Below are 144,179 nucleotides of genomic sequence, written 5' to 3'. Positions count from 1 at the left end.
GTGTTACCCCTCAGGTTAAGGGGGGTCTGCAAGCACAGACTGAGAGGGAATAGGAGGGGGAGGGGAGGCAAGGGTGGACAGGATGTCCTGGGTTTTAGAGATAAAGTGCGAGGCAAGGGCATTGCAGAGAGCCTGGGAGGAAAGAGGAGGGGAGGAGACTGCTGCAGGGTTGGCAAGCTCCTTGCAGATTTTAAAGAGTTCGGCCGAGTTGTTGGATGCCACAGAGACACAGGCTTGAATGTGGGCTCTCTTCTTAGTGCGGACAGAGAGTCGGTATTGCCTTTGGAGCAGGCGACAGGCCAGTTTGTCAGAGGATGAGCAAGAAGACCTCCATTTCCTCTCAGCCGCCCTACACTTACGTTTAAGTGTAGCTAGGTCGCAATCATATCAGGAATTGCACTTGGCTTTGGACTTCAGGCGGATCCTCATGACAGGGGCAAGAGCATCAAGAGTATCAGAGATAGAACAGTAGAGAAGGGACAGGGTTGTGTCGGGCTGTGAGACAGCCAGAGAAGGAGGAGGGGGGGAGAAGGTGGCAGCAAAAGCCTCAGCTGACACACGCTTCATAGGTCGGATGTCCTAGAAGTTAAGTGGAAGTGTTGGGGTGTGGTTGGCTTGGGGGGAAGAGAGTGAGAGATGTGTGGAGAGGAGGCAGTGGTCACTCCAGGAGAGAGGAATGGTCAGAGGAATAGAGAGGGGGGATGCCAGGGGAGATCAAGACATCAAGTGTGTGTTCTGCAGAGTGCGTCGGGCCAGAGGGGAGGATAGAGAGGGAGAGGGTATCGCAGAGGTTGCGAAAGAGCAGCGATAAGGGACAGTGAGAATCGAGGTCAATGCTGAGGTAACCAAGGAGGAGGAGTTGACTGGTTGAGGCCAGGAGGGAGGAGGAGAGGTCCGCCCACTCAGAGAGAAAAGAGGTGATATGCCCGGGGGGCCAGTAGAGAGTAGCAACAATAAGAGAGTGGCTAGGAGAGATTGAGAGCCTGCAGACAAGGCATTCAAAAGAGGAGTAAATCTGAATGGGAATTATAGTGGCAGGAATCCACTCAGGAAAGATCAGGGCTACGCACCCTTCAGGTCGAATGGATCTGGGTGTGGAGAGGATCTTGTAGCCCTCAGGAAGTAGAGTGTCAAAGCTTGTGACTGAACTAGCCGTGAGCCATGTCTCCGTAAAACTGAGGACATCAAGGTCCAGTTCTTCAAGGAGGTGGCAGATGTCAGAGGAGTGTTTGACAGCAGAGCGAGAGTTAAGAGTGGCAAGATGAAGAAGGTTGCCGGCCTTAAACACCTTCTGGGGAGGGGTACAAATCAGAGGTATGCCCTGCGGAGTTGTGGAGGTAGCCTGAAGAGTGGCAGAGGAGGAGGAAAAAGTGGGTAAGGTAGCCGGGGAGTGAGAGGAGGGGACAGCTGGATATGAGAGGAAGTTGATGAGGCAAGGGAAACGCCTATCAAAGAGGAGGAGATTGGCATGAGGACCTTGGACCATGACAGTGCCATTTAGGTAGACATTAAGGATGACTCTAGAGGAGTCGAAAGAAGCCATGAGGACATCCCAGCGAGTGCCACCATTAATGGGAGAGGAGGAGACTGGAAAAAGCATAGAGATCATATGGGGGTCCATAGATCCGGCGAAGGAACAACAAAGAGGATGTCGGTGAGGGTCTGTCTTGGAGAGGCGCTGGTATAGGTATCAGCGATGGGGAGTCCAGGGTTGGAGGCCAAGATATCCTCTTTACATTTCTTTTTTCCAGACTTAGTGAGAAGGGAAGGGTAGTTGATAGAGAAGCAGTTGGAATAGATGGGAGAAACAGAAAGCGCCATGAGTGGAAATGAGAAGAGGCAGAGGGAGGAGTAAGCAAGTAAAGCAGTATTGAACAGTCACTGGGCTAGCAGGTTACAATCAATGGCCAAAAGTTAGATGCAGAAATACACTGAAGTTGAACTTTCAAGTAAATGCAAAAATACACCCAAGTCTGACTTTCAAGTAAATGCAAAAATACACCCATGTCTGACTTTCAAGTAAATGCAAAAATACACCCAAGTCTGACTGTCAAGTAAATGCAAAAATACACTCAGTTTGACTTTCAAGTAAATGCAAAAATACACTCAGTTTGACTTTCAAGCAAATGCAAAAATACACCCAAGTCTGACATTCAAGTGATTGCAAAAGTACACCCAAGTCTGACTTTCAAGTAAATGCAAAAGTACACTCAGTTTGACTTTCAAGTAAATGCAAAAATACACCCAAGTCTGACTTTCAAGTAAATGCAAAAATACACCCAAGTCTGACTGTCAAGTAAATGCAAAAATACACCTAAGTCTGACTTTCAAGTAAATGCAAAAATACACTCAGTTTGACTTTCAAGTAAATGCAAAAATACACTCAGTTTGACATAAAGGTTAAATGGGAGACCAGTAGTTAAGGAATTTAGAGTGGTAGTCAGGTGGGTATAGATAAGCTACAAATGAGAACATGACAGGAAGAGTTGAGTACCCTCTGAGAAGGAAGTACAGGTAAATCAAGGAGGGAACTAACCCAAACAGAATATGGTAAGAGAGTCATGGCAGTTCAATAGTCCAGGGAAGCAGCCTCAGTGAGGGTTTGGCATGATGAAGCACCATTTAATAATTGCAGAGCAGACGTGTGGAGGGCTGTCAGGGTGTATATCCTGATACATCAGATATGGGTACAATCATGACACGTAAAATGAAGGAAGATGAAGACTCTATTGCTTACATTCAGGACATAAAAGAGCAGTGGCAACTTGAAATGAGAGAGCCGTGGGAAAAAACTGTTATTATTTTATCAAATGTTATGTCAAGGGTTTCCCGAGCCAGTACAGAGACAAATGAAGAAACAGGTGAGAATGGAAGCCAAACCAAGGGCTGAGATACAGTTGGCAATAGTGCATCACTGTTGGCCATTGCAGGAGAAAAATAAGAAGAAAGATGAATCTTGGAAAACTGAGGAAGCCAAATTATATCAGAAGAAATTGTCAAAAATACGCTATGGTAGTGGCGGTATTGACAAGCGGAGAAGGATTGGGGATACAACAAGCAGTGGGTGCATCGCAGGTGAATAATCAGTGCCCGATGGACCAAGGCGGGAATGGCTTCATACCACAAGGCAGACGTATGGGAAATAGAGGAAGGGGTGGATTTCAAAACAATCAAGGTGGGTTTCAGATTGCAAAAAATTAGAATCAGAATGTACAAGGAGGATTCAACCAAGGGGGACTAGTCAGGCGGTCTTCCCCCATATGTTGGACTTGTGGGATGATAGGACACATTGCGCGCTTATGTGGGACCCAAACGAATTTACAGAATGGACAATTCACAAGAGAGGGGACAGCTTATCCTCCACCATATAGCATGCAAACTAGGGAAGGGTTTGCCCAAGATCAGACAGTGTATCAGATACAAGCACCACAAATGCAACAGACACCACAACCAGAGCAAGTTCAAATGAATCCACCACAAGGGCAGTCGCACCACGTCCCTATGCAGACACAGCAATATGCAAACAGAGGACAACTATTGACACCTAGAATATGATATGATATACGCCTATACACAATGTGTTTCAAAGCGCTTCAAGGCAAGGGAGGGAACAAGGGAAAAAACAATTACATTCTTACAGGCCATGAACAGTAAGGATTTGAAATTAACTATCGTACTGGGCCTGACGACATTTCAGATAGTGCAAGAGCTAAAACATAGATAAGGAAGGGAGGAGGAGAGTGGGAAGGAAATGGAAACAGACAGGTGACTACCGTGCTAGGCCTGACGACATTTCTGGTAGAGACGGAAAAAAAACAAAAGGTGAGGGAGAGGGCTGCAGAAAGGTAGGGGAGGAACAAAACAAGCGACTATCATATTAGGCCTGACAACATTTCAGATAGTGCTGGAGGGGGGGTGGGGAGGAAAAACCAGTAAGGGGAGGGAGGAGGAGACAGACGAGGTTGCTATCATACTAGGTGCTGGGACAATTCTGATAGAGTAAGTGCATAGCAGAAAGTAAGGGGAGGAGATAGGAAAAGGAGGCGCCACTGTTGTGGGAGGGAATCCTTTCACAGGTTCAGGGGTATGCATATAGCCACAATAGGACAGCTCACAGGGTGACTTGATGTGTTCAGTACTATCTGTGAAACTAGACCCCCAAGAGGTACCAAGGGTCTATGTGACAATAGTAGGCACTTCTTTGTCTTTTTTAGTAGACACTGGGGCTACTTGTTCGTGTATACGAGAGGAAAAATATCCAATGGCGAGAATTGCCATGAATGCTCAAGGGTTCTCTGGAGCTACAAGTTGAGTTCCTTTTACAGATGTCTCTATAGGAGAGTGTGATATGTCTGCTCCATTGTTGTATTCACAACAGACACCAGTTAACATTTTGGGAACAGATTTGATGACAAAATTTAACATGAAGATTTAATTTCAATGTATACTGGCGTTCACAGTGCAGTGGCTCTGTGAGGCATTCCAGTTGAGCCAGTTGTTTTTCTTTATGGGTTGAGCTCTCTGTTAACATGGCTACCTGGCTTAGTGGGGAAGAATGTGAGGATACCTGACAAATTCTTGTTTAGCCTCCAAATACCTATGGACAAAGAGGGGGGACAGACTATCCCTATAGAGCTACAAGCAGCCATAGGACGAAGGGAAATGGCAATGCTCAAAGGAACGGATGGCGAGGGCAGACCATGGAGGACAGTAATAGCTCTCGAAGAAGGGTACAGATTGACTGACATTACTGACAATGACATGTTTAGAGATGACCCAACAGACGATGAAGTAGTGTACTTTATGAGCATCACATACTGGATAAGGATAGAGAAGAGGGCAGTCCCACAGAGCAAATGTCAATAATGCGGCAGCATCCAGCATTTTTTAAAGAAGACTTGGGCAAGGTGCCAAGCATCCTTTGGACCACAGGCCCCTATGATGTAGGTTTATTAAAGGGGATAGAGGAAGTCAAATAAAGTTGAAGACCATTTCAGCACTGATAAAAAAAGGCAGTCTGGTACCATCCAAATCATTGTGCAACACTGCAGTGTATCATGTGCAAAAATCAATGGGAGGGTCGTGGAGATTCATACAGGACATGAGACTGATCAACCAGATTGTAGAAGCTGAGTTACCTTTAGTTCCTAACCCGGCGACAATGCTATGCAGTATCCCAGTGGAAACATGATATTTCATGGTGATTGAATTGAAAAAATGCATTTTTCTCAATCCTGTTGCACAAGGACTCACAAGACTTGATTTCATTTATGTTCCGCCAGACTCGTCTGAAACATAGCAGGCTGCCTGAAGGGTACTGCAAGTCTGCATCTATCGTTAACAGAGTCCTCCAGATGAACCTAGGCAATGTTGATTTGAAAAGTGCAGTGATACAATATGTAGATGACATTTTAATTTGTAGCACTACAGAAGATGAGTACAGGTACGACTCGATACAGCTGATAACTATCCTAGCCAACAAGGGATACAAGATAGGCAAGTAAAAATTGCAGTATTGTCAAGAAGAGGTGTTGTACATAGGAAAGTTGATTTCATAGGGAAAGAAGGTGACACCCGAAAGGGCTGAGGCAATCATGAAAACTAGCACAGATGGTAAAACAGACGAAACAGTTTTTGGGATTATGTAATTATGTTAGATCCCCGGAGGATAGCTCAGTGACAAAGTGCGCGCCTTGGAAGCAAAACGACACGAAGCAACACAGGTTCGATCCCTGGGTCCGTGCTTAGATACCTCTGGGTATTAAGCGTGTTATAAATAACCTCTCATATCATAACCTATCATATCCTGGGTTTTCGATTACAATTCATAGAAGAGACCACTTTTGCACGCTTTAAAAAAGGCACAAGTGGACAACGTTACAATAGAATGGAAATGGAAATGGGGGAAGTATTTGAGGAGTTGTAAAAAGCTATTTGTACAGCCCCTGTTTTGGGGATTCCTAATTATGCTGAGGAATTTTATTTATTCTGGCATACAAATGGGACAGTCATGACTGCAGTCCTTACACATAGTACCATATTGGGGTACAAACCTTTAGCATATTACAGTGGGATTTTAGACCCAGTTATGAAAGGAAACTTTCCTTTCAAACAGTCATTGGCAGCTGCCATGTTCGCAATTGAGAAGTCTACAAGCATTGTGATGGGCTGCTCTATGACTCTCTTTGGGGAGCATGCTCTTTTCACCATCTTAGAGACCCCTAAAGGCCCATAGACATCTCAATGAGCTTCTGGCTATGAAGTAATAATTTTGAACCCAACAATCAAAATTGTCAGGTGTAGAAAAGTGAATCCTGCCACGTTTATAGTTGAGCCAATGGCAGAGGGTGACCATGTGCTTGATTGTGCACATTGTGTTGAATTTTATGATGATATACCTTACACAAAAGAAAATACTTTGCCAGGAGGGGAAATTCTCTTTATTGATGGTTCTTCAAAAATTGATCAAACTAGTGGGGCAAGGCATTCTGGCGCAGCTGTAATAAGGTATAGACTGAATGGGGAAATTGAAATGGTAGCAAGTGTAAGACTACTGTCTCACTTTTCTGCGCAAGAAGCAGAATTGGTAGCACTCATAGCCGCGCTCGGGAAACACAAAGGGCAGCCAAGTGCCGGTGTACAGTGACTCCACCTATGTGACGTCAACCGTACTTCCAGGGTTAGCACATTGGAAAAGGAGGGGCTACCTCTGTGCGGACTGCATCTTTATTGGATAGGCTTATTAAAGCACTACAACTCCCAGTAGCCATAGCGGTCATTAAATGTGCTGCTCACACTAAGCAAACAGACTTTATATCTTGCAGGAACAAAGCTGCAGAAGTAGAAGCCCAGAGGGTTGCATATTCTACAGACATTTCAAGCTTTGATACACCAAATGTCAAAGAGAAAGTAGTCTAAGTTATGGTGATGCAAGAAGGGTTTAATAAATTACTGTTGAACCAACTAATGGAGATTCAAGGAAGTGCACCACAGGAAGAGCAGGAATTATGGAAGCAAAAAGGGTGTTCCTTAGTCCACACACAAGCAGCATGGCGACAGGACAGCACTGGAAAGCCAGTTATGCCAGTAGCATTATTAAAAGTTGCGCTTGAACAGCTGCACATGTAACTAGGGAAAGTCTTGCTGCAACGATTGCGGAAGACTGGTTTATTCCAAATGTGTTAGAACACATTGCATTTTATGTAGTAAACTGCACCGTATGTCAAAAGTTTACTGCTGGGCATACACTGAGAACAATTAGAGGAGTAATTCCTCGACCGAATGGTCCTTTTCCAGTGTTAAGATGCAAAGAAAGAACACCATGAGTGCCAAGTTTATTAATTTAAGACAATTAATTACCGCAAAATGTACTGAATTGCAGTCTCCTGTCACATGAGCCAAGGATTGAAATAGGAGTTGGTCATGCCAACCAGAACTGTCAAAAGTATGTGCCTGTACTCCCTTTTATTCCCAAGAGAAGGCAATCTACTGCAAAGCCAAGTTCAAAAACAGTATGCATGGTAGAAGCCATGGGTGATGAGAGATGTGGGGCTAATTGGGTGGGAAGCAAAGTCATGTCCACCTTCCGGGACATGGGTATGAGATTACGTGCTGCTAAGGAGCCGAATGTTCCAGACATGGCACGAGTGTGTAAACCAGTTGTAGAGGGCCAAATAATTAAGGGCCTTATAGTTTAAGAGTCAATAGTATTCTGGGTACTTAATAAGTGCTGAGGATGTCTTGCACTAGAGCCAGGCTTAAGTTGTACACCTGACCGTAGAGACCAACCACAACCCGATCCTGCATAGAAAGTGTACTTAGATGTTCCCCTTGAACCAACCATAATCCTTTGTCGGTTTTTCTTATTTGCCACGCAGTATGACATCATGTATGACAAATATCTGCTATATAAATGTATTTTTATGTGATTTGCATTGAGAGCATGATCAAATGTCTGTCGATGTCTGTTGTAGCTTCCTGTTTTAGACAATTGATATTAAAACAGTCGAATGGTACTTTGCCAAATTCCTGAGTCGGTCTGATTATTTGGTGTAAGAGTTACTCTGTATCCTATCCTTTGCCTGACATGTTACTGATTAAGGACCTTATGTTCAGCATGGTGCAGTTCATTGCGGTGCATTTCAGTGCAAAATGTCCCAGAAACCATGCATTCTAGGCTTGAGGAACGATCCTTCTGCAATCTCATTGATGTTTCACCAATTTCAGGTAACCGTCTCATGTGTGAGGGAGCTGAAATCTGGGGGAAAAGGTGGGGTGTCCAAATATTATACAGCCAGTAATGTCTGGAGGGTCCTAACAGGTGACTATGCAAATTTGGTGCAGATTTGTGAAATGGTGTGGAATTGTATAGGGAACAATGCTTCACCAAGCCACAAACCCACAAACAAATTAAGACTTTTGCTGAAATCTGGGGAATGGGTTGGGGTGTCCAAATGTCAAATAGCCAGTATTTTCCGGAGGGTCCTAACAGATAACTGTGCAAAAATTGATGCAGATTGGTGAAACTGTGTGGAGCTGTATATGGATCAACGCTTTGCCAAGCCACAAACCCACAAACAAATTTAGAGTTTTGATGAAATCTGTGAAAGGGGTGGGGTGTCCAAATGTCATGTAGCCAGTTATGTCCAGAGGTACCTGACAGGTAACTATGAAACATTTGGTGCAGTTTGGTGAAACGGTGTGCAATTGTATAAGGAATGATGTTTTGCCAAGTCACAAATTCACAAACAAATTTTGATTTTTGCTGAAATCTGGAGAACGTGGTGGGGTGTCCAAATGTCATGTTGACAGTGTTGTCTTGAGGGTCCCAACCGGTGACTGTGCACAATTTGGTGCAGATTGGTGAAACAGTGTGGAATTTCATAAGAAAAAATGCTTTGCCATGTCACAAATAAACCCACACATTTTCATTTTTATAAAAATAGATTATGTCATTTGAATTTAAAAAAAATGCCCACAGTGGACAGCGTTTGACAGCTGGTTTCACTCAGTTCTGTTCCACCGTACTGTTTAAAACATGCTTTCCCTGCTGCGTCTGTGCCTAAATAAATTGTTACTTCCTGCTTGGCGTACGCTCCTTTTTGGATTACTTTGGTGTTCTAGTCATTGCTTGCCTTGCAGGACCCCTGATATATAGTATCAAGTCTGCAAGGAAATCATGGATTCCAGTCTCTTTCAAAAGGTTTAACAAGTATTGGATAATTGGGAGTTATGGGGAAAGATATTGAGTGGGCCATCTACTCAAACATCCCAGTATCTTTAACAACAAGCCTCTTGAAGAATTTTTGGATTCTCCCTAATTTAAGGAGACCTGTTAAATGACTCCAATCAAGCAATCCCACTAAGTCAGTGCCTGGTCTGGGATGCCCAAGGGAAGCCCTTATTTATATATTTTTATGTCCAGTTTGTGTACTCTGGAGGACAACCCTTATATAACACCCCTCTCTTAGAATCCCCCTGACCCCACTGAGACAAGAAGTAAGTTTGTTTTGGAAATTCAAAAGGTTTATTTGAAAAATTAAACAATAGATATATATCACACTTTTATTACAAATTAATATTTGATATCACACTTAGACATATGACAGTAATCAGCAATAGGTAATCCTACAGTGGCACAGTTCTTGGTTACTTATGAATAAGAACAGAGGACTAAGGTAGCAGAGAATGCTTTATATGGTTCAAGGAAATGGAAGGTGGGGCAGAATGCAACACAGAAATAATTTGATATGACTTCAGCAAAAGATAATATGATTACTTTTCCCTGACAATTCACTCCCCCCCCTATGGAATGTAAGGAGATGGAAGTAACACACACAGTCTTCAGGAATACAATCACAGTACAATCCAAATTAAGTTCCCCCCTAGCAAGCTTAGATCACAAGGATGATTTTAAACACAGGCAAAGCACTTTAAATGTGGTATGCAAAGAAGGGAAAATATGCTAAAATTATTTTAATTCCCTCTAGGAGGTTCAGGGTGAGTGAGAGATACTTTAAATCAGTTCAGGCCAGCCCTATCAATGATTCAGGGATGGTTATCAAGTTGAAAACAGAATTCTGTGATGGAAGCAACAGACACATGTTTTTACACGTGGCTGGAATGAAGCAAAATGTCAAATCATGGCAATTTAGTCACATGCGTCGAGCGCAATTACAGAGGAAGTATAAGGAGTAGAAAGACCGTTTTAAACTCGTTGCAAAGCTTAGAATCTTAGCTTTAAATTTTGTTTATAGGACAAACGGTTCCGGAGATACGGACGATTTTGTGAAGGTAGTTTTTCAGAAATTAGATTTTAAAGTTTCAAAATGACAGATGACAGTTTTGCAGCTTTGAATCAAAAGAAGGGATACGATTTCTATGATGCAGTTCTCAATAGGTTAAAATAGTTTGAATTAGATTATTTTAAACTAAGAGATTGGTTTTGCATAGTTCTGGCTGAGTACTCACACTATATTTTGGACAGGAATGCGACTTTGTCACGGATCGGGTCAGGATTGGCTACGGTTCTCTCGCCACTGGGTACTAGTTCTGCGTACAGCGATTTGGGTCAGCTCTCAGCGATCTGGTCTGGGTCTGGTCTCTCTGGATCTCTGGTCTCTCTGGATAATTCTGCTTTCTGGGTCTGCTACCGGTTCTGGCAAAAGTTCTTGGCAAAGGATTCAAACAGCTTGCCCGGCTGTGAATAGTTTGGTTAGGTTTTGAGGCCTGCTGAAGATAACTCAGCTTGCGGGTTAGGCCTTTGCGTTAATTTCTGGAGTCAGAGTTCTAAGTTCTGGGCTCTGTCTAGCTGGAGTGAGTCTGGATCTCTGGATGTGAAGTCGCCTGTCAGCGTGCTCCGCAAGGAAATGGAAATTGAATGTCCCTACCTGTCCTGCACAGTCTCCTTTTATGTGTTTAGAAAGTGAGTGGGTCAGCTCATTCTGCATGTCCAACCCTCTCAACTTATCATTGGCCAGTTCCTCCTCTCTCCCTTGATTGGGGAACTGGGTTGTGAGTCAGAGTGATGAGGTAGGTTTATGGTCAGAGGATCCTCCCCTTGTCAAATTGCACACAAATCTATTTCTGATCCAAATACATATTTATCTATGTACCATTTTTCTAATATTATATGTCCAGTTAACATATTTTCTGTAGCACCAAACCATCCGATCCCTGTCTTTGTAAGATGTTGTGTCCACTTATGACAGAATTCTCCCCTTTTCATCCAGATAACGACCTCTAAACCTTTCCAGATTTTACACAAATGTGCACCAGGGATATGGGTTTCAGATGATAAAGTGTCTGATTTTTAAAATGCATACATTTGGAGTACCAACCTTTTACCGCTACTATCCCCAAGAACATACCACAGAGTCCTAACACCTCTTAAAATGTGCACAGAAAAATCATATTTATATAATTTTTACAAATCTGCACTATGAATTATCCATCTTTTTAAAATTATGCTCTGGCCCCGAGGGGTGTGGTTTTCCAAAGCACATGGTGGAATTTCTGGTTTATCCACTTCCTCCAAGCTCAGCTTGCTCACAGATGCAGTGCCCCTCCCCGTTTCCTTCCAAGAGGAAGCCATTTATGACCCCCCTAATTTAACATTTACCTGGGCCAAGGACAGTGCTTTGTTTAGTTTCCTGCAGTCCCCAGGTCCCTCCCCTAATTCAATCGGAGAGGTGTCATCTCCTTTTGACAGGGGCAGCAGAATGCAGCCAGGCCTGGGAACACAGCTGCTGATCAAGTTTCAACTCCTGTCCGGGGTAGTTGCCGGGCAGAATTCACTCTCTTCAAGCCAGGCTTCAGCCAAATGTCACTTTGGTTCCCAGTTTTCTACATTCAAACCAAACTTGCAATTTTTACACATGCAGCTAGAACACTGATTCTAAGTTCAAAGCTATGACATTTAACAGTTGCACACTATGTGACACTCAACAGTATGTCACTCATTTATTTTAAACTTTTAGATTTTAATGTCTTTCAGTCCAATTTCGCTTGAGCTGCCAACATCCACAGCTCAGCCAGTTTTGTCATAAATATTGTTTTGGGCTCTTTCTCTTTCCAGATTTAGTATGCACACAAGAATACATTCTGCCAAATGTCTGCTGGTGTTCAGTGAGATTTGTGAATGTCTTGCAATGTTTAAAATAGGCATTTTTAGCTTGCAAATTTCACAGAAACAAAGGTGATTTCAAAGTGCTTTTTGAGCCAACAGGCCCTGCTGTTTTTCATTGGGCACCACCTTTTACCCATGGCGCTTCTGGTCCCTCACGCTCACACTGGTGGGTGGCAGGTCAGGTGACCATTTTGTTGTGCGCAAAGACTGCGCGGTTCTCCAGGATTCTGGCGCAAAGGTGGGCTTTTCCGCCCTCTTGGATTTCCTAACCCCACAGCACCAAATGTTGCAGCATAATAGTCCAAACCTGGGTCATGACACCCAACAAGCCCCCCCGCCCGACTGCGCTTTGATTTCGAGTCGAGGGGGAGTCGGGTGCAAAGGATGTTTTGATCGACGCCTTGGTATGTACGCATCCTCTTCTTCCAATTCCGCAGATGGCACAGTTCAGCATCTTCTCCTCCATCCATTTAGATCGAACAGTTCTCCTCACCTGTCCTGATGGGAATATTGGGTGGTACCCCAGGCCCCTCGGATCTTTGCTCCCGGTCTCCAGGTCGTCTTCCGTGGTCAGTCTCCGGGTTTCATCTCTCCTAGGATGATAAAGCAAAGCGGCAATACACATTCCTAGACATTTCTCCCCCACTATTGATATAGTGGGGCGGCATATACATTTTATAGTCAAAAACATGAACATATACATTTTTCTAAATCAGGAGGCAAGAACATATTCAAGAATCATAGAATTTTATAGGCTATATGTGGAATATTTTAGGGTGGAACTGAATTAATCTGGAGCGGTCCCCTCTGGTATTGCAGAGGACTCCTCCAGTTGCTGCAGAGTGTGCCTGGGATGGCAACACTTTAGCTGATTTATATGGACCCACTTGTCTTCCCCTTCCGCCAAACTACCTTTGGGGATGCGGATCTTGTATGCAACTGGGGAGACCTTGTCTATAATTTCAAAGGGTCCCTTCCATGTAGGCAAACATTTTCGCTGTTTGGCCTGGTTTCTTTGGAAATTGTATAGATAGACCCGGTCTCCCACATTATATACACTCCTGGAAGTTTTCAAATCGTAATTGGTCTTCATGCTATCAGCTGATCTTTCTAGATTCTGCTGAGCATAGGCAAAAACATGTTGAAGGTGTTTCCTTAAATTCTCCACATACTCATGAGTTGTGGAGGCATTTATCAATGTCTGCTCTTGGGTCCTGTAGAGCAAATGCTGGGGAAGCACCATCTTGCGTCCAGTCATCACCTCAAACGGTGACATTTTAGTTGCAAATTAAGGGGTAGATCTGATGGCCATTAGGACCAGAGGTAATCGGATATCCCAACTTGGCCCAGAATCTGCCACAAACTTTTTTAAGATGGTCACAATGGTCCGGTTGTAGCGTTCTACTGCCCCAGAATAAGCTGGTCGGTAAGCAATATGTAGCTTCCTTTTGAACCCCAGTATCTCCCACATCTTTGTCATTACCTCGCTGGTGAAATGGCTACCTCTGTCTGACTGAATCCTTTGAGGTAGACCAAAACGGGAAAAGATGTGGTTAATCATAAGGGCAGCTGCTGTTTCTGCCTTGCAGTTTGGGGCCGGGAGACATTCCACCCACTTGGTAAACAAGCATGTGACCGTCAACATGTACTTGTTTCCTCTAGACGAGCGAATCACAGGGCCTACGAAGTCAATTTGAAAATCTGACCATGGCAGTGTCATCCCCCTCTTTTGGAGAGGCGCACGATGTGTGAGGGATGATGGCTGAAATTGTGCACACACCAGACACCCCTTCAAGTATTGGTCGAGGTCCTGCCCCATGTGTGGGCAGTATGCAACCTCTCTTAAGATTTCCAGTGTTGTGTGAAACCCCCTATGACCGGCGGTGGCCGCATCATGGGTGTGACTTAACATCAGGCTTCGGAATGAGGTAGAAACCACCCACTGATCATGGCCAGCTTGGGATTTCCTTACCAACAAACCGTCTTGGATTTGAAACATTTTTGGACATTTCATCAACACTCTTAGGTCCTCTTTCCCAACGTAGTCGGTATCCGTCAGGGGAAAGTTCTCAGGGTCCTCAATGTGTTGGTAAAACTTACCAATTATTGGATCCCCCTTCTGAGCCGTAATTAAATCAGGGGTCTCCTTACTCCATTGTGCAGTTGAAAGATCGTTGTGAGCATTTGTCTGGGACCTAGTGATAGCAGTGACCTGGATTTCCCCCAACAGGGACTATATTTCTATTAGATTCCCTTGGATGGCCCCGGTTTTGGCCAGCTGATCAGCTAAGTCATTTCCAGTTTTGTCTGGTCCCTCTACTTTGGAATGACCCTTGATCTTTTTCCAGTAGATGGTCATCCCATTCGATGTGACCAGATCATCAATATTTTGGATTAACTTCCCATGTTTCAGGGGTTTCTTATTAGCACATAACATGCCTCTGGTTTTCCAATTGACCAGGTGTTCCACGAACCCGTTCCGTACATAATCTGAATCTCTGATTATGACCAGTTCGTGGAGCTTATGTTGGACAGCAGTGAGGATGGCTTGATGCACAGCCATCAACTCTGCTACCTGACTACTTCGGGGACCAATTTTGTACCCAGCGGAGGGTTCTGGGGACTCATTCACCCATGCATTCCCTACGCCGGCCACCAGTTCTTTTTCTCCGTTCTTGTCAACATGGAAAGAGCATCCATCCACATAAACAATGGGCATTCCCTCACACTTGTCTTCTTCAAAGACTTTGTGTGGGGAATTAAGGTATGCATCCATGTTGTCCTTGAGTTTTAGACTTTCGTCCTCGAGACAGTTTTCTCTGGCACAATCATGCAAGTCAGCCAGATCTTGCGCGAGGGGACTCTTCTTGTTTTGGCCATATCTGACCTCCACAGGAAAGTCTTGCATTGACAGAATCCAGGAAGTAATTCGGGAATTACTCACATTTCCGGCCCGGATTCTGTCACTTTGGAGGTATTGCAGAGGCTGGCGTGGAGTCTCCACTATGATGTGTTCCCCCTGGATGAACGGGCGGTAATTCTTCAAAGCCCACACCGTTGCCAGGAGTGCCTTTTCACAATTGTTGAATTTTTCCTCCACCGAGGATACATTTTTGCTCGCATAGGAGATTACTTTATTGACATTGTCATGCTTTTGGTATAATACTGCCGTCAAGCACGTATTAGAAAACCCTGTCTCCAGGAAGAACTCCTTGTCTCTGACAGGGTAAGCTATGCAAGGCGCTTGTGAGAGGGTTCTTTTGAGCTGTCTTACTGCCTCGGATTGTTCTGGACCACATTCCCACTTGACCCCCCCCTTCAAAAGATGAATCAGGGGTCTGGTGATCTATGCGTAGCCCTCAATGAACTTTCTGCTGTAATTAGTCAGCCCAAGGAGGCTCTTTAGTTCCCGCAGAGTTGTGGGATCCTTCAGTTTCTGAAGTGCTTCCACTTTCTTTTCTTGGGGACAGAGACCCTGAGGAGTAATCTCATGCCCCAAGAACTTAACACGGGTTCTACACCACTGTGCTTTCTGAAAGGAAAGTTTTGCTCTGGTGGCCCTCAAATTTGTCAGAACATAACGGATCTCCGCTATGTGTTCTTCCACAGATGAACTTTTGATGAGGACATCATCTACATAAGCCAGGTTACCCTTCGCACCCAGGTCGGGCATGGCCTTATATAGGAAAATGTTGAATTCATTGCCGGAGTTGAGGTATCCGAAGGGAGTCCGGGTCCATGTGTACTGCTGGCCCCCAAAGGTAAAAGCCAGTTTGTATTGGTCCTCCCTACTGACAGGCACGGTCCAGTATCCATTGGTCAGGTCTATTGCAGTGAATACCTGTGACCCCTGAATCTGGGCCAGCCCTGGGTCAATGTTGGGCAGAGGCCATCGGGAAGTATGGACCCATTTGTTGAGCTCCCTAAGGTCGGCACAGAGTCTCCACTGGCCGTTTGGCTTCAATATTCCCAGCACCGGATTATTGAAGGTGCTGTGTACTGGACGGATTATTCCCCGGAACTCAAGGTTCTTAATTATTTCAGTAAGGGACTTCATGGATGCGAGAGGCAAACGATATTAGTTCACAAACACTGGAGTCATTCCAGGGTCCGTGGGAATTGTTGTTGTGTGGATGTCGGTGCGACCACAGTCATATGAGTCTACCGCAAAGAGATCTTGGAAATCCAAGAAAACTTGTTTCAACTTTTCCTTCTGTTCCAGAGTCATGCAGGAATCAGCTAGGTTGACTCTCTCTTCCACCATCTGCGTGAAGCCTGGAAAGACTTCTGGTTTTGCTATCTCAGCGGCCTCCTCCAGCTGGGTGGAGAAGTCCCTGGTCAGAGTGCTGATTTGGACTGGAGGCTTCAGGTGGGAAAGGCAGCCCTCATGGACCTGGAAAATCACCTCATCTCTTCTGAAGTCAAAAGTCACGTCTTCCTTACCATAAGGGCAAGAAGTGTACACCCGGAAGTTCCCCCCATGCCGGGTAAAGATCCTGTCTGGTGTTGTATTGTCATCACTGTCACTGTCAAAACAGTCCTTGGGGAATGGTCCTAACAGTTAATTTCCTAAATCAATGGAGAAATGTCGGTCATCAACCGCCGTTCCAATAATGGTGCCTGCTGCTAGAGTAATACTCTTTAAGTCGCTGTTATCCACCTCTATTGGAATGGTGTCATGTTCTATGTTGACTAATGGTGTTGGGTTTACCCCTAATGCTTGCTGTTGAAGGAAAGCATTTAGATGAATATAAGCATCAGGGTTTTTCAATTTTTGTCCTCTTTTAACTTTCACTTCCAGGGAGAATTGTCAGGTCCTTTCTGGGGTGGTGACTTCCTCTTTAACCTGAATTTCAACTGCATAAGGTAGCAATTGAGCTGACCTAAATGCTTTTTCTGGATCATCAAAGCTCATGGGATTATCTGCTAATCGGGACCAAGCTTTGAAGTTTATTAGGTCCAAACTAATGGCAAAGCGATTGAGAATGTCACTGCCTAAGTAAAAGGTAGCAGTGACGTCTCGCACGACCCAACAATTATGGACTATGCTCTTGTTGCCAATGGAGATTTTGAGCATACACCTGCTTGGCAGGAGATGTTTGGAATTAGGTGCTTCCAGGTCCATTTCCCATTTGTCTATCAGTTTGAATGTGGGAATGGCTGGATCTTTTGGGAGTTGGCGGAACATGGCTTCGCTGATGAAGCTCTTACCGTTGTTCACACACACTCGGGCGAGAACAGAGTCCTTCCCATCGTTTAACTGAACAGGGATGAACAACTGCTCTCCAATTTGCTGAACATTAGCCTGGCTCTGAGCTGATTTCACATCTTTCTGGACTATTGGAGTGGGGATGTCTGATTTTGAATTAGTAAAGAATTTCAGGGTGTTTCCCTCCAGTGTGGAATGCCACCTTAAACTGGAAGGAAGGTTGATTTTCAGAAATAGAGAGGACCCCCCATCACCAGTCTGTTGTCCTACTGCTATTACTGTCACATCTGGAATTTGGTTGTTCTGGAAATTCTACTTGGTCAGATTTTTGTTCAACCATGTGGCAGGTGCCGTTTAAACTAATATGGTTGACACTCTGTTTTAGTTTTATTGGTCGGCTAGTCTGGGTCCACAGGACCCTGTTTACGCAATCTATTAGGGGTGACAACTTTCTCAGGAGGTCATTCCCTAGTAAACAAGGGGTGTTCTCTGGAGTCAATACTATGACCGGGTGTTTCACCTTGTGTCGCCCAATTTTGATGTCCAAATCCGCAGTCCCCTCGACGGGAATTTCCTTCCCGTCAAAGTTCTGGAATTGTCCAGGAAGAGAGGTGAGAGGAATACGGTAATTCTCCCCCCTTCCTGCATTTAGTTCATCAAAGGCCCTTTTGGACAGAAGGGTATCTTGGGATCCAGTGGCCACCAGTGCCAAAATTGTACCCTGCCCCTGTACTTGTACCGGGGCATAGTATCTTCCCTCCTTCTCCTCAAGGGGGCACAGATAATGCACATTTTTGTACAACTGGTGGGCTATTTTTTTAGTTTTGGACATTGCTAGAGAAGCGACTTGGGCAGAATTCTGTGGAGAGTCATGGGAACCTGCAAAAAAAAATTGGCAACTTGAAATGGTTTTGGGTTCCCCTGGTTCTGGGCCGCCCCCCCCCCCTTTTTGGAGGCAGTCATCAGGATGGGTTTGAACCAGGGGTTTTTGTTATTGTTGGTTCTGGGATAGAATGATGGGCGGCGACAGCTCAATCCCCACATCTACCCTGTCTGGGTTGGAATCCCTTGGGACCCATTTTTCCTTGGGAGGAGTTCCCCTATCTCTGAAGGAGAAGATCATTTTCCCAGGATCCTTTGAGGATCCCTCTCCCTCAAATTGGAAGACCTGTACCTCCTACACAAAATGGGTCTGTTTGGGTACTTTGTTTCTCCTACCTCCTCTCTGCTCCTTGGGCGGCAGACTTCCAGGCGTAGGAGATTTTGTTTCCAGTTCCTGGGTTTCCAGGGACTGTTTACTAGTGGGGAAGGAAGCTTCCTCCAAGGCTTTACACCCACCTTCCCCTAGTGCCTCCTCCCTGGGAACCGGTGGGTTATCGGGGTGCCGCCCCCGTCATTGTTCTGGAGCATTAGGTCCAGAGTTTGGGGCATTCTGTGCCGGCATGCCCATCTGAGGGTTCTGTTGGGCCCTCAGCATGCGGCCCAAATCCTGTGCCATGTTCTGAACCTGGCGCTCTAACTGGGAAACCCGCTCAGGCTGATACGGGGTCCTGTTTTCTCCCCTGGGCTGATCCTGGGAAGGGTAGCTATCCCTTCTCTGGTAATACCCTGGGTTGGGAAGATTTGGGTACCCCTCCACCCTTGGCCTCCCCTCTCCCGGATTAGGTTGTCTGGGCTCAGGGAATTGGGGAAAGAAGGATGGATGGTTTTGGGGTTGGAAATTGGGTGGATACATGGGGAAAAAGTTCTGCCCAGTGTTTGGGGAATTTCTGCCCTCCTGTGGGAAGTTAGGAGGGAAGTTCTCTGGGTCAGGTGCTTGTCTGGATCCCCCCCTTGGGCTGGAGGAGTCCACACATAACCCAGGATTGGTCTGTTTCCCTTGTAGCGGGGACTGACATAGTCAGGGGAGCGAGGGACCCCATTTGTGGGATTACCTCCTTGACTCCCTGTCTGTGACTGGCCCGAGGGCCTTCTGGGTTGTGAATTATTTGGTGCAGGCAGGTTTTTAGGTCCCCCCATCTCCAAATCTAAAACGGGGGCAACCTTTACCTCTGCCACCTTGGCAGCAGCAGGGGTGTTGTTGGTTTTGTGGTTTTTTGGCTGATTCTTATTTTCCACTGGTTTCTGCACCTCATAGATGCGGGTGGCTTGCTCAATGACCCAGTCTAAAGATCTTTTCTCGTGAAAATCTCTCACGAGCTGGGTCATTATGTATTTGGGGAGAGCATGGAAAAATGTGTTGATGAATTCTCTGCTGTACGTGCGCACCTTTCTGGTGGTCTGCGCAAAGGCACGCTTCAATTCTTGCACAAATTCTTGTGGGGCCTGATCCTCCCCACATTGCAAATTGTAGGCTGCCTTGCGAGCCTCTTGGGGATTCCGATGAACAGAAAAATGTTTCAAGATGGCCACCCTATACGTGGACCATCTTGAATGGTTTTGGTCCTCCAGCCCAGCCCCGCAAAGAAACTGGAGTATTCTGGGGAGAATGTCCATTTGACGTACTGGATGCAGCTACTGCTATCCTTCAAATGGAAAGTCTCCATCATTTGCTCAAAGAACTCCAAGTGTTCCCACACAGAATACTTGGAGTTCTTGTGATAAGGCGTGATGACACTCCTGATTGCCTTAATCTCTTTTAAGGGGTCCTTAAGCAAGGCCCTTTTTGCCTTATTGGCCTTTTTGGTTCGGGTAACCCTGGTCCATTCATCCTCCAACTCAGAAGCACTGCTTCCAGAGGTGCCCGTCTGATCTTCCAGAGTTTTCATGGATTCTGTGAGCCTGGGAATGGCTGGCAGAATGTGGGAACCTGGTCTCCTGTGTCCTGTGACGCTCAGAGGAGTCTTCAGATCCCTCCTTGCTACCAGGATTTGCTGGGTACCCCACCCTCCACTGACCTAACTGGGCAGAGGTTTTCAGGATGCCCTTAGTGGGCCTAATCTCCTCGGGTTCCCCACTAAATTGCACTGTGCTTAGGTGCCCATTCCCGGATGCCCGCCCATCCATTCCTGGGAGGTACTGGCCTATGAACCCCATACTTTTGGCCGGAAAGTTATCTGCCCTCCCTGTGGCCCTGTGCTCATGTGCGCCACGGGACATGGGGGTGGCAGAGTCCAAGGACTGGGAGAGATGAAGGCCTCTGGTACTAGGGCTCCTGAGGTTATGCTCAGGTGTTTCCCTTTCCCAGCGAACTTCATCTCTATCAGCCCCTGCTCCCTGTTGCAATGCAAGAGCCTGCACTTTCAGTTCCTCAGTTAAGGCCTTACTGGACTCTATCAGTCTCTCCAGCACGGCTACCTGTTGCTGGAGCCTATCATTGTGCTGACAGAGAGCCTCATTCTCTCTCTGTGCCTCCTAATTGGTCCTGGAATACTGGGCCAGTCTTTGCTGCAGGAGGGTTACCTCCTGAGTCCCATCCCTACTGGCCTGCTCCTTTCTTGCCAGAGCGTCTTCCACCCTCCTGGTGTGCTCTAACAAGTTCTGGTGCTCTTTTTGGAGGTCACCCAGCCCCTGAGGGCCAGGTGATTTTCTTCCATTTTCCTTTTTAAGTGGCAGAATTCCTGGCCTAAGGTATCCCTTTCCTGAGTAAGAGCCTGCATCTGTGCCGCCAGGTCGTCCTTCTGCCATTGAAGGGCACCAGCTTTCTGGCGGTCTTCATCAAACTCTGCCTGGGTATCCAGGTCTTTCAAAATCATTTTATTGCTTTCCTCTTTCTCTCTGTCTAGTTGGATTTGCAGGGTGGCTACCTGCTCTGTGCATGCCCTGTTGAAATTGATCTGTTGCTCCAGCTTTTTCTGCCACTGCAGTGAGGAGTCCAAACTGTCTTGGTGCTCCTTCTGCAAAGCCAGAATTCTGGTATCCTGGTCAGCCTGTTCCTGTTGCAGGATATACATATCCTCCTTCATTTTAATGATGTATTGTCTACTCTCGTTTTCTGACTCCTGGCTTCTGTGCAGCCTCTGCTCAGAAGAGACCAGGTCAGATTGGGCCTTTTCTAACGCCATCTGTTGCCTATTTGCCAGATCTTGGCCTACAGCACATTTGTCCTGCATGGCTCCCATATATAGATACAAATATGCCGCTATCCTGGCAATCTTATTGTGTTCATCTTTGGCCTTAGCAGTCATATATAGTTCACTCAGGGCCACGTGTAAGGGACCCTGATCTCTCCAGTTATCTGACCTTGTTGTAGTGACCTGTTGTGTGATCGCCTGCAACCATACATTTTGGTCCTGTTCAGACCATTCACCTCTCACAAACAGTTTATGTAAGAGGTGCTCCCTAGCTATCTTCATATCTACCAAGGTCGTCATTCTGGAGATTGATTTCCTTCCTGACTTACAGACGTTTGTATTTTATTTTACAAAACAGACCGTTTCCTTAGAGCGTTCCTTTGAGGAGTGCTTACAGCGTAACACAGCGTGGTGATCTAACCGGATATGCATCCTGTCAGCTGGCACACTGTATTAATCTGCACAAGTGATAGATCTAATCCAGAATCCCCGGCTACAAGCCCCCACTTTGTTAAATGACTCCAATCAAGCAATCCCACTAAGTCAGTGCCTGGTCTGGGATGCCCAACGAAAGCCCTTATTTATATATTTTTATGTCCAGTTCGTGTACTCTGGATGACAACCCTTATATAACACCCCTCTCTTAGAATCCCCCTGACCCCACTGAGCCAAGAAGTAAGTTTGTTTTGCAAATTTAAAAGGTTTATTTGAAAAATTAAACAATAGATATATATCACACGTTTATAATAAATTAATATTTGATATCACACTTAGACATATGACAGTAATCAGCAATAGGTAATCCTACAGTGGCACAGTTCTTGGTTACTTATGAAGAAGAACAGAGGACTAAGGTAGCAGAGAATACTTTATATGGTTCAAGGAAATGCAAGGTGGGACAGAATGCAACACAGAAATAATTTGATATGACTTCAGCAAAAGATAATATGATTACTTTTCTCTGACAATTCACTCCCCCCTTATGCAATGTAAGGAGATGGAAGTAACACACAGAGTCTTCAGGAATACAATCACAGTACAATCCAAATTCAGTTCCCCCCTAGCAAGCTTAGATCACAAGGATGATTTTAAACACAGGCAAAATACTTTAAATGTGGTATGCAAAGAAGGGAAAAATATGCTAAAATGATTTTAATTTCCTCTAGGAGGTTCAGGGTGAGTGAGAGATACTTTAAATCAGTTCAGGCCAGCCCTATCAATGATTCAGGGATGGTTATCAAGTTGAAAACAGAATTCCGTGATGGAAGCAACAGACAAATGTTTTTACACGTGTCTGGAATGAAGCAAAATGTCAAATCGCGGCAATTTAGTCGCGTGCGTCGAGCGCAATTACAGAGGAAGTATAAGGAGTAGAAAGATGGTTTTAGGCTCGTTGGAAAGCTTAGAATCTTAGCTTTAAATTCTGCTCCTAGGACAAATGGTTCCTGAGATACGGATGATTTTGTGAAGGTAGTTTTTCAGAAATTAAATTTTAAAGTTTCAAAATGACAGATGACAGTTTTTGCAGCTTTAAATCAAAAGAAGGGATACGTTTCTATGATGCAGTTCTCAGTAGGTTTTGAGGCCTGCTGAAGAGATCTCAGCTTGTGGGTTAGGCCTTTGCTTTAAGTTCTGGAGTCAGAGTTCTAAGTTCTGGTCTCTGTCTAGCTGGAGTCAGTCTGGATCTCTGGATGTGAAGTCGCCTGTCAACGTGCTCCGCAAGGAAATGGAAATTGAATGTCCCTACCTGTCCTGCACAGTCTCCTTTTATGTGTTTTGAAAGTAGGTGGGTCGGCTCATTCTGCATGCCCAACCCTCTCAACTTATCATTGGCCAGTTCCTCCTCTCTCCCTTGATTGGGGAACTGGGTTGTGAGTTGAGTGATGAGGTAGGTTTATGGTCAGAGGATCCTCCCCTTGTCAAATTGCACACAATTCTATTTCTGATCCAAATACATATTTATCTATGTACCATTTTTCTAATATTATATGTCCAGTTAACATATTTTCTGTAGCACTAAACCATCCGATCCCTGTCTTTGTAGGATGTCGTGTCCACTTATGACAGACTTTTCCCCTTTTCATCCAGATAACGACCTCTAAACCTTTCCAGATTTTACACAAATTTGCACCAGGGATATGGGTTTCAGATGATAAAGTGTCCGATTTTTAACATGCATACATTTGGAGTACCAACCTTTTTTCCGCTACTATCCCCAAGAATATACCACAGAGTCCTAACACCTCTTAAAATGTGCACAGAAAAATCACAAGAATGATGATGTTATTTATATAATTTTTACAAGTCCGCACTATGAATTATCCATCTTTTTAAAATTATGCTTTGGCCCCGAGGGGTGTGGTTTTCCAAAGCACATGGTGGAATTTCTGGTTTATCCACTTCCCACAAGCTCAGCTTGCTCACAGATGCAGTGCCCCTCCCCGTTTCCTTCCAAGAGGAAGCCATTTACGACCCCCCCTAATTTAAGATTTGCCTGGGCCAAGGACAGTGCTTTGTTTAGTTTCCTGCAGTCCCCAGGTGTCCCTCCCCTAATTCAATCGGAGAGGTGTCATCTCCTTTTGGCAGGGGCAGCAGAATGCAGCCAGGCCTGGGAACACAGCTGCTGATCAAGTTTCAACTCCTGTCGGGGGTAGTTGCCGGGCTGAATTCACTCTCTTCAAGCCAGGCTTCAGCCAAATGTCACTTTGGTTCCCAATTTTCTACATTCAAACCAAACTTGCAATTTTTACACATGCAGCTAGAACGCTGATTCTAAGTTCAAAATTATGACATTTAACAGTTGCAAACTATGTGACACTCAACAGTAGGTCACTCATTTATTTTAAACTTTTAGATTTTAATATCTTTCAGTCCAATTTCACTTGAGCTGCTGACATCCACAGCTCAGCCAGTTTTGTTATAAACATTTTGTTGGGCTCTTTCTCTTTCCAGATTTAGTATGCACACAAGAATACATTCTGCCAAATGTCTGCTGGTGTTCAGTGAGATTTTTGAATATCTTGCAATGTATAAAATAGGCATTTTTAGCTTGCATTTTAGAGAAACAAAGGTGATTTAAAGCGCTTTTTGAGCCAACAGGCCCAGCTGTTTTTCATTGGGCACCACCTTTTACCCATGGCGCTTCTGGTCCCTCACGCTCACACGGGTGGGTGGCAGGTCAGGCGACCATTTTGTTGTGCGCAAAGACTGCGTGGTTCTCCAGGATTCTGGCGCAAATGTGGGCTTTTCCGCTCTCTTGGATTTCCTAAGCCCACAGCACCAAATGTTGCAGCATAATAGTCCAAACGTGGGTCATGACACCCAACAGACCATGTCATTTAAGAAATCTATGAAAGTCCAGTCGTATCTTTTTTTTCCACTTAGTGAAATCTTCAGCCGAGTACTTGGAACGCTTTAATTATCTTAACGTCACTCTTTTTTTCCCTTTTCTTGTTGTTAATAACAACATCCAATGGCCTTTTATGTGTCAGGGCAAAGGGAGTAATTGGAAGAGTGTTGGGAGCATAAACCAACACACCCAATCTATTCATTGTGCAGCTTAAAGTACTTGGACGCGTGAAATCATTTTTCTTTTCTTCAAATAGTCCATCCCACCAGACATTCAGTCTGCTATTAGCATTTGCAACATTTACTCCTTTCCCATTCCTATTACGAGCTCTAGTTATCATCAAGTTAGTAGGGCCAGTCCTATCTATTGCTGATGGAATTCCCACAATCAATGTTAATAGTAGCATCGAGTGATCACTTCGAGAGTTATGGATAACCCCGAAGAAACGTATAGAGTCATGATCAACATTAGACAGAAATAAGTAATCGATGATCGATTCAGGCCCAACATTATTCCAAGTAGGTGTTTGAGCCTTTAGCTGTCAAATAGTAAGTCTGTTTGAATAAAACCCCATCTGGAAAGTAGCACAGACTAGGTCCTGCTATGGGCACTCCTGGACCCAGGCCTAGAGGGAGGGAGGCTGTGATGGTGTTGGCTTCCACCTCCAAATCGACTTTCTCCTTGTTGGCAAAGCAATTGCAGTTGAAGTCGCCCCTTACCAGAACAGGTGCCAATGGGTGGACTTTATTCCACTTTATAAGCAAATTGTGTAGGTCATCCATGGCCTCCTCAATTGGGGAACAAATAGAATTAAATTAAACGTTGATAATCAACATATACATTTTGCTTTTCCCGGAAGTATCAATGAATTCCGTTGCTAACAGTACCAGTTCTTATTTATTTATTTGCACAGTTTGTAAGTTACATTTTCTATTTACTGCCATATTCTGAGTTAGCCCTGACTCCCTTGGCCTCCCCTGGGTCGCTTCCTTGGTTCACTTCCCAGCCCTCCCCAGATGTCTGATTAGGCCTCCAGGCCAGTGGAACAAACATCCAGGCCATTGGAAAATCCAATGAGGGCCTTGAACCTCTCTCTCGCCACCACCCAGGCATTTAAGCTTCCAAGCCTGTTGAGGCGAGTGCCCTCTCTGTGGTCTGCTGCTACGTGCAAGGCTTTTCTTATTTATTTATTTATTAGCAAAGTTGGTAAAGTTACCTTTTTTATTTACTGCCGCGTTGGGCGTCAGCCCTGATTCCCTTGCCTCCCCTGGGGCGCTTCCTTGGTTCCCTTCCCCCACCCTCCATCACCTGGCTTTCATAAAGGCCCTCAAAACCTGGCTTTCCCTGCCTCTCTTGAAGCCCTCTCGCACTCTACACTCTCGATAGGCGCACAGAAACGGAGACCCAAACCCAGCAACACTTTATCCACTGATGCCCCACAGATTCCAGCAGCATTCGCAGAGGCAGACTGTAACAAACTATCATCCTGCCCTCATCCCTGCCCCATCCCTCTGGGCTCACCCCCACTGCTCAAACTTCCGTTCCTGGTAGAACACGAATAGCGAAACCAGCCAATCGCATTGGAACACAAAAAAAAGAACAGCGCAATCGAACTCCGTCCAAGCATATGGTACGTATACCTCACACCAAATCTGTGGACACAGGCCACAGGCACGTCCACCCATCCATTCACCCTCAAATGCAGCTATGATATGCTGCTCCAGTCTAACAGCACACGTAGCCATCAACACTGAACCCCCTGACGTACATCAACACCTCTGTCATTAGTATACAGCGACAATCAACGAAAATAAGTTGGTCTAGCTGGCACACATCAAGTCTTCAATACTAGCACTGTATCCTAAATCACCAACAGCACCCACCCACGTGTCCGACCTCTGGGCTGCTCTGGAGCCTAGCCAGCCCACCCAAGTCCTAACCCGGCAATGCACACATGCATCTTTTAATTTAAACTCTTAAAATCACCTACACATGGACTGCGCTTACAGAGGACGTTCCATCCACAACGTGCATTGAGGCCATGCAAATGGGGAAAGGGCGCCATATAAATGACAAATACAATACAATACGTAGTCGGTGAGGAGCCCACTGCTTATCCCTGCAGTCTTGTTTTTCGTCTGGTCTGATCCCTCGTGGTGCATTCTGGTATGTGAAAAGAGAGCCGTCAGGATAACTCCTTATCCATCCTCTGCTCAACATATCAAGTAGAGGCGTGACCACCCAATTTCCCCATGACTTGTTCTCTCCCTCATAAAGAGAGAATGGTCTGCGCAACCTTAGTGTGGCTGACATGATATAGCTCCAAATGTGGTACTTCTTCCCTTTACACCAATTCAACTTTTTACGTTTTCTGCATTTTAGACACAGGAATCTGTTCCTCCCTTTTTTCTAACATGATTCATACATATATTATGCTGACACACAGCCATTTGCCTATGGCTTTTTTTCATATTTTAAAATTGGCATTGCATTGTACATTTTGCCTACAGCTGTGATTGGCTCTTCGAGGAGTTTGGCTAAAAGTTTGTTGTTATCAGTTATTCCCTTCATCACATGTTTCTCTGACATATATCTAGATTACATCATATATACCAACATAATAATATTCAGCTTCTTTCCTCCTCCTAGCGGGGTAGCACACATGCTTAATGTGGACCAGGCATTGACATGGGAGCTCCACCTGCACGCGCAGGAGTGGGTGGGCAGCACTGTTTCTTTGCCTGGAAGCATGATTCTCGCTCTGCACCTGCGCATTGCATATTTGGTGTTGTGTAGACCCATCCACGTGTTTGTCATTAGGCTGGTCGTCATGCTGCAGGGTCCTCCACCACGTACGTGTTTTGCGAATGGGCACTTCAGTTCCTGATCGATGCAGGTGGGGGTGCCGAAATGGCATAATCCCAATGTGTTTTCTTTTTTTTTTTGCGCCAAATTTGTATTTTTGGGTATTTGTGTTTTTTCCCCCTCATTTGGACACATATTTCTTGATCACCGAAAATGATTTATGCATGTTAAGTTTTTATGCATTTTTTTTCAAAGACGAGTTATTGTTTCATGCGACACAAAGTTACAAAATTAACATAATTTTTAAAACTATTGAAGCCAACCACTCTGCGTGCTGGCAATGAAGATGTTCACATCTTCGTTGGCGCGCATGAGTTATCTTAAAATGTATGGGGAGTGTTCTATCGTTCATTGTCCTTTTCTAAGCAGAGGCTGGGAGAATTCCTGACAGGACGCCATGTCACCGCTACTTGTGTAAAACGCATGCGCATCCTCGCGCCAATTCTACACGTGCTGCCGTCTGCCTTGGACGAGTGGAAATGCCCCCACGGTCTCCTGCTGCGGATCAAGGTTACTCTCTTCATCCTGCGAAGCTTTTATTGAGTGATGCCAGCTCAGATGAATAGAAGCAAACGCCGGGACAGTGCCGTGGTGATGGAATGAGAGACAGAGGTCAGGTAGGTTTACACCGAACAAATGGAGTCACATCCACTTCTCATCCATTATTTCGGGGTGATTGGGCAGGCTGCCTTTCTATGGATTTCACCCTCATTCAGATGTCCATAATACACATGTACCGCGCATTTCTCATTTGTCTGTCGATGAGCTGTCATCGCAGAGCTAAGAAACATAGCCCGGCTGTAATGTATGGATCCCCGGAAATGTTTGACATGAATAAATATGTAAATGCCAGATAACACGAGCGCAGCTCTCTGCGGCTGCCTGCCAGCTTGCATGTCAGACTGGACAGCCCCATCTAATACCGTGATGTTATGCAGCTGTATGCGCTGAATATTGGCCTGCACGCTGGAGATTAAAGCACAGCAGATGTTTCTCTGCAGGCTAACAAATATATCACCCCTGATAACGAATGACAAATGTTGTTCCATATTGTGTCAGACAAAACCAGGCCTCTTGTAAAACAAGTGTTGGAGCTGAAATAAGATATTTTAACACAGTTACCTAAGGAGAGGGTGAACAGGCAGCCGCCTGCGACCAGAAAGGCAAATGATTCAAAAGCGGCCATCAACGTGGTGACGCAGTGAGGAAAATTGTACTCCTGACATTGTGACGTTGAAAAGGAGTTCTACACAGAAGGTCACGGTGATAACTCAATAAAGTGAGTGCAAGCATATGCCAGAATAAATGGAAGGTACAATATCAAGTAATGATGGATTTCCCAAAAGCTCAATCTTTTCATTAAATGCAAACCCACTGGTCTATTGCAGTATTGGGGATTCAGTGAAGCAGGCACACGTACCGGAGATGACTCAGGAGGCAGGTATATGAGCGTAAGTTGCTTTATATAGTTACAGGGCAAGTTGGGAAGAAAGAGGCAGGAGCTAGTTAATATGACTCCTCTCTAGTCAAATCTCCCATCCTGAATAAACAACTGTCAGTCCTGGAACCCTGTTGACCTATAAGGTTCCAGGCTACCTCATAACATTCTACTGCCTGCATTGGTGCACACAATAAAAGCACATACTACAGCTATCCAGGATTTCCTGATAAGGTGGAACTTCACAGCGTGTACGTGAACCGAGGCCAGGGGTCCCTGAAACTAAAGGCTATATCTATTTGGGACGCCTTTAAGACGGTTATAAGGGTGTCGGCCATCACGAAGATGTGAGGGGTTAGGAAGCAGATATTGACCTTGGAGGGAGTTGAAATGGGGTTTGAGCTACTTAGAAGTTGGGAGTTGGGGGACGAGGCGGAGGGACGCCTGCTGGTCATGAGACAAAAATACATCCAAGAATGGGAACGCCTTGGCAAATTTGATTATATGTAACATATTCAGAGAATGCATTCAGAAGGAGATAAGCCGGGTAGGTTGTTGGCGTGGCTGTGCAGCAGGGAAGAGCACCGGGAAATGATAAGCGCCATGAGGAATGAGGATGGGAGTCCAGTACCATGCAGGATGCGATAAACTGAAGGTTTTCGAGGTACTATGATACATTGTATTCAGAGGATCGGGCGAACGATGCCTGGGAAATCACAGAAGCTTTAGCAGAGATTGTGTTGCTCCAACTGGGTTTCGGAGGAAATGGACGGAATGGACGCTCTGTTCATGGTGGAGGAGATCCAGGCAGTCTTACATTTGCTACTAACGGGGAAGACCCCCGGCCCGGACGGTCTGCCCAGGGAATTTTATAAGATGTATGCTGCGAGACTTGCACCGAAGTTATTGGCACTGTATGAATAGGTATGGGAGGAGGGCTGACTCTGACGAGTATGAGCTAGTCTGTAATTGTACCAATATTCAAACACGGTACACCACCTGAAGATTGTAGCTCTTAGAGGCCGCCGTCCATAATCAACCAGGACAATAAGATGCTCACTGCCCTACTGGCAAATAGGTTGAAATCGGTGACCAGCCAGCTGATACACACAGACCAGGCAAGGTATGTGCTGAATAGAATCACTGCATGGAACTTGCGACAACTGCACCATGGCATAGATGTCGCTAGGCAATTGGGGATAGACTGCACAGTGGCCTCCCTAGATGCAATTAAAGCAGTTGACTCAGTCAAATGAGAATGGCTGCATGCAACATTGAAACAATTTGGAATGGGGGAAGGGTTCCGTAGATGGGTGAGGATATTGTACACGAGACCCCATGCCTGAGTGAGGACTGGGAAACAGATATCGGGGGAATGAGAGCTGCATAGGGGCACCAAACAGGATTGGCCACTGCCCCAATGCTTTTTATACTGGCCCTGGAGTCATTGGCGGTCTTCCAGCGAAAGAGTTATGCAGAGGCCAGAATAATGGTGGGTGGAGTCTGGCATTTAATATCGATTTATGCAGATGACATGATTGTATATGTGCATTCACCAGCTGAAAATCTGCCACATATATTGGAGGTGATAGACCAGTTTGGGGAGCTCTCTGGGATCCACGTAAACTGGGAAAAGTCTTGCTCGTTCCCTCTTGCAGACCTTGTCAGGATGACTCGGGACTGGCTTCCTGATCTCAGGCTCACGTGGCAAGTGGAGTCCTCCAAGTACCTGGGGATTAATGTCAGGCATCAGGTGGTCGAGGCCAATAAGCACAATACACAGAGGTTGCGGGAGGGTATCCACAGGTCAATGTCTTTCTGGCAGAAATTGCCTTTATTGGTAATGGGCAGGGTGGCCCTGCTTAACATGATGGTATTGTCTCACCAACTGTACCCTTTCACAAACGTCCCATACAATGTCTCCAAAAAGTTTTTCGTAGATTTGGATTTGAAAGTGTGCACATTCTTATGGGAAAATGACAGGTGCAGACTCGCACTAAGAATGATGCACACAGATTATGCTCAGGGTGGAGTGCGGCTGCCTAATTTTGAACTGTATTATTTGGCGGGACAACTACTGTTTGTGACTAGTTGGCTGGTGGATGAGGCCACATTAGACTCAGGGTTAATGCAACAGTCCATAGGGCGATACTGTTTAAAAGAGTCTGTGGGTGACATACTTAGATGCCACGTCAATGCCCTTGCTCATGCAGTTGGGTAGAACGATATGGCACAGGGCTTGGAAAATGGTAGGGATTCTGAACCCATACTCCCCGAACATTCGACTGGTGGTGTTTGCAGGCAAAGGGGTGGGACCCTAAGATGCAGATAAGACGGCATTGGTAAATGCACGGCATAGTTTTTGATGCACCAGACTCTGGTCAGGAACATAAACAGGACATTGGCGGAGTTCAAGGAGGCTATTGAGGAAGATCATGTGTTAAGTACATTGTATGATGTGGCTGAGGGTGGATATACCATCTCCAGACTGTACAAAATGCTGCTGTCTATACATGGGACATTGGGACGCAGAGTGCGTGAGAGGTGGGAAACGGATTTAGAGTTCACAAACAATGAGTGGCAGCGAGCCTGCGATATACCAAACAAATATCAAGAAACTCCAAATTTAAGCTTATTCAGTTGGAAGTATTGCATAGAGCCTACCTGTCTCCTCACAGGATCCCTGAATCCAGGAGTGCAGAGGTTTTACATTGCCCCAAATGTGAACCTTAGACTGATGATTTATTCCATATGTTTCGGTCCTGCACAGTCATCAGTAGGTTTTGGCAGGAGGTGGCTACGGATGCTTCTAGAGGAGGGATATTGATGCAGACCTGTTCCCCGGCCGCATGCTGGCTAGAACTATACACAAGAGGAGGGAGGCATGCAAAACATGTTACCCCAATGAAGGATCTCATTTGTATATTAGTGAAGCGGAAGATACCGATGGCCTGGAAGGCACCATGGTGACCCAGGATTGAGGCGTGGTGGGCAGATCTATTAAAGTGGGCACTGGCTGAGCATGCGGTCTGGCACAGGGCAGCGCAAGGTGGAGCAGGGGAAGAGTGCGCAAATGTGAATGTGTGGGGCATGTTTCCCCCTTCGGACGCACTACCTCTGTGATCCCACATAAGAACTTGTATACAATGGCACTCATTTAGATAGGCAGATGGTGTAAGACAGGGAAGAAGCCGGGGAACAGTGACTGCTCTGAGACGGAAAGGGGTGAGACAACAGGACTCTTTGGACAATACAGCTGCGACAAAAGCGATGTCTGGCTCAGGGGCGGAGCGATTTCTTTGTAAGGGATGTGCGTAGCCTTTCAGGAACGAAGAATGGCCTACAGAACCGTGCGAGTTGATGGCCCAAAGTCAATAAAGACTGAATATTTGTTGTGGCATCCGGGGGATAGTGAGTAAATGTGGGACAAGGGGGAGAAAGTGCATCAGGTATGTCATTTTGTGTTAACCGAAGAGCTTTTATTTGAATGTAATTGGGTCTGTTATTTGGATGTGTAGGATTGTGCAGTTTCCTATTAAATGCCAATAACGAGTGTTAAAAAATAAAAAGGATATATCTATTAATTTTATATGGGTGCATCGTTTATCATGCTCTTGTTGATCAGGCAAACATTTTACCTTATACAGGCAAGTGTACCTTTTACCTAATTGGTATAGAAGCACAATTCACGGAAATGCATAGTCCCATTGTACCACACCAAAACGTGATGCTAGCCCAAACGCATTACCCAAGTTTTGATACTGTACCTTCAGGACGCAACAAAATAAACTATGTGAAAAGGGCACTTGCTTGTAGTCATTGTTTGACAAGGCCATACACCTTGGTGTTGTGTGTGATTTGACAAAGCAATCAGAAATAAGGAAAAAGAGGTACTAAGCAATTTAAAAAGAAAGGTGGTTTACTTTGTGTTTCAGTTTCATGTCTTGGAAGACCAGATTGCTAATTGTGGTGTGTGAAGTGTGTGAGAGTGTTGCGTTCAGATGCACCTATCCCAGTGTAAATTACCCAAACATGTACAATTAATTAGAATTCTTGACACAGCAAAAGGAGAAACTTCATCACTGTCAATACCAGTAGCTTCACAATATATATTAAAGAATACATCCCACTATTACACAACTACATTTTCCTTTTTTCCTTTGTAAAGATGGGAGTCAGGCCTTCAAGAATTCGAGTATATGGATGTTTTCTCTTCTGCAGCACAACAATAAAATGTATTCAAAGTCACTATTGAACATACAATTCTAAAGCCTGATAAAGCTAGTAATACAGAAAAAAAAACTATCCACTGTTCTGACCTAACATCACTATCAAATGTACACTACTCACACTACTATTTATTAAAAGTATGCAGAATCACTGCTCCAAAATCATGTTGTTTACATTTTGCCATTTGTATATAATCCTAATTTGCATTCCTGTACACCTTATGCATGTAGGACTACATGTATGAGAATGTGAAATGATGGAACCTTACATCTGTGTCTGTCAGCAGACATGACACAATTTGATATCTCTGAAATCTACCCTATGTCTGTACCGCTTTCAGACACACACAGAACCACAAATATCCTGCATGTTAGTATTTTTTGCATCTTCTCATGAAGCACACACATTTCTGACCTATCAATCAAAGGTCATCCTCATGAGTTTAAATCTATCAGGAAATGCTACGCTTTGGGTAACTTCATTATTGAGTTTGGATAATCCCATTTTACAGAACTAAAGCGCCTTCAGGCGCTTATTTAAGCAAATGTTTGAGAGGAATTTTACTATGCAATATTGAGAGGCTGGCATGCTGGCATTGAAACAGGAAAGTAGGCATCTAGTCACCTAGAGCTCACATTTCCAATGTCTTGTCACAGGATTTCTTTAGTCAGGAGAATCCCAGTTTGCAGTGGTCTAACATGGGCTTTGTGATGAAATCCAGGCTACTGTATTACAAATATGTCCACTTCCCACCTTCCTTGCAGATTTGGAAGATGTTACTCTTCACATTGATGAAAGGCTCCAGGAGAGACACATGGGAAAAAGAGAAGAACGTGAACGCATATCATCACACCCTCCTATGTGCCTGCCAAGGCCCTCACAAGAAACCTCCGTAATGGCTATAATCATGCTTAATTAGATTACACCAGGCTCTCTCTGTAGGCCTTCCCAAATTCCTGTGTCAAAAACTACAATTTCTGCAAAATAACGGTCATTATTATTGTGCACGCTCTTTTTAGAGCCCACATAACCCCAATTCTAAGACAACATCCATGGATCCGGGTTTTAGCCAGAAAAATGTTGAAAAGATTCCAGAACATTCCACACATTAATCCAGAGTAAGGCCCTCAGCACCTTGCGTATAGAGTCTGAATGTTTGCTACTTCTCGAGTTTTCATCTTGTTATGCTGATGTTTAGTCTGATTTGAGGACAGGGGCTTTGCCGTGCAGGGCAAAACGATCGGGAATTAACTCCCTGTAACACTTTGTCTTTAATACAATCTGAACTTTGTGGGACACTTTTAAAAACGAATTTGTTCGACATCTAGCTTTAATTACCAGCTTCAGTGCTGATTTTTCCGGTGTTCCCTTTTTTTGGCTGGTGTACCAGTGCCCTGACATCTTCGCTTCTTAGTGCTTTAGAAGAATGATTTAACATAACATAACAGAACCAACAATATGGCAGTGCATGCTTCCAAATCATTAAAATCAGAGTAATATGGGGGCTGTTGAGTACACAAGAATGAAGCAGTCTGCAGAAGACTAGAATCTGTGTGCATGTTTTGCGGTATCCAAGTGACTTGCATCTAGTATTGTCCATCCTCATGTTTGAGAAATCCTGAGTCCAGATGTGAAGTGGTGTCCACTTTGAAGCCCCAATGGTCCCATAGATGTTCCCCATATGCATAGTCTGTATTATATCATCAGTCTCAGGTATATATGAGTTTAGGCTGTATAGGAAAACATCAGCATATGGAGACCTCCATGTTGGTGAAATCTGGAGCATTTGGCACCTGTATGGACATTTCCTGTTGTTCATGCAAAATGCAAGCAGATAGTGTGCCTCCCATGTATGCTTACTCTGAACATGTAATCACTCCTGTCAAATTAGGCATGTTACCACTTCATCTGAAGCATGATTGTTCAATTCATCTACTGTCGGTATTCAAGATTCCCTATGGCTTCTGTTCACTCTCAGTCAAGGAGTACCAGCACTAGACAGACTTTGCCCGGCAAACAGGTAGCTCCTACTCGACCCTCCTAATGTAATTAGGGAACATTTGATGCATTTCTCTGCCCTGGATTATGGCATCCAGCTCATGTATGTTTCCTTTCTGTCTCAAATCCAGTGACTAGCAGAGGACTTCTCCACAGCCAGTCGCCACATATTTGGTGATGTAAACGCATCTGATATGGGTGATATTATAATCTCTGATCATGCTTGCATCCATTTAAAATTGGACTGCTCTCAAGAAGGTGGGAAACATAATAGATAAAGGATATTTAACACTAGTCTGCTGATGGATAAAGAGTGTATTAAACAAATTGAGACCGAAATCTCTTTTTTCATTCAAGAAAATGCATAGACAGTTGATAGATTGTCTACATTTTGGGCTGCTTAGAACGCCTTCTTGCGGGGTAGGATAATTTGTTATCCCTCATACATTTACAAAAAAAATGAGTGAGGCAGATCTTGTGCATCTGGAAACTAATTATACACACATGGTGATTGCTCACATGGCCTGTCCCTCAAAGACTAATCTTTTGAATGTGCAGACTGTGAAACAGGCCTTTGATAAAGTGTTACGAACTAAGGCTGAAAAGATTTATATTACACAAGACAGACATTTTGGGAGTGTGGGGATAGATCAGGTGCCTTGTTAGCTAATATATTGTAGGGTAGAGATAAAGGTAAGCAAGTGATTTTTGTTTTGGAAAGTAATGGGTAACTATTGAGGAAGAATAAGGATATTTGTGGCGCATGTAGACATTTTATGCACCACTCTATTATGAAGATGAGACAGTGGCTGTTGATGAGATAGAGGAATTTCTTGAGCATATTGATATCCCAAAGATAAGCGCAGATAACAAACCTTGTTTGGATAGTGAAATTTCCATACAGAAGGTCACTGACTGTATGGGGTTAATGTGCCCGGCTAAGTGTCCAGGACCAGATGGTTTTCCGATCCAATTCTATGCCACTTTCAGTTCATCTCTTGCCCCAATTTTGGTTGAGCTTTTCACTGAGATTATCAATTCTGAGGAAGTGGCCGAATCACTGAGTAGTGCAGTGATATCTGTGATACCTACACCTGGAAAGGAACATTTGATCTGTGGCAAATATAGACCCATATCCTTACTGAATGCAGATGTTAAGCTCCTAGGAAAAAGTTATGTAATGCAACTTAATCTGATATGCCAAGAATAATACACAAAAATCAAACAGGTTTCGTGTATGGTAGAAATAGTTTTGATAATTTAAGGGAATTATTAGACATCATGCACCTTAGAAGTAGCTCGCTTGACCCATGTGCTGCAATAAGAATTGATGCTGAGAAAGCATTTGATAGGGTCAGTTGGGCATTCCTGCGACAAGTTCTGATGAAAGTGGGTTGCGGATCGCAAGTTCTGAAACTCTTTAATGCACTCTATAGAGATGCAGAAGCAAATGTATTAGTAAATGGATGTCTATCAGAGAGTTTCTCTATCCACAGGGGTACACAGCAGGGTTGCCATTTGTCCACACTCTATTATGACCTCTTTATTGAACCCATGGCAATTAATATTTGAGAAAATGTGTAAATTAATGGCATCCAGATTAATTACAGTACCTCAAAAAGTCTTGCTTTATGCAGCTGATCTTTTAGTCTTGCTGTCAGATCTGGAACATTAATTTCGGGAATTACTCTTGACTCTGCAGACATTTGGTCGGGTGTTGAACTATAAAGTTAATGTTTCAAAATCAATGATCTTTCCGATCTCGGCGACATGCCATAGAGGTCTTCTTGAAGTTGATCCGGATGTTTGGGGCATAAATGGATTTAAATACCTGGGTATTCAGATTTCCAGGAATGTAAATAACCTTTTAGCCTATAATATGCGAACTAGCCTTACAGAAAAAAAGGCGCTATTCTTGAAATGGCGAAGGCTAAACCGGACGTTATGGGGAAAGATCAACGCAAACAAGATGACCGTACTCCCTAAATTACTTTATGTCTCCAGTATGCTCCCCCTTTCTCGCACGGGTTTGTTGTTGCATAACATAAACAAAGTCTTTCGGAACGTTTTATGGGGTGAGGGGAAGATCCAACATTCCTAAAGACGTACTAATGAAACCAGTGAAATTTGGAGGTTTTGGTTTTCCAGCTGTCGCTATGTACCATAGGTCCTTTACTTTGCGCACCCTACACTATTGGTTGCAGGATGATGTTGCTAATTGTCAGAACTGGGTTAATATATCGAGAGGGCCCCTTATATCGGACCCCATTGAACTGCCTCCTTAGTATGGAGAAAACGTTGATTGTTGACAAAGCACCCCCCTTTTATGAGATATGTTTTGAAGGATTGGGAAAAGTGCTGTGAAAGCTCAGGTATCAAATATCTTCTGAGCCCCGAATCATCAATTCTGAAAAATACAGCAATTCATGTAAATAACCAAACCCTGTCATGGCTTTCCTGGCAATCGTTGGGTATTCGGAAGGTGGGGCAAGTCTATGATGGTACTTTGTTACTTTGTTTCGAATTCCTTAGATTTAAGTCTGAACTACGCCCTTTAGAAATCCGTCATTACCATAAACTATGTGAGGTTTTTGCGCTGTTGTTTTCTCCCGTGAACGCAACCTTACATGCGGTCCCTAATGTACAACATTTCGATTGAAATTGAGGTTAAATCAGTTGCCCCTGTGGATAACTCTTGGTGCTAAGTATAATGTACTGTGTCAGGCATGCACCTCTCAGATTTGCAAGAGTAAGAAACTACTGTACCAACATCTATTTACGGAATGTTCTGGTATGGGCAAAGCAATAATGACTACATTTGGTAGTCTTGTGCATAGTTATGAGTCTATCAAAACGGATTCATTTTGGATTTACTGTCTAAATACTGATAGTGAAATGATGCATCTTGCCTTATATAGGCTATGGGGAGTGATACGCAAACTGCTCCTGAAGCCTATATGCAGAGGGGGTGAATAATGATTGTATTGTGTGAAGAAGGGCAGATGGTCTTTTTTATTCTATCTATATTTCCCATGATATGGTTTGGAAACGAGCTGTTTTATTATTTATGATCTTAGATATAGTAGTACCATGAAATGATAATCTTAAATTCCTCATGATTATAGAGGGTATGCTGCACTTTTGATACTTTGCATTTTTGATATGTATGTATAACAAGAATAATGTTTTGTAAGATGGAAGCTGAAGTTATTGTAAGCTGTCCATTAGTTAGTTTTAAGGTATTTGAATTTTGAATTTTGTAAATGTTTTATGACTGATTACAAATAAATAAAATAAATATACAACATTTATATAGAAGTATGCCTCTCTCAGCTTCTACTTTATATAAACGTCTTGCACCAGCTGACATCACCTCGTCCTCAGCTGAAGGTAGAGGGATGTGGAGCTCAGATTTCAACAACAATCTCTCAGAAAGGGAATTGGCACAGGACCTACAAGATATAAAATAGATCTGGATTTACGATTTACTCAGCAACGAGTCATTCATTGCATTTATTTGACTCTCTTTAAGATGAAGCGTTGTGATCTTTTAGATGATGATATATGTTGTAATTGTAAGTCAGATATTGGCACTGGCCTACATATGTTTTGGTCTTGTCAAAAAATTACTGATTTCTGGGAAACCATACTGCAGCACATGGATCTTGTATTAGATCGCCCACTTCCATGGACTCCATTGTTGTGTGTGTTAGGACTGTTTCCTGTTAATCTTGATTTGTCAATAGAATCTCTCTGTTGGGTGTATAGAGCATTAGTGATGGCAACGAAACAGATACAAACATGTTGGAAAAATGTAACCAAGTCTCCTATTGATGATTGGTTGCATGACCTCACTACTCGCTCAAGTAGGGAGTTTGTTACTTATCAGACATTGAAAAGAATTGACAAATATTCTGCCATTTGAAATATGTTTGATGAATTAGATACTTAAAAGATTTTTGTTCCACCCGAAACATTATTTTTCTTTCTTCTCTTCCTCTCTTCTTCTCTCCTTTTACTTTCCTCTCTTTCCCTCTTTTTGTCATTTCTATTTTCTTCTCTTCGTTACCTCTTTCTCTTTTGCTATTACCTATTATGTTTTCCATATGTATAAATATTACTTTACTTTTTTTTAGGTTGAATTAATTGATTATATTTGGTACTTGTTTAATTTCTGTTATACATGTTATGCTTGAAAATTCCAATAAACGACATTTAAAAAAAAAGAAACTGATTGTAGAATTATTTCCTTGGAATGCCCCATCCAAAATCCAGATTGTAAAGAAGATAATGCATTATTAGAGTTAAGATATGCTTACAACTGAAAATGAACCATTCGTCAAAATAATTTTGATAAATAAGGAGGAAGAAACATACTACCATAATCAGAAGGATGAAACCCCTGAAGCTTAGGTTTCTTCACTAGTGGAAAGATAGTGGCACGTTAGCTGACACATATCCTCAGTTTGAAGCAGTATTAAATAAAGCTACAAAATAAGGTAGGATTGGTGAATAAAATGGTTTAACAAGAGACATTATCATATGATCAGAAGGAGCAGCTATGGTATTAGCATTAATAATAATAGAGTGAACATCATCACAGAGGGCTGGCAACAAGGTATAAGAAATTAATTTGAGTAACTTACTCAATTAAAATAGTGGAATTAGCATTTTATTGAGCCCATATTGTGGATTCTCTGGCACCCATGCGTTCTGTAGTACAGCAGTCCTTAGCCCTTCCGTTTCTTCTCAAACATTTCCACCTTCGAAGAGGCAAACAGTCTCTGGGAGTGTTCTCGTCCTGTACTTATTTATTTGTTTTTTCTTGGGTCTTTATTGTCTGTGACTGGACTCTTTATGATGCCCTGTTGGGCCTCCTGAACCTGTAGTGTACATAGAACCATATCTGAGAAGATCGCTCAGCGGCAACACGTTTGCCTTGGAAGCAAGACAATGCAGAGCAACACATATTCTAATCCGGGCCCTGCGCTTAGAGTCCGATCTCCGGTATTAAGTACATTATAAAAGATGAATTCATTAACCGTGCTGCTTTGGATGGTCTGACTGGGGGTCAGGTAGTGTAATCTTCGAGGATTGTTGGATCCCAGGAATTTATCAGGCTTCTCCCCTTTCTGAATTGACATGTAACCTCAACTGGTTGTGCTCCTAGCCTCTCAGCTGCAACGTGAGGCCTTTCTACCCCTCTTTGACTTTCCACAAGTTCAATGTTGTGGGAAAGCCCCCATATTCCCGATGCTTGTTCCATGAAGTTGCCTGTCTTCCTTTCCTTTCCTCTTTCTTGTTCAGTTCATTGCCTCTCTACCTCCATGCGCTCTCTTCCTCCTCTCGTCACTCCATAAAGCTCTTCCTTCTTTCTCATCTCCTTTGCTCCTTTCCATCTCTGTTAATCCTCTGCCTCTCTCTCTCTATGCTTACCAGAACCTCTGATCATACCTCTTCTCTTCATGCTTCTTCCGTTCCTTTCTCCCTCTGTACCTCCTATGGACTACAAGCTCTTTTGTTATTCGTTCTCAGCTCCTCGCTGTCTGCTTCCAACTTCCTTTACTCTTCCGTCTTTACTTTCTGCCTCTTTCTCTTCTTCCAACCTCCTTTGCATGCCTCTCCTCTTCATTTATTCTGTTCCTTTCTCTCTCCTCTACATCTCTTCATTTTATCTCTGTCTGCCCTTCACCTTATATGGTCCTTGCTCTGTACTTCCTGCCTCCTCTGTTCTTCCCTTTCTTCAATCCAACTCCGCCATTCCTTTCACTCCTCTTCAGAACCCTGTAGCACCATCAACCGTGTATCATCATCATGTTCTACTTTGAAACTTTGCACAAGGACTCACATCTCACGCAATGTGCCCTCTCCATGCCCCTTTTAGCAGGTTGGGCCCAAAGAGTAGGATTGTCTGATCATAATCAGGTGGGTGCCTAGCATGAATGTGTGTCATGATTAAGTATGGCCTATGAAAAGGACATGTTTCCCAGCTGTCTTCTTTTGGCTAGCAAACCAGCACTTGGTACTGCTATCTGAGAACAAAGACTGTACATCCAGCATCATGGAATCACTTGGTGCACTGTTGACATGTGTGCAACACTCGGCATGGGTTGGCGCCTTTATTGATTTGACTCTTTGCAAGTCATTATTCTTGTTCTCTCCCTGCACTGAGACCCCGCAGTATCCCATGAATGGCTGAGAGCAAGGCCCTTTGATCTCCTCACTAATGGTACCATGAAATGTGGATATTCTAAAAACTCACTTTCATTGACCTTACTGTATGGCTCACAGATACCTGAAAGGGTGTATCCATGAACAATTTGCCATCAATACAACTGTCTCGGCTTGCTGAAGTGTATTTATGTTTCTTAGATGACAAAATAAAGTTCCCATTGAAAGGATTTGTCATACATTCAGGAATGGGGATGGATTAAGAGACTCAATTGCATCGTGGGGAGTGTGACGGTCCTCAACCCCAAGGCCACCCAACCCCATGCCTCAAGACAGTTCATTTGTCACAGTGCCACATTTAAATGATACATCATAGAAATTTAAATGTGTTTAAATTTGCACTTCAGACTCCACCAGACTTCTCCTTGGTGGTTGTGGCCATCAGAATCTCTCTAAACCTATCTTGCCAAAATATAGCATACAGAGTCATGGAGCATTGGTTTGCACATTGTTCAGCTGGCGAGAAGATTGTTGAAGCAAAAGCTGATAAAAAGGAAACACCTGGTTATGACGTTTGACAGAAAACCAATAGAGAAAGTCAGTAGGAAGTTGAGTAAGATGAGAACTAAGTGCCAAACATCACAATTATAATTCAGGAGTTAGATTTTGAAAGACTATTAACCAGTGATTTTTAATCTCGTAAATACGGTTTTATGTTCATTGATCGACCGTGTATTTTCTTCAAATGTTTTTTTGCCGATTTATTTTATTTTAAACTCATTGAAATATTGTATTTTTATTTTGGAGGGATCTCCCAAACTGTGACCCTTCCCTATTCATTTTACACTATTCCCGGGCCCCCCACCACCTATATATCCTTACCCACACCCTCCTATATTTGTCAATTATTCTTTCCCCACTTAATTTGGCAAAACACTCATTGAAAAAAACACTGTTGATGAATGAACTTTGTACCCAGAAATACACTATAATAATGGAAGAGGATCTTGGTTATAGATCCATTATAAATTGAAGATTTTAGATGAAATCAACAGATAGACTTAAGGATAGGAAACAATTAACAGAAAGTGCAAGATAAACTTGCCTTAATCATGATTCAAATTCACAGATCTCTGCCTGATGAGGATTGGTACTGGCTGTCTCAGTCCTTAGCTGGTCAGAATTCTGGGAGAATGAAATATCCCAGTCAGACCTGCCATTAATATATCTGTAAATGGCATCGGACATTCCAACATGATGCAGTAGTTTGCACTCCCCTTTCCTAGGATAAGAGGCACTCAATAATCCCTGATTTTCAACGAATGTGGTTGCTTTCAATTTGCTGATGTTGCAGGAAACATGAATGCTTGGGTAGTGCTTGGTAATGGTGTTACAAAGTGGACATCTAAATGCCTCAAAAGCTTATCATAAGGTATGCTCTCATGAGTCAATAATGCTGCCAAATAAAAGGCTACAGGACCTTTTAAGCCCACATTTCTCGGTTTGGACCTGTTGATTGTAAAACATGGGGTCACTAACATTTAGGGGTTTGATGAAGAAGCATACATTTGTTTTAATATCTATCTATCTTGCGAGAACTACACTATGAAGACACAGTATCGGGTGATTGGCTCACAGATGTTTGGATTCTTTAAAACAAATTTGAAAACATACCACCTTGTGGTTTTAGTTGATTTCAACTCTTGTTTCCAACCGTAGATTGGAACATGATTTTTTTTAAACAAATTTGCATGATTTGCATTGGAATATATCAGCTCCAACATTCCATGTGCTGTTCCCTGAATTGAAAGTTTAACAAACACACCAATTCACAATTGATTTGTTTCAATGAGCACTTCAAACTTGATCAGCCTCTGGCCCCACCTACTTGAAGGCAACACATCAATTTTGATTGAATGCACATTTCATCAATTGCCGTTTTCAATTATGCTAGTGATTTCCAGATTGTAGCATGTGCTTTCAGTATGAGGACCATGCCAGTGTGTGTTTTGGGTTATCAGTGGGTACATTTCCACTAGCAGAATCCTAATTTTTAGGAATCAATGGTGCTAGGAAAATAATGCTTAGGAGAAGGTTCATTGCTCACAAGTTCAATACATGAATACATGTATTGCAAGAGTTGAGGCCTGGGTTGGTGGCCGATAAGATATATATCATGGACTGCTCTGATTTTTTAATCAACCATGTGAAATGCATTTCAATGTGTAATAGCTATGATAACATATTTCTGATGAATCCTGCATTATACAGATCTCCTTGATTAACATGCTTCAAACCTGCTAAGAGGGAGCTGTAGTTCACTGGACACAAATTATAACTGTGCATCCATGAGGATTGGAAGCAGGGTCTGAGGGGTCAGAAATGTGAGGTGGGCAACTTTTGTTTGATTTCTAAAAATATGCCATTTTATTAAATTATAAATGTCATCAAACGCGTCACTATCCCTACCTTGACAAGGATTTCCCTGCCTATCGAAAACTAAAGGAAATACTCTACAAAAGGATATTTGGCCCTCACACTTAAGCATAAAATGCACAAGAAAATATATGTCATTTCACAACAAACATCAATAAGGATATTTCTCATATATTCAAAGTCTTTCGTTATAACCTCGGTGAGCCCTCCCACCCCATGTTTCAAGTTCAGTTCAATTCCAATGTTCAACATAAATAAAGAAGGAAATCCGGGTTTGCAACAAAGTTCCAAATCAGTTCTTCACTCCTTCACTTTGTCAAAAGAAAGTTTCTTTAAACAACGTTCAGCTAAAATAAAGATGCCTTCTTCTTTTTGGAGTAATAATTTCCACTTCATCAAAGAGCATCTATGATGTTCTGGGTCACAAAGCTTTTCCACAATTTAGAAATGTTATAGAAGAAATGCAATTCCTTTTCAGATAAAAAAAAATACAACACCTGCAAGGGTAAAAGAAACACAGCCACTTAGTAGCACATCTCAAGTCTCTCTTTAAAGCTTTATGAATCAAATTAGATATCTTTGTCAGGATGACTTCACAGCACCACTACTTCCACCTGGATAATTTTCATATCAGGTAAAATTCTCTAAGGATTCAGCATCAGGTCTGCTCGCATGCCCCAAAGTGTTCCACATTCAAGTGGGCTTTTACCGTTTAAAACTACTGACAACAAAAGATTGATCACAACTTCAACAGTCTGCAACTTTGTGATTTGTAGTAATTCTTCCGAAAAAACAATATTCACGTCATCGTTCCTCAACACCTTCATGCAGGCAAGGTGCTCTTCCTCTGAGCAATCACCTTTCAAAAGGACAGCCTCTTTGCCCTTTGTCGTTCTGCAGCATTAATATTTACCACAATTTCAACAGTTTATACATTTGTGACTTTGAACAGCTTTTCAGAAAAGACAAGATACACTTCAGTGCCCCTCAACACTTCGAAGTAAGCAAGGCATTCTTCTTCTCAACCATCACTTTGTCAAAAGGGCAGCCTCTTTGCCACTCTTCCATTTGTGCCACAACAACAAAAATTGCCCTTAAGGATGTAATTTTACCTTTCATCCTTATGGCTTTAGTAAGGTGATTTATACAAATGTTTAGGGAACATTTACATTCAGCCGGATTCACCTTTTTACAACCTTGCATTCACCTCTTAGTTTTCTCTCACCAAAACAGCTTACTGGTATGCCTGGTGTTAGTCTCTTTGGCTGAAGACAAAGCTTGCACAACTCTTGGCTTGGACAATGCTTGTACTCTTTTTGCTTGACACAATGCTTGCACGATGCATAGCTTTGAAATTAAATGCTTGTTTCACTTTTATCTTGGGCAATGTCTGTTTCCCACTTGGCTCGGACAATGCTGGTTCCCTTAAAACTCACAATTCAATGTTCAGTCACTTAACTTCAGTGCTATGATCTTCAAAAGCTTCATAATCGACTCATCGGTTAACCTTTACCTCAGTGTTATTTTTCAGCACACGCAACCAGTCTTTCATCGTTTTCAGAGGGTTTAAGATTCAATTGACATGGTTCAGAGTGTTTTTCTCTTACGCAAGTGCTTTTGAAGAAATGTACTCACACGCAAGTGCTACTTCTGTAACTTCCCATTGTCCAACAATCAATGGTCAGTTTATTACTGCTTTCACTGCTATGCAAGTGAATTTGCTTGGCTACAGTTGCCTGCATTTGTTCATGCAATTGTTCAGAACACGTGCTTCTGTCTTGATCGCTTCACATGCTGTAGGACTTGAACTGTTCTGGTTTCTTCTGGACACACACCCTTCATCCCTGCCATGTAGACACAGACTACTTTTGCTCCTGAGATCCTCGGCTGTATGACAACTTTCAGCCATGGTCTCTGGAATGGTATTGGCTGTGAAATCTCTGGAAATAGGTTAACATGGGGAAAAGCAGTTTTCCTTTATGAATTCCACTGCACAACCTCTGCACTCCAAATTTTGGGGGAACAGGACTCTCTCAGGATATGCAGTTGAAATCTGATTGGTCAAAGTCCAGATGTCCCTTCTTTTCACCAATGTCTGCTTGGATTGCCAACAACATGCTTCTGCTCTGCTGCTGCGACTGCTGTGACTTTTCCAGCTCCCACTCAATCCCCATCTAATGGCCTGCACCTGAAGGGGTCTTTTACGTAACAAGCTGACTTCTCCTGCAACATTGCTCTTGGGCCCCCTTCCTCATGCTAGTACTTATAGGATTATGGGACTTTTAGTACCAACCAACAGAATTCGTTTTTCTTATCAGCTTTTTATTTTTAAATGCATATTTATTTTTCTTAAATGCATTTGAGGAAAAGTTACACAAGAGTTTAATTGAAAAGGATTAGGCAGTTAATTTAAACCTTCATTTATAGGTTTCCTGTCTCTGAACTTCTGGGAGTAAGGGGGCTTTTTGACCTTGGAAGTCTCAACTGGTCTTTACTTTCTTGGGATATTAAAAGATGTCACACCAGCTTTACCCACATCAACATGTTTAATGTGTAGTTCAGGCACATCATAACGAAAATAAGACATTTAATGTCTTTGTACCTTTAAAAGGTCCTACCCTTTTAGAGATACATACTGTGCCTCTTACCACGCAATGCCCTCACCACCATGGCCCTTATCTCCTCCCAGGTATCCTCCTTCAGTATACTACACCCAAGGTGAGGATCAGGAAGCATCTGCCTGTCCCTGGCCACCTAGGAGGATACTTTAGGCAGGATTCTAGTGAGGGATCCCCAGGATACATCACAAGATGTTATTTACAATGCTTCTTTAAATACTGAACAACATAAACATGAAATATATTTGTGGCCAGAGAGCGTGGGGGTGATCACATCAAAGGATTGTAATTTTTCCAGTTTTTTTTGGTGAACTCATCTCTTCCTACCATGGACAATGTAAATATGAAGCCAGTTATATCAGAACAATGCTGGTGCTGGAGTGGAGCTGAGGCACGCTTTAGGGAAAATATAACACATATTGCCTCCGTATTTGACTCTCAACAATATAAGTTCTTTAACTATAAAGGTGGAATCGATAGAAAAACTACTCATGTCTTCTAAACAAAAGAAGTAGGGTGGCTCGGACATATGGCATTTCTAGTAATGTGTTAGAACTGAATCATAGAGGGTGAGCTCCTTTCTTCACGTGTGCTTTTGATGATATTCTCTCGTTTGGGTAGTTTCTTGCATAGGTCCTCCAATGAATCCCATATATAAAGGAGAACCAACAAATAATGTAGAAAATACAAATGATCTAATGAGCAACCTTGGGCAGCAAATATAGAGATAGGGTCCACTCTCTGCTCTCCGTTGGATGTCCATGGTAGACGTTCAGATCCAGGGTGACACGTGAGTTTGGCAGACTCCCCTACTTCTTCCATACGGCGTGGCATGGATTTGTGATCTCCACGGGATGGCCCGCTGTCATCGACTTTCTTAAATTTCGCCGTAGCGGGAGGCTGTATTGGGACAGCGTAATGCTAAAGCAGATTTAAGGCAGGGATTTCCCTTGATCAACTGATGGTCTATGTTAGATTGAATTGAATAACAGCTCCATCAAAAGGCTGCCCCAGAACATTGCAGCACTGTGTCTTCACAGCTATATTAGTTGTGTTTTAATAGTGTCTTAGTCCAGAGCTTCGTGGTGTGTGCGACAGGAGATGGAAGAGCTGAAGGTGGGGCAGGAGAGCAGAGTCAGACTTTGACAGCTCCTCAAGCTGCCGAAGCATTCCCTGCCCGCCCCACAGCAATTGCTGTCTCTCTTGGATGTTCTCTTTGGCAATCCTAGATCCAAATTCCTGGCTCTTGCCTTTTGATCAGGCTTCTGTTAATTTGTTTGGTTCCCGTTTGTGGCTCTTAGGAGCCATTAGTAGAGAAATGGTTCCTATTTCTTAAATAATGTATTGATTTATATGTTTTATATTGTGTTTTAATACTCGTTTGGAGTGCGTTCGCAAGTAGGTGCTATAAGCTTTTTTATCCTGCTTTTTGCCCATTTTGTATTTGTGTATTCCATCCTGTTTATTAATTTTGTGTAACTTTGTATGCGTGATTTTATCACTTTTAGTGACACACCTCTCCTATATTTACTAACATGACTAAACGGAAGGCTGTACAATCCATTTCACTGAGGGATACAGCAAAAGGGCACATAACATGCTTGAGCTCATTAATGATGTAATATTCTCATCACAGAAATTATATGCCTATTATATGGTATTGAAGGCCCAATGGTTAAGAAATTGAAAGATTCCCAAATAAGGAAGCCAGCAGCAGCCTCGAATTGTATTCTGGCAATGGAAGATATTGGCATTTTGTCTGAAAGTGTCGCACTCATCTTAAAGCCACAGTGCAAGCGCAGCCCCATGGCATAGCAAACCCCTCATACAGCATCCCACATAGACCCCAGCAGCAGCAGGGAGGGTCCGTGGGTCAAGCAATTGGTATAACCCGCCCCACTAGGTTAATCCCGACTATGGGTACCTCTCACTGGATTTTCGAGCCAAATACAACAACACTGGGGCCCAATGCTAGGGGGAGGTCAATGCTCTAATCAGCGTGAGGTAGTTACCACGCCATTTAGTGTAAGGACCCACCTGGCAGGACTGTCCATCACTCTGCATAATGTGGAGAAACTGGTGTCAGGGGCATATGAAAATCCTGAATCTTTGACAAATAAGGTCATTTATTACCTTATAACGAGAGGCTGCAAATCACTCATTAGAAGTGGCATTGTGCAAATTATAAGGCAGAGGATGCTCCCCAATGGCGACAATGATAAAATCGTGTTTTTGTAAAATAAAAAAAAATGATTGGTTGAGGGACGTTATCTATAGATGTAAGAACATATACCCTGATGGGCTCTAAGATATAGATTAGGCCAACAGCTGGGACCCAGAGAATGGACAAGCAGACTACTATTTATTTGCCTCTCATAAGCCCTCACCCTCGAGGGATGCCTATAATCCCATGCAGTCTGGTGACCCCGAATCTTGAGGACATTGATGGACATATTGTACCCCCTGTACTAATGCCCCGGCCCAGCGAGAAAGTCATCAGCCTGATTTCCTGGAATATAGCTTAGCTTAAGAAACACTTTTTAGATCATGAGTGGTGTGACCTTGGCCAGGGCTATGACATGATCTGTATGCGGGAGACATGGGACCTGGAACCGACTTTTTTCCAGGGATACAAGGCTTTCCAAGTACCAGCAAGAAAGGGCCCCAGGGGCAGGCCTCATGGAGAGTGTTCCATATGGATTAGTACAGCTCTGGCCCTACAAATAGAACCTATAGAATGTGGCTCACCGGATGTACAGTATGTGGTCATGAGTTGCAAGGGAGCCCAACCAGTCTTCTTATGCAATTTGTATAACATAGTCAATCCCAAGTCCCTAACGAATGCTATCGATTTGGCCCGAGACCTTGTATTGACAAGGCGGAGCCAAGTTAATCCAAACCTTCAAATAATTTTTTTGGGTGATTTAAATGCCCAAATAGAACCCCTTGTGCACATGGAGGGGGCTTGGTATGACCTATATGAGGCATGGGATAACCCCCCTTGGTCCCGCCCCCTGGGAGGAGAGCCCACTCTTTGGCTCTTAGCAATGCAACTGCGCTATTAGGACTGGGGCTTGGGGCGTGCAATTGTCGTTTTGTAAAGGATCAACCACCAAAGCCGACTTTTAAAGGGCCATGCAGTTCTTCGCACATTGATTATATATTTTTATCAATAGAATTGTGGGGTATGATAAAAGACTTTGAAGTCCTAAGCACTCTGGTGAGTGACCATAAGCCGTTACCTTTGAAGCTAAATAGCTGGGACAGCCTCCAAAGTGAACATTTGAGTGCCTCGAGCGCCCCTAGCCTTCCTATCTACATCCAGGGTCAATCTAAAGAGCAGATTAACTGCTTAGAACCTGACCTGAACCACATGAAACCCCAGATGTATGAGGCCATTCTGCCCATTTTAGGACAGTTTTCCCTGTTAGAATTCGGAGTTATAGATATACCTTCGGCATATAATAGAGTTGTTGACATTATGCAACCCTTTGTTACAAAACCTAGTAGGTAATAAAAAAACATGCCACTAAATCCTGCCCTTGGTATGACAAGGAATGAAGGACTCTGACAAGTGCTATCCTAAACTGTTTAAAAAGTAAACAAGGTATGGCTAAAATAAAGCTTAGAACGCTCAGGGCAGCTTTCAAAACCATAACGAATGCAAAAAAGAGGCCTATGTCTGGCAAAAATGGGACACATTACAAGAGGATGCCGAATCTGATTATCTATGGATGTTTTGGAGGTTAGTGAGTGGGCTCGACGATGGGTGAGATAGGGGGGGTAGTGTCTGTGCTAAACCCTGACTTTTGGTTGAAGCATTTTCAAGCTTGTTATGGAAAGAGTAATGCCATAGGTGACCAGGGTCAACCTCAAGCAAGGCCAATCCAACTAGAGCTGAGTGAGGTTTGTAATGCGATATCAACCCAAAAGTGGGGCAAGGCTCCAGGTCCTGACCTCATTCCCACTCATTCCTACAGACTTATTTAAAGATGAGGTAACAGTCTGGGCATCAATCTTGTGGGTCCTTTTCAATGCATGCCTTAGACAATATAGGGCCTCCCTCCTGGAAAAAGGCCATAATAATACCAGTATATAAGAAAGGAGGGACGGAGGACCCATTTAAATTAAGGCCCATCAAGGCCCATCTCCCTATTGGATGGGGCAGGGAAAATTCTTGCTACAGCAATATGTGAGCATTTGCAGGAGTGGGTATCACAAAGTGAAATTATTCATCAACTGCAGGCGGGATTCCAACCAAGAATAAGTACCATAGCTCTGGCCATTTGCTTGCACTTGTTAATACAGAAGTACACTGTTCTGAGGAAGATGAAGGTATATTTTGCCTTCGTCGACCCAAGAACTGCGTTCGACTCTGTGCCGAGATCGACACTCTGTGCAATTCTAGAAAAAAGGGGATCCCTCCTGCCGATAAAAATTCAGTTATATTCTGGTAAAATTGCCTCAGTCCAATGGGCAATGGGTGGGAAACTCACAGATCACTTTTAAGTTATGAGAGGTATGAGGCAGAGATGTATCCTTGCCGCCCTCCGCTTTTTGTTATATATCGATGAGGTGGTAGGCATGTTAGGAGGAAATGTCTTGACCCCTCTAAACTGGGATTGGAGAGCTGTCCACTGCTTCTCTTTGCAGACGATGCGGTTATTTTAGCAACATCAGCATAAGAGGTTTTCTGTTGTTCTTATGCTTTGTCCATATGGGTTTGTACCAAAGGTATAATAGCCGTCATGTGTTCTTTAAGCCTAGTTTAAATATGGGAGAGTGGTATTGGGACTTCTTCTCTCTCCTACCAAGTTTCCCTCAACATATCCAGGACATCCCAGGTTCCCAACCATACAGTAATTAAAACGTAAAAAATACTGTGGAAGCCAGAGGGGTCTTTCTAACAGAAATATGGCCCAAGAAATAATTTGATCCCAATTTCTGTCATCCTGTTCCATCAACTTTCGCAGTATGGTTTTCAGTGTTTTATTAAATCTTTCTACAAGGCCATCTGTCTCTGGATGATATACTGAGGTTTGTAATGTGGTGATATGAAACAGTTGTTTAACCTCCCCCATGAGTTGGCTCATAAAAGTGGAGCCTTAGTCAGTCAATATTTCCTTTGGAAACCCCACTCGTGGGGTTGCTTCTAAATGTGTTGTGGGGCATTTGCTCTCAGGGGAAAAGCCGCTGGGTACCATGTTGCGTAATCCAATGTATTTATTTCCCAGTTTTTAAGTTTTTAGGGCCCTACAATGTCCAGAACAATTCGGGAGAATGCAATTTAAATGATAGGTAATGGATTTAAGTGAACTGGTGGTGGTATATGAGTGCTAATCTTTTTGCAGATTTCACAGGCCTGAATGCATTTTTTAATATCAACATGTGCTACAGGCCAGTAAAACGTATTCTTCATTTGGGCCTGAGTCTTGGTCTGTCCCAAACTGCCTCCCGTCAGATGTGAATAGTCTATCTCTAGGATCACCTGTTTACAACTTTTAGGGATCACCAACAGTGTTTTTACCAAACCCTCTGAAGTAGTGTCTCCTATAAACATACGTCCATGTTTCAAAACGAAAAAAGGCCTCCCCTTCTCGTGAGCCTGAGGTGTATTTTTGCTGCTGCGTTCGGTATTCGTTGTAGCTTCCTCATAAGGTATTCTGGCATTCCGAGGTAGATGCTGCTGGCGTGATCTATTCTTGACATGATGAGGGATATGACAGTGAATTTTCTGTGTGGGAAGGTGAAGAATGGGACTTTCCTCTTGATTGTGTGTAAGTGGAAGAAGCATTTCTTAACTTCTGCGTTTGGCTTGTGGTTCTAGTGTTATTTCATTTTCCATTAGTATTCTGAGATTTTTGTCGACTTTGAATAGTTCTGATGGATTTCATAATTCGGTAGGCCATGGAATGTGGTCATTGTTAAAAGAGCCATTAGGTGCGATCATGATTTCTGTTTTGTCCGGACTGAGTTTAAGGCTGTTGGTGCTCATCCAATGGTTTAATTCAGTGAGGCAGTTGGTAAAGGTTAGGTTTTGTTCATAGATGGCAATTATTTTGTAGATGATTTAAGTTTCATCTGCATAGTTGTAGCAGTTGAGGCCATGTCTTTTGATGAGGCTAATTAGGTGGTTCCTGTAGATGTTGAAAAGTGGTGCTGAGAGCGATGAGCCCTGTGCTACTCCACATGTTGTTTTACAAGGTGTTGACTGAAACAGTGTTATCCAAGTTGTTTCTGTTCTTTTGGTCATGAAGGATTTTAGCCAAACGGAGTGCTGTGCTGCTGATTTCAATACCTTTCTGTTTTTTGATGAGCCTTGTGTGGTGGACTGTGTTGAAAGCTGCAGATAAGTCTAGAAGTATTAGTGCTGAATTAACGTTGGAGTCTGCCTTGCTTTTAGATCATTCCATATAAATAGTAATGCAGTTTCTGTTCTTCTCATTAGGGTCTGAAATCTACATGTGCCTGATCTAGTATCCGGTTGTTTTCTATATGTTCCAGGATTTGTTCATAGATGTAGCTTTCTAGTAATTTTGCCGGGTATGGGATGATTGAGAATGGTTGGTAGTTGTATAGGTCTTCCGTGTTTCCCGGTGGCTCTTTAAGGAGAGGCTTGATGTATTCTGATTTGAAGGCTCTTGGCATGGTTTCTGTTGCTTGTAAGTGGTTGAAGAGGTTGCAGAAGTATTCTGCAGGTGTTTTCTGGGTCAGGATAGTATTGTATACATCTGGTGGGCAGGGGTTTGCTGGAGATCCGGTTCTGTTAGTTTTGCTCAACAGTCTGGTGAATTTATCTGCCGAGATCGGTGGGAGATGGTTGAGTCTAGTATATGGTTCTGGTGTTGGCTGGTTGAGGTGGTTGTTGGTGATTTTGGCTTGCTTTCAATGATTTGCTGAAACTTTGTTTTTGAAGTGGTCTGCAAGGTCATCAAATAGTTGTGATAGAGTTGGCACGTTGTTGCATGCTGCTAGGTTTATTAATTTGTTTATAATGTTGAACATCACTTTCTGTGTCTTGCTTGAGTTTGTGATTGGTTTGTTCTAGTATGCCTTTTTTGCTTTGAGTAATTTGGCTTTTTATAGTCGTATCTATCTTTGGTATCCAGTATTTTTCCATTGGTTGCAGTTTTTCCTCAATTCTTGTTTACTGTTTTCTGTTCGTTTTTTTCAGTGCTCTGAGGTGGGGTGTGAATCATCTTGCCATTTTTTTCTTTAGAGAGAGTGAATAGTTTTTCTGGTGCAATGGCATCTAAAGTGTTTGCAATATATTTTTGGATTGTGTCTGTTCTTTCTTCTATGCTGACTGAGTCTAGTACCGTGATTGATGATTTTTTGGTTTCCAGTCTTGCATTTAGGTCCACACTGTTAATGGATTGCCAGCTTCTTAACATAACATAACATAACATAACATAAAATAACATAACACCTCCATTCCTTTGCGATTCCCACCTCTACAGACACATCCATCCTAGTTACATTTGTTACTCCAGCACCACAGTCGTTATCTACTGTGGCAAAGTGCACTGCTTGACTGGTGAAGGGTGGGTGAAACCAGTGGGATAACGTGGGCTGCCACTTTCTAGGTGATTCAGTGCACCAGGTGGTGCAGGAAGGATCTACTGGATTGCCCCATTCCACCCCATTCATGTAGCAGGGGCTTATCACCAGAAGCATACATATGAGCCTGGACCTTTAAGGGACAGTTCTGGCATGCTGTGCCATTCAACCATTACCTCTGGGTAGGGGATCTCAAGTTGAACCCTGTCCCGAGGTTATATGGTTCCTACTTCCTAAATGAAGCCCTAGTCAAATGTCATGGAGGCCTGTCATGGGATGGCGGAGAACATGGTTAAGCCGAATGGTGCCTAGCACAGGGGAGTCATTGAGGGATATGCAGGGTTCTAAAAAGCGTGAAACCACTGAAAGAGAAGATAATCAAGTGTGCACAAGGTATCACACTCTGGAAGCTACTTGTTTACCATTCACAGTTGCGATCAAGTGTAGTGAAGAGACACTGCAGAGCATGTAGCGCCATTACTCAAGCTCCTGTTCATGCAAGTGTGAACTTAACATCCAAGATGGTGGTGGGATGCAATAAAGACTTAGTCTGTGGCTCTGTAGCATTAGGTGACAGGGCTGGCAAGGAAGACACGAGGGAGATGAATGTGACCAATCACATTTCCCCTTAAAAAACACAGACTCCTGTGATTGGTCAAGTATGGGCAGTCTTGGGAGGAGGGGACCAACCCATATAAGAGGCACTCAGAGTATCAGGGTATTGTGAAAATTGGGAAAAGACAGACCTGCTGTTCAGGAACATGTTGGAAGAAGGTAGAAGAGGTGGAGATGAAGAGGAGAGAATGAGGCTGGAGAGAAGAGGTAGGAGAGATGGTGACAAAGGAGGTGGTGGAGCTTGAGAGGACTGAAGATGGTTGTAGATGGGTGACAAAAGAGGGGGACATAGAGGAAGAAGACAAAGAGAGAAACAAGGAGGCACATATAAAGGAGGAGGCTCGGGAATAAGACATCAACAATGGGGATGTGGAGGAGGGTTGGAAGTAAGGAAAGAGAGAAAGAAGAGGAGGGACATCACCAAGAAACAGACTGGGAAAGATAGCAGGAACATTGCAAGCCTGAGAGACAGGAGGTAGAATGAGCATGCAGTGTATCATTGAGGGGGTGTTACAGTCAGCGATAACAGATAACAGTACCCAGAGAAAATCAGAAGGGAAGAAAATAGAAAGAGATCCCCTTAGCCATGATATTATGGATCCTAGGTGAGAAGGCAAAGAAGGTGGGGTGCTCAGAAATAGAAGCATGCTCCATATGTAGGAAGAGGAAGCACAATATAAAATAAAAGCTAAAGACCAGTGCAACTGACATGTCCTTTGGTGGAGATTCAGGGACTTGGCAGCATTCCATTCTGAACCCTGCCCCAATTAAGGCATAAAATGAAAGTGCATTTAGGCCTTGTGTGGAAGGAAGGAGGAAGATCTACCCAAGAACGGGAGAAATCTGGCTGAGAAGCAGAAAGCCAAGACTGAGGAAACAGGAGAAATGTGTGGGGACACTAACATCCTCCAGACTGTATGTGCTCAACAATTGACAAATAAGGGTGGGAACACACCTAAGACCAAAAGGCTTTGTGCTAAACGTGGAACCAATTTTGGGAACCTAGAAACTTTGTTTTAATTGAAGTTTCAGAGAAACCCTTTTTTGTAGTCAACTGTTGTCCAGTACCTGTCCCCAATAAATGTGACTTTGTTACTTCTGTTAACAACTCTGTCTTTCACTCATTAATTCTCCGCAGATTCTTGACATGTCTCCGCAGTCATTTCCCAACTCACTAGCATGTCCCTCTCCACCTGTCCTTACACTACACCCCCATGTCCTTTCCATTGTTGCTTGCTTCCCAACACCTCGAGCTCCACTGTCTTTCTGGCCACAATACCATGTCCCACTCAAACTGATCATCTACTATGCAACCGTCTCCTCCCACCCTACCATATTTATATACTGTACTGTCATTCGTCACCATGCACTCCTGTTCCCCTTCCTCAACATATTTCACCCATCACAGTCTTGTAATTTACTATGCAACAGTCACTTCCAACTCGACCTCCAGGTCTCACATCACGTTCTCCTTCACTAGAATGTATGACCCACAATGCTACCACTTCACAGCCTCTCTCAAAACTCTTGTATCACTAGCAGCACTATCAATAGACACCTTCTCACCATTAGCCCACCCACCACTAACATTTACTCCCAATAAATATCCCCTTTCATACAATATACCATCAAATTCACTCACAACAACCACAGCTTCAGTTCTGTGTTCTTTCCTTACTCGCTCACTCACCCACTCAAATCACAATCATGCTAAACATACTTCTCACAGTACTCCCAGAGTCATTTTGACCATCAAGCATTCCAACCCTGATACCCTGGATTTGTGGCTGGCCAAATGCACGACCACCCATTACCATTGAAAATTAACACACAAATAAACAAATGTGATCCAATGTTGATACCCCAGAGTTGCCGAAATTCCTAAGCCAGGCATTCCAGTGCCTAAGAAGAAAATGGCATGAAATTAACCAGTAAACAAATTTACATCAACAGTGCCACCAAGTTGTCATGGACTGCTCAATTCCTCTCCATCCTGTGTGATTTAAAGCACTCCCAGGTAGCACGCCAATTAACAAAATTGGGGAATGCAGTGCTACTTAATGCCCACCTGACATAATACATGGAAAGCAGCGGAAAGGGATTTGACCGCCTGACAAACACATATAGAATTCAATTGTTCACAGTGTACGAACAAAACAGAATGGATTAATGTTAAGTGAAATGGAATAATATATCTAATATAAATCAGGAAAGGATGATGCAAAAATAAAAAATAAAATTCTACGGTGTGGCTTGGAGGCCTTCAGTTGTGCATTTAGCTCTCTTTACTTGCTCTACAGCAGTAAGAACGTAACAGAGAGTACAACCCAATAGGTGTACCGTAGTCCAGTCCCTAAAACCCCTCTGTTCCCGGACCCCCCATTGCCATCCTTCCTCTTTTCTTACTGCTCCCAGCTAAGTATTGCTTAGTTGCCTATTTGGAAAGGGTGTTGTTGTCATTACCTTAGGCTTTGGGGTGCCAGGTGGCACTTATTCTTGAGTAAGTGGAATGATGTACGCTGCTGGGGTTTTCTCTGGGTAGTCCATAGTTTCAGGATGACTCTCTCCAAAGTTGGGACTTGGGGAAGGGCCCCAAATGCAGTGTGCGTTGGCTTGCAGAGGGGCATCTCTGTACCTTCACACAGTGAATGCAGTCGCCTGGGGCTGCCCCTCTTTGCACGTGTGTGTAGGGGCATAGCTGCATCTCTGTGTTGTTACGCAGCAATAGTACAGAAGACTGGGACTTGGCTGCTTGGCTTCTCATTGTTTCTCCTTGTTCTGCAATATAGGTGTACTAGAGGAAATCACCGTAGGGTATACAGCAACGTATCTCCCTCCTGGACTAGATACGTTTTCAATTCTATTGTTTGGATCACTTTCTTCACTCGTTTTTAGGTGGTAGTACTACATTCCCCATGGTAGCTGCACAATGGGCCTCATTACGAGGTTGAAGGTAGCCATGCTGGTTTTACCGGCATGGCTACCCCCAAACTCAGCTGCGGCACCCGCAAAAGGGGAATCACCAGGCCATTCTGACCTCGGGGGACCCAGTAATTCCCCTTGCGCGGGTGCCGGAGCCAGGTCATCCCCATTCCCATTTTTAGTCCCCATAGGAATCACAGAAAATGGAGAGGATGGTAGCAGAGGTACCGTTCATAATGGTACCATTGCTACCATCATGTTCTGCTCGTGGGTGCCGGTTCGGCCACCGGGTTAGACCAGATGGCTGCTAGGGCACCCGCGAGCAGAACTCGTAGTATGGCGGTATGGTAACAACAGTGCCGGTAGCGATACTGGCGCCGTTGTTGCCTTACCGCCATACTCCCAATGAGGCCCAATATCTCAGGAGTATAGAGACTCTAGCACCCCCTATATTTGATGCTTCTTCTGAAGTTTGGCAGGAACCGTTTGTCTCATTTGTTAATCTATCCCTTTCTCAAGTTGTGGACAAGGCCTTTGAACAAATAATTGTCACTTTTTCTAATACTATTCAGACTTTGTTTCTCAGAAGCTCTGGCTGGTAGGAAGCCCAGCACCTCTACCTTTAGTCTTAGTTGAGTGGGGGAGCAGAGCAATGCAGGGTTAATGCAAACTAAAGACCCCTTCAAGATGGAACACCTAGAGATGGGTACCTCCAGTGGTGACTTTCCTCAGTCTGGGAACCCGAGGACTGGGACAGTTCTGGGGCTGTCCATTACAAAGTTGTTATAGGCACTCACATGACCCTCAGCCCTGGAAGAAGGTCATTATCAGGCTTAGAGAGCTAGAATATCATCTCTAGACCCTTCACCCAGAGACTCTGGAGTGGGTTGAGCCTGGGTTTTGGTAATGGACGCACTGTGTGGGGTTCCCAGTGAAGCGGGTTGCCGTCTGTTGGACCCGGGGCTGGGTTTCCCTGGCTTGCAGGATCCTAATGGGAATCTCATGTTTTTGCCCATCCTTCTTTTACATCCCAGTTCCAGGGAGTGGGCCCCTGGTCAGGTGGTCAGGGATTATGCAGGTGTCTTCCTGTGGTGCAAGATGGAATCTCTGACCAGAAATCGGATAAGGGCAGAATGATTCTGTCCTCCCCTCGCACACCATATTTCCTCTTTCACCTCTATAGACCATGAATTTATCACATTGTTCTTGACGTATGGTTGTAATGTTTCCAAGGGGGCTTATAAGTCATGGCATGCCTGTCAAGGCAAATTATTGAATAGTGATGTAAATATATTGGACCTTGCAGATCAGATTTGAGGGGTTTCTCTGCAGCCTTAGGACATTAGTGGTTATGCCCAGTAGACAATATGCTTCTTGGGGGATGCCAATGCCTCTGTTCTTCAGTAACAACTGACGGGAGTACTGTTGAAAGTCAGTACCAAGTTACGGGGGTTTTCAGACTCTTAAGCAGGCAAGGTATAACTGGGTCACAATGTGGATACTTGTACTTCCTTAGAGAAACTATTATCTTCTCTCAGAAAAACCTTTGCTTTCAGGTTGCTTCCACGCACAGTCGCTGTGACCATACTTCCAGCCACAGTCCTTGTGCTTCCGGCCCAACAAGTTCCAGACAAGCAGAGTCATTTTTCACACTTCCGGGTTGGGGAGCACTTAAGGTGCATTACAGAAAACTGGTTATTAGTATATTGAGACCCATGGATTCTGCAGACAACAGAGAGGATACATCTGGTATTTGTGGCTTCCATATTTTAGTCCCAGCCAATATGTTAAGGTTTCTGTACAAGGTGGATTATGACCTAGTTCATCAGGAAATCAGGGACCTCCTGTCTAAGAAGGCAATAGAACATACCTCCATTCTCCCTGTGCTTTTCTTAGCACTATATTTTTGGTCAGGAAGAAAGACAAGGGGTTCACACCTGTGATTAATCTGAGGGAGCTGAACCAATTTGTGGTATATCGTTATTGCAAGATGGAGACTCTTGCTCTGCTAAGAGACATAGTGAAGGCAGGAGAATGTTTGCTGAGACTGGATCTCAAAGATGTGTGTCTCATGGTTCCCATCTCCAGGCTGCATCAGTGTTTCCTACAGTTTCTTTGGCCGGGGAAATGTTACAAGTTTTCAGTACTCACCTTTTGACTGTCCACTGCACACTGGTACCTTTCCAAGAAGCTCAGAACCGTGGCAGAATATCTCATGATGCAGGCCTCTCCAAAAAGATTTAGGCTATTCTGACTGGGTCCCATTTTCTCATGCAGCAAAAGCAGAATTGTGCTAGTGTAAACATGCAAGTCCAACGTCCTAAAGGTGTGCGCAAGTACAGGATGAGAAAACTCTGTTGGACTTGTATCAGACCCCTGGTAGTGATGTAGGGGTCTTGTGCTTTCCATGGTGTGACATTGTAGTTAGTGTGTATGTGGCTTTGCCACTACAGGGAGTTGTTAGGCTATGTACTGCATAGAAAAACACACAAAGCATTTTTCTGAATTCTTTTTGCCACACCTATATTATCAGATAAAGGTGAATAGTTTGGATTTATTTTGATTGTGTAGATTGTGCTTTAGTGGTTGTAGTTGTTAGTTGTATTGAACAAGAGGTCTACCTTGTTAAAATACACCATTGCTAAAGGCTGCAGATTTTGCTATTATAGTGTGCTAGGCTGCATTTCTCAACTACGGACATTAGTTGAGTTTTGTTTTGCTGACGGGCAGAAAGCTCCAAGAAGCTAAGGCCAGGATGGAAAGAGATGCCAAACAGTGAGCGGCTAATTGTTGCAAAGGAGAACACTTCTCAGGGGCCTGAAATGGGCTCAAGACAGCCGCTGCCTTCCCAGATGATAAACAAATTAATTCATAATGGTTGCGAAGGACACAGTGAGATACATGCACAGGACCAGACAGCAGCATGGCCAAAATAAAGAATTAGAGTCTGTAGACATTGCCCCCACTGAGAACAGGGCATTTAGTCTGGAGGTGAAAATGCCTCAGTAAAACAAATACATTGAAGAAATGAATTCCCAGGAGCAGGGCCGCACACACATTTTTTCAAGGAGCTATTCATTGTGAGAAGATAACTGGAAGGTCATATCCAGAGGTGTCAGCATGTCTGAGACAGGAGTTGCATGTGCAAGGGGAGGAAGGCCAAAGGGCCAATCATGGGAAGGGATTGTGGTGTTCAATTGGATGCAACAAAGTTTTGACCTCACTGATTTCTTCTCACTGCGCCATTGGTCTGCCTCGGTGGGATGCTGCAGCCCATGCTGTCTCAGATGGCACTGTCCAAATAGGGCAGAGCTTTTCTATACATTATATTTTGAAGAGTGCCAACCAATGGTAGCGAGGCATTTCCGGCTCACTATTAAATTATGTTATGTATGAGGGGTGGGATTTTCAATGGTCATGAGAAGGAGAACCTCAAATCACAAGGTTAAATGTAGAGTGTTCTTTAGGGGCTTGATAACGAATAGCCAATTGAAATATTAGAATTAGCATTCATGTTGCTTTTAGAGAATATGTTAATTTGCAGTTTTTTGCCTTAAATATTGTATCCCGGAATGGGCATGTTGAGTTTTCTTGCAGTTCAGTTCCACAGAGCTGGCTGACATTCTCCCGGCTGTATTTGCAAATGGAAAGTTGTGTTCACTTGCACGCTGTGGGTAAGACGCCTAGATGTTTGGTAGGTAAAGACCATTTTCTCTTCTTCGCCCAGCCAATGATTAGAATCCAATGCAAGTCAAAGCGACTGGGGCATGAGGTGTGAAGAACCTTGACTAGAGGTTTATGGTCCACAAGGAAGTCTTTTTGGCAAATAAACCATTTGAAGCTTCTTGCAGGTTATTTTCTGCGAACAGGTCCTTTACAAACAGGTTTTCTCACTATATGGACCACGCAGCAGTAGTTTTGTTCAACAAATTGGGAACACCCTGTCCAGGAACTTAGAGGAACTGGCAAAAACATTTGGGGATTTCTGTTTGAGGTACCAGGTTAAGGTCCAGGCCAAGTACCTGCCAAGGTCCCCCAATCTAGCAGTGGACTGGTGCTCCCTAAACTGACATTAATTGGAGACTGCAATGCCCCCTGTTTCTAGACCTCCATGAAAGTTGGGGTCCATTCTGATGGGATCTCTTTGTGTCTCTCCTGAATACGCAACTGCTGGCATTCTTCAGCTGGTGTCCAGACCATTTTGCCATGTCAACCAATGCAGCCTTTTAGCAGTGGAGGCATGAGAGACATTATGCAGTCCCCTCTTTCTCTATGATTGCACACACTCCTCTGTAGGCACAACTGCAATGCACAGTTCTGGTGGTAATTGCACCCATTTGGCAGGGTCAACCTTGGTTTCTGCTCCTACTTCGCATGGCCATGGAATACTCTGGTTCTTCTGCCAGTTTCCCCGGACTTTCCCTCACTACCATCCTCTGGCGTTACAAGGGTCTCTGCAGAAGGTTTCCTGGCTGTAGTCAGGGTCCCTGGTACCCCGATGGTCTTTCGCAGTCTATTCATGCACTCATTCAGGGATCACGGGTTCCCTACTAACTCAATCCTATTAGGGAGGCATGGAAGGCCAGGGTTTGCTGATGTAGTTCAAGGGGTCTGTATCCCCTCCATGAATACATAGTGCAGGAAGGCAAATTTCATGGAGCGTCTGGCTGATTCTTAATTCTACCGTACTGTCAACACTTGCCATTCTTCTGTCCCTTCCTATCATGGTCTGGTGGGGGGGTGCCCGGTTGGTGTTCTGCAGAATCTTGAAGTGGATCAGAGTTTCCCATCCCCGGCTGTATCCAGATATTCTGCCTTGGGGAATGTGAACCTTGTTTTATCGTTAGTTCCAGATTGGCTAAGAAATAGTGAACTGTCAATACAGACCCTCTTAGCTAAGCTCGTGCTGTTAATGTGGCTGGCATCATTTCATAGTGATGAGGATGTCAGGGTCTTGGGCATTTCTGGCAAGTTCTTTTGCGTGGAAGGGGGTCAGTTTCATGTTCATCGTAGAATTAAGTCCGGCTATCGGATCATTTCTTTCCCGTTCTTTCCTCATTTCCCTCAACTCTGTGTTGTTCAGTGTCTTCATGAGGATGAATTGAGAACTGCTGCTCTTGTGGGAGCTTCTGATAATCTGTTTCTGTCTTTTCAAAAACCTTTCCACTCTGTCACTTCGCCCACTCTAGCCAGATGGGTTTGTTGGGACATGAGCCTTGGAATAGTGCAGAGGTCTTCAAACTATGGGCACGAAAGAGCCCAGCATGAAATGTCCAAAACAAAACCCCCCTTCTTTTTTTATATTGGAGGAAATGGGCAGGGGCGGGTCACATGGTCGCACTGGACCTTGAAGATGTCTCAGGCACCAATGAAAAAGTGGCCCACAGTTGCAAATGGATATTCATTCCTTTAGTCACAGACTGTTTGAATAGTACCCAAGTGGGTGTTTTTTGTTAAAATGTAAGCAAATTGTGATATTTAAAGAATATTTATTCAGCAACAATGGTAAAAACTACTAGCTGCATAATGAAGTAACTCATCAAACTGGCCCACATTGGCCAACAAAAGTGGCCCATTTTGACTGGCCTAAACTAGCATTTTGCATTTTTGGTATGGGCATCGCCCTATTGCCCTATAGGCCAGTCGGAGCCTGGTGACTCATCCATAATGGGCGAGGGGGCGCTCAGTGGCCCTCTCACCCTTTATAGAGGATCCGGGGAGCCAGCCCAGTGAAACACTGAGCACTCCCACAGCTGCTTTTTCCAGCTGAGGTAGTGCTCCTGGGCTGGCTGAACTGTCAAATGGAAACACTGTTTCTCTTTGACAGTTCAGTTCCCCAGCCACACATGCTCACTGAGCCATGCAACACAGGGGCGCTTTGCTTCGCTGCCTTGCATAGATCATTGGAAATGCTGACTAGGGCACTGCATGTCTGTATGTGCAAGGTTGTGCCACCTCGCACATACAGACAGAGCAACCTGGAGGCAGGCATTTCAGCACCCACGTGCAGGTCCCTGCAGAAGGTACTTTATGTTCATTTGTTTTTCATTCAAATATGTGTATGGATGCGTGTATGCTTGTGTTGTGAGTGAGTGCATGGTGATGGGTGCTCGTATGAATGATAGAGTGATTGCTGTGTGAATGTGTGTGTGTTTGTTTTGGTCCATTGAGCTGATTTTGGTAATTCAGGGGTAGAAGGGGGAACGAGGGTTGCAAAACAAAGGCATTTTAAAAATGCCTTTGTTACACAATTCCCTACCCACCTGCCAAAATCAGCTCTCCTTCTGAGGTGCTGTGGAGCCCAGGGGACAGGGATGGTATTTTCTTTACTGGATATCTATCATAGATATCCAGTCAAAAACACCATGCTTTCCCCCTTACCCCCCCAGCGCCAATTGCAAACTGTCTGGCTGTTTACCCATTTTTGTATGCTCTAAAATGCAACATTTAAACCCATTACCCATTGTTAGGAAAGATTTCGTAATTGTAGGTAATTTTCCTTCCATGTGGCAACCCCTAAACTTTTTGCTGTTGTTTTTCACCTTGTTCTTGACTTTACCAGAGAAGTGCAGTCTTCTGCCGCACTGCTCTGGGCTTTCGCTCCTTTTCTTACGGGGAAACTGACATGCCCTTAAGACAGTCAGTACCGGGGAACGCTGTTTCCCATAGTTTCTTTTATCATGTTGCGGCTTTAGTGCAACATGACACAAGAGGGCACTGTAAGCTAAGTTACAGCTCTCTTGGGTCTCTAGCCTTCTACAGGCCCTAGATACTCGTTTAGGATTGTATTTGATCGGTGCAAGTCATTCAGGGACCGGAATGGTCGCAGCGATCGTTTTGTGTATTTTGAGCTCCTTTTGGCGTTCTAAGCGCGTTTATCGCGCTGAACCCAAAATGGTGGCCTGGCTCCCAAAATGGCCAGACCACGAGGCTCCTTTGTCCTGTCCGCTGACCGTCTTGCTCCCTTCACCTTCCCCAGGTCGAGCCGACCCGGGGCCTTCCTTATTTGGGCATGTACTTTCCCGCGAAACACGGATGCTTTCGCGGGCTTCTACATGTCTTTTGTGTGCCTCCAGGGTGTGGGCTGGGATGTCTGGTCCCAATACACATCCTGGGTGCCAGAGAGTCTAGGGTGGTGTGAATGCCTGGGACCACCGTGGTCCGTGATTGGTCCACGAATGGTGTGTGTGTTGATGAGCGGATCTCCCATTGGCTCCCCTCCGTTTTGGCGCGAAGGGAACCGTGGATAAGAGGGGGCTGGAAACACCACTACCATGTTGATCTCCTGAGTTCTCACGAACGAAGGAATACAGGAACCAAGTATCCTGCAACCAAGAGGCTGGACCGAGGAATCGCTGGTGACCCGCTGAAGGACTCCTCCTTTGCACTGCTGTCTTCCTGTGAAACCCTTTCCTCCTTTGATCGAACCAGAAGGCCTGTACTGGTGCTTCGACCTTTGGAATAGCAGGAACAGCTATTCTCGGCGACTTCATCATCTCCTGCCAGTAAGCCTTTGGAAGCGTCTCTGGGCCATCCAGTTGACTGACCAGCTTACACGGGAGTCCTGCTCTGTAACCGCCGCCAGGTTGTGTTGTATTTCGAGTCCTGGTCACTCTCACACGCTTCGTACACTTGGCGTTCCCAAGTCTGAAGTGAGTAGTGTACATTTGACTCAGATACACACGGCCGCTCCGTTGCCCTGCTGTGGTGACAAAACTGTGCAGGTTTCTTCGATTGGGACGTCTTTTTTCTCTACACGACGACGAGGCATTCCCGGCTCTTCTGAACCTGCCAGCTGCTGAAACTAACGTGGAGAAGCCTGGGTCTGCTTGCATCGGGGACCGGTGAGTAGTATAGCTAGGATCTGGTCGCCCTCCTGCAGTAACCCATTGCTTTTCCCCGCTGTGTAAAAACAGCACCCTTTTGTCCGTACTCGCGCTCTGCTTCTGCTCACTGTGGAGGCTGCGCTTGAGTCGCGGAACCTGTTCTTCTTCTGTTGTGCACTAACCCGAACTGCCTGACTTCCTCCGAAGAGCTTCTCCTTTTGCCCGTTGGCACCAGCGCGTGCAGGTACTTTGAGCACAAGGCTCCACTCTTCGCAGGGCTCGGACTTCCGTCTAGTTAGGTGCCTCTGAAGGCGAACTGAGTTTAAAGCATTATCGCACTGCCTGTTTTCCTTCCCTTTCAGGTGGACTACACATTTCGTGCATATAACGCTTGCGACTGTCGTATTTGTATATATATTGTGTTGATATGGTATGTGTTGGCTTAATATTGTGATATTGTGATTTTCTCGCTACGGTCATTATTTTAAAGGCCTTAAAATAAATGTGTATATATTTTTGATATAACAACTGTTTGGAGTAGTTTGTAAGTGATCTTGCTTTGTGTGCTCATTGCAAGCTTTCAGTCACCCTCACCCCTCTTGAGACCTAGTCTTGACCGCTGCGATCGCTACCTTGATTGGTCTGGCTCGTCCAGAGGTTACCCTGTTCCAAGTAATTAGGTTGGCCTTCTGAACTTCTGCGCCACCAGGACTGAGTTCAGAAATCCGTCTTAACAAATTGGTGTACAGCGGTGGGATACGACTGAAGGTATCCAGTGTTGCGCACAAACTAAGGCATTTCAGGTTATTCCAACCAGGACACGTAGTGAATTGTTGTAGTATAACTTTAAAAAGGCCATAGTCCTATCTAACAGTATGGAAACAAATACCTTGTTAACTTGAAATGCTTCCAAATCAGAAACATTGAAGAAGATGTGTGCGGAGAGAGGTGTTTCCTCTCAAGGCACTAAATTGGAAATGATCCAAAGAATCGTGGCGTGGCAAGAAGCGCAGCTTGACGCTATAACTTCTGAGGACAGTGCAGAAGGTGGTGGGGCTGCTCTCACTGGTAGAACCGACGGTTCTGCCGCTGCACTGATCCATCGCGACCACGAGGACAGGGAGGATGTGATGTCTAATGTTTCCTCTGCCAGTGCTGATGGGGAGGCTATGCTTGAATTCAAGAAGCAAGAGCTGCGGTTTAGGCAGCAGGAGCTTGAATTCAGCATAGCCAAACTAAAAATCGAACAGGCAGAAAAACAAAAAGACAGGAATCATCAGTTGGAACTGGCCAAGCTTCAGGTTGCAAATGGGTCCAAGGGTCCTGGACATGGGTCTGGGGCTTCCACTCATCCACGGTTTCCAAAAGATCTGCTCAGTGTGTATGAGGAAAGGAATGACATTATGGACTGGCTGAATGCGTTTGAGTATGCATGCGAAGTTCAACAAGTTGACAATGCTGATAAGATTGCATGGTTACTCAGCAGACTGCCCCATTCTGGCTGTAGTGCCATTATGGAAATGTCGAAGGCTGAGCGAGCTGATTTCGCAATGTTAAAGCAAACTCTCATTTTAAAGTTTGGGAAGACTCCAGCCCAATATTTGAAACGTTTCAGAGAGTATAAGAAAAAGGAAGGTGGTACTTGGGTATCTTATGTCACTGAATCCTTGAAAAACTTAACTGGCTGGGTCGAAGGTTATAAGGTTTCTACCTTCGAAGGCAAGATAAATCTTGTCATGCTGGAACACATTTTTGCTTCTTCTTCCCCAGAGCTTAAGCAGCATTTGGCCGATTCGAAGGAGATAGATCCTAAGAAGCTGGCCATTGCAGCAGACTTATGGGTGTCACATCGAGTGTCCCATAAGGACAAAACTCATCCTGGTAAGCAGGAGGAAGGGAAAAAGTCCAAAGATATGGAGGGTGGAGAATCTGCTAAATCTTCTTCTCATAAGGGCCACAAAAAGAAAAATAAGGGTAAGACACAAGAGAACTCACAGGGTAGTGGAGGACAGCCTCCGAAACAGAACTCTGGTTACAATAAGCCTCCCTATGTAAACAGACCCAATGGATCTTGTTTTGCTTGTGGAGCAACTGACCACGTGAAGGGGGATCCCCGTTGTAAGGTTAGACCTTTGGGGGTCCACTCCGCTAATCTGGCCTTCTCCTCCTACGAGGAAGAAGAGATTACAGGAGCATCCTTCTCCTCAGACTCATTTCCCAGTGGGATAGAGGCTGAGGTAGTTTTAGTTTCCCTGGGTTCCTGGGAGCCTAAAGTCGCAGAGGCTTATGCTAGGATTCCGGATAATACCAAGCACTACTTTAAAGACAGTGTGCTGATCAATGGAGTGGATACTCCAGCTCTAAGGGATAGTGGGTGCAGTCGCACTGTAGTGGATTCTACCTTGGTAGACTCAGAGGAAGTTGCCAGAGCTACTCTGATGCCCACTAAGTTGGCTGACGGCCCCCTCCGTATGTTTCCAGTAATACCTGTAAATCTTACTTTAAATGGTACAGCAGTCAGGATTCCAGTGAGCATTCAGAGAAACGTCCCGGGAAAGGTCTTGTTAGGTAATGATCTCAGAGCTTTAGGGCTCGTAGGAGACACTGCCGAAAGACCCTACACACGGTCTCAAGCACGGGCAGCATTGGCCAAGTCCAATACGCCGCCCCAGCCGAAGGGGAAACCCAAGGCGAAAGGAGTCGACAAGTCAAGACGAGGGAAAGAGAATATTCCCCCGAGCTCGCCTACCACTGCGGTGGAGGAAGTTGGTCAATCGCCCGGGCCTGACGAGGAGGTGGCGATGCCTGAAGTATTCGACCCCAACGATCATCCTGAACTAAAAGACTTGTTAGTTGAAGGAGGTCCTGATAGGGACGAATTCAGTAAAGGCCAACGTGAGTGCCCATCTCTGGAAGGCCTAAGGAGACAGGCCTGCTCCCAGCTTGAGGGTGAACCTCCTGGGACGCATAGGATTTATTGGGAAGGTGGACTCCTGTATAGTGAGCCCACAGAGTCTACAGAAGGAGACCATAGGAGGTTGGTGGTTCCCCTTGCTGTTAGGCCCTTCCTCCTGCAGTTGGCGCATGAAGTTCCCCTTGCTGGTCACCTTGGTATGAAGAGGACCAAGCAAAGGTTATCCATGCACTTCTACTGGCCCAAGATGGGGGTGCAAGTAGAAAGTCACTGCAGGAGTTGTGCCTCCTGCCAGTTGTCTGGTAAGGTTGGCGCGACAATCCAAGCTCCGTTGGTACCGCTCCCAGTTGTGGGGGTACCATTTGAAAGGGTAGGGATCGACATCGTTTGTCCCCTTGACCCGCAAACATCCTCGGGCAATAGGTTTATCCTGGTGCTGGTCGACCATGCAACCAGATATCCTGAGGCCATCCCATTGAAAACTGTAACTGCCAAGTCAGTTGCAAAAGCTTTACTTGGCATATTTACTAGGGTTGGCTTCCCTAAAGAAGTTGTGTCAGATCGTGGCAGCAACTTTATGTCGAAGTATATGCAGGCTATGTGGAAAGAATGTGGGGTCACCTACAAGTTCTCTTCTGCATACCACCCCCAGACCAATGGTCTGGTGGAACGTTTCAACAGAACGTTAAAGAGCATGATTGGGGCTCTGGAGGAACCTCAGAGAAGAAAATGGGATCTTCTCCTACCATGCTTACTGTTTGCCTACCGAGAGGTACCACAGGAGGGTGTTGGCTTCAGCCCCTTCGAACTTCTGTTCGGTCATCCCGTACGGGGACCCTTAGCCATCGTCAAAGAGGGATGGGAGATGCCCACTCCCCCTGTTACTACCAACGTAGTTGATTATGTGCTAGGGCTCAGAAAATGGATGGTACTTCTGATGGGCTTGGCTAGTGATAAATTGAAGGCAGGGCAAGCGCTGGTGAAACATTGGTACGACCAGAAAGCTTCCCTCATCAACTTTACACCTGGTCAGCAAGTCCTGATCATGAATCCCATAAGGCCTCGAGCTTTACAGGACAAATGGTCAGGCCCTTACACAGTGGTGGAGCCCCTGGGTGAGGTTAACTATTTAGTGGACCTTGGAAGGCCTGGACAGGCTCCAAAAGTGTTTCACGTGAATAGGCTGAAGGCTTTCGTCCCAAGAGTCGAAATCGCAGCACTGCTACTGGCGTCAGACGTTGAGGAAGAGGAGTCTGAACCTCTCCCCGACCTGTTCCAAAGCGGTCCTTCAGATAGCTCCTTTGAGGGTGTCCGAGTGGCCCCTCACCTGACTTCTGATCAGCAGGCTGAGGTGAAAAGTTTGCTTAGGCAGTTTTCCCCCCTGTTTTCACAGTCGCCTGGTTTGACACCTTGGTGCAAACATAACATTGACACAGGAGACAGTGTACCTACCAAAAGTAGGGGATACAGGATGTCAGACAAAGTACGGTCTTATATTTAGACCGAGGTCAACAAGATGTTAGACCTTGGGGTGATTGAACCCTCTAGTAGTCCTTGGTCCAGCCCAGTGGTATTGGTTTCAAAAGCAGGCACTTCTGAATTGAGGTTCTGCGTGGATTACAGGGCTCTGAATGCTGTCACCAAGACAGATGCACACCCCTTGCCTCGAACAGATGAGCTGGTGGATACTTTGGGTGCCTCCAAGTACCTCAGCACGTTTGACCTCACTGCTGGCTACTGGCAAATAGCTTTAGCAGAACATGCCAAGGAGAAGACAGCATTTTCTACTCCAGACGGCCTTTACCAATTCCGGGTAATGCCGTTCGGGTTGAAGAATGCACCTGCCACTTTCCAGAGGCTTGTGAATCATGTGTTGAATGGGTTGGACGAATTCTGTCTTGCATATCTGGACGATATAGCAGTTTTCAGTGCCACCTGGGAAGACCATGTGAAACACCTCGGGATTGTGCTCCAGGCTCTTCAGAAAGCCCACTTGACCATAAAGGCTAGTAAATGCCAGATTGGACAAGGCTCAGTGGTTTACCTTGGACATGAAGTAGGTGGAGGGAGGATACAGCCTCTACCCAGTAAAGTACAAGCAGTACAAGACTGGCCTACCCCCACTACGCAAACCCAAGTGAGAGCCTTCTTAGGACTCACGGGGTATTACTGCAATTTTGTGGCAGACTATGGCACCATAGCTGCCCCTCTGACTGCCCTCACAACTCTGAAGAAACCCAAGAAGGTAACTTGGACCGACGAGTGTGAGAAGGCCTTCAATGGCTTAAAAGACTCCTTGTGCCAGGCCCCTGTCCTCAGGGCCCCTGATTATCAAAGACCTTTTATCGTGCAGACTGACGCCTCTGACACTGGGATAGGAGCTGTACTATCACAAGTAGATGAGAAGGGTAAGGAACACCCTATCGGTTTTATTAGTCGCCAACTTAAGGACAGAGAGCTCAGATGGTCCACGGTAGAGAAAGAATGTTTCTCTGTTGTGTGGGCCCTAAGGAAGCTGAGGCCCTACCTCTATGGGACCCACTTCACTGTGCAAACTGACCATAAGCCGTTAAAGTGGCTAATGAACATGAAGGGGGAGAATCCAAAGTTGCTTTGGTGGTCCATAAGTCTACAAGGCTTCGACTTCACTATTGAGCATAGGCCAGGTGTCCAACATAGCAATGCTGATGGGTTGTCCAGAATGTTTAACCGACCTGAACAAGAGACTCATCCAGGGGTGGATTAGTTCCCCCTGTCCATAGTCTGGGAGGGGCGAGTGTTAGGAAAGATTTCGTAATTGTAGGTGATTTTCCTTCCATGTGGCAACCCCTAAACTTTTTGCTGTTGTTTTTCACCTTGTTCTTGACTTTACCAGAGAAGTGCAGCCTTCTGCCGCACTCCTCTGGGCTTTCGCTCCTTTTCTTACGGGGAAACTGACATGCCCTTAAGACAGTCAGTACCGGGGAACATTGTTTCCCGTAGTTTCTTTTATCATGTTGCGGCTTTAGTGCAACATGACAAAAGAGGGCACTGTAAGCTAAGTTACAGCTCTCTTGGGTCTCTAGCCTTCTACAGGCCCTAGATACTCGTTTAGGATTGTATTTGATCGGTGCAAGTCATTCAGGGACTGGAATGGTGGCAGCGATCGTTTTGTGTATTTTGAGCTCCTTTTGGCGTTCTAAGCGCGTTTTTCGCGCTGAACCCAAAATGGTGGCCTGGCTCCCAAAATGGCCAGACCACGAGGCTCCTTTGTCCTGTCCGCTGACCGTCTTGCTCCCTTCACCTTCCCCAGGTCGAGCCGACCCGGGGCCTTCCTTATTTGGGCATGTACTTTCCCGCGAAACACGGATGCTTTTGCGGGCTTCTACATGTCTTTTGTGTGCCTCCAGGGTGTGGGCTGGGATGTCTGGTCCCAATACACATCCTGGGTGCCAGAGAGTCTAGGGTGGTGTGAATGCCTGGGACCACCGTGGTCCGTGATTGGTCCACGAATGGTGTGTGTGTTGATGAGCGGATCTCCCATTGGCTCCCCTCCGTTTTGGCACGAAGGGAACCGTGGATAAGAGGGGACTGGAAACACCACTACCATGTCGATCTCCTGAGTTCTCACGAACGAAGGAATACAGGAACCAAGTATCCTGCAACCAAGAGGCTGGACCGAGGAATCGCTGGTGACCCGCTGAAGGACTCCTCCTTTGCACTGCTGTCGTCCTGTGAAACCCTTTCCTCCTTTGATCGAACCAGAAGGCCTGTACTGGTGCTTCGACCTTTGGAATAGCAGGAACAGCTATTCTCGGCGACTTCATCATCTCCTGCCAGTAAGCCTTCGGAAGCATTTCTGGGCCATCCAGTTGACTGACCAGCTTACACGGGAGTCCTGCTCTGTAACCGCCGCCAGGTTGTGTTGTATTTCGAGTCCTGGTCACTCTCACACGCTTCGTACACTTGGCGTTCCCAAGTCTGAAGTGAGTAGTGTACATTTGACTCAGATACACACGGCCGCTCCGTTGCCCTGCTGTGGTGACAAAACTGTGCAGGTTTCTTCGATTGGGACGTCTTTTTTCTCTACACGACGACGAGGCATTCCCGGCTCTTCTGAACCTGCCAGCTGCTGAAACTAACGTGGAGAAGCCTGGGTCTGCTTGCATCGGGGACCGGTGAGTAGTATAGCTAGGATCTGGTCGCCCTCCTGCAGTAACCCATTGCTTTTCCCCGCTGTGTAAAAACAGCACCCTTTTGTCCGTACTCGCGCTCTGCTTCTGCTCACTGTGGAGGCTGCGCTTGAGTCGCGGAACCTGTTCTTCTTCTGTTGTGCACTAACCCGAACTGCCTGACTTCCTCCGAAGAGCTTCTCCTTTTGCCCGTTGGCACCAGCGCGTGCAGGTACTTTGAGCACAAGGCTCCACTCTTCGCAGGGCTCGGACTTCCGTCTATTTAGGTGCCTCTGAAGGCGAACTGAGTCTAAAGCATTATCGCACTGCCTGTTTTCCTTTCCTTTCAGGTGGACTACACATTTCGTGCATATAACGCTTGCGACTGTCGTATTTGTATATATATTGTGTTGATATGGTATGTGTTGGCTTAATATTGTGATATTGTGATTTTCTCGCTACGGTCATTATTTTAAAGGCCTTAAAATAAATGTGTATATATTTTTGATGTAACAACTGTTTGGAGTAGTTTGTAAGTGATCTTGCTTTGTGTGCTCATTGCGGGCTTTCAGTCACCCTCACCCCTCTTGAGACCTAGTCTTGACCGCCGCGATCGCTACCTTGATTGGTCTGGCTCGTCCAGAGGTTACCCTGTTCCAAGTAATTAGGTTGGCCTTCTGAACTTCTGCGCCACCAGGACAGAGTTCAGAAATCCGTCTTAACACCCATTGCTTTAAAAAAAATCCTGGCCGGAAAACCCCCCACGAACCCCTATTGATTGGTTCGGGCTCCCTCACTGCGCTCGGTCACTATGCCATTTTTGTGGGAAATATTTATGCCCCTCCACTTAAAGAATTCACCAGCTTCCACTGGCCCTCGGATTGTGTTGGGAATGGGGTGGCTGGAGCTCAGGGACTGTGGTGAGAGCAGAATGGGCGGGAGCACTGGGATAGTGGTGGGAGCAGGGTGGAGAGAGCCCAGGGTCTGTGATGAGGTGGGGAGAGCCCAGGGACTGGGTAGGAGTGGGATGAGGGAGCCCAGTGACTAATGGGAGCAGATGGGGAGCCCAAGGTCTGTACTGGGAGTAGGGTGTGGCGATGGTGCACAATAGTTCAGAGCCATTTGTACATGCTGTCCATTGGCATTTCTGGGGGGGGGGCAGTCTGTCCAACATTTGCTGTGGGGGGAGGGGCAGGCCAAAAAAGTTTGAAGACCACTGGCATAGTGAATGTGTCCCTCTTCGGTGCTCATTGGGTGCATTGGTATGATGGCTTCTAAAGCCTTTGGTCCTGGGTCTGACTGAAAGATATTCTCTGGTCAGCTGATTGGTCCAATGCATGGACATTCTATCGGTTTTACTGCAAAACTGTTGCAAACCGTCTTAGGTAAGCTTTGAATGTGCATAATAGGAAGCCTAATGCCATGCCATAGAATGTTGATTGCTTCTACAGTATGATGGAGAGTCGGGATTCTTTCAATGGCACTTAGGTGAGTATTATTCCACCCTTAGTCTACCCCCCATAATTTTGCTCTTTCATCTTTTTTAGCAGACGGCAGCTTTCTGCAAAGTCCTACTATTGAGCTGGGTCAGGTTCCTCGAGTTGTTCAAGATGGCCGGGGTCCATGCTGGGACTGCTCATATTTCTTCCACAAGCATCACTGAAGATCGCATTTTCCAAAACAATAAGGCTTGCCATAGGGGAGGTTTTTATCAACTGGACTATAATATTCCTAGTGCATTGTGGGGATTGTAGTCTTTGTTATGTTCTTACTGCTGTGGAGTGAATGAAGAGAGTTAAATGCATAACACTCACCTCGGTGCCATTAATAGAATCCCAACTCTGCATCATACACTAGGAGCAATTGGCATACTACTGCTCCATTGCAGAAGCAGGTCACTCATGACTTCCCCACCATTGCCTTTATCTACAAACAGCCTCTCAGTGGCATTTCGATTATATATTGTGGTAAATTGTGATATTATTCGTTATTATTTGACAACTAAACCAAACTGATGGAACCCATTGATTGTCAGATGTTCGACTGTGTAGATACTGAGTTAGTTTCTGAAGGTTATTAGATCTACTTACAACTGTAGCATGTTGAGTCTTTTTCGGATGTCTGGGAACACATACCGATTGGAGTGAGTGCCCATTTATTGACAAAGCAAGCCACGTGGTTGTTTTGTTAGTGGTAGAGTGCGGGTAGTTTCTGAAGCTGTCATCGTTGATTATGATCTTGGCGTATTGTGCAGAGTCTCCACACATGGCTTCGTGTGTAACACTCATCCGCTTCATGGTTATTCAAATAGTTGTGGGGTCTCTGTTTACTTTAAGAGATTCGTTGTGTTTGTGGCCGTGCAACTTAAGTTCTAGTTACGGATTTTTATTTGCAACTATTCTGAATGTTAAAGCTTTTTTTATTAAATAAAATCAACAAATAAAGCAAGAGGGTTTGAAGAGTCTCAATTCACTGTTTAACAGCATTTGGTTGATGTTAGATCTTTCACCAGAGGAGTTCAAAATGGACCTGATCTGCGTAGTGAAAGCAATTAGGCAAAAGACGTGCTTTAGAAATGCCATGAAAAGGAAATAGCTGGATACCTTTTAAAAAATTGGAAAAAACAATAATGTAATACTTAAATTGCAAACAGGGTAAAGGGGGGTATGCGCTTTTAATTGCAGCAACAATTGACATTAAAAAGGTAATGAACATACACAGCTTGAAGAAATCCATTCCATATTTTTAAATGCTTTGCATTTTGGAATGTAGATTTGGTGCTAACAAATAGTGGGGAAGCTGGTTGTCCAAGTATTCTCTTGCTAACTCTCTTTTGCGTGCATCTCTCTTCTGAGTGTGTCTATCCACATACACACACATATATAAAGTACTACACCTTCCTTTATGTCTGTCTTTAAATGTAGCTCTCTTGATCTCACTCTTATTTCAATTCACAGACTATTTCAGCTTGAATATCTGCCTACGTTTCCCTCTCCAGCTGGCCCTCTTTAACAATATCTCGCTTTCCCTGTTTGATTATTTGCTTGCTTGCCTATCTCCCTATGTCTCACATTCTTGAGATATCCCCCAATGTCTACACCTATTAGTAAAACGATACAATTTAGTGTATCTGTGCTCTATTTTATGTTTTTTGTGATTATTATTTGTATTATTATTATTATTATTATTATTATTTTTATTATTATTAGTTTTGTTTGTGTGACTACGTGTAGAAAGCATCCATCCCCTAGGCTTGTCAGCTGGTACATTCTGAGATATACTGTCAGCCTATATCTCACACTACCTTGTATTGTGTCCATGTTTTATGTATGCATGTACTGACAAGTGGGCGTTTCTAAAAACTAGGCTCTTTGTCTAAAGGGCTTATCCCCATGTGCGATATTTTACACATGCTACCTCACTGAATTGGACACACTATGCGATGTAGAATACTGTACTTTGTAATTTAATCCTGTAAGCAACTGTCTGTTAGCTTTATTCCTGGGCCACTTTATGTAACCCGCAAGCAAGCCTTCTTACGTATCCTTTACAGCGCCTCGATGCCTGTGGGCTGCAGTGCGCTCTACAAATCGAAAAACAAAATAAATAAAATAAACATTCCGCCTTGCCCCACCAATTGAAATGACTGTTTTGGAAGTGGAGTGTGTGCTTGGTCACATGGGATTTCAATAGGTCTTTGCACCTGAATTTGGTCTCCACAGAAAGGACCACATTGATGAACACTGACGTGGAACATGACAGTCAGCATTGTTAATCTGGTGGTAATATTGTGGTATTTCTCTGGAATTATCACCAAACGCGATTACTGTTATTGACATTAAGTACCCATATTTACCACAGGTTAAGAAGTGGGGTGTAATTCCCAATTTTTGCACTGCACATGACTCCTTGGAAATGATGCCTGATTTACTGCAAGTAATTATTCCCTGTGGTAAATCCATCTATTTTTAGCAATTTCAACTAAACTTGAAAAATTGTAATTTGGCGGTGTGGTAAACATGCCAAAGGTATAGTGGTAACAGAATTACTGTCATTTTATTTACCACACCATTGAACTTGGAACTGTGTTCAAAGTGGGGCTGTTCAGCCTGTACATCCTGTGTAAGGCAAGAAATCCCCCTGTTTGTTCTTCCATACCCTTTATTGCATGGGTAAATATAAATGTCCAACTATAGCTTTTGAATATGAGTAACACACTCAATAGCCTAAAACACTGTATTTGGCTTCGGAAAAAAACATAAATGGTATCAAAAACACACAAGGCTCTCACTGTTTAGATTCTCCCGTTATGTGTTAAGTAAGGAATCTGTGGATGATTATAATACCAATTTATATGTGCAGAAAAATCCTCAAAACATCAGAAATGTGGACTGAGAAATTAAGAAATGTTCCTAGATTGCATTGTGTATAGACCATGACCTCCATTTGTGGAGAAACAGAAATTATCTTAAGCAAGCTGCGTGGTAAGGCCAAACAGCGATACATGTGGCACCAGATAAATATGGCTTCAAAAGGTTTCAGTTAGTGTAGTGCCAGTGGAGCGGATGGAGCAAACATCGACGTTACCAAAGGAAATATCTACAACTAATAGCAAAGCCCCCAAAGCAAACGTGGTCAGGGATGGGACAAAACTAATGGGGTCATTATCGCCAACACCCAGGGCTTTAAGTGGGCCGGGGCCTGCCGGGGCTGGGCCCCGGCAGGCTCCGAAATTTCGTTTTGAGGCGGGGCCCTGCCGGGGCCCACTAATCTCCCCTGGCAGCCCCGCCCACTACACAAAAAGCCATTTTTTTCTACAGCCTGAAGCTCTCGCTCATGTGTGAGAGCTTCAGGCTTCAGAAAAAAATGCCTTTCAGCCATAATGGTGGCGCCGCACCTACGAGGCATCCCTTTAATCAAGTGATGCACGTGGGCTGGCGCCACCATTATGGAGAAAACGTGAGGCCGCTGGAAGCAGAGGCCTTGCTTTATAAATACTGAAGCTCCCACGGATTCGCGGGAGTTTCAGTCTTTAGGAAAAAGGCCTCTGCTTCCAGTGGCCTCACCCTTTCAACCTTGATGGTGACGCTGCCCCTGCCCAGTTGGCGAGGGGCAGCACCACCATTAAGGCTGAATAGGGAGGCGCTGTCCCCTGCCAGGCAAGCCTATAGAATATAAATGCAGAGATCAGCACCCTCTCCCCCAAAGGGGAGAGGGTGCTAATCTCTACAAAAGGATGCCTGGCAGGGGTGCTAGGAGCCCATTGAGCCGGGGCTCGTCAAGGGGGCGTGGCCTAACGGGCCATCAAGGCCCCCCGCTGTTAGGCCACGCCCCCTCGATGAGCCCCGGCTCGATTTGAAGTGCCACTTAAGGCACTGCCAACACCACTGCTACAGAGAAGAGTGATAGAGTAAAAGGGGGCCAGGAAGCCGACCTTTTGGTTGGCATGACAACTGGAAATGTTATGGCATAATCTGGCAATGCACTAAATGTTATTTCTTGTTTCCTTACACCAATGTAACCCAATAATGGCGTTAAATGTATTTTCTCAAGGTCAGGAGTACTTCACATGTCACGCGAGTGTGTCAATTTCAATGCTGTTGCCACAAAGTGATCTTTCTTTTTGTAGTCAGAGGGATTTGGGTTACTTTCCTGGCCCTGTTGTGCTGCAGATAGGGTCCCTTTCTGGGTACTGTTATAATACAAGCATTATTTGTTGTAGAGGTGTTGTACCAATGTCAACATACAGAGGTCCTCATAAGAAATCTGTCAGTGGTACTGCACCTCTCCAAAAAATAATGCCATACGAAGGTCCTCATATGATAGTGGAGATTTCTTATAATGTCAGTGGTACTGCACCTATTCAAAAGATAATGTCATACAAAGGTCCTTGTAAGAAACCAGCGATATCTAATGAGGACATCTGTATGTTGTCAGTGGTAGTGCAACTCTCCAAAAAATGATGCTTGGAATGCAATGTAATGCAAGAATTATTTGTTGAGTTTTAGTACACATGACAATATACAGAGCGGACCTCAGTATTTTGCCAGTATTACTGCACCTTTCCAAAAAAGGCTTGTAATGCAATGTAATGTTGAGCGCCCAGGGTTGTCTGTGTTGTGTATGTCATTCAAGCATTTACATCTCTGTTGAAGGGATAGAAATTAGAAATAACAACATGGGTTCATAAATGAAATGAAACTTGATGAGAACAATCTTCCAGTTCCGGAAGCATCTCAAGACCATGCTCTTTGTTTCTGCTTTCTCTCCTCCGCGCCCCTGCTGAACTCCTGACTAAAACTGCACTGGTCACCCTTTGATCTCGGCCCAGGTCCCCTCCCCCAGCAGCTGCACACCATCACTGCCTCCCAGGCAAACCCCTGCGCTTGGGCGCTGTTTCTGTATCCTGACAGTCCCCAACAGCTCTTTACACTTGATGTCTGCACTTACCCCTGCACTTGCCACTAGCTGGCTGCACTTTTACCTACTGTTTTTATTCTATTTAATTTTTTACTGTTGATCCTATGTATTGCACTGCCCCCTCCCCCTCCCCTCACTTTCCCGTTCCCCCCTCCCCTACACTTGCGCAATCGCAATGTCACCTGGCCTAGTAAGATCGTTGTCTCTGTCTTCCCTCTCTTCCCCCTCCCTTGCCTCGTCGCGCTTTGAAACACTTGTGTATAGGCGCGTTATAAATGCCATATCATATCATATGCATAGTGCATTCCCCTGCTCCCGTTCGAAATATGATTTGTGCAGATTTCAAAGGGCATCCCGTTTCTGAATTTGGGATGTACTTTGAAATGGTTACAAATGCCCTTTGTCCTACTGCTTTGTGCAATCGCCTAAAACGGGGAAAAGAGTATCAGCATGTGCTCATCAATGACTATGAAGAAATGTCAGGTTTCTGCTGAGGACATCATCAACAGGCCAGAAATGAGTCCCATTGAGAGCAAACCTACTACCAGGCTGCAATTATACATACAACCAACTGATGTACTCCCAATTAGCACTCTTGCTCCTTTAACCCCATTTTCTTTCCCTCCTCCCCCTTGTACTTCCCTCCATCTCCCTTTTCCTTGTCCCTCTTGCCCTTTGTGCTATCCCTCCCTCACTTTATCTGTCCTTTCCCCAACCCTTGCACTGCTCCATCCCATTTGTACTGTCGCTCTGTCCCTTTTACGCTCTCATTCCTTCCACGGCGTGCTGGTGCTCATTCCCCTGTGCACTGTCACGCCTTACCTGTGTGATGTTGGTCATCTTCCATTGCACTGTAGCTCCTTCCTCCATTGTGCTGTCGCTCCTTCCCCATTGGGCTGTCGTTCCGCCCACCTTGCACTGTTGGTCATTCCCTCTTACGCAGTAGCTCCTTCCCTACATGCACAATTGCTCTTTCACTCCTTGCTCTGGGCCTCCATCTCCCCTTGCACTGTCACTTCTTCCCCCTATTGTACTATTGCTCCCCCCTTTGCTTTCATGTGCCTTCCCCCTTTCGCTGTTGCTCCTTCCCCCTTGCTATGTCACTCCTTCCCCTCTGAGCTGTTGTTCCTTACCCTGCCTTGCAATTTTGCTCCTTGCTCCCCATTTGCACTGCCACTCCTTCCTTCAAAAGTTCCCTCGATTTCATCAATTGCATTTTTCTAGTCTCCCTTGTGTTGACATTTATTTATTATTTCTCCCCCCACAGTGCTTCTCTCGCCCCCGGCACTGCTCTTCATTCCATTCAATGCTGTCATTTCTTCTTCCCTGGGCTGTGTCATTCCTTGTTCCTTCTCTGCAGGCTAAATGTAAAATGCAACAACTAAAAAAGCCCAAACCATTGTCATTGCTAATGCTTGTTCACTGGACAGTTAATAGTAAGACAACTTGCTTTTACACCTCAATTTTCCACTCTGCCAGACTTTTGTGCTGACACAGGCAGAGGAGTGGTACAGAGGGAAGTTAACATCTCCACCGTGCTTTCCCCCTCCTTCTTGTGTAAACACTTTGTTTTATGCCTGCAGGTGTAAAACAAAAGGATTCCTGTGGAATCTGCCTCGGATTAGCACCTGCCAACAAGCAAGTGCAATCCATAAATTAACGAGGCATGCAAAGTGTAATTTGCAGGTGGCATTTTCTTGGGAAAAACAGAGAGTAAAAATGAAGAGTAAAGGTGATATTGCCTTCTTTTACTCTTTACTCTTTAAAGTTCAAAATTAAATGTGTAAACAAAATATAAAAACAAGGATTGGTGGTCCTCCCCGTGTTATTTGCAATTCTTTCAAAATGACCATGCAAGTGAAATTTTCACAAGGTGTCCAACACCTCCACACAGAAAGTCCAAACTATAAACGTGTTCGTGAAATCTCAAGAGGCCTTGTCCCTCCAAGGGCACCTTGCTCTACAAAACAATGTCCAAAGACGTGGCCAACAGAAAGATCCAAACCCGTAATTTAGTTGGTCTTTAGCATCCTGATGCTGGACTGGGGCTCAAACCCATGTCGAGGGATATTGTCGTGTGCTCAAGGTGAGCAGGTTGTCCCTGAGCAATCCTCCCAACTATCCTACCCTGAATCATAACACAAAGTGTTCCAAGAAGTGTTGATCAAAAGTGTCGTCAAATCCTAATCTGAGATATCCAGTCCTAATGTAACAAAACAAAACATCAATGATCTCCTAGAAAGTCTCTTCCAGGAGACACCCACAGCCTGTATCCTTCAGTGGCCTCTCTGCTTTTATGACATTTCTCAAGACCTCTTCCGGTTTCCGGTTTCTCATGGTCCTTTGCTCAGCATCCACGTCAGCATTTTAGCATCCACCTGTAGGTCTCTTTCAGACCTTGGATTTCTCATTATTCACTTCGGGCAAGGCAAGAAAGCAAGTAGTGCCTCCCCAACACCAACATAAACCCATCCCACACCTGCGCTGGTCTGATTTACTCTACAGCAAAGGCACGATTGTAAGCCCCACTGAGGCAGTTGCTAGGACAAGATGCTGATGGAGCTGGTGACCTGGTTCATGCCCCATGGCCACCTGGGAACGTAAGGAATTTGGCTAAAGGATTAATGGACAGCAAAAAGAATAATGTATTGATGCATTCAAGGCAGTGATACAGTGTTATAGCTCCACCTGCGACCATATGAATCACCTCATGAGGGTAATTATGCCTGCTGAGTTAAAACAGCAAGAGAGTGGTTGGCCCACTGAAGAAATATGAAGAAGACTAGAATTGGTTCAAGCGAGAAATAATGTAATACACAAAACACCAGTGGAGCTTGAAAATGATGGACTGGGCAAAGATTAATACTTGAACGAAGAAGAAAGGTGAGTCTCCAGCACATATGTAGATCATTTGGAAAATTGTGTTTGCACAGCATTATGGTCTATACCAGCCTGCTCAGATCGCACAGAAAGCTGTAGAGGCTGTTTTTAATTCCAGGGTTGATGCCAAAGCATCAGCAGCAGCTGAAGAACATTTGCAAGCAAGCAGCCTTGTGTAGATAGTTGTGGTGGTGAATCATTGTGTTTCCGGTCAATAAAAAAGCAAATAAATCATGGTAAAAACGGACTTGTCCATTGCAGAAGAATTTGAAGCAGCAGGGGTGGGCTGGTGTGCTCAAATATGGGAGTTGGGGCACCAGTAGGGGCAAAAGGAGATGGTTATAGAAGGGTGTCAAAGTGGTGGCGCCCATGACTTTCAAGGTAATCAGAATTAGTTTGCGATGGGCACCACTGCGTGTCACTATTACCAGCAGAAGGGACATTGGGCGTTTGCGTGCCCTTACTGACCTCAGCATCAGGCCACCCCTTCATTACCAAACATGATTGCAAAAATAAATGTCAACCACGAGTCAAACATCTGCACAATAGTTATGAAAGTTAAGAGCTAAATGACATCATTTTACATGCTTTGCTACCAATTGAGAAAGTCCTTTTACTGAGTGAAAAGGTGATGGTAAACATGTTCTGAGTTCAATAGACACTGTGGCACATCGCCTTGCAATCAATGCAAGAGATTTTCTGAATGTGCCATTATTTTCTACCACATTGTGAGCTGTATTAGTGTCAAATAACCCCCTTGGTTCATGGTGTGACAGTACCCTTATCAAGATCCAGAGGTCCATTCTCCAACCTGTGAATTTACTGGGGAGGGATCTGTTGTGTAAGCTGCCTTGTGCTATTTATTGCTCTCCAGACTGAATAATTCTAGACATCCCAAGTGAACATGAGAATGAAGTGTTATTAATGTTACAGGTAGGGATAGGATAGAACGAGTACAAAATGATGACATTAGGCAAATTGATTTAGAGGATTTTTTGGCACAGTTCCCAAAAGTGATATGCTCCTATCATACAAATAAAGTGAGTTTGATCAGAACTGCTGGACCGGTTCATGATCAAGCAGGCACCAAGAAGCCTTTACCAGAAAAGCCCCCAATATCCCTTGAAGTCTGAATCAGAGAAAGGTATTTTAGATTCACTGCTAGATCAGGGGACAATTGTGCCTACCACAAGCCTATGTAATGCCCCAATGCTGCTGGTTAAGAGACATGGCAGAGACACATATCAATGTGTGCAGGATTTGGGAGCAGTGAACGCAATGGCTTTTACCTACCTTTCCCATACTTGCTAGCACATCAGCCATTAGGTCATGCATTTCATCCACAGCTATGTGTTCCACTGTTGTTGATAAATGGTCCACATTTATTTATTTTCCAATTCACCACACAATAGTCCTATTTGATTTGACTTGTTTGTGTCCAATATAAGTGGACATACTTCCCCCAGGGTTACACAGAAAGGATGACCGCTTTCTAGGAGAAACTTAAAAAGGACCGAGATGATATTCACTTTCCGGGGAGCTCAGTGCTGATACGATAGGTGAATGAAGGAAAAATGTATTTCATAGTCAAAGTAAAATTCATAAAGCTCCGAATATATAGCACATTACGTTCATACGATTCAATATGTGGATGACCTACTGGTTGAGTCACCTTCATACGAGGTGTGTAAGGATGACTTGTTTCTTCTAACAGCACTGGCACAAAGGGGCCTAGGACATGCCCACAGAAATTGCAATAAACAAAGAAAAAAAAGCACTATTTCATAAACAATAGTTCAGCAGGGGCTAGGAGCTTAAATAATTCCTGTATTGAGGCTATTCTACAATTACATAGACCAACAATAATTAACCAAACTGCCATCCGTGGATGATTGGATATGTTGGGTGCACTGCAAGAAATGACACGTGTTTATGCCAGAACTGCTAAATTGGACAATGGCAGCAGAAAAGGCATTTACAGAACTGGAGCGATCTCAGTAAACAAGCTCTTAGGATGCATGATTATGAGAAATATTAGTTTACTGTCATGACAAGAATGGTTACCCACTCACAGTTTTGACACAAAAACATGGTGATACACATCGGCACATTGCATATCGTAACACAACATTTGTAGCTAGGTTGCCACCTTATTTGTAGTCAGTTGCTGCAACCACCTTGGATGTACAGTCCTCAGAAAATGAATGCTGGTAAATTCAGAACATGTAACCCTTACATTATTTTAGGTTCTGAATACCACCTCACTGGTGCTAAACTCGCTGGTCGTCGAGCAGTGACCAGCATGACGGTATGTTAGCAACAGCAGCATTTACTGAACCACACAAGGATTTATTTTTTTTATTGTGCATATAGTTTATTATAGCTTAAACACATTATTTTTAATATAAACATTATACATGTACATTCATTTTATTTCATTCCAATAACATTTATAAATATCCATTCATCCTAAACATGCATTCATAAAATACCTTCTAACGTCATATACATTTTATTCCCCTAAAAACTGATTATTATTACATTTTTTACTAACGCTATGATTAATGCTCTTGAATGGCCATTCATGAGCCTTGCACAAAACCATTCACTTTGTGAAAACTTCACATCAATTACAAACTCTTCAAACGTAGTAGCTCCAATGTTAGATGTTTTAGAGCATTCTGTTATTGAGTGGTTTAACGTTTCAGTAGAGGCATAATGCTTACATAGTCAGTGGTATCTGTATTCCTTCTTTATCCCTCTAATTGGCACCCACCTTTCTAAGGTTCCCAACAAATTAAACCTAAATCGCATATACACATGTCTGTATTCATAACTAGGGAACTGTATGGCATGTGTTGGGACACTATTGTAATGCCTATAATCTTTTGCGAATTTATGATAGAGTTTATACTTAGCTAATTGGTCATTATCTAAAAAACATTTGACCAACTTGGCCTTCTTGTATAACTTCACTGGGTTCCCCAATAGTCACATCTTATCACTATCCAATTAGTCTAGGGTTTTTCTAAAATCTATTTTGAATTGGAGCAATGGGTAACACATTTTTTCTACTAAAGCCAACTTGAGGTCTTCAAATAGTGACAATGGTGGTGGGACTAATATATGATGGTATAAGCTTAATTTAGCAATGTTTATTATTTTTTGCCAAGATAGTAGACATGGCTCATGTCTAATTATGACAAAAGGGATAGCTGTATGTAACCCCTTATAGCCTTTTTCCCTCGATTCACTTTAAGGATTTTCAATCCAGGTTTTACATTTCCAACCCGTAAAGTATATCAGGAATCACCTATCCAAGGTAAAAATGAGTCACTTATAGAAGGGAATATTTTCAATATTTGTCAAATATTGTTTTTGCTTGCGTGAACAAATTGCTCAATTTAGTTTGTATTCTTATAGTTTCATGGCCCCTTTATCTTTCTTGCTTATTGTAAAGCCAAGATATGTTATATCTGGGACAGATTTGAATCTTGCTTCTCCGATCCTCCAATCAGGGAGTTTTCTGAGTTTTGTAGTAGATATTATCAACAATGTGGTTTATTTGTGTTCATTCTTAAATTATTCTGCTCCAAGTATTCATGCAACGAGTTCAAAAGATCTTTGAAGGCCAATGGACATTTTATTAAGGAGAATAATGGTGTCCACTAAGGCTTGGTATTTAAATGATTGTCCACCCTGTGGAGGTGGCTAAACTGTTCACTCAAACCTCTGTTACTTTCTGCCCCCTGTCTTGTTTGAAGTACAATTTTCATTGAATCTGGGGGCCAACTTACTTTCGTTGCATTCCGGTGCTTCTCCATACCGATTTTTGTATTATCTAGGACCTCACTATTATTCTGCTCACCTATGTTGTCTATCATTATTGAATATTCACTCTTGTCAGGGTCTCCCTCTATGCACTCCTCATCCAAGTACAGTCCCCATGAACAGCCCCCTTTGTGTGGGATTTGCAATGAGTCATGGGAGGATACTCATTGATGCGGACACAAAAGCATTGATGCTGGTTGCAGGATCCGTTATGTTCTTTGTTGTCCTTTTTTATGTCGATTTGACCAATAATTGATTAAGGTAGCAAAACGTTTTCGAACATCGCCTCTTGCTTGCCTGTGAGTTTACATCTTTCTTTTTCTTTTTGCATTTTTGTGGTATTTTTGGCATGTCTTTACCATAATCAACTGGATCTTGCTGGTCATTGACTTGATTTAATCAACTTTTCGTTTTTAGCATCCTTTGTCTCCTGCTCAACATGCCCCTGCAGTTGAGAGGATACCATTACCACATACTCGTCTACTCTGGCCCATTCCATGTGCCCTGAATTGGTTTTTGTGCTTCCTCTGTACTGATGGGTTTGATATTGTCACTTGGGACCCTTTTTGACATTTGCAGCTCTCTCAATTAATTGTTTTGTTCCTGGTTATTTTTCCACAGACATTTGTAGTTCTCTCAATGAATTGTTTTGTTCTTGGTTATTTTTCCACAAAGAATGTAGTGTTTGGGAAATGAAGGTCCCTGAAGCCTCTGATGTTGTGACTGAAAAATTGCCTGAAAATGAAATATGGCAATTACATGTCTGCAAAAACCTGTCTTACCTTGTTACAATGAACATATGGGTGTGTCAACAAAACCGGCTAATCCTTCATGGTAGAACATGCATGGCAGATGTTTATAGAAGATGCTAAATGGATTATTCAAGAACAAGTTGCAGCACAAATTTGATTGTCCATAGAAATGAACCCCCGGAAGTATGCAAGAATAATTAAGGGAAATGTGAAAGATTGAACATCCTTGTAAATATCTCCTGATTCTGGAACCAGGTTAGCACGCATCATGGAATATTTGCTCAACAAAACCCAACCTAGAGATGCTTTATCATTGGAAAAAACATATCCATGCTATGAATGTATAAAAACATTCAGCCAAAAAATAAACTTATTGTACATATGAGAACACATAGTGGCAGAAAACCTTATCAGTGTTGTGAATGTGTGCAAACCTTCAGCACCAAAAAAACCTAGCTGTGCACGTAAGAGTACATACTGAAGAAACACTGTATCTGTGCTCTGAATGTCAAACAAGCTTCATTCATAAAAGCAGTCTGACTCTTCATGAGAGAACACACACTGGAGAAAAACCTTATCATTGCTCTGAATGTCAAAAAGGCATCCAAGGACACGGCTGTTAGGGCTGTTCAGGTCTGGAGGGTCATGTGAGCACCAAGTTACTCTGCCAGGCCCTGGCAGTTGCTTGCTTGCATTAGACATGGCATTCTCATACTTGAGCAGGCAATTGGGCGAGCCCAGGAAACTATTATGAAAGCAAGCACATGCTGCCTGAAGTCAAGTTGACTATACGCTGCAGCCACTTTCCTCCCATCGAGTGCATCACAGAAGCCCATTTGACAGTGGTCAATAAGCTTGGATTCTGCCAATGTGTGACTGGAACTGCCTTTTGCGGGTTAGATTCAACCCCTGCTGCAACAAGTGTTTCTTGAAGCTATTGCAAGCTCCTCAAGAAGAATGGGCTTTTTGATTTTATGTGATGGTGCTGGGGGGAAGGTGGGTCACACTAGGAGTGCTCCCCAAGCTGCTAGTCATTCCCAGCAATGCCAGAATGTATACTCGTCACATTTTGATATAAGAATTCCACAAAATTGTATGGTATTTTAATTCATGAATTACGTTGAAAATAATTTATTTTGATAGTTCACCTATCTCAGGCAGGCTCTGTACACCATTGGATTTAGAATGTATACGATGGCCCAGAGGAAAGCCACTAATTACCCGCCTACTATGAAGTCTGATTAAATATCAGTGGAGTTCAGCAAACCTATAGAGAAGGCTGACATTTTAATAAATGAAATTAAAGATCTTTTATGTCACCTCGACCAAGCAGATAGTCTTAAACATTGCAATATCCAATGCAGACAAAGGGAGCAGGCATCTGCCCTCCAACTGCAGCATCCTCTCAACCAAAGACTTGTTTGCCCCTTCTAACACACCACACAAGGTCCTGATACAAACACCAAGAGAGATAATCAAAAAGCTTCTTCTATTACTACCCCAAAGAATTTATATTACAAACTGAAAAACCTTGTTCAGAAAGAAAAAGGGCTTCATTCTAAGTTTGCCGGTCTGCATGTAGCATGCCGGTAGTTCCGTTAATGGCATGTTTCCTGACCGGCAAACTACAAATTTGCCAGTGGGGGCCCTGATTTACCTTCAGCCAAGAGCTGGAGGTAAATCAGCCACCCCACCAGCAAAAAACAGCCAGTATTAGCGTCACCAGTATTACTGGTGCCTGTAATACCGGCAATCCTCCCATGGAGTCCTATGGACTCCATGGAATGGGGCTTTACCTACCCTTACTGGCACTCAGAATCTACCGGTAATTCCGGCAGACCTAGTGCTGATAACAGTAATTCTTTCTGGTGGTATCCTGCCAGATTCCAACACCACCAATAGGTGTGTGGCTGAATACTTCCAAAATTACACAGGGATCTCACATTGAAGAGGGTGTTAAGGAAGCTTCAGTCAGGGCAGCGATGGGGGGAGGTGGACCAGAAGGCCAATCGAGGTGACATGAGGCAACTGAAATATGTGCATGTTGATTTAAGGTCTTACAAATTCTGGATAACCTACAAACTGAGATTAATATGTTAGTAAATTGCTGACCTAAAGGAGGCTGAAAAAAGCAAAATGCCTATATCAGGGGGAGAAAATCAATAAAAAGGAAGACTGTGCCCAAGCATCACTTAATAAAAAATAATCCCTTACAAATAAGGCACTGGAATCTGAGTTCCGCAGAGTAATAATTATCTTTTTGGAAATAAATCCTCCTGGAAAGAGGGCTCATTCACAAGAGCTGGCCCACACAAAAGGAGGGAGTGGAATGAACGTAAGTGAACAATATCCTTTTATCCTTTTAGAGCAACCCATGTAAACAGCATACGTGGCAAAGGGGCCCCATTACAGACAGTAAATGGGCTTCGACAAGTTAACAAAAAAAGGGGGAATAACTTTGTTTATCTCGTTAATGTCCCGAAAACTTGAGATACTACACAGAGAATCAAATACTCCCTGAAGAACAAAGTAACCCACTCATTGGAGGATATTAGAGGATGTCTATGCCTACCAGCATTGGATAACAGCAGAAAGTATAGAACTTAGAGATGAAGAGTTCATTGAGGGCTTGCTTTCAATTGATCTTAGATCATTCCCGCCAAATTACATCAATATTATGATAATCCCCTCGCTTCCCTGAGTCATTGTAACCAGAAACATCCCCAGTATGCCTTTTTGAGGACAGATGACATACACCCTATGGCAGCTGAAAGAGAGCAAGCACATATAACAGGGGGTGATGTTCCTATAGGCCCCTCTCCATATAGAGTCAGGAATTGAAGAGCGAGCAACTAGAGTGCAGGATTTTGAAGCCCCATGCCTTGGGGTTAGCATCTCACTTGGCATCCAAGTTGTAGTTCTTTTCATGGTACATAACCGGCTTGGCCCGGAATACACCTAGGGGCTGATTCATGGAATTATTTGCGCCAAAAAACAGGGATTTGTGTGCCATTCTGCCCACAAATCCCCATGTGTTAAACAGGGATTTGTGGGCAGAATGGCGCACAAATCCCTGTTTTTCAGCGCAAATAATTCCATGAATCAGCCCCCTAATGAGGAATGGTTCACTTTGATAAGATCTTCATAGGTAGTATGTTTCGAGGATCTATAAGCCCTGTTTGCAAGTCATATGCAGGTTAATGGCACCTATATCATCCTGGCTGAGAAAAGCCGCTGCGGTAGACCCTGAGGTGAGCTAATAACATGGGCTGATTCATCTATTAATGTCATAGTTGATTAAATGAATTGTGATCGAATAAACATTCAGGCACTACATCTGAGGTTTACTGACGGCACAATATTACTTTAAAGAAATCTTTACAACAGGAAGTACTCAGGCAATAGGCCCAATGTGCTCTATCTGGTAAAGGAGTGGGTTGAAACATGGAGGAGTAAACATCCAAATGGGGGAAATGTTATCGTAGCAGTGGATTTCAACATGCAGTGTGAACTCTGGACATGATGGTAGGTGAACTTGATGAAGAAGTTAGGATGTGGAAAATACCTGATTTCAATTTGGTAAAAACCATAAGACAATGGAAACATGCCCCCGCGATTGTGGCATATGGTTTGCACTACAGTTGGGAGCATGAAATGGAAGGGCGTCTGGAGATTCCCATGGCAAGATTACCTTTGCCAGTGGATTATGCACAAGTCAAATACACTATATGCACTTACATTTGGAACTATGTGCAACAATTAAGTACTTTGATGTGCTAATGGGACATGCAAGTGACCATCGTCCCCTCAATCTTCGTCTTACTCTTTTCTTACCCACAGAGATTTCCAAAACCTCTCTAGCTGGGACACATTTTGAAAATACTCCCATAGTTATTCTTAGCCAGGAACTGTGTTGATAAATCAAGAGTTTTGCCTAGTGTGTAGTCGCTACTCCTATCATCTCTGAAGGATGAGTTTAGAAACCCAGACTCCTCAAACGAAGTAATTGTAAAATCTGATGATAGGACCATGGATAACATTGCACCATTTTTACTAAAACATCTACAGAGTTAACCAAAAAGATGGTAAAAGAAATCCCCTTGGTATTATGCTGAATGCCGGGCTGTAAAACAACACCTTCTCAAATGTGAAAAGAGTGTTGGCAATGTAGTTAGTTCTGTCTTGTGTGCTGCCAGGTCTCAATAAAAAAACCAGTTGAAAAAGTAAAGGGGTGATTCTGCAGCATCTTCATGGGAGGCCCTACTAGAAGCTATCTCTAACAAAGATAGTGTGGGATTCTGGCACATGATTGGCTCTGGTCTATGCGGGGAGACGAAAATCCAGCATGGCACATTCATGAGAGAGTATGGTATGAATTATATAAAAATGTAAACTGAAAATCCAGAACTCGCCTGCAGCAACAAGAGTCAAATGGTGACCTTGATGCACTGTCTCTTCCGCCTTGTGTGCTCACTAATGAGGATGTCTACATTATAGTTGGGGTCCAGAAACACAATAAGTCCCCTGTACCAGACAATATCCCAATAGATGTATTCCTATCTGAACCCCTAATCTGGGCACTGTCTCTGACCCGGTTGTTTAATGCCATTATGGCATCAAACCATGTCCTGGCTTCCTGGGAAAACACTGAGAGTATTCCATTATATAAGAAGAGGGTGTGCACAGAACCTTCTAATTACTGACTAATCACATTGTTGGACTCTGGAAGTGAGATATTTGCTAGAGAAATCCTGAAACACTTGGTGAACTGGGCAGGAGAGAGAGCTATTGTAGAGGCAGGGTTCCAACCATGGAAGAGGGCCATCAATCAGTGTCTGAGGCTACAGCTTTCAGTGGGAAAGTATGTAATACTGAGCATTATGAACCTGTAGTACCCGTTTATAGACCTCTAATAAACTGTTGATAGCATGCCAAGATCCACGATGTGGGATAACCTCATCAAATTAAATATAACCCATGCTTTACTCTTGACATTGGACTTGTTAGACATCAAGATCAAAGCAACGGTTAGATGAAAACTAGGGAGGGAAATATCGAAGCCATTTAAGATAGAAGAAGGCGTTAGTCAAGGTTGCGTGCTGGACTCCAAATTATTCTGTGTATTTATTAATAGTGTTATTGAGCTAGTCTTATCCACCCCTACTGACACTTGTTAGATATATTTTGGGGTTATATCTCTTACTTAGTGTTATTTTTATTGTGTTCTTTTTGCTCTGGTGGTATCTTATTATAGTAGTATTTTTTTTTACAGTGGTGAGACTAATTTCAGAATACTGCCTAATAATTTTGTTTACCAGGGTCACTAACAACAAACAAATACTGGACTTAATACACTCTGAATAGATGGCTTGTGCCCTCCTGTGGTATCTTATATACAATACCACAGTATGCCCTTTTGGCTGAGTTTCAACAGATGTAAAGCATGCAATAGAAATACAACACATTCATTCAGCCTCTGTAAATGAAACAATTCACTGCAGTTAGTTTGATTTGAGATATGTCTTACCACATGTCTGCATCTCTATATACATGTCAAATCAAAGGGACTGAATGCAGAATACATATAATGAGACTAAATGACCTTTTTTGAATATCTTCTTTATCATACAACAGAATTATGCAAGTAACACAGAGTGACACTTATGCCCACAGTGTACTTCACAGTGCAAGTATGTTTGTTCTTGCAATGGCTTTCACCTCTGTATCTGTGCAAAGCTCTGCCAATTGCCTTGGCTTCGTAAAACTTGGCAAGAAAAATCCCTTTAACAAAACAGCAAGACTTTGAGAAATATGAACAGAGTAGTAGATGCATGTTGAAATTCAAATCTCTAATGCAGCACCTAAAAGGAACTGAACTATTTAACCTGTGCTAAATAGTATTATTCACAACACCAGCCCCTCAATTAACCTCATATTTACCTAAATCTTTTGGAAATGTTCCCGATACAGCTTGGCAGTGAAATTTTACCCAGCCTCGCACAGGGTCAACCCAGATAAGGATTCTCCAGACTGCAGTTTTTCTAAGGATTGTTAACCCAGGAGAGACAGCTTCAGCTTAAGTCAGCTTGCAAGCACTGAACTCTATCTGCCCACACCCAATACTTCTTCCTCCTTCGTCCGTCAGTGCCAGAAGTAGAGTCTCTCTACTCTGCCTTAAAACCCTTTTTTCTGACACCTGAGTCAATCACGAGCACCTACCCTTGTCCAGACCTACCCACATCACACGATTTTTCTCATTGTGAAGACAAAAATGTTAAATTTTTCTCTTGCGCTTCCTGTTTCCTGTTCCAATACAAAGCCATGGGAGATGTTTTATTATATCTTTTATCTCTTGATCACTTTTATCTTTTGTCTTCTTTTAATTGGTGATCTGTTTTTTTTACTCTTTAAAAAAAGTAAAACATTACCAAAATAAATCCTTAAAACTGTGCCATTGGTGCCAGTCAGATGTAAAAACCAGTAAAAACCTGTTCATGATAACAGTAAAAATAGTTTATGATCAAAATAGTAAAAATAGTCTGTGATAAAAATAGTCTGTGATAATTGTTTTTTAAAATCACACAGGAAACTGTTCTTGGTGGAACTCCTCCCTTCTGGGACTTAATGGGACTTCTTTCATGGTTATAATCTTCACAATCTTCGGGTCATCATCTTCAACGCCTTCTTTGGACCATGGGGCTTTCCAAGGGACTCCATTCCTGTGGACGCCTCCAAGGATCTGGCGCTGCAAGGATCCGTTGCTGACGGGGGAAACAATACATTTTCTAGAGTAAAAAGAAAAGACAACTTAAGTACCAAGCACATCAAACCCTTTACTTTTCCATTCTCACTGGAGTATCTGAAATCAAATTCAGTTATGCACAAAAAATGCAGATTATACCAAATAAATACCATGCAGCCAATGATTAACTGAAAACAACATGAATTAAACACACTGATATCACATGGTATTTTTAAGATAAAAGTTTCAAAAACAACGCTCCTTTCTCTTAGTTTCTGAACTTGTATTTTTGTTTCCAACCTTGATATATGTAACTTTTTTTTTACCTCATTAAATCTCCTTTTGAGATCTTCGCACTATTTACACCTATCCACTTGCTATGGCAATTCTATTTAATAGGTACTTGCTTGACCTTTTCACTCCCTGCTAGTCTCAACTTGTTCTAGACTTTTTATTTCATGTTTTAGATGAAAGGGCTTAATTTGATTAACGTGGACAAACTGTTTCATTGTTAATTCATGGCCCTCCTTTTTGGCAATTATGTAGACCACAGGTAAAACCTTATCTACACTTCTATATGGCCTTTGCCATGATGCAAGGAATTTAGAGTTTTTATGTTTCCCCGTCCAGAAAATAAACTTGTATACCTGGTCTCCTATTTCATATTCTCTCAGAGATGCCTTCCTATCATCCTATGTCTTTGCACCGTCAGCAGCTTTTTCCAAATTTCACGGCACAAATGCAACCACATATTGTGAATGCTTTCTCAATTCTTCCACATATTCATGAATTGTGGACGCATTTATAAGCACCTGTTCATTTGTCCTATAAAGTAAGTGTTGTGGCACAACACTTTTTCTTCCTAACAAGATTTCGTGGGGGCTGAGATTTGTTGATTTAGAGGGTGTCGACCTGATAGCGATTAGTACCAATGAAAGCCACAAATCACAACTAGATCCTGCTTCAGCTACAAACTTTTTCAACATATCAACTATCGATCTGTTACACTGTTCTACTCCCCCTGAAGAGGAGAGCCGGTTAGAAATGTGTAGCTTTCTCTTTACAGGCAAAATTTACCATATTTTTGTGATCAATGTGCTAGTGAAATGACTTCCACGGTCTGACTCCATTCTTTGAGGTAAATCAAATCTTGAAAAAATATGATTTACAAGTAAAGTAGCTGCCGTTTGCGCACTTCAATCTGGAGCTGGAATGCACTCCACCCACTTGGACATTAGACAAACTGTTGTCAACATGTACATGTTCCCCCTTGGTGTTCTCCTCACAGGCCTGACATAGTTGACTTGTAAATCAGACCACGGGAGTGTCAAGCCCCTTTTCATCAACAGTGTTCTATGAGCCGGTGACGCAGGTTGAAACTGTGCACACACTAAACACCCTATGGTGGAGAGCTCAACATCTTGGGACATGTGTTGCCAATAGGCGTAATCTTTTAAAATGTCCAAAGATTTCTGTGACCCTCTGTGTCCTGCAGTTATGTCATCGTGGGTATGATGTAACATCAACCCCCGAAATGACAAAGGCACTGCCCATTGGATATGGCCTTTCACAGATTCTCTAATCATCAGTCCATCTTGTAATCTAATTCTCTTTTTGTTTTTTAATAACACTCTGAATTCCTCCTTCCATTTGCAGTCCTCTTCAGTCAGAGGATTTTATTCTGCATCGAGCAAATGGTTGTAAAATAGACCTAGAATAAGATATTCCTTTTGCGCTTTGATCAAGTCTTGATCTGTAGTATTAAAACTTCATTGTGCTACAGGCTGTTCAACCACCTTTGGAGTTTCGGAATGTGTTACTGCATTTACATGTATTTCACCAAGCAGGTGTTCAATAGGAAACAACTCCCCCATTGCAGCTCCAATTTTGGCTAATTGATCCACCTTGTCATTTCCTTCCTTTTCCTCACCTAGTGTTTTCATATGACCACATATTTTCCTCCAATGGATTATCTGGTCATTTTCTGACACAAGCTTGTCTATAGCTTGAATCATCTTGCCATGTTTAAACGGCTTCTTGTTATAGGTGAGCATGTGTTTCAATTTCCAGCCAGGTAAATACTTCACAAAACTATTTTGCGCATAATCAGAATCAGTTACTAGAACTGTTTCTTTGAGTTTATTTTCTACTGCTGTAGATATTGCCTTATAAATAGCAGCCAGTTCTGCCACTTGACTGGTTTTGGGGCCTATCCTCATGCTTTCTCTTGGAATGTTGTCACATTTAAACCATATGTTTCCTATTCTGGCTACAAGCTCTTTTTGTTTATCATTTTCTATATTGTATGCACATCCATCTACATACACAGTTGGAAAATCCTTTCATGTTTCTTAGTTGAATGCCTTGTGTGGGGATTGCTCAAATTCATTCAAACATGTCTCTAGTTCTGTGTCATCAGGCGCACATACAGCTGCACAATCATGCAACTCGGCTAGTCCTTGAGCAACTGGGCTCTTCTTATTTTGTCCATATTTCAATTCTACAGGAAATCCCTGAAGTGCTAATTTCCAGGAAGTACTTCTTGACTGGACCAAATTCCCTGAATTGATTCTCTTTGCAAAAATAGCAGAGACTGGTGATTTGTTTCAACAATCACCCGCTCCCCTTGAATTATGGGGCGGAAATATTGTAATGCCCAGACCATAGTCAAAAGCATTTTTTCACATTCGCTAAATTTGGTCTCCACCAGTGACAATGCTTTGTTAGCATATGCAATGGTTTTGTTATTTGCGTCATGTTTTTGATATAACACGGTTTGCATGCATTGATCTGTAAATCCTATTTCTACAAAGAAATCCAGATTTTTCATTGGATATGCCAAACATGGGGCTTTCATTAGAGACTCTTGTAGCCTGGCCACTGCCTCACTTTGTTCCTTTTCCCATTTCTGGGGTAAAGCTCTGCTACAGTAATCTTGTTAAAAGTTGTGTAATCTCTGCATAATTTTCAATACATTTCCTGTTGTAACATGTAATTCCTAACAAACTCTTTAAACTTTTCAAGTTAGTGGGATCCTGATTTTAATTAATCGCTTCCACCTTTTTCTTTTGTAGGTTTAATCCATGTTCCGTCACTTCATGACCTAGGAAGTTTACCTTTCTTGCTGCACCACTGTGCTATCTGTAAAGATACTTTTGCCCCAGCCTTCTGTAGAGCGACTGAGCACATGTCTAATCTTATTGAAGTGGCTTTCAGATCTTCATTTTTGATTAGCACATCATCCACATAGACTAGTGTCCCCCTTTCAGCTGCATGCGGAATTGCCTTGCTCAGGAATATCCCAAACTCACTCCCACTATTGACATACGCAAAACGGGTCCGGACCACGCATATTGTGATTTGTCAAATGAAAATGCAAACACATTTTTAATATCTTCAGCTACTGGCACACACCAGTATCCAGCTGCAGGTCTAATGTGGTAAACACCTTTGACCCGTGAATCTGTGCAAGATCCTGATCAATAAATGCAAGGGGCCCCCTTGAAACAGGTATCTTTTTGTTTGATGCTCGTAGATCTGCACACAAGCACCATTGGCCATCGGGTTTTAGCACACCTAATATAGGGATATTTTTTGTACTACGCATAGGCCTAATGATTCCTCTATATTCTAAATCCTTGATTATTTCAGCCAATGATTCCAAACTTGCCAGGGGTAACCTATATTGTCACACAAATACTGGGTCTCTACTATGACCTTCTGGTAGTGTGGCAACATGCACATCGGTCAGCCCACAATCATAGGCATCTTTGGCAAAATCCTGTTTGAACTCCATAAATATTTTTCTCAATTGGTCTTTTTCTTCCTCACTTGTGCAAGCATCTGCAGCTTGAATTTGCTGCTCTACCATTTTAGAAAAGCCTGGAAAGTCCTCCAAAGGAGGAACCTCTGTACTTCCCTCCAATCGTGTGGCAGTGTCTCTTTGGAGGGTCGCCACGCTCAAATATTTTGAAATATTGACCTCCATTTCAATATGCTGTGTTTCTCTTTTAGATTCACTTAATTCGAATAGGATACAACCATCTTGATGACAGCAAACTATTTCACTAGACTCATAATGGTCGACAGACTGAACTTTAATGATTCCGTTAGGCTTAGAATCCAATGATTCTGGCAACTCACCCTGTGCGGTCACATAGCTTTCACTAATGTTACGGATCACTAGGTTACTGAAATGATATGATATATGATATGATATGGCATTTGTAATGCGCCTATACACAAGTGTTTCAAGGCGCGAAATCAGTGTAGTAAGATTTCTGTATTACCATTACTAATGGTGAGTTTTCTTCCAAATGAATGTCTTGACACCCTTTATTGTCCACCAGGATTTGAATGGGTCCATCCCCAATGTCTATCGGTGGGTGAATATTTGCATTCTAATCCATGCTGCCTTAGGGATTCATTTAGGCATACAAATAAATCATAACCTTTTTATCTGTTGTCGCTTTCTGTATTTTAATAGTACTGTAAATTGTCTTGTGAATGTGGGAATGGTAACGTCCTTTTTCACCTGAAGCTCAATTGCATATGGCGTCATTATGGCACAATGGTAAGCTTGTCTTTTGTCTTCAAATTCAGGTGCAGCTCCACCCAACCTGGACCAAACCATTTGATTTAGAAAGTCTAATACCATACACATCCTGTGCATGGTTGCATTTCCCAAATAGAATTTGTTTTGTGTCCCACTCACGATCCACACATTGTGATGAATAATCTTAGCGTCAATTGTAATCTTAAACATGCATCTTCCTACAATCCTTTGTCCCGACTCTGGGTCATATAGGCCAAAAATGTGTTGATTCTTTATTCTGAACTTTTGGATCTCCTCCCTGCCAATTATTTGCCAGTGTACCTTTTCAAGAATGAAACTCCTTTCCTGTTCAAGCGCCAAAGTGGGTTCAATCATTACAGCATTCCCATTCACATAAATAGGGATCCATGGTTGTCCCGCTCCCATGTATTTTTCTGAGATTATTGAAATGAGTTTTTCTTTATTTACCTCTGGAGTTACATCTGGTTTGTGTTTTTCTTTATTTAGATAAAAATGAAACATGTTTTCATCTATTTCTGTTTGCCAGTTTTTCTTGGGGTCCAAATAAATCTCTAAAGACTGCTTCTCTTTTTCTCCTCGCGTTTCATCCTGACATATGAGAATGACAGTGATGCTAGGCACACAGCCATTCTGAAGATATACTTCCATTGCACTTTCTGATTTAGCAACGATGTGGCATTCTTTTACACTGTTGCTTTAGGTAATTATTTTCTTAGGTCTCAATGACTTTTTAGCTAAGGACCACAATTCTCAATTTCCAACATCAATGAGGGGCGACAACCTCTTCAGGCAATTCATCCCTATGAGAAGGGGTATTTCATTAATGGATGTGATCAAAAATTCCTGTCTCATCCGATGCTTCCCTATTTTTATATTAACCTCAGTGACACCTTCGATAGGTAATTCTTTGCCATTGAAATTGTGCATAGGGCCTTTATTTTGCCTCACCTTTATATGATTTTTGTGGGGATCTCCCTTCATTGATACATTTCTTTTGACATTATTGTATTTGTATTTGTATTTATTGTTTTATATAGCACCTTAATCCAAGGCGCTTTACAGTTAACAACAAAAAACACATCAAACATGGAATAGTAGAAGCAATAACAGTATATATGAATCAAGTCATAAAGTCGGCATGTAGAACAATTTGCATGTAAGAGGAGAGGAGTGGGGTGGGGAAGGAAAGAGAAGGAAAGAGTGATGAGTAAAGTGAGGAACAGAAAGAGAGGAGATCTTAGGAGGGACGGGAAGAGATGTGAAGTCGGAAGCGACCATGGTAGGTGGCGCGGCCTGACTTCCTTTCCTCCCTCCCTGCCTGTGTAGGGTGCTTTTCTCTGAAGCATTCATGGCGGTGAGGGCGAGCGATGCGGCTGCAGCAGACCGCAGTGACGTGTTGAATCTGGCGGCGAGGTTGGTTCCCCAACGCTGCTGGGAGCGGTGCCTTCGCTTTCACCTTGCAGACCAGCCTTGATCTATCTGAGCTGGGAACCCCTCGGGCTGCGTCTCCTTTCACCGACGGCTTCTGTTGATGGCTTCCTGTTTGGATGGTGAATGGATGGTGAACGGACGACGGTTTGTGATGGGCAGGTACCTGGATTTGGTGCATGCCTTGAGAATTTCTGTCTTCCTCAGTCTTCCTCTGCTACCCGTACAAATGCATAAGCATTTCCTGGCTTGGTGCCAGAATTATGAGTAAGCTGCTTAAGGCGTGTTTTCTTATAAGCGCACATCTACGTCTCGGTACTTGGAGCCGGGTAGTTTCTCTTTCTCCTTGTTTGTTTCCCTGTGCTTCATAAGTAAGCCGGTCACCAGGCTACAGTCCGGGGTAGAGACAGGAACAGGCACAAATAAGGGGAATGTTTTGCCCATAGGAGGGGACATAAGCTCAATACAGAGACGGGGTCCTGCTAGCCTCCTGCTCATGGTATTAGGCAGAATGGTGCTACCGATGCAATTAACAGCACAGACACCCTGCAGGAGTACCAACTGTTTGTCTGACATTTTAGCAATTAGTGCTAAGCGCAGATTGAAGCTGCAACAGGAACAGCTTACTTGCTCTGAACTCCTAAATATCAGTAAAGATTTCCAGAATGAGTCCATCTTGGAAGAACATGTTGTGGCCCCCCCTGATATTAACGCCTGGGCTTATAGAGCCCTCGACAGCCAAGACCCTGGAGCCCTGGCATACTCTTCAAGAACAGTGGATGCAGAAACTAGGGGCCTGTTAGAATATTTGGGATTTCCAGAGATGGGTGGCATTGGTGGGTTCAAATGGTTTCTTTTCAAACTTGCCTGATCCAAGTAAGTCCAACATGGAAATAGTTGATAAGGAAGATTCCACACAAACTCCTCCCTCCTCCAAGAATCACCAGAACAATGGCAGTCAAACAGACCCTATTGAGTCCAGTCGTACAGGTATGCCTCTGCAGGTGAAGACTTTCCCTACAGCAGTTGGCCAAGGGGAAAACATATCATGAGCGGTCCCTATGCCAATGAATAAGTCTGTTCTGCCAGTCGCTTCCCCATTTGAAAAGGACCTTTGACTAAGGAAAGCTCAAATGGCCAGTATCACAGATCCGATCTTAAGGAATTTTATTTGGGACCCGCAAAATGTGATTATCACTAATGTTCCCAAGCCCAATCAGCACGAATCAAGGGAAGCCCTGAAAAATACAATCTTGGCATGGGCTAATTCCAAATTAGGGACTAACTGAGTAGGAACACAAGACCTAAAAGTACTGCATAGAATTCAAATCACAAACTGGTGTTCGAGCAAAAACACTGACCGCATCATTTTGGGATGTGGGTTTGGCAGTTTACCGGCATATTTAAATAGAATCTCTTTTTCACAGCAAGTCGGCTTATCCACGGCCCTGAGAATTGTACTGAATTGAACTGGCTGGTTATTTGTACTGTTTTTAGTCGGACTATACCCACCTGTCCATACTGTTCTTGACCTATCCTCCCCAGTTAGGTTGGTGCTATTACTTACTGTAATGTAGTTTGTGTTCCATGTTTTGGTTGTTTGTCTTTTTCTTGTTTTGGTGCCTTTATTAGATGTATATTTTGTTATGCGCCCTGATGCCTAAGGGTTCTGTCACTATATAAATATACAAATAAATAAATAAATAAATAAATAAATAATACATAAGTAAAGAGAAAGAGAACAGGGAGAAGGGTACTAGAAGGAGGGTGAGAAAGGAGAGAGGGGGAAAGGTGTCAGGGAGGGGAGTGAAAGAAGTGATTTCAATGAGGAGCGGAAGGAGGAATAGGTGAGGGAGGAGTGAATAGAAAGAGGTAGGGAGTTCCAATGTAAGGTGGCAAGGAGCTGAAAGGAGCGGAAACGACAAGAGGCACAAGGTGGTGGGGGACCAGAAAGTAAGAAGAGATCAGCAGAATGAAGGGAGCGAGAGGTGGTATAGAATGAGAGGAGAGAGGAGCGGTAAGGAGGGGCAAGGTCATGAAGAGATTTAAAGACAAGACAAAGGAAGTGAAATTTAAGTTGGGAGTGGAAAGGAAGCCACCCTAGTTAAGAAAGTGAGTTGGAGATGGAGTCATGGGTAGAGAGTAGACAGAGGGTGTGGATGGCAGAGTGGTAAAGGGATTTGAAGGGGGCAAGATGGGAAGCGGGGAGACTAAATAAGAGAGAAGAACAATAGAAAAGGCGAGAAAAGATGAGGGAGGAGATTAAAAGTTTGGTAAAATGGAAGGTGAAAGAAGGACAGACTTTACGGTTGTTAAAGAGATTATAGCGACATGCCCGAGAAGTGAGGGAGATATGATGAGAAAAGGAGAGTGAAGAGTCAAAGTAAAAGCCTAGATTACGAGCATGGTTTGAAATAGGAAGATTAGAAGGGGGAAAATGAATAGAAGGAGGGTGAGATGGAGAGGGAAGGGTGTTAACATTATTGTTACTTGTGCACCTGTGTCAATCATTGCAAAGGCATTACATTGTTCTTCGATAGTAATTGGAATATAGTACCTATCCTCAACCTCTTCTAGTACACATAACAAGTGGGAAATTCTGCTGATTTCAGGACTTACCTTTCTTAGCCATTTTTTACTTTTTACTATGCAAATGGGCATGTGAAATGACATTTTACCCTCCTTTTTGCCCACTTAATTTTGAATTTCTTTGTCTATTCTCATGGGCTCAGAACCCATTTGGAGTGTTGCCACTGACTGCCCATCTGACTTGGGACCACTAGTGTTCACACCCCAAATTATCATTGTCTGGGTCCTCGCCATTTATTTCTACACTGCAAACTTTTGACTGGGTATTTTCATAAGTGTCACGTGACAGCCTGTCAACTTCTGCTGTATGCCACTTATCTGCGTTTTGCATGGAGCATGTAATTTCTGTCCCTTGGAATATCTATGATTCAAAATACTCCTCAGGTGACTGACCTGCACCCGCCTTTTGATCTACTGTTTCCTCTGTGTGGGTGTCAGCAGTATTTTGACTATCAAGTAAGGAAAATCTATCTGTTGATCCTAATTCTTCGTCTTGTATTTTATTTCCACATTGGATACTCTTTTTAAATCTGCTTCTCTGTTCTTTTGGGTTTTTCTTGTTAATTTTCACACTTTTCTTCCTCATCTTCACACACCTGAATTGTCTGGTTCAACTCTAAATTGAACCACACTCCTTTTTTGTGTGTGTTGAAATTCCCCGTTTCACTTTCATTAATTTGTTTTCCTATTTTTAAATCAGTAAGCAATTCAGAAGCATTATTCAAAGGTGACATGTAGACATCTGTGTTTTCACCAGTGCAGAAGTCATTAGCTAGTCACTTATTGTCACTACGCTCAAGATCACTCCTATGACACTCTGCACCTTCACTTGCATGTTGCTTTTGCACTGGACATAACTTGCCTATCTGTTCAGACAACATTTTGACTTGGGCCTCTAAGCATTGAAACATGTCCATGTCTCTGAATTCCTCCCTTTGTGGCCTTGACCGGTATTGATTAAACTCATCCTGATTAGGCCTGTTCTGGTACCTCTCAGTAGATTGATTTCTGTTTGTGTTACCTCTAAATTCATGTGACACAGCAGGTGGAGAATGCAGAGTGACAATCTTTTGACTATAGTCGACTGGTGCTGGTGATTGGTTATATTGACGAGGGACACCATTCATATTTTGTCTTTCATTTGGTGGGAATTGTCCCCTATGCTGGTTTCCATTTTCAATGAATCTATCCATATATATTGGTCTTTCTTGGTGGCCATATTCCATTATATTAGGGTCAAATCTACTCTGGGCCCCTAGTGTCTGGTATGGGCCATTGAACATTTGATTTTGATTGTCATTTAGGCCTGGCATATCGTGCCGAAATCCCACTCTGGGAGAATTACCCAAATATACTAATGTAAGAATCCCTATTGCTGGGATCAATGGATTACAACATAGGAATTTGGGGTGATGTCCTCTGTGGAGGCACGCCCTTTGACTAGATATCATGATTCTAGCAGCATCTTTACAGATTTTACCTCCAAAATCACTGGTGTGGGTTCTTTAGACTTTAGTTTTGTCTCTTTATTTTTAGGCCCCTCCTCTCTCTGACCAAATATCAATTCATACAGTTTGGTCCCCTGTTCCATTTTACATTCTAGCGTTTTTTCCCTGTCAAATGCACACATCAACTGGATACAATTTCTTTTTGGAGTCCATAAAAGTATGCAGTCTTAAATTCTACAGAGTTAGGGTTAAAGGCCACAGAAAAGCATGAAAATGCTCTTTGTAAATTTTGAAGGTATTGACGAGGTGGCATATCTGTCTTTGCCGTCATAGTATAAACTGCTTTTTTGGCATCATGTATAGACTGGAAAGGTGAGAATTGATGTCTAACCTCTTTCTCAAAGTCCGCCCATGATAAACTTTCCTGTTCATTGAGACCACGAATGACACTAGCAGATGTTGCATATAGGGTTAGGTGAAAGTACTGTCTATATGGTATCTGGAGGGCTTTGAATATATAGTGAATGGTTTCTAAATGCTCTTTCATGCAGCAATTGCCTCCCTTTTTGAATGGTTTAATTAAAGTCTTGATGGATTTCATAAATTTTAAAGGACTACATGGAGCGTTCTGGTGTGTGTCATTTTGTCTCTCATTCCTGTTCTCTTGTGTGGCATGAATGCATGTGAATATTTGCAGGTGATTCAGACCCCACCATTGGGTTATAACCAGGTCTCGCCAGAGTGACAGCTGTTGGTACATTGTTTCCTTGGCCAAAGCTGTGATTGAATGTGGTACCTTGTCACCTTTCCCGAGACTTGATATTAAATATGTTCTGTTCTAGGTTCTTGCACTGTCCATGAAGCTGTTCTGCCTCATGACAGAGATCAGAATTCTAATCCCTGACCATACTGATTATTGCTTGCAATTAATTGATTTGTGTCTGATACTAATTAAGCGCTTTGGCCTTTTTGTCATTTTCTTCCAGTAATTTAAATATCTTCTGTTCCGTTGGAATACTTTATCTTTCTCCCTGCCATCTTCTCTAAGCACTTGTATTTCCAAAATAGCACCATTTTTGTCTTGTCTTATTTAATCTAAAATTGCTTTTAAGTCGGTTAATTCTTGCTCACTCTCATTAAATTGTTTCTCTCTCTGAGCCAATTGAGTAGCCAGATCGCTTGCAATTCTGTGTCTACCTCACTCTGCTTTAATTACGCTTTTAATTGCTGCACCTGATCACATACATTGTCCAAACTGCATTGTAACTTGCTAATAACTTCACTGTCATTCCCTTGCATCTTTATGGACCTGTGTTGCAGGAACCAGTTTTGCGCACAATCTGATGATGCAGTTTTTCTCCTCCTTGCGTTCTGATGCTCACAATGACCTGCACAATGCTTCCTTCATCACAAATATTTTCAAATGCCAAACTTCATGGACATAAAGCTTTGCCTCGAGATGATTTGACAATTCAGAAAACTCAGCTTGAATCTGGGATATGGCAGCAATATTGCCAATGACATTATAATGGGAATCAGATTAGCACACAGTACTGCACTACCTAACAGCACTAATTGAACTAATGAATGCTCATTATGGTTATGCTTTAGAATTCAAGGCGACGCCAAGAAATTGTTTTAATTTTTCCCATGGACAAGGCGCCAAATCTTTAAGATAGATTTTGGGGTTATATCTATTAATTTGTGGTATTTTTAGTGTGGTATTTTTGCTATGGTGGCATCTTTTTATAATGGTATTTTCCTTATAGTGGTGAGACTAATTTCAGAATTCCGCCTAATAATTATCTTTACCAGGGTCACTAACAACAAACAAATTCTGGACTTAATACACTCTGAATCGACGGCTCATGCCCTCCTGTGGTATTTTATGTACAATACCACATTATGCCCTTTTGGCTGAGTTTCAACAAATGTAAAGCATGTAATTGAAATACAACACATTCGTTCAGCCTTACTAAATAAAAATATGAACACAGTAGTACATGCATATTGAAATTAAAATCTCTAATGCAGCACCTAAAATGAACTGAACTATTTCACCTGTGCTAAATAGTATCATTCACATCACCAGTCCCTCAATTAACCTTTTAATTACCTACATCTGTTGGTGATATTCCCAACACAGCTTGGCAGTGAAATATTCCCCAGCCTTTCTGCCTGCCACGCACAGGGAAAACCCAGATAACAATTCCGAGACTGCAGTTTTTCTAGGAATCGTCAACACAGGAAAGACAGCTTCAGCTTAAGTCAGCTTGCAAGCACTGAATTCCGTCTGCCCAGCACTCAGCACTTCTGCCTCCTTTGTCCGTCAGTGCCTGAAGAGGAATGCCTCTCTTCTCTGCTTCAAAACCCTTTTTTATGGCACCTCCCGTCAATCACGAGCACCTCCCCATTGTCCAGACCTACCCACATTACACAATTTTTCGCATTGTGCTAACTGCCTTGCTGAAGACAAACCTCTTTCATTTTTTCTCTTGCACTTCCTGCTCCAAAACAAAGCCATGTTTTTAGAAGAACAGATCTTCATATTTTTCAGCTACCACACAGCGCAGATTCACCCCCGAGGCCATTACAGTGAACAAGCTCCACTTGGTCACTGTAATGGCACCGAATGGGAGACTTGATCAACATTTTAAGTTGTTCACAATTTTCAAAAGGCCGAAATTTGATCAAATATCCCATTTGTTTGTTTTTTTATTCTAAAAATTATGTGGATACCCCATGACGAGGGCTACCTCTCTGAAAACGCTGTTGGGTATTGTTAGAGAATTTGTGAACTGAATAATTTGTGCAGTATTTTCAGTGTGTAGTTGAACTTTTGATACTAATACTTAGAATTGGAGGAGGGGTAAATAGAGTGGGTTAGATTTGCTTAAGCCACGACAATGCTGGCAGCCAAAGGAGCATGAACATGGTCAGGTGCAGAAGATAAAGCAAAATTAAAAGTTGAATGTGAAGGAAAGATTCATAGCATGCATAGCAATGTTTCTAAAGCAAAATGGTCCTTGAAAATAAACACTCATTATTCGTGCAAAACAGGAGGGATGAAGGCGAAGGGTGGAAGTAAGAAGTGCAACATTAATAGGAGATTGTGCTAAGTGGAACACCACTCAAAGGTCATAAAGGGGGCGAGATGGGTGCTGGAAATTTCTGCCATGTTACGTGGTCACTGGTGACATCATGAAAAAAGTTAGAAAATATTAAAGAAAATTCAGAGAAACATATAGAAGAGGTGGAGAGAATGATAAGGCACCTGCATTGCCTTATGATAGATGTATTTTGTATCTAGTCACTACTTGCATTGCCTGCTGTTAGCTGCATTTCATATCTAGCCCCTACTTGAATTGCCTGCTGATAGCTGCATTTCGTAACTAGCCCCTACTTGCACTGCTTGCTGATAGCTGCATTGTGTAGCTAGCCCCTACTTGCATTGCCTGCTGATAGCTGCATTTCGTAGCTAGACCCTACTTGCATTGCCTGCTGGTAGCTGTACTTTGTATCTAGCCCCTATCTGCATTGCCTGCTGGTTGCATATTGCTTTTAGACCCCATTTGCATTGCTAGTGGATAGCTGCATTCTGCTCTTAGCCTTCACCTGCATTGCCTTTGATAGCTGATTTAGGATTGCCTACCTATACTGTGAGCATTGCCACCATATGGCCAGAAACTATAACCCATATGATATCAGTGATCACTTAGACATAACAGTGGCCACTACCAGACTTAAATAATTGTCCTTAGGATAGGATGACCCCCACCATCCTCAATCTGACCATTTTCTGGTCCACAACGACATTAATAAACATCCTACATCAATCTAGGCCCACTGTATCAACATATGCTGAGGAGCGCCTTCCGACCCTCACATTAGAGACTGACTATCAGCTTACAAAGTTACCTACCCCCTACCACTCCATAACAAACATCCCATGTGACACCCTCAGCAGAAATGCAAAACTACGTTCAAGATTACCAAAAATCTACGAACCTCCAGCCAGACTAGTCACCGAATTCAATAATAAAAGAAACTCCCAATTTAACACCACTAAACGAATCACTTCCCCCACCAAAAGTGATGCCCACTTGAACAGACCTATTAACATTTACGGTAAATTAAGTAACAGATCAATCAAAAAGAAAAATCATGTCACCCCTGTGACACCTAAACAATACACTCCTCTGAAGTGTGCTCTTATTAATGCTAGATCATTAATAGCACACGCCACTGAAATTGCTGATCTAATCCAAATAGGTCACTATGACCTCCTGGCCATAACGGAAACTTGGCTCCATCAAGCAGCAGGGCCTGTTCTGATGCTTGCCATGCTCCCAAATTACAACATTCTCAGAGAAGACGGAACCAATTCTCAAGGAGGTGGCCTTGCCATCATCGCTAAAAACAATCTCACCTTAAAAATATAAACTCCCTCAAATACCAAATCCTGCGAATCCTTAACTGCCAAACTCCTAATCTCACCTTCTCATTCCATTAATATACACCTCATCTATAGGCCACCAGGTCCCATCTATAGGCCACCAGGTCCCATAGGAACCTTTGAGGAGGACATCTCTATGATCCTCTCAAATAACTTAAAAATCTCATCGCAAGCCATCATTCTGGGAGACCTGAACTTAGGTTTCAAAGACCACAAAGACCCACAAGCGACTAATATCGCCAATGTTATTACAGAATTAGGATTTACCCAAAGAATATCCCAACCTACTCAAAATAAAGGTCGAACACTCGACTGGGTAGCCAACCACAACTGTAATGTATCCATCACCGATATCAGCCCACAAATCTGGACTGACCATGCGCTAATAACCTTCATGATAAATGAAAACACTACCCAACCTTTGGAAAATATACTGGCTCCACCCCTACCAACTAGAAATAAAAAAAACATAACTATGGACTAATTGCTACCACTCATCCTCCCTACTCTAAACGCCTTACCTGAATCACTCAACATCTCAGACCTAGTGAATGAATTCAATTCAACTATGGCAACAGCCTTGGACTCTATCGCCCCCTTGAAAATGAGAAAAAGTAAGCCTAGAGCACACCTAAACACATGGTACACCCCTCACCTCAAATCCCTAAGGATTGAAAAACGCAAATGTGAATCCGCCTGGCGACTAACTCCATCTGAGATCATTAAAGCAGCTCTCACCAACGCTTCTAAGGTCTACAAAAATGAAATAAGGAGAGCTAAAAAAGAGAACTTCAACAACAGAATACTACAGGCTAAATCTGGAACCAAAGAGCTATTCATTATATTAAAGGAACTAGAAAACCCCATCCCAGCCATGGACAATTGTGACAAAAATAAAATATGGTGCTCGAACATCCAAAAAGCGCTAAACGATAAAATAACCACGCTCCAAACTAAAATTGAGAAAAAGAAACAAAATATCCCTCCCTCAACCATTCAAAGAGATAAACTACCTACTGCTGCCAAACCAGAACAAAAATTTACCTTTACTAAAGTGACTATCCCACAGATCGAAAAGATAATAATCTCACTCAAACCATCCAACTGCCGAGGCGATATATGCCTAGCCCAACTGATAAAAGTTGCGGCCAGAGACCTATCCCCTTTTATTTCTATACTCATTAATGCTTCCTTTGCTTCAGGCACGATACCAGACAACCTTAAACAATCTTGGGTTCTACCCCTGCTGAAAAAGCAAACCTTGGACCGATCCATCCAGACCAACTACAGGCCAATCACAACGGTACCATTTCTGTTAAAAATACTAGACAGAGTGGCTTACTTACAGATCCAAGAACATTTGGAACTGCATCAACTATTAGACACCAGACAATCAGGTTTCAGACCTCAGCATGGCACAGAAACCGCGCTCATCGATCTCAAAACCCAAATCGATGAGCTGAGAGACCATGGCAAAACAGCCTTACTCCTCCTACTGGATCTCTCAGCAGCCTTCGAACTTGTAGATCATGATGTGCTCTTTACCCACCTGGAATCGGCAGCCCACTTCTCCACACATGCTATTGCATGGATCAAATCATTCCTAAGTGGTAGAACTATGAGGGTCTTCTCTACCTCTGCAGCAGCCGACCCAGTACCCATTACATGTGGCGTTCCCCAGGGCTCCTGCGTATCCCCGACTATGTATAACATCTTCACGAAGCCCCTGTTCAAGGATCTAGACCTTCTGGGTGTCACCTACACTAACTACGCAGATGACACTCAGATTCTCATCCCACTCTCGGGTGATTATGAACAGGATTTGGCCTTGGTGAATAGGATATACCTCATCATTCAGGCATGGATGGCCTGCCACAGTCTATGCCTGAATGATGACAAAATGGAACTCATCATACTGGGGAATACTCAAAACATCAAAAAACTGAACGATAGCTACTCATCATTTGTCATAGATGGTAACTCTATTAAAGTAGCAAAAGAGGTAAAAACACTAGGTTTCTACCTCGACTCCTGTCTATCCCTATCAAGACAAGTGAATGCGATGGCCTCCAGCACCGCATACACCTGCAAGCTGATCAGCGCAGCAAAACCATTCCTGTCCACTAACAACTGCCTCACCTTATCAAGAGCGTTGGTATTATCCAAACTGGACTACTGCAACGCCCTATACACAGGGTTTAGTAAACACACGCTGCAAAAAATCCAAACATTGCGGAATGATGCACTTAGAGCCGCCTTAGGAATCCCAAAAAGAGAGCATATCTCCGACATCAGTAGACAATCTAATTGGCTCTCTACAACGGACAAAATTAAACTTAAAACAGTATCACTAACATACAAAAGTATCAACGATCTAGCCCCAAAATACCTAACAGAAAGGTTCCAAAGAAGAATCTCCAACAGACCCACTAGACTAGCATATTCCAACCAGTTAGTTGTGCCCCCCTTCAAACTAAACACTGCCGGAGGTAACAGTTTCCCTGTCAAAGCAGCCCAGCTGTGGAACTCCCTCCCTACCTGGTTAAGGTCTGACCAATCCTACTCACATTTTCGACTCAACTACATTAAATGACTCAAAAAAAATGACTCGTAACTGACAGACACCACGACTATCTACATCCTACCCACCTGCTAATCTGGAGCGAACGCTTACTTACATGCTCCTCCATCAGAGCTTACTCCACCATGCTTTTTGCCATAATGTATACTGTGTATACACCTCTATGCACAATCACTTGTGTATACAATTCTGTACTCTACTAGGTGCACAAACTGTATATTACCCAGTGTACAAACTGTAATGTCATCACTTTTCCAATCACCAATGTATCTATTAACTACATTTGAAATGTGTAACTGTAATCTGTAAGTTTAAAGTATTCTTGCACACGCGCCCGGATACCCTCGGGTCTGGTGCGCTATAAATAAAACTAAACTAAACTAAACTAAACTAAACTAAACTAAACTAAAGGGTTTGAAATAGATGGAGAACAAAGGGGAAGAATCTTTTTGCTAGGCTGGAGCTTTGGCGAGGCTGGACTCCTGGGATGCTGATCAGTGTCGCTGGAGATGGCTGGTGATAAATGAGCAGGGAGTTCATTGAAGGATGTGGTTTGACTCCAAGGAAGTGTTCTAGCAAAGAAAGAAAGGAGATTGCGAGCCAAGGGTGAGACGGCCCTTCCAAAAGACAGAGAGACATTTTATTTGGATGGTGAGAATTTGAGAGATAAATACAAATTAGGACCCCTTCTGCAGGGTAATTGGCGGGGTGTCAGATTGGATACAAAAGGCAACACTTCCTTTATCTTTACGGTAACAAAAGATTAGTGGAGTAGGCTGAATTCAAAATCTTGAATGGGAGTTTGTCCCTTCAGTGCAAAAAGGGATCTGTTAGACTTGATGGTCGTGTAGATGATGAAACCTCCGTCCCCAGTACCACACGGACAAGTAAAGAATATAACTGCCCGTGCAATCTTTGGGGCCACAGGTGTGCAGTGCCGTCAGCTTGGAACCAGGAACACCGCAGGTGAACCCCCTGACCACTGTAAGGCAAGCAACTAGGTGAGAGAAAGCAAGACAAGACAGTGAATGGTTACAAGGACAAGTCGCAATCTTTCTTACCCCAATGGCAGTGGTCAGATACGCTGAGTGAACTACTGGGTAGGATTCTATTATGGTTGACGGCGGTAGGCAGCAGATGGTAATGTGGCACTCTTGATGGAAAGAAAAACACCTGATTTTGCCAGGAAACGTGAGCAAAGTACTGTGATGGGAAATCCGTAATCAGTCCAAGATGAAGTCCGTGGTCAGAAAACCGGCCGGTCACGACAATAACAATGGATGATCCAAAAGCAAATCCGAGGGAAAAAACCAAGTTTGTATTTTGATCCAGGAAAGATCGCCAAAGCAAAGGTACCGAGGAGAAGCAGAGCAGGTCCGTGAAGGCAGTCCATGATCAAGGATTCCGAGAAACAAAAGCAGGAAAAACGCTCTACGAAACTTCCCGTAAGTAGCCGTGAAGCGAAGTGTAAGCGTTTGCTAGAACCTTTTGAAAGGCAGAAAAGTCACATGAGCACGTGAGCGCGTCGATGCCTCGTGTCGATGCCTCCTTCCTGATCACATGACGCGTGCTCCTCATCTCATGTAACCAATCGAGTCTGTCAGTTCCTGATCACGTGTCGCTTGACGCGACGGGGCCCAAAACCAATCCGAAGACCATGAAGTGGCATGGACAGTCTCCATGGTAACCGCCACTGGAGGTAAGGGGCTTGTGTCGGAAAGGAGTTTCTCTTGAGTCGTTTGCTATGCCAACGTGAGCTGTAGTCCAACCGCCGTCGGGAATTACATGGGGACATGGTGGTGGTGCGATGTGTGACCGGGGATGTGACAGAGGCCCCCCCTAAAGGCCCACGACCCCGTGGGCTGGAAGGGTGTTCGCGGTGAAACCGAGCAACCAATTTCGGGGCATGGACATCAGAAGAGGGGAACCCATGACCGATCCTCAGGACCGTAACCCACCCAGTCCACCAGATACTGTAAACGCCCCCTAAACAGACGGGACCCCAGAATGGCATTAACCTCAAACTCATCAGGGGAAACCACAGAGACGGGAGCAGGAGGGGAGACAAGGCGAGTAGGGCCAGGGCACAGCTTGAGTAAGGAGGTGTGGAACACCGGGTGTAACCGCCAAGAGGAAGGGACGTCCAGGCGATCAATGACTGGATTCAGGACTTTAGACACACAGTAAGGACCAACAAAGCGTGGGAGCAACTTTCAGCAGCCAGGGATGTGTAAATGCCGAGAGGACAACCAAACCCGATCACCCACTTGATATACTGGGGCATCCACTCTTTTCTTATCCGCCGCCGTTTTCATGGATGACTGTGCTTCCCGGAGATGGACCAGGGTTTGGGCATGAACCATGGTGAGATCGCGGGCACAATCATTAATGGCAGGGGTATTGGTAGGCGTGAAGTCAGGAAAGGGCAGAGTGCGTGGATGCTGGCCATAGAGGGCATAAAGCCAGTGGTGGAATGTAGTGCATTATTGTAAGCGAATTCTGCAAGGTGGAGTGAATCAATCCAGGTATACTGGAACTGCAGGGACAAACAACTGAGGTATTGTTCTAACACCTGATTTACCCTCTCCGTCTGTCCGTTGCTTTCAGGGTGATAGGCTGAAGAGTAGTGGGCGTCAATACCCAGAAGTTTAGTGAGGGCCTTCCAAAAACAGGACATGAATTGAGAACCAGGGTCTGAAACAATGACCTGAGGCAAACCAAACAGACAAAACACGGACCTAAAGAACAACCGGGCCAGGGATGGAGCGGAAGGGGTTCCTTTACAAGGTACAAAATGAGCCATTTTAGTATAAGAATCCACCACCAACCAGATTGTATCAAACCCTTGTATACGAGGTAGGTCGGTGATAAGGTCCATTGAGACCGTGTGCCAGGGTCTTGGGGGTATAGGTAGGGGTTGGAGCAGTCCGAGCGTGCGACCCCTGCTTGACTTACACTGCGCGCACATTGAACAGGTGTTCACATAATCTTCCACGTCACGTCTCATCGGTGGCCACCAACACCAACGTTTGAGCAGATCCAAAGTGTGTTGTTATCCCGGGTGACCGTTGACGATGGCATTGTGGGACCACTGTAGTGCTTGGATACGTGTGTCAGCTGTGGGCAAGAGTAACTTCCCCTGTACGAACGGCAGCCCGTCCTGAAATACTGGGTCCCATTCTGATAATGCATGGGGATGTTGAACGATCCATTGACGGATGTTTTGTAACATAGGTAGTGAGAGTGTACAGGCACATATCACGTGTCCCTGTTCCAACAAGGTCTCTGGAAAGGACGGCAGAGAAACCCCCCCCAGTGAACGGGATAAAGCATCCGCTTTGCCGTGAACAATCCCTGGTCTGTGTTTAACCACAAAATCGTATGCTAGAAAGAACAGATGCCAAAGCACCTGTCGACTGTTAACGCACTTTAGTGACGCCAGGTCATGCAGATTCTTGTGATCAGTGTAAACAACTGTTTGGTGTTTTGCCCCCAGGAGATGGTGCCTCCAAACCTGAAAAGCATCCTTGATGGCCAGGAGCTCTTTTTCAGTGACCGTGTAATGCGTCTCGGTTGACGTGAATTTCCTGGAATGGTAAGCCACTGGGTGCAAGTGGCCCGTGGTTGGACAAGGTTGGGAGAGAACTACACCCAATGCAAACGAGGACGCATCGGCCTCTACAATGAAGGGAAGTTCAGGATCCGGGTGCTGTAAAACCGGGACTGTAGTGAATGAGACTTTGAGGGATTCGAAGGCAACCTGATGTTCGGAGGACCAATGAAACGGCACCAGTGGACTGGTCAGGGCAGTCAATGGGGCTACGATGGATGAAAAATCGACGATAAAGCGCTGGTAGAAGTTCGCAAACCCTAAGAATGATTGAAGTTGCTTCAGGGTGTTCGGGATCGGCCAGTCTGTAATTGCACACATTTTCACCTGGTTCATTGCTAAACCCCCAGGAGAGATGTGAAACCCCAGAAAATCGACCTCCTTTGTGTGAAACAGGCACTTTTCAGGTTTAGCGAACATTGCGTTCTTCTGAAGTCGGGATAGCACCTCCCTGACATGGACAATGTGCTCTTCAAGTGTAGGAGATAAGATAAGTATGTCATCTAATTAAATCACTACGTATATATCTAGGATGTCACTGAATATATCGTCAATAAACCTTTGAAATGTGGCCGGTGCGTTACATAGGCCAAAAGGCATAAGAGTGTATTCAAACAGACCTTGCCGTGAACAGAAAGCTGTCTTCCATTCGTCCCCTCTGCACATACGGATTAAATTGTAAGCCTCCCGGAGGTCTGGTTTTGTGTAGATGGATGCATGGGTGAGTTTGTCTAGAAGGGTAGAAATGAGGGGAATCGGATATCGGTTCTTTATGGTGACAGAATTCAACCGCCTGTAATCCACACAAGGACGAAGATCTGCCTCCTTCTTCGGAACAAAGACAATGGGGCTTGCTGCAGGAGAGAAGGAGGGTCTGATGTGACTTAAAAGCAGGGCTTTCTGGATATATTCCCTCAGAGCTATTTCTTCAGTCGGTGACAAGGAATAAATACGGCCTTTAGGTATCGAGGCCCCGGGAACTAGATCGATAGGACAATCATAAGGTCTGTGGGGTGGTAGACCCTCAGCCGAAGCCTTATCGAACACCATTTGCTAATCATGGTACACTGAAGGTATACCCGTAAGGGCGGCCCCTACCGTGTGTGTAGTTTCGGAGGACTCGATCTCATTGATTGCTAATGAAGCCACCGCCCCGAGGGCTCTTGCGGGATTCGAGATGTCCCCAGATTTTACCAAGCAGAAGTGTTGACATATATCGGATTCAAAAAGAACCTGGCCTGTACCCCAATTAATGTGAGGGTTATGTTTCCTCAACCAAGGAATACCGAGTATGATCCCAAACTGTGGTGTGGAAATGAGGTCAAAAGACACTGTTTCCTTGTGGATATCATGGATAATCATTTCCATAGGAGCTGTTTGTTGCTTAATCGGACCAGAGACCAGGAAGGAACCATCAACAGCCTGTACGGGTTCAGGGTGTTTCTTTGATATCAGTGGTAAATTCAGTTCTTGTGCCAAGGTGATGTCTATGAAACAACCGGTAGCCCCAGAGTCAATGACTATGTGTCCTGAGTGTGAATGTTCTCTAGTAGGGTACAATAGAGCATGAACCATGACTGGTCTGATAGGGCCGAACATAGGGAGAGTCTCGGAGGAGTTCTGTGTAAAGCTCGCCTTGTCCCCCGTTCTCAAGGGCGAGCTTTCTGAAAACCCGAGTGCCTGTTCTTTGGGTGACGCGGACACTCCTTAACGAAGTGCCCATTTAGACCGCAATAAAAACAAGCATTGTCAGTTCTCCTATGCTCCCGTTCAGCATGAGCGATGGGTCTACGTATCATGGGTTCACTAGAAGGTTCTGCCGTACTGGGGGACTGATTGTTAGAAAGGCTGATTTCGGACCGACGCTCGGTTCTCCATGCATCCACTTGGAGTGTTAGATCAACCAAATCAGAGAAGGCAGCTGGGAGGGATGGCAAAACCGAGAGGGCATCCTTCATCACATTACACAAGCCTCGATAGAAAACTACCGACTTTTTATTTTCGGGCCAAGCTGTTTCTGCGGATAACTGGTTAAACCATGTGATGTATTCAATCAGAGATAGCTTGCCCTGAGTGAGGTCTAGAAACTCTAAGTCTCTGGATTGTGCTTTGTGTCTGGTGTCAAAGACTTTGGACATTTCGCTCACCAGGAGGTCGAAGTCATAGAGTGCTGGATGATCATTCTATAATAAGGGATTTGCCCAGGTGGCAGCAATACCCGTCAGATGTGAAAGCAAAAAGGCTGCCTTAGTGGTGGAATCATGAAAAGCCTGGGGCCGGCAGATGAAATGAAGCTTGCATTGGTTGAGAAATGTCCGGAACCCCCTGGGATCACCCTGATACCTCTCCGGGGCTGCCAGAGAAAACGGGGTAGGCACAACCACTGGGACTGGGGGTGTGGGAGGCGTGGAAGGACTTGGGTTTGGGGGCTAGGTGTCTCCGAACTCAGCGTCTCTGCAAAGAGTCTAGACGGTGGTGTATGGCAGTTATGGCTGTCGCCATGTCCATTCTTAGAGCTGTGACAGCTTGCATTAGAGCAGCCACGGGGTCCTCGGCTGAGGGTTACATCATCTGAACGGCCAATAGGCTTCACAGTCTGTTAAGACTTGATGGTCGTGTAGATGATGAAACCTCCGTCCCCAAGTACCACACGGACAAGTATAGAATATAACTGCCCATGCAATCTTTGGGGCCACAGGTGTGGAGTGCGTCAGCCTGGAACCAGGAACGCCGGAAGTGAACCCCCTGACCACTGTAAGGCAAGCAACTAGGTTAGAGAAAGCAAGACAAGACAGTGAATGGTTACAAGGACAATCTTTCTTACCCCAATGGCAGTGGTCAGATACCCTCGGTGAAGTACTGGGCAGGATTCTATTATGGTTGACGGCGGTAGGCAGCAGATGGTAATGTGGCACGCTGGATGGAAAGAAAAACACCTGATTTTGCCAGGAAACGTGAGCAAAGTACTGTGATGGGAAATCCGTAATCAGTCCAAGATGAAGTCCGTGGTCAGAAAACCGGCTGGTCACGACAATAACAATGGATGATCCAAAAGCAAATCTGAGGGAAAAAAACAGGTTCGTATTTTGATCCAGGAAAGATCGCCAAAGCAAAGGTACCAAGGAGAAGCAGAGCGGGTCCGTGAAGGCAGTCAGTGATCAAGGATTCCAAGGAACAAAAGCAGGAAAAACGCTCCACAAAACTTGCCGTAAGCAGCTGTGAAGTGAAGTGTAAGCGTTTGCTCGAACCTTTTGAAAGGCAGAAAAGTCACATGAGCACGTGAGCGCGTCGATGCCTCCTTCCTGATCACATGATGCGTGCTCCTCATCTCATGTAACCAATCGAGCCTGTCACTTCCTGATCACGTGTCGCTTGACGCGACGGGGCCCAAAACCAATCCGAAGACCATGAAGTGGCGTGGACAGTCTCCATGGTAACGACTCTGGAGGTAAGGGGCTTGTGTCGGAAAGGAGTTTCTCTTGAGTCGTTTGCTATGCCAACATGAGCTGTAGTCCAACTGCCGTCGGCAATTACATGGGGACATGGTGGTGGTGCGATGTGTGACCGGGGACGTGACAGGATCCTAATTTGACAAGCCATCAATGATAAGTGAAAGAAGGTTAATAACAAAAAACTGAAACTGTAATGCTTTTATATTGTTTTGGTAAGACATGTATATAGCGAAGGGGCTATGAGGTCAAAAAGAAAAATGTCTATGTGTGAAATGAAATGCTAATGTAAAATGTGTTTTTTACATGTGTCTAACAAAATGCTGTTTTGTGTTTTGTATTCATGCTCAACAAGTGACATAATAGGGTTGACTGTTTCTTGCTGATGAGATTAGAAATAAAAAGTCACTGACTGTGAAAGGCTGTGATGGTCTGTATTGCGTCCAGTAAGTAAATGAGCCTAATTTCCAAAAGGTGCAGTACTAAGCCTGATGATGGATAGCTAAGATCCCGCGGTATAACAAAATTAGCAAAAAGGAAGAGTTAGGCAATTGCTTCCTGCAGTATCCCTTTCCTACCTTCAACTTGACATGGATGCCTGTGCCTGCCTTGTCTGCTTTGCAAAAGCAGAAACAGCTGCAAAGGCCTTCGTTGAATCCATCATGAGACATCTGCTGGGGAAACACATGTGTCTACACATGTTGCTCCTCCATTTCCTTCAGCAACACCACGTGCAACCTTTCTGGACCACCCAACACTGTTGCTGTGTTTCCTCAGCTACATTGCACCTATTCTATATTAAGTCAACTGTTGTTTCCCAGTCCTCCCATATATTTCCTTAATCTCTGACATAAGGATTTTCCCCAGGCCTGTCTATTCCCCCCCTGTGCCATCTACTATTGCAGTGGAAAGCATTCTGCTGCCAGCATTGCCTCCTCCTCTGACACTTCACCCTGTAGCAGTAGCAAACCCTATTGTCAGCGTTGCCTCCTCTTCTCCATCTGTTTAGTCCAACAACAACTCTCCCAGATTAGGCAACACATAATTGTGTGGTATCTGGTATCCAGAGGGCTCACAACCACAAGAGGCACACCGTACTCTGATGAGACCTCCAAGTGACAATCATCTCTACATCCATAAATGCATTCCCTGATCAGTGAAATTATTTTTCTTCCTTTCGTATAAGGGACTGAGACCATAACAACCTAGAGAGGTCACTGATTGGGCAAACAAACAGATTGCCATGTATTTTTCAGTTACACAAAATAAGGTGACAATACTTTTTCGACTGACACAAATGGGATACAGAATATGTGAATTGACATAGAAAATCTTCTGAATGTTTTTATGAGGGTCAGTGCGGGTCAAAAGGAAAACAAACAGGCTAAAATGGGACCAAAAATAAATCATTCATGACTAATATACTGGCAAGAGAGATCCCCAAAACTGCTCCAACTTGCATTAAGGCTCCTCTAATACACAAGTTGTGGAATTTCCTTGTACATGCTGTAAAGAATCGTACGTATCCCTCACTAAGCCCCTGCCTAAAGTCTCCTTCAAGGTGGCCAGAGAAATGCAGACGCTTCATGATCCTGACCTTGAGGATGGTGTACTGGGGGAGGAATACCTAGGAGGAGACAAGGCCCAGGTTGGTGAGGAGATCCTGTGGGATGACACACTGTATTTGTCTTGTAAAAGGAAGACAATTTTACATTTGCCAGAACAGGTAATGGTCTATAGTACTTATGATGTATCTGCACCACATATAAGATTTGTATTTGTAGCTCTGAACGCAAATGCCTTTAAACCTGAACAGACCTTAATCACTGAAACTCCATGTAAGGTAATTCAGTATAGAAATCCTCCCTATTACCAAAGGCATAATGAAAAGGCAATCGGAAATATTGTCTACAGTAAACTGTCTGTTTCTGTATCAACAAATTGTAATGGTTCATCCTTAAGTGACTCTAAGGGAAATACATTGATTCTTAATACAATGAAGTTATTTAAACAAATGAACTTTGTTGTTGGGGACTACAAGTCCCATAATCCATGAGTACTGGAATGAGGAAGAGGGCTGAGGAGGCATGCTGTGGTAGTAGTCAGGCAATTAAGCCTAACAGCCCACACCTGAAGAAAGCTGAGAGGCATACAATGTCCCCTAAGGTGCATGCAATGAGAGGAAGAAGCTGGAACTATTGCTGGTGTTGGTGCAGTAGTAGAAGAGGCCGAAAGAAGAAGACACAGTGCTGGCAATCCATACAGAAGTGGGAGAACCAAAAGGATTCCGGAACACTGATGCAGCAGATTTCACCTGCATGTGCTGGGAAGGTCATGTTCCTCTAATCTCTGAAGTGCAGAGGTGGTGCAGTGGAAGGCGTACAGGAAGGCTGCCTTTCCCCATGTGAGCCTAATTGCAGAGGTTGCAAGAAGCGCGTCAGAGACTCAGGCGAAGAGCTGTTGTAACCCTGTGGATCTCAGGAGCGAGAGCGGCTCCTTAATTGAGTGCCGGACCGGAGACACCTTCAGCGAGGAAGGATGTGCATCCCAAGTGAAGCCTGAAGCAGTAGAAGTTGTGCACAATGTGGAACTAGGATCACAGAAGCTGGTGAGTTAAACCTGGCGTTCTGATTCCTTGCGGGAGAACTGCCTGCAACAGTATCCAGATTAATATTCACTCGTGTATAAGCAGAAGCAAGCTGACGTTGTTTGCTGAATTCTTAACAATGGGGCAATTGAGAAATGTAGCACTCGCTTGTGATTGGGTATTCTCTTTTTTACTCGTGTGAAGAACAAACGCTATGGCAAGCCATTATTGAACATTTGAACCTTGTAAAACTTAAGAAGTGATTGTGTGTGCCTATGTTCACTTTTCCAGAGAAGAGTGAACTTTGAATCTGTATTCATGCTAGCGATACTTACTCATGAAGACATGTCAAGTGTTTAAAGATTGTATTTGCAGTTGGAGAGAGAGCAAACATTGCCTAACCCAGGAGTAGTCCCCTATTAAGACTAAAAACACCTTTCTCAAAGCCAGAAAACAATCTAACCACTACTTTGATCTTAATAGAAGCTCAACCTTGCCTAATATACAAGTGTGCAAGCATTAACTGAAGCCAAGAGAGTGGCACCAAGGCTTCTGCGTAATTATTTTGGCTAACCAGTGGCAGAAAGTTAAAAGCAACTTTGGGGAAGTGAAACTAGTTGTTTATAAATATGGTTTGAAGTTGATACAACCTATATTGCCAAAGACTGTCCGAGAAAGGGAGAAGTGGCTCCTAGAGCAAACATAGGTTTTTGTTGGTTGCAGGTAGACACGAGAGGCATAAAGGCTGCCCCTTTTGAAGAGAGATATTCAGAGGAAGAGTGCCTTGCCTAATTAATGGTGTTGAAGTAGCTGAAAGTGAATCTTGTCATAACCTGTTTGAAATCACAAAACACTGAATCTGTGGTGGTATATCTGGTTGTCAGTAGATTCAAGACTTCATTAACACAAGTGAAGTTGAATACTATGAGAAAAAGGGGACTGTCCTCCTCAAGGTAGACTAAGTGACATTGTGGAAGTAGAAGCAGCAGCACCGTGAAGTCATCCTGACAAAGATATCAATTGTAAATCCTAATCCTATAAAGAGGGACTTAATAACTGTTAACAAGGAATTATGTTTCACTAACATTTGCAGAAGCTATATTTCCTTTGAATTGTGATAATTCTTCTTGACCAACTGGAAGTTGTGGAAAATCATTGTGGCTAGGAATAACATTGATGCTATTGTGGTGAAGTGGAAAGTCTTATTGCCAAGAGGAGAGGTTTTGTTTTTGTTGGAACTTTGGTTAACAAAACTTTACTTTGACATTGAAATATCAAGAACTGAACTGAAACTGTTATATATACATTAATTTCCTTGTTTCTTTTTGTTGAACATTGAAACTGAATTGACCTTGAATCCTTGGGAAGGGAATTCACACAGGTTACTAAGAGGTTATCAAACAACTGTACAAACCATTGTTGATGTTATTTGAAATGCCATACATTTTCATTGTATTTGATGTTTAAGTGTGAGGGGCAGACATCCTGTGTAAGAGTGTTTCCCCTTAGTTTTCTTATTCAGGGAAATCCTTGTAAGTGTAGGGATAGTGAGGTGTTTAACAACTTGTATAATGAATAAAATGGACATTTTTGAACATACATACCAAAGTTGTCTGCCTCACATTGATGACCCCTCACATGGCCTTCTCTTACAGTCTAACCAAACCCAGAGAGACACACTAAAAGTGATCTGAATCTCCAAGAGCAAACTGGATCTTTCTGGAAAACTTCAGTAGCATGGAATGGCCTCCCAAACACAACCTCATCTGCCCCTACACACGACCCAGGTTTGGGGCACCTATGTTGGCTACCACTTGAACACTGAATATGGAGGACTGTATTTGGTTCAATCAAGGCAGGGCCTAGCCGTATGAATGAGGGCTTTACACTTTTGTGGATCCTTTGACAATTGTCTTGTGGTTTTAGCTTGCACTTTTGAAGCCTTAACAGACACGGGCTTGCAGGCATACAGGTTTCTCAGTTTGGGTTCTTGCAGCAGGTCTCTTCTTGGCCGTGTGCCTCTGTGCTCTTCTTGTGTGTTACTTTGTGCTCCAGTACTTGTATTTGCACTCAACTTTATGCAGGTTTGAACTGAGGACTCCTGCATTAAATAAAATTATTTATTTGGGCAAGCATGGCTATTATTATATTTGCTCCAAAATATGTCAGAGATGAAACAAGCAGTGCGCGTTATAAAAATAAATGCATGGATACTTAGCAGCATGGTATTTGCCTACATGGTTATATTGTCCAATGTCCAGGAGCCGAGAATGCTTGAGATCCTAAATCTTTTGTATGTGTAAAAAAAAAAAACATCGGCTTTTACTTCACCATATAAAATATACATTTTTTTCAAATTTTAACCACTGGCTACACACATTAAAACACAATGGCTAATTGGATGTGCTATTACACTTGTTTTTCAACACAGTAGTACTGTGGGAACATTCACAATGAAAATGAAGGCCTTGACAAGAAAATATTAGCTTATTGGTAAATGAATTTCGAAATTGAGGAGAGCTGAGGGTTCTATTCATGCTGAACCGTAGGAGGCTATTGTGCAGAAAATACTTCAAAGTTCAGGGAACAGGTTTCCATGCCTCAAAACATGTTTGCCTGAAACCGTGCCATCTTGCCGAAATGCACTCCGCGCTTCAGGTTCAGAGGCATACATGGGCAGCAATTTGCTTTTGTAAAGCAAGCTACAGCATAAGGCACTGCTTGCAAGGGCAGTGCCATGGAGCCAAGGAGGGAGGCCGTACAGGGAAGAATTCATGTTTCATAAGGAGGGCATTAGATTACTAGTTGGTGCATGTGCAATCCAAGCCAATTTTAATTCTGCCCATTGTCTTCTTTGTTCAGTGCAATATGACGCTATGCAGTGATTACAGAGAAAACAATTACAGAACGGGTATTTGCTGTCTCTGGATCGAATCTCCTCTTCCACATTTGATTGACTCCCTCGCAATCAAGTTTCAGTGTTTTCGGTACCATTCCTGCAAGGCCTATGCTTTATGTAGCTAGTTTTTAAAAATAAATTCTTTCTTCAGAAACGGTCATTCCTTAAAGTGGTGCCGTAGGACCCGAGGTTTCAGAACCAAAATTCCACTTTAACAAGCTGTTCTATTGTGTCTGTATCCAAGAGGTGATGAAGGTCCCCACTGTACTTCCTATGGTAACAACACGCCTCAGTCATTTAGTCAGTGAAACTTTATTCGGCATAAAAAGCCACAAACGTACATAAAACAACAAATACAGTTTGACACTGTGCAAGAGAAAGAAGACAACAACATGATTAATAATCTCGCAGAAATTACTAAAAGAGAACAACAATATGGAGGTGAAATTTAACAGCATCATACTTCTGCTTTTTGGTAGCCGCCATCAAAACTATCCTAAATCTATCATAATCTTTTATGAAGATGTGGCAGACATTTCCAAGAGATGCATCACCAATGTGTATAGAGTCGTAAAATGGTGGCCTATTTTGTTTCGAATGGTAACAATACCTTGGCACCCAGATCTAAAAATACAGAGTCAATATTTGCCTTACCGTCTCCTTTTTCCTCCATGAACTCAGCATTCTAAAATGTATCTACAACACATGCAAGGCAGGTGGCTCCCCAATCCCTTCTGATCCAACCTGCAGGCTGCGCTCGAGAAAACCATGTGACCTAGCAGTTCGGGCTGGACTGCCCCTTTTGGGGTGGGGCCATGCCTGATTTGCATATGGTCTTTCCCCTTCTGTAATGGCTTGGCAGGCGAAGAACGATGGTCTGGAGGGTTGCCCCGAGCAATGCCAGTGGTTAAGATTCAGTCTAAACCTTCCAGCCATCACCCCTTTGTTTTTGCTTTGTCACCCCGAGTGGGACGGGTATGCCCAGACGTGGGTCCCGTGCCTGCTGGGCCTAGAGACCCGAGCTACTCCTCACTGATGAGCCCCCACAAGGGCGAAACATGTTTGGGGATGCTTGTGGTCTCGTGCAGAAGGGATGTGACCTAGCAGTTCGGGCTGGACTGCCCCTTTTGGGGTGGGGCCATGCCTGATTTGCATATGGTCTTTCCCCTTCTGTAATTGCTTGGCAGGCGAAGAACGATGGTCTGGAGGGTTGCCCCGAGCAATGCCAGTGGTTAAGATTCAGTCTAAACCTTTCAGCCATCACCCCTTTGTTTTTGCTTTGTCACCCCGAGTGGGACGGGTATGCCCAGACGTGGGTCCCGTGCCTGCTGGGCCTAGAGACTCAAGCTACTCCTCACTGATGAGCCCCAACAAGGGCGAAACATGTTTGGGGATGCTTGTGGTCTCGTGCAGAAGGGATGTGACCTAGCAGTTTGGGCTGGACTGCCCCTTTTGGGGTGGGGCCATGCCTGATTTGCATATGGTCTTTCCCCTTCTGTAATGGCTTGGCAGGCGAAGAACGATGGTCTGGAGGGTTGCCCCGAGCAATGCCAGTGGTTAAGATTCAGTCTAAACCTTCCAGCCATCACCCCTTTGTTTTTGCTGCGCTCGAGAAAACACCACAAGCTGAACAACTCAATATCAAACTTAGTATATATATCATTGGACTAAATACTGGCCATACAAAGCGACATTTGTATTTATGTATTTATTTGTTAAACATTTGTATGTCGCCTCTACACAGGTGTTTCCAGGCACCACAAGACGAGAATGGGATTTGTGACAATCAGCAACAGTTAATGGGATAACGCCCTTTTCTAGTTTCACAGGTGGGTAGAAGCAGCCTTTTTGGCCAGGTTTTAACACAACAATGTTCAGCACATATTAGAGTTGTTTCTGTTAACAGCACAGAAGATGCTTGTAGATATACAATTGAGTGTGTAACACTAATATTGTGTCTCCAGGCATACATTTTTGTTAAATATCATGAATGACAGAAACATGTGGATTGGCTTCTCCTTATAAAGCAAAATGATATTGCTGCACTGCGACATAACAAATGTGATATACAATTGTCTCATTACAATTATCCTTCAGCTACAATTCATTACTATGATGATGATGGTCAAGATTCTTCTTCTTCTTCGTCTTCTTCTTCTTCTTCTTCTTCTTCTTCTTCTTCTTCTTCTTCTTCTTGTTATTATTATAATAATTATTGTCATGAACATCCTTGGAGCACCAGGCAGAATCTAGAAGTGTATTCTACATTGTGTGTACGGCCATTATCTTTCACTCTTTTTGCCCTGGTGCTTTTAATTTGCCAAACTGCACTTGTCGTGGTGCAATGGCTTTCTAATGTGTCCCAGTGTGTTTGAAAATAGGCTAAACATTTCCCTAGTGCTAACACTGTGCAACTTTGCACTTGTACCGGTGCAAGGTTTCTGTAATCTGGCCCCTGAAGAGCCTCGAGGAAGTTTGGATATGTGTTTCAATACCAAAGAATGACCAGAGTAGGGGATTCAGCAACAGACATGTGCCTTCTATATCCCATGTGTAACGTAGTGAAAGAAAAGTGGGGTTTTTTTCTGTTAAAAATAGAGAAGATAGTGAAGTGAAAGAGGTAATATGGATCACGTTGCGGTGAGAGTGACACTCTCATTTCATTAAACTATGTTGATAAATAATGGTAAAACGACAGTTTGGTCAACCACATCATTTGTTGAATCCAATGCATTAAAGGAATAGTGCGCTCAGAAATAGTATTTTCCTGAGGGTTCGGGTATGTGTTTTTAAGCATACGTTGATGGATCGTACAAACATTTCCAATGTACCTTACCATCGGTTTCCTCTTTTGTACAAATGCGAAATCAGGCAGCAGGGCGTGGCCATCTTGTGATAATCTGATCCGTTGCCGCAGCGGCCAAGGTGGACTGCCCTGGTGGCACAAAATCATATCCCTGCCCCTTAGGCTGAGATCACTAGACGCGTACCGCCCATTTCACAACGCCAATGCACGTCTCGTGTCAACATTCTCTGCACTTCAGCTAATTAAGTGCCTGCATGGAAATGGCAGGATGCCTCTTTCCTCAATAAGTATAAACAGACCGCTTCTCAACAGACAACATCAGATTTGCTTTTCCATTCCTTTCACTGTCTTTTTTTGAGTATTCTGTGCCTCGTTTCTGTTCTCTGGTCAGCTACCTTCATTGCTTGTAGCCCATGCAAACTACTAGTAGCATTGCTAGATACTAGTACCATTACTATAATTTTTTTTTCTCCCCATAATGCCAACAATACAGCCCTACCAGTACGAGCCAGAGTATTCCGAGGCGGAATTACTCGAAAGAAAAAGATGCGCAAACGATGGGGCTTCGGACGACAGTGGGGAGGGTGATTCAACAGATCAAGAGCCTGAGCCTAGTCACATGGATGGCGTTTCCACCTGGTGTACCTGCAATCAGTGCGTGCTAATGCCAACCGAGGAGGAGAACTGCTGCTGCCGAGAAAACTCTTGATGGTTGTCCTACATATCGAAATGCGAGACACGGCCACAATGCGTTACCGAGCTGCCATACTTCAGGGCAGCCTGCCTCACACGGTCCGTGTTGCGTATTATGATGGTGCTTATGCATGAACTTCGTGCAACAGTTCGCCCTCGCAATCCAAGCAACGAGTTAGTGTACTCTAGTTGTGATGTCACTTAGGCCACTACCATTTCATGGTTGTCTCCTATATTGTCGTAACTTTGATCTATCATTGACAAACAAATGTAGTCTTGCAATTCTATACATTACTCGCAATTTGGGGAAATTATAGGGGTCTCCTTATGTATGTCATGCACATCCATGAAGCAATATTTCTTTGTGTCCCAAATGTAATGGAATACATAGACTTCAATATTGTACAGTGTCTAGGTAACATTTGTACTGCCAACAATGCCATTGGATACAAGAATTGTCATTGGCAACTAAGGTTTAATACACTTATCTTGTTCATTTAAAAACAGTTTGTATCTTTCTTTTTCACAGGTGTTACAGGCTGGTCGCCTATCGTTCGTTTACATGGTGGCTTCTTGGGAGGCTTGGACACCGTGTTCGATGAGTAATACCTGCCTGTGTCGTTGGTGCCATTAGAGAAACTTTCCCCAGTGACAGCGGTCAGTACAAGGGATTTTCCTACACTGTGCTGCAACCAGAAGTTTTTAATGTGTAGTACATTTGTGCCAACAAAATCAGCAACAGAATAAAACACAACAGAACTTTTATCAATGGTTGTTTCCGTTCTTAAGTGAATCAAGGTGTCTCCTTCAGCAGTGTTCAGGACCTTTCCTGCACGCCTCATGCCCATCCATCCCCCCTCCATTATCAAAGACAGTTCGCACCAGTGGATGTGCGCTGCCAAAGGGGGCTGGCAGGGTTGGGAATGGCCAAACATCATGTACACTTCAAAGGTATCTTACCGCAGGGGCCATTGTTCACATGCCCTCCTCAGAGCCTGTGTCTCCAGGCAGGATTCCCTGAAGCAGGCCGCACCCCTGCAATCCACATAAGAGTGTCTCTCCTTTCAGCGCTGTTCTGGGCCTTGTCTGCATGCCTCAAACACATCCATGCCCCCTCCATTATCAATGGCAGTTCGCACCAGTGGATGTGCACTTCCAAAGGGGGCTGGCAGGGGTGGAAACGGCAAGGTGCCAAACACCATGTACACTTCAAAGGTATCTTACACGCAGGGGCCATTGTTCACATGCCCTCCTCAGAGCCCATGTCTCCAGGCAGGCTCCCCCTGAAGCCCCTGCAATCCACATAAGTGTGTCTCCATTCAGCAGTGTCCCGGGCCTTGTCTGCATGCCTCAGTCCCCTCTATCCACACCTCCAGAATCATTGACTGTTAGCACCTGTGGCTGTGCCGAGCCCTCCCAATGGGGGTTGGCAGGGGTGGGAACGACCAAGGTGCCAAACACCATGTACACTTCAAAGGTATCTTACACGCAGTGGCCATTGTACACATGGCTTAGCCAGACCCCGTGTCTCCATGCTGGCTCCCCTTGAACCAGGTTGCACCCGTGCTATCCACATAAGACCACGCCATATACATGTCATTCATTCACATACACACCCACTTTTCTAATTCTTTATAAACCACTTGAATTTATCATGAGAACATCTTTGAGCACTGCAAGTCAACTCGTGAACGTGCTACCTGAGAACTTCTGTGACCACTGCAAGTCAGCTCGTCATCATGCTACCTGTGAACATCTCCCTGTTCTCCTGCTACTAACTACCCTGCTTGCTGAATCTAACTGTTTGCTGGTCAAGGTAAGGGTAGGTTACTTAATCATATCTCCTTGATCTTTAAATTTCGATCTATTTGAACGAATGTACCCAGTAGTGTAATGTTCATTCATTTCATTGCCATTGGCTTGATATTAATTTGTTATGTTATCGATATATAGCAATTGTCATCAGTGTCAATTGGGATCGAATTGCATCCTTCGCGGACCGTGTCTATAAGGATGCTTCCTATTGATGCACGATGGTACATTGCGTCACATCAATGAATTGTTTATGAAAGTTATCCTATAATACAGCCGGCTACGCTACACTGATTTTGCTTCGGTGACCAAAACATAGATTACATAGAAAAAATGTATGGTATAATTCCATCTTTCTCATGCTTTTATGCACAGTAATTTTCTAATAATGTTGACCTTATTTTTTACAGAATTTCCAACAATGCCTGCATGTACGGTTTACGGTTGCTGTTCTAAGACCCATAACAAACCTAAAGGCACTACAATGCATGAATTCCCGAGGAATATAGATCTAATAAGAGAATGGGTCAGATATAGCGGATTTGCGCCGGAAGAGCTTGAAAGTAGAGCCCATGAAGTCTTGGGGGACTGAGGGGTGATCGATTCCACCTCTGCAGCCTGCACTTTGCCACAAATATGTACGACCAATCGAAGTACGCAAAGAAGCATCGACTCAGAACTTCTCGTAAATTGCTTCCAAATGCAATTCCGACTCTATTCATGCACAGGCTGCCTCAGGTGAGTCACAGTTCCTGATTTAGGTGTAGGCCTTGTGGTAGTGAACAGGTAACTAAAGGGACAGATTGGTGTTTTAGGTGTAAATGTCCCTTATAATACTTTTCATATTTAAAAGATTGCATTGCTTTATAACTAAACCCCATTTTGCTAAACCTCTGTCCTTGGTTTTAGGAGCATCATAGAAAACGATTTATGGGCACAGATAACTATGCTATAGTGCCCTTTAAAATAAGCAAAATCTTTTCGTAATTTGCCTCTTTACATGCCAATTTTTAAGATTAGCATTTCTAAATCAAATCAAATTTTCCCTTTACAACTCCATGACTATGCAGTGAATATGAAGGAGAAAGATTCTGCATCCATGTCTTGCATGGAGTCAACAACAAATTTGAGCTCATATCCGATAGTTTTATTTAGCTATTCAGTTCGGGAAATGTTTTATGCATGGATTTTGAGACAATATGATTACATTTACGTATTGTGTCGTTCATTTACACAATGTTTTTTTTATTGATAGGTACCATTGTCTGTGTCACATTGTGTTTGTTCATTTTCAATTTTTTCATCCATACTTAAACAAGTACTGTGTTACAGGGAGATGCTGATACTTCGACTACAATTACATCAACCTTCGTAGTTGATCCAGAGCCAGAGGTATGCGTTCTGACAGTTCCCTAGAATGAAAGAAAGTAGGTCCTAGATCTAATACTATTAGACAGTGGCCCTCATTACGACCCTGGCGGAAAGGGTTTTACGCCAGCGTAATGCATGGTGTACCTTTCCGCCTTACTACGAGTTCCCGTAGCGCCATGGTGGTTTTTTCGCCTGGTTTTTCCGGGCGGAAAAATCCATGGCGCTACGGGACCTGTTGTTAATTATGCCACCGTAATTTACGGTGGCGTAATTAACGCCTTCCCCACTCCCATTATACCCTATGGGGCAAAAATGGGAATGGGGAAGGGTAAATGGGGATTGGGGACTTACCGCCCCGCCAAGGTCGGAATGGGGCGGTAAGTCCGCCAACCCCCATGGCGGAGTTGGCAGCTCTGCGCCATGGACCATGGTGCAAATTGCACCATGGTCCTCCGCCAGGGTCGTAATGAAGGCCAGTGACATTATTATAAATGAGCAGCTTTTGCAAATTGCTTCAGTGCAACATTCAATCAGTGTGTTTCGCACAGTCATTTTTGATCGAGTAAACTAGCCATCAATCAGGTGAAATGCAAAATGTATATTTTGACTAAATGACGTACACGGTGTACGAGTGTATCTGTGTAAGCCATGTGTACGAACTATGCAGACACAGACAGCGACAGAAATCAGAGATGCTGCTTGCCAGACTGATTTCACCATGGCGCAACTATTATTTGAGGCGCAGCGTCTTCAAATCAATAAGCAGACTCGAGATGCTTTTGATGAATGGTTAGAAAATAAATTTAATTTGACCGGCGAAGCCAGCAAAGTGTTGTTGGACCATTGCTACAATGCTACTGCTCCACCAGATGAAGATGAAACTAAATATAATGAAGATGCTTTTGAATGAGTCGCAGACCACTTGACACAATCGATACCTGCCAAAAAAGGGGCACCCAAAAACCAATCGACATTGATGTTTTCTCCGATTCATGTTCAAGTAACAGATGCTGAAATGACAGAGACTGAAGCATAAATACAATTGACTGAGGAAGTAGACAAAAATCTCGACTACAGTATGTCCAGTTTGGCTGATATGTCAACCACAGTTCAGTCAGAAACAACATTAATGCAGGATAGTCTAATAATGGAGCCCAAATACATTGTATTTGACAGCTGCTTGACTGAGATTATAATGATGCTGAAATGTGTGCATTCAGTGAGAGGATAAGTATGTGGGAAGCCATTGGTGAATGTGACTTGTGTATCACAAGGCAGTAACCTCAAAATACATGCCACCTGTGAAATGCTCCATGAAAAATGTTCATGGTCTGCTCAACCGATGCTGGGGAAACTGCGAGCTGGGAATCTACTGGGTGCAGCTGCTTTACTTTTCAGTGGCTCTAGTTTCAGTAAGTTGTCGAGTTTCTGTCAATTTGTGGGACTCCATTTCCTTTCTAAAATGCAATACTACAAATATCAACGTCAATATCTATTCCCTGCCATTAGTGAAGCTTGGCAAATTGAACAAATGTCTATTCAAAGTACATTCTCTGAAAAACGGTTCAGGCTAGATGGCGATGGACAGTGTGACGGCACCAGATTTTCAGCAAAGTACTGCACATATCACTTTCAGGACATGGAAACTAAAACAATTGTAATTCTGGTGGTCGTACAGGTGTCCGAATATAAATCCTCAGTGGCCATGGAGAAACTTGGTTTAATAAAATCTCTGGAAGATCTCCAATCGAGGAGAATGCAAATTGACCTCATAGCCATGGACAGACACGTTTGTTTCAATAGCAAAGACAATGAGAGAGCAGTTTCCAAATATTCGCCATCAATTTGATGTATGGCACGTTGCCAAATCAATCAATAAAAAAATCCCAGCTGCAGGGGAAAAAAAGCTTCTGAAAATATTTTACAGTGGTCCCAGTCTTTCAGCAACCATCTTTGGTGGAACTCCAAAACTTCTGATTGGTCTGTGGAAATTCTACTAGAAAAATGGCGGTCACTAATGCACCAGTGTTCCAACGTTCACTCTTGGACAGAAAACCAACATTTCCACCATGTGCACATGGCCCTTTGTCGCCGGAGCAGGAACGGAAGAAGAAGTGGTTGATTCCATCATCACCTCCACACAAAGCCCTTGAGAAGATTGTGGTTGATAAAACTCTATCAAGAGATCTGAAGGGACTCACAGAATTCTGTAACATGGGAGATTTGGAGGTGTTCCACAATATGTGCCTAAAGTACAGGTAAAGAGATTGCATTTCGGCATAGACTGTATGAAATATAGGACATTACTAGCGGTATTAGTGCATAACGAGAATGTGGTGCGTGAACAATCGAGGACTGCAGGAACATTTGGGATGCTTCGCTACACAATGACCTTTACGAAAAGAAGCAAAAAATGGGTAGTCAAGCCAATATATGAGGAAATGGAATTTGATTTTGTGAACAATCTTATTATGACTGTCTTGGAGATACTGTCAGCACCGACTTCTAATACAGTTGTAGTTCCCTTTCTTATCTCTTCAACCTCCTCACCTGTGGAGTCGAAATCCTCCTCAACTGGGCTGAGCGCTCGATGTGCCGTGTAGTCCTTTTCCTTTTTTCGAGGCTGAGCGTGTCTCCCACAAGAGGAAGCCACAGTGAGAGCGTGTAAGTACGCCCTGACCGTGTCCCCCTCCCGGGAGGGACAAAAAAGGGGGAAAAAAGCCAGAATAGGCAAAAAAAACCCTTGAACCGGCAGATATCCTGATGGCAGCTGGGCTCGTGTAAGCAGACGATAAATGGGAGAAGGCAGCAACAGGACACACCAGGATAAGTAAACTCCAGCAAACACCGGATAAGAAAGTAAACAAATGAAAAGCAGAAAGACGGGCACAAAGGAGTGAAAGGAGGAAGGAGGGAGAGAACTGAAGGCGGGGACCAGAGAGGGACCGGGAAGAGAAAGGAAGGTGAAAGAGGTAAGGCTCGAGGAGCAAGAGGTAAACAGCGTGTAGCAAGACCGCGGCAGCGAAGAAAAGCAGCTGACTGTGGAAGGTTGCAACATGCTGGACCATGGGAGAGGAGTGGTTAAATAACGCTACGGTTAACCAAGCGGAAAAAGACTAGACTGCTTAGTGAACGCAGCGTCAAGCGTGACGGAAATCAGGAAGTCCGTAAGCGGCAGCGGGGCCAAAGACGCCAGGTGAGAAAGCGGCGCATGACAGTATGCCCCCCGCCAAGGCCCAGACCTCCCGGTTTACCGGGATGTAATCGGTGAAACTTCCGGAGAAGGACAGGAGCATGGATGTGTGCTTTGGGTTCCCAGGAGTCCTCCGCATGGGAAAAACCCTTCCAATGCACCAGGTATTCCAGGCGCCCTTTGCGGTACCTGGAGTCCAGCAACCTGGATACTTCATACTCAGGTGTATCAGGTGAGTGAAAGAGAGTGGGGAAAGGACGAGCCCTTAGTGACTGTTCGGCACTTTTCAAAAGTGATGCGTGAAACACTGGGTGAATCCGCCTAAGAGAATGTGGTAGCTTAAGGCGGAAGGCCACTGGATTGATCTTGGCAGTAATGGGATAGGGACCAATAAACCCGGGGGACAGCTTAGACGGCCGAGACCATCTAGGAAGGTATTTAGTGGATAACCACACCTTGGAGCCCACCTCCCAATCAGGTACTACCTGCCGGTGCCGGTCGGCTTGCTTCTTGTATGCCTGGAGGCTTTCTCTGAGGTTCACCTTAGCTTTGTCCTGGATTTCCCTTATTCGGACTAGTACCTCCTCTACCGCCGGAAGTGCAGGTTTGCAGGAAAAATGAGGAATGATGGCTCGGGGATGAAATCCATATGAGCAATAGAAGGGAGACATTTTGCTTGCGGAATGACTGGCATTATTATATGCAAACTCCGCCGTCGGCAGCATATCCACCCAGTTGTCTTGTTACAAGTTGGTGTAGCTGCGCAAATATTGTTCCAAGGTGGCGTTTAACCTCTCCGTCTGCCCATTGGTGGGGGGATGATATCCCGATGATAATGCACGCTGAATATTAAGAGCGGCGCATAAGGACTTCCAGAATTTGGAGACGTATTGGCTCCCTCGGTCTGATACTATCTTGTCTGGGAGACCATGGAGTCGAAACACATCTTTACTGAAAACCAATGCCATGCCATCTGCAGTTGGTATACCAGGGAGTGGAGAGAAATGAGCCATCTTGGTGAGGGAATCAATGGTCACCATTATGCATGAACATCCTTGAGACAAAGGTAAGTCCACAATGAAATCAGTAGATATATGACTCCACGGACGTTCCGGGATGGAATCTTGTTGCAGCAGACCTATGGGTCTCTTTGTGTTGTTTTTACTCTGGCAGCAGACTCTGCAGGACCTGACGTAACGTTTAACGTCTTCAGATAAACTCGGCCAATAAAAGGCTCTACTGATCAGGTCCAAGGTACTCGCCTGTCCCCGATGGCCTGCAGTCTTATGATCATGGCACCAGGACAATATGTCTTTCTGAAGAGGTTTGGATGGTACCCAGATCCTCTGATTCTTCAAGAACAAACCATCCTTTTGAATCATGCCGCAGGGTTCTGGATGTAAGGAGACGGCTTCTTTTATCCGTTGAAACAAGGAGGAGATAGTGGCAACAATGCGGTTCCTGGGAAACAACTTCTCCGGGCAGGATGAGGCAACATGGGAGGAAAAAGACTTTCTGGACAGGGCATCTGCCAAAGTATTTTGGCTTCCAGGAATATAAGTGATGGTAAAGTCATATTGTGAGAAAAAATGCGCCCATTGGGCTTGTCTGGAATTGATGCACTCCATTGACTGTAGAACTTGTAAATTCTTATGGTCGGTCCGGATTACAAAAGGGTGACAGCACCCCTGTAGGAGGTGTCTCCAGACTTCACAGGCTTTTTTCATAGCAAGAAGTTCACGTTCAATTACGGAATAATTCCGTTGACTAGTAGTGAGAGTTTTTGACAGATAAGCTATTGGGTGTTCCGCGTTGTCATGCTCTTGTAGCAGAACAGATCCTATAGCTGCGGCAGAGGCATCTGTCTCAACGATAAAAGGTTTGTTTCGGTCCGGCTGGCATAGGATGGGAGCGGTGCAGAAGCTCTTCTTTAAGAGCTGAAAGCTCTCTTCAGCTTGAGGGCTCCAGATGAAAGGCACAGATGTCTTCTTTAACAAGTTGGTAATCGGTAGAACAGTGTTGTAAAAACCTGGCCGAAACGCCTATAAAAATTAGCCAGGCCCAGGAATCTCTGAACCTCTTTGACTGAGGAAGGAGCCTGCCAATGGAGAATAGCCTCAACCTTCTTTTGATCCATTTGTACTCCTTGTGGTGAGAGGATAAACCCCAAGTAAGGGACCGAAGATGTCCCAAATACACACTTTTCACGTTTGGCCAATAAATGATGTTTCTTAAGGCGCTCCAAGACCTCTGTGAGATGCAGTAGATGCTCCGACATAGTCTGTGAAAAAACCAGTATGTCGTCAAGGTAAACTACTACTGAAATAAACAATAAATCTGAAAATATTCGGTCTATGAACCTTTGAAAAATTGCTGGAGCGTTGACTAGTCCGAAGGGCATTACGTAGTATTCGTACAGGCCAAATGGCGTCCTGAAGGCCGTCTTCCATTCATCTCCGGGACTTACTCTGAGTAAATGATATGCATTGCGCAGATCCAATTTGGAGAGAACTGTTGCTCCCTGTACCGATTCCAAGATGTCAGGAATGAGGGGCATGGGGTACCTGTCCTTGCGAGTTACCTCATTGAGTCCCCTGTAGTCGATGCATGGCCTGAGGTCTTTGGAATCCCTCTTTGGGATAAAAAACAAGGGAGCACCCGCTGGGGACTTAGAGGGTCTGATGAGACCGTTGCATAAGTTGTCATCCAAATACTTTCGTAAAGCGTCCTTTTCAGTCTTGGATAAAGCAAACATTCTGCCAAATGGCACCAGGGCATTGGGTATCAGCTCGATGGAGCAGTCCTCTGGTCTATGGGGAAGTAATGCCATGGGGGCGGATTCAGCAAACACCATAGGGTATTCTTCCAATACTTTGTCAATGGAATGCACCCCTATACTCGTGGGGAGAACAGTGGGAGATATCTTTACCTCCTGATAGTGTGCTTCTTGAAAACAGTGTGTTTGGCAATAACTGGAATTAAAATGCAAACAATTAGACTTCCAGTCGACATGGGGATTATGTTGTCGCAGCCAGGTAATCCCCAAGATTAGGGGAAAATGGGCTGCTCGAATGATGTCAAAAGTAATGACTTCTGAATGCTGAAAAATAGTTAGAGGAAGGGGTTCAGTCGTCTGAACGATTAGTCCTGAGCTCAAAGGTGTTCAGTCAACTCCTTCTACTTTTTGGCTGTGTCCGCGATCTATCCGTGAAGCACCAACTTTGTCTACCCAAAGGGTGTCAGCGAAGTTCCCTGCGGCACCACAATCCAAGAGAGCCAGCGTCTCTACAGGGCTGCCATGGATAGTAACCTTAACTGTTATAACCATCAGGCGGGAATCCTCTGAAAGGTTCGAGGAATCAATAGACATAGTCACGTAGGGACTGGAAGACTGCCCTCGATAACCCGTCCCAACTAGGCTCGAGGGTTTGCGTTTTCCGCCGGTTTCTTGGTTAGTTCAGTACAGTTATGCACCGTGTGGCGATCAGAGGCACAATAGGCACATAGGCCCTATTCCCTTCTCTTCTTTCTTTCTTCAGGCGTTAGAGAACGGCGAGTAGTGCCGATTTGCATGGGCTCGTCGTGAGGTTTGAGCGATGTTGAAGGTGGTGAGGAGTTCCTTGAAAAGGAGGTACGTGTCTTTCTTCTTTCTTGGCGTCTTTCTTGCATCCTGAACTCCATATGAAGGGCGGCCGTCATCAGATCCTGCAGGGAAGTAGGACGAGGGAAGTGAGCCATTTCGTCTTTTAATTCTTCCCTAAGGCCTCGGCGGAACAGAATAAATTGGGATTGCTCAGACCAACCCGTCTCCATGGCCAATCTCTTAAAGGAGGAGATATAAGACAGCACATCAACTTGTCCTTGACGAATGTCCATCAAGTCTTTTCCAGCTGCCATTGAAATTTCGGGTCTTTCAAAGGTTCGTTTGACAAAATCAACAAAGGCATCGAAATTCTGAAGGACAGGGTAATTTCCGGTGACTAGGGGGGTGGCCCAAGCAAGAGCGTTCCCTGTCATATTGGACACCAAGAATCCAACCTTGTCATGATCAGAGGCGTAGGTGCGGGTTCTGAAGGAAAAATACACCCTGCAGGCGTCAAGAAATTCTTTTAGGGTTTTGGGGGAACCATTGTACTTCCCCGAAGACAATGACATAGGAGGCAGGTCTGTGTTGGGGGGCTCCCTCACTGCCACCATTTGTTTTAACAGGTTGTTTTCGGTTTTCATATTTTGCATTTCTAGAGAGAGGCTTTGTACTGCAGCAATTAGTTCCTGCACTTGCTCAGGAGTTGCCATGGTTGTTGTTTGTTGGCGTTGCAAACTGTCAGCACCGACTTCTAATACAGTTGTAGTTCCCTTTCTTATCTCTTCAACCTCCTCACCTGTGGAGTCGAAATCCTCCTCAACTGGGCTGAGCGCTCGATGTGCCGTGTAGTCCTTTTCCTTTTTTTGAGGCTGAGCGTGTCTCCCACAAGAGGAAGCCACAGTGAGAGCGTGTAAGTACGCCCTGACCGTGTCCCCCTCCCGGGAGGGACAAAAAAGGGGGAAAAAAGCCAGAATAGGCAAAAAACCCCTTGAACCGGCAGATATCCTGATGGCAGCTGGGCTCGTGTAAGCAGACGATAAATGGGAGAAGGCAGCAACAGGACACACCAGGATAAGTAAACTCCAGCAAACACCGGATAAGCAAGTAAACAAATGAAAAGCAGAAAGACGGGCACGAAGGAGTGAAAGGAGGAAGAAGGGAGAGAACTGAAGGCGGGGACCGGAGAGGGACTGGGAAGAGAAAGGAAGGTGAAAGAGGTAAGGCTCGAGGAGCAAGAGGTAAACAGCGTGTAGCAAGACTGCGGCAGCGAAGAAAAGCAGCTGACCGTGGAAGGTTGCAACGCGCTGGACCATGGGAGAGGAGTGGTTAAATAACGCTACGGTTAACCAAGCGGAAAAAGACTAGACCGCTTAGTGAACGCAGCGTCAAGCGTGATTGAAATCAGGAAGTCCGTAAGCGGCAGCGGGGCCAAAGACGCCAGGTGAGAAAGCGGCGCTTGACAGATACATACGGAATCGTGTGCAATTTTGTTCTGAGGACACATACATTGCCACAAAACTTTGCCAACATGCCCTGTCCACCTAAAGCAGAGCTCGTGGAACAGTTCACTTCCAGGTTCAAATGATTACCATCAGTTTCTTTGATCAACAATGTTTTTATGAAGTGTCCAAATAAAGCATCCAATTTGTCTTTTGAAATCGATCCTCTTTGTCAATTTTCTTTTCAACAAGTACCATTTTTACGAATGCCATACAATGTAACACTGTGCTTTCACACTTCCCAGTTCCGTGGGGCTACTGTGGGACCTTCACTGATTGTGGGAGGGCCAGATGGATAACAGTATGAAAGCTACTTTGGGATTCTGTAGTTGCCTAACCAAACAGTTGCCCAAATAGCTGAATAACTACTCGTCCAACACAAGGGATGAGACCTAGGCTCGATAAGATACTCGGCACGCAAGAACTAATGACTGCGAGCAAAACATTTCCTGTACCCTCGACTCCAACTTTGGACAAGGCCGCATTCTGTCATTGTGAAGCTTCCCCTACCCTTCAGCAGCGCAGCGAACAGCGAGCACTGACAGCCCCCACATTTTTCCGCCTGTGCCTGACAAGTCCCTTTCTCATGGATGCGCCGAGACAAGATGTTCCAAACTAAGAATGTATCTTCATTCTGAGTGAATGCCAGCAGCTTTGAATTTTTGCTTGCAAGCACAGCAAGCCCATGCATCGCACACAATATAAGGTTCAATTGTTTTTCACCTTGATTCCGAAAGGAATGAATTAAGCAAGGGGTGTAATAACATCAAATTTGATAAGGTTCACCATTCAAAAACTGGACAAAGGAACATGTAATTTTATTTTATGAAAATATCATTGATCTGAACGGAGTCTCTGCGTTACACCAAGAGAATGGAAATGCTGAATATAATGTAAGTTTTACTTTCGACGATTTTATAGACGATTTTATAGACCAACGAGTCAACTTATCGTTAGCCGACCGTTATTGCTGGGTTACATTGTACTGGGTTGTTGTTTGTGACATATTGCAATGACATGCAAGTACAACCTGTGTGTGTTCCCGGGCAAATGGGCAGTCCAGCATCGAGATGCATGTAGACCACCACTTCGTTGCCCCAGGTTCAACACTAATATTTAATTAAAATGCTGTCTATGTGTTCTTCGAATTGTAGTGTCAGCTTCCGCATCCCATTTCGAGCTGAACATACTCCATAGCACTAACCTCTGAAGTAAATTGTACACTACTTTCCATGTTGTTTTCTCTGTGTTCCCAAATGTTTACGTCTGTGTTCATGATTAGTTTTAACACCGGCCGAATTAATGGGTAAAATGATAAATTATAATAAAGATCAGCTACTGAGACACATTTCTGTTATGGTTTCCAAACAGCTACATCCTCCCTTTCTGCGATTGTCATTGATTCCAGATACCAACAGACGGGTTCATTAACCGCCAGCTACAGATACTTTTGAATGACTGGATCACAAATACCCTTTTTCGGGATGATCGCCACGGGCCGATATGCCCTTATGTGCCTCACGATAAACATTTGTGGACCGAGAAAAATGAAAGAAATTACCCATTTCATTGGATATGGCAATTGCCGGATGGTCTCGGAGCATTTATTGTGAAATAAATGTACTTTACAAATTGTACAGTTTTGCTATTTACTTTTAAAGTATAGTTTTATATTCCGAATTGTGACGCGCTGTGTTGTGAGTTGATGTGTGGTGATTTCCGGGTTCTACATCACGCCACGTAGGAGATGACTGGGCGCGTTTATCTATGCTGCCCAGTAACGTCATGGAGAGAATATCACTAGGTTTGGTGATGTCAGCCTCAGGGCCGTGGGATATGATTTTGTGCCATCAGGGCAGCCCACCTAGGGCAATGCGGCAACGGATCAGATTATCACAAGATGGCCATGCCCTGCTGCCTGATTTCTCATTTGTGCAAAAGAGGAAATCTACGGTAAGGTGCATTGGAAATGTTTGTACGATCGATCAACGTATGCTTAAAAACACATGCCCGAACCCTCGGGACAATCATATTTCTGAGCGCACTATTCCTTTAATCACTGCAATCCAAAATAAAGAGGGAATAGATATAAAACCACCAGGAGAACGCTGTTCTCTGGACCCCATTACTGTATCAAGGTACTTTCACCATCGCTTCATTGCCATGCTGCACTTCAGCTGCAATTAAATTACCCCTCCATTTGGAGAAGTGGAACACTTATTTTGGAGAAATAATATCAATCCAGAGGAGCACAAAACATCCACATGCTTTTGTGTATACAAGATGCTCCCAAATTTGGCCTTGACAGTGATGCTACTGTTTTACAGTTTATTCGAAAATACATTACCTTTGACATCCCTTCAGAAACAACACATAGTGACCTACGTATGCAAATCTTAGGCTTCCAAAAACATAAATTTTGCAAATACTGCTGATGTAGTTATAAAAACAAAGGTAAATACTGCACCAAATGTTGCTTTGGCTTCCATAGACCAGTTTAATAAAAGGACAAGTAAATAGATTGATGTCTTTTGTTAGACACAGTGAAAAAGGCAAATCCCCTAAAAACACATACCACATTAAAAGGGATGAGGCATCCAAGTACATCAACGATTACAATGCAATCTTTTCCCTCTTGTGGAATATAGACATTCAATACATTGGGCCTCATTACGACCAGGGCGGTAAGTGAACCACAATGCCGGTAAAGGATTACCGCATCGCTTACCACTCCGGCTGATTAGGACACGATTATCCGCTATTAGCGGCACCATAATTAACGGTGCTGTTAATAGCACCAGGCGCGCGGGCTCGCGACCATCCATGCCACAAATACCGGCATGGCGCAAACAGGGGAACATCACAAGTGAGGCGGACATGCAAACAACACCCTACTGAAGCCCGAAAAGTACCTTACCGGCATGGAGCTAATTCCGGCATCGCGGACCACCCGTAAACGGCCATGTGCAATGTTCCCAACTGCCACAGATGCACACAATCAGCACAGGTGGAGGCAATATATTGATGGCAATTTAATCAAAGTGGCAACTGAGGTAAAAACTCTAGGTTTCTACCTCGAAGCTACACTTTCTCTCAAAAAACAAACCAATGCCCTTGCATCCTCGATGGCCTACACTTGCAAATTAATCAGGGCTTGCAGACCTTACCTCTCCAAATCCAACTGCATAACACTAGCCAACGCCCTAGTAATGTCGAAATTAGACTACTGCAACGCCCTCTACTCGGGGGCCAGCAAGTCTATCATAAACAAAATGCAAACACTACAAAATAATGCCCTTAGAGCAGCTCTGAACATACCTCGCAGAGCACACATATCCAATACTAGGAAAGAGCATCACTGGCTAAAAATTAGCGACAGAGTCCTCCTCAAAACACTATCCCTCACTCACAAAGGACTGAATAACAACGCCCCTCCATACATTTCGGATAAACTAAATAGAAAATCGTTCACATACCACACGAGAGCAGCTAACCACCTCTTGCTTGTAATTCCGAAATTTCAATTAAAAAAAACATGCAGAGCCAGTTTCCCTGTAAAAGCTGCTTGCGCAAGGAACGCCCTCCCCGCTGCACTGAGAGCTAATCTACCATACCTGAGCTTTAGACGCCACGTAAAAAAGTGGCTCTGGTCTAACTCCAACTAACTAACTCTCTTGGCCTGGATTCACCATTGGCTACCTACGGTGAATGACCACTATGTCATTCCTGTTCCCTGACCTGACTTCCTCGTGGTATAGGAACCCCCCTCCTCCTGTACCCCTTATACATGCTTGCAAAATTGTTAATAACATTTGTACTGTATCTTCTGTATGCACTATTGTATGTAACTAAGCATAAGTATTCCTGTAACTGCTGCACCCGGCTACCCCAGGGTTTTGGTGTGCATTATCAAATAATAAACTAAACTAAACTAAACTAATACAGACTGGGCCAGCACAAAAGTAGCACACCCCACCCCTTCCCACACCCAGTCACACTACACAATGATTCCAATACTACTAGCAATGCTGGGGCTGGAGGACATGATTGCTGTGGAACTGCTGCAACAACAACAACAACAACAACAACAACAACAACAACAACAACAACAACAACTGGCAGCACAGAGGAGATGCAGGAGGAGAAGGAGGGCGAGGCAGGGCCAGGATGCCCCACCAGTGCAGCCAGTGCCACCACGCAGGCAGCCCCCAATCCCTTGCATCCGAGCCAGTCCATTCAACCTAACCCCTGAGCAGATCCACACCCTGTACCGTCTGGACCGGGACACCATCACCACCATTGTGGATATGATACATGACGACATTGTCAGCCTGATTGAATCATGCACCGCCATCCCACCCCTACTGAAGGTAGTGTCTGTGCTCCACTTCCTGGCCACAGGCCCCTACCAGCACACAGTGGGGCACATTCATGGCATATCACAACCATTATCTTCACATACGCCAAACCAAGTGCTTGATTCCCTCCTGAAGCACACAGGCGACCACATTTACTTACCACGGTCTGTCCAGGAGATCTCAAACGCCAAAGTTGGTTTCCATTCACTGGCCGGCATCCCTGGTTGCATTGGCGCCATCGATTGCACCCATGTGGAATTGGTGGTCCCACATGCCATGGAGGTAGCCTACCGCAACCGTAAGATATACCACTCAATCAACGTGCAAATGGTATGTGACTCAAACAAGATCATCACACATTGCTGTGCCCGATACCCCGGATCAAGCCATGATTCAATGGTCCTGCGGAACTCCACAATACCATGCTACATGGAGCGACATGCAGGGCAGAGATCCTGGCTCCTCAGTGAGTCACATGTTAGGCCCATGGAAACATGATGTGGGTAGGTGATTGGGGTAGAGATGCATACTTCACCTGGCTGAGATGGGGGTGAGAGATGCATACTTCATCTGGCTGAGATGGGGGGAGAGATGCATACTTCACCTGGCTGAGATGGGGGGAGAGATGCATACTTCACCTCTCTGAGATGGGGGGGAGAGATGCATCCTTCACCTGGCTGAGATGGGGGAGATGCATACTTCACCTGGCTTAGATGGGAGGGGGTAGATGCATTCTTCACCTGGCTGAGATGGGGGGAGAGATGCATACTTCACCACTTCACCTGGCTGAGATGGGGGGATGCATACTTCACCTGGCTGAGATGGGGGGGGGAGATGCATACTTCACCTGGCTGAGATGGGGGGTGAGATGCATACTTCACCTGGCTGAGATGGGGGGAGAGATGCATACTTCACCACTTCACCTGGCTGAGATGGGGGGGATGCATACTTCACCTGGCTGAGATGGGGGGGAGATGCATACTTCACCTGGCTGAGATGGGGGGTGAGATGCATACTTCACCTGGCTGAGATGGGGGGGAGAGATGCATACTTCACCTGGCTGAGATGGGGGGGGATGCATACTTCACCTGGTTGCGAGTGCCTGAGAGAATGGACCATGCTCATACCCCCAAAGCAGCCCAGACTGGACCTGACACCTGACCACATAATGAAAGATGAAAGCTGCCCTAACATGTAAATGATGCATTGGCACAACCATTCCATAGCCATCTACATGTGCACTGTACCTAATCAGACTGTATCCCCCTCAACACAATGCAGCTACAAGCAATTATTATGGCCAATACACAGCACCAAATACCATCAACTGAAAGGACAGTCTCCCATTACTGCGTACATAGGAGTCACATGAGAGCCAAATACATTAATGCACCACTACACTGACACAGAGGTCCAACAAAAGTACATTTCACCATTTATTTTGGATAGTGACATCATCATGAGGCTGACATCAACGGTGCCAGGATGAAAGCATACAAATTGCTGGACATCAGCCAGATCCTGGAAACAACCGGCGTGGATTAACAGAGTGCATGAGCACTCACAAGGAACTGGACACCCGTGCGCCCACTAGTCGATGGCACGCACACCAGTCCATAAGAGGAATACACACATAGCAGTCACATCATGTGTCTCCATTCATGCATGGGAATGTGGTTGCAATCAGGAAATCAATGCATGCTATGGTGTCATTGATCAAGATCAAATATGATGTGATGACTTACACTTATACATTGTTGCCCACATGCAGGTGATACAGGCTATCCCTTGAAGAGGTGGCTCCTTACCCCAGTCCGGAACCCACAGAACAGGCACGAGGAGGACTACAATCGTGCACATACACGTACCCGTGTGGTGATTGAGCAGACATTTGGCCTCTTGAAGGCACGGTTTCACTGCCTCAGCAGGTCTGGTGGGGCACTCCTGTACCGCCATGAAAAGGTGGCCAAGATCGTCATGGCATGTGTCAAGCTACATAATATGTGCATCAGACGGAATGTGCACCTGCCCCCTGATGCAGAACTGCAACCACCTGACGATGAGGAGGGTGGGGATTGCGCAGCACCTCAGGGAGGCAGCGATGCACAGGAGGGACGTGCCATGGGTCAGACTCTGATCAACCAATGTTTCTAGTACACATGGACTTGGAG

Source organism: Ambystoma mexicanum, chromosome 5q (genome assembly GCF_040938575.1).
Source record: "Ambystoma mexicanum isolate Mex_15411 chromosome 5q, UKY_AmexF1_1, whole genome shotgun sequence".
In the NCBI taxonomy this organism is placed as follows: Eukaryota; Metazoa; Chordata; class Amphibia; order Caudata; family Ambystomatidae; genus Ambystoma; species Ambystoma mexicanum.
This window is presented reverse-complemented; position numbering follows the sequence as displayed.